The sequence below is a fragment of the Podarcis tiliguerta genome, assembly GCF_965153285.1.
Source record: "Podarcis tiliguerta genome assembly, chromosome: 3".
NCBI lineage: Eukaryota > Metazoa > Chordata > Lepidosauria > Squamata > Lacertidae > Podarcis > Podarcis tiliguerta.
The window spans coordinates 32,214,797-32,358,975 of NC_139536.1; the positions used below are offsets into that span (position 1 = coordinate 32,214,797).

At 41.6% G+C, this 144,179-nt stretch overlaps 1 protein-coding gene across 1 annotated transcript; it reads right to left on the bottom strand.

Moving 5' to 3' along the window:
- Nucleotides 1-5,941: 5,941 nt before the first annotated feature.
- On the bottom strand, nucleotides 5,942-92,031 carry LCLAT1 (lysocardiolipin acyltransferase 1). The gene is made up of 6 exons (XM_083434542.1): nucleotides 91,628-92,031; nucleotides 62,884-63,052; nucleotides 56,986-57,184; nucleotides 47,563-47,709; nucleotides 42,682-42,798; nucleotides 5,942-8,968 (listed from the first exon to the last, which is right to left on the bottom strand). The coding sequence occupies exons 2-6, from the start codon at nucleotides 63,046-63,048 to the stop codon at nucleotides 8,472-8,474; spliced, it is 1,125 nt and encodes a 374-aa protein (XP_083290668.1). The 5' UTR covers nucleotides 63,049-63,052; nucleotides 91,628-92,031; the 3' UTR covers nucleotides 5,942-8,471.
- Nucleotides 92,032-144,179: the final 52,148 nt, after the last annotated feature.

The following is a 144,179-nucleotide window of genomic DNA, read 5'->3' on the forward strand; positions in this document are numbered from 1 at the left end:
GACCAAATGGAGCAAACAGCATGCAGACCTGGTGGTGGGAGGAAAAAATCCTTAAATAAGAGACACGGGGGAATGATTAATGGGCTTCAATGTCTGTACACTAATGCACAAAGCATGGGAAATAAGCAAGATGAGTTTGAGCTCTTGGTACAGCAAACTAAATATGACATAATAGGCATCACTGAAACCTGGTGGGATAAGTCCCACGATTGGAATGTAATAATGGAGGGATACAATCTATTTCAGAGAAACAGACCAGACAGGAAAGGAGGAGGAGTGGCATTATATGTCAGGGATGTGTATACCTGTGAAGAGATCCAAGATTTAGAACCTCAAAGCCAAAGTGAGAGCATTTGGGTCAAAATTAAGGGAGAGAAGAATAACAGTGACCTCATTGTGGGAGTTTACTATAGATCCCCAAGCCAAACGGAGGACATAGATGATGCCTTCCTGGAACAGATGGCCAAGCATGCAAAAGGAAGGGAGATAGTAGTAATGGGGGACTTCAATTACCCGGATATTTGTTGGATGTCAAACTCAGCCAAGAGCATAAGGTCAAACAGATTCCTCACTGGCCTTGCAGACAACTTCATTGTCCAGAAAGTGGGAGAAGCAACAAGAGGAACAGCCATTTTAGATCTGGTCCTAACCAATGTTGATGACCTGGTTAGTGAGGTAGAAGTGGAAGGATCATTAGGCGCAAGTGATCATGCTCTTCTGAAGTTTCCTATACAGCGGAAAGGAGCAGCCAAGCATACTAGGACTCAATTTCTTGACTTTAAGAAAGCCGACTTCATAAAACTTAGGGAAGTGCTGGGTGAGATCCCATGGACAGTAATACTAAAAGGAAAGGGAGTTCATGATGGCTGGGAGTTTGTTAAGAGGGAGATAGTAAAAGCACAACTTCAGGCAATACCAATGAGACGGAAGCATGGAAGGTGCCTAAAGAAGCCAGGGTGGCTATCTAAAGAACTTCTAACTGAGTTAAGATTAAAAAAGGATGTGTACAAAAAATGGAAAAGGGGGGAAACCACCAAAGAGGAATTCAAACAAATAGCCAGCACATGTAGACACAAAGTCAGAAAAGCTAAGGCACAGAATGAACTCAGGCTTGCTAGAGAGGTTAAAAGCAACAAAAAAGGCTTTTATGGGTATGTTCGTAGCAAAAGGAAGAACAAAGAAACAGTGGGGTCACTCAGAGGAGAAGATGGAGAAATGCAAACAGGGGACACAGAAAGGGCTGAACTCCTCAATGCTTTCTTTGCCTCAGTCTTCTCCGATAAAGAAAACAATGCCCGACCTGAAGAATTTGGAGCAAATGATTCAGCAGAGAAAACACAGCCCAGAATAACTAAGGAGATAGTACAAGAATACTTGGCTAGTTTAGATGTATTCAAGTCTCCAGGGCCAGATGAACTGCATCCAAGAGTATTAAAAGAACTGGCAGATGTGATCTCAGAACCACTGGCAGTCATCTTTGAGAATTCCTGGAGAACAGGCGAAGTCCCGGCAGACTGGAGGAGGGCAAATGTTGTCCCTATTTTCAAAAAGGGGAAAAGAGAGGACCCAAATAATTACCGCCCAGTCAGTCTGACATCAATACCAGGGAAGATTCTGGAGCAGATCATTAAGCAAACAGTCTGTGAGCACCTAGAAAGGAATGCTGTGATCACCAATAGTCAGCATGGATTTCTGAAAAATAAGTCATGTCAGACTAACCTGATCTCGTTTTATGACAGAATTACAAGCCTGGTAGATGAAGGGAACGCAGTGGATGTAGCCTACCTTGATTTCAGCAAGGCATTTGACAAGGTGCCCCATGATATTCTTGTAAAGAAGCTGGTAAAATGCGGTCTTGACTATGCTACCACTCAGTGGATTTGTAACTGGCTGACTGACCGAACCCAAAGGGTGCTCATCAATGGTTCCTCTTCATCCTGGAGAAGAGTGACTAGTGGGGTGCCACAGGGTTCTGTCTTGGGCCCGGTCTTATTCAACATCTTTATCAACGACTTGGAGGATGGACTCAAGGGCATCCTGATCAAATTTGCAGATGACACCAAACTGGGAGGGGTGGCTAACACCCCAGAGGACAGGATCACACTTCAAAACGACCTTGACAGATTAGAGAACTGGGCCAAAACAAACAAGATGAACTTTAACGGGGAGAAATGTAAAGTATTGCACTTGGGCAAAAAAAATGAGAGGCACAAATACAAGATGGGTGACACCTGGCTTGAGAGCAGTACATGTGAAAAGGATCTAGGAGTCTTGGTTGACCACAAACTTGACATGAGCCAACAGTGTGACGCGGCAGCTAAAAAAGCCAATGCAATTCTGGGCTGCATCAATAGGAGTATAGCATCTAGATCAAGGGAAGTAATAGTGCCACTGTATTATGCTCTGGTCAGACCTCACCTGGAGTACTGTGTCCAGTTCTGGGCACCACAGTTCAAGAAGGACACTGACAAACTGGAACGTGTCCAGAGGAGGGCAACCAAAATGGTCAAAGGCCTGGAAACAATGCCTTATGAGGAACGGCTAAGGGAGCTGGGCATGTTTAGCCTGGAGAAGAGGAGGTTAAGGGGTGATATGATAGCCATGTTCAAATATATGAAGGGATGTCACATGGAGGAGGGAGAAAGGTTGTTTTCTGCTGCTCCAGAGAAGCGGACACGGAGCAATGGATCCAAACTACAAGAAAGAAGATTCCACCTAAACATTAGGAAGAACTTCCTGACAGTAAGAGCTGTTCGACAGTGGAATTTGCTGCCAAGGAGTGTGGTGGAGTCTCCTTCTTTGGAGGTCTTTAAGCAGAGGCTTGACAACCATATGTCAGGAGTGCTCTGATGGTGTTTCCTGCTTGGCAGGGGGTTGGACTCGATGGCCCTTGTGGTCTCTTCCAACTCTATGATTCTATGATTCTATGATTCTAGACTGAAAGGGAACAAAGTCTTGATCACCTAGACCCTCCCAAGGTGAGTTAAGCCTGGCAGGACAGCTTACTCTATGGTCTTAACCCCTTCATACATTAATTAGACTTAAGCATGTTGGCTATATGAGGCTGGTCATTCTATCCTCACAAGAGCCCTCAGGAAGCAATATTGCCCCATGGGATCATGTGAGGGGTAGAGTGGCCAAGAGCTTAGAAGCCCCAGTGGCAAAGGAAGGGGGGATATTTTGCTCATATGACTATGCCATAAATCAGAACAAATGCTGAGAAAGACCTAACCTCTGAATAAGCAAATCATGACGGCTCAATGAACAGGACATCTGGAGGGGCCTGAAGAAAGCAGAGCATTGTGGTTATTAAAGGACCCATTTTTCTCACACAGACAACCCTGTGACAGCCTGTCAGCTAAATATATGCTCATTTTTAGGCCATCAGCTTTGCTGACTCCACCTATGACACTAGCAGTTCCTGAATTGACCTTAGATCCACGTGTTATGCAACCTTGATAAATATAGATGTGTTTTGATTTCGCTTCTTACCCAGCCTGGTGAGCAACCTCCTATTTGTGTTGGGCACGCGTACAAAGTACTTACGTCACAAGTGAAAAACGATGCGTCACCTTCTCCTTCTTGTTGTTGTTTTAAATTGTTTCAGTATCTTAGTCTTTTTGTGACTTCCTGTCACATTTACCTAATTAATGACTCAGTAATTTCAGTTGTCCCTGGAAGAACTCCAGGTTCCAAGTAATCTTACTGCCCTGTGCATCATTGAGAGAGCTTAAGTCTGGAACCAGACCATGAATTCTATAAGCTGATTGACTGAGCTTAAATGTAATATAGGGACACAGTTAGGGGAACCTCACAGCTCCCCATACACACAGCTTTCCCTAGCTGAAGCTCCTTCTGGGGCTGTTTCGTCTCCCTGAACGTGTCCTCTGTGGGGCGTACCAGGAGAGGCGGCCTGCTCCAGGCTGGGCTCTTGTGTTCTAAATGCAGCCCCGTTTCATCCAAGGGAAGCCTTTGGATCTGCCAGATCTAAAGTCCCCCTCATTTCCTAGACATGCCCCCAGAACAAATGTGAAGCTATGCCAGCACTGGCACTTGTGTGGTTATTTCCACTTCCTCTGGAAACAATGGGACTGGGGAAAGGGGTAGTGAAAAATCTACAAGGAAAAAGACATAAATTACTTATGGCTTATGATGATTTCACACCTAACACAAAACTCAAATTGTAATACCACATAGTCTCCATTATATTGAATGGAGAAAAAAACACACCACAGGATGCATTTTTAAGCCTTAGGAATGAAGAGAATTAGCTGCATCCCTGTCACTGCCTAGCAAAGTTGTGTATTTACAGGCTCAGGGTGCACACCATCTTGCCTCAGCATGGTCATGGTGTAGTGGTGTAGTGGTTTGAGCGATAGACTCGTAATCTAGGGAACTGGGTTCGTGTCTCCGCTCCTCCACATGCAGCTGCTGGGTGACCTTGGGCCAGTCACACTTCTCTGAAGTCTCTCAGCCCCACTCACCTCACAGAGTGTTTGTTGTGGGGGAGGAAGGGAAAGGAGAATGTTAGCCGCTTTGAGACTCCTGAAGGGGAGTGAAAGGCGGGATATCAAATCCAAACTCTTCTTCTTCTTCTTCTTCATCCAAAGAAGAAAAACTACACTCAGACTGCATCAAAGACCAAACATTGAATAGCACGGGAAATGTTGGCTGATAATGTCATGTCATTTAACAGAAAACTTGTTTAGAGTCTTCTCTAGCTTAAAAGGCCTCTGGGTCTGTTGTGAACACTGAAGAAGCAAATAGGAGAGACACAGTAATTTTGATGACTGCAGTTGGGTAATCACCCATTTTACAGAGCAATTGTGCAAATCAGTCCATTTGCAGTCTGTGTCACTTTTTCATATATTCACCCATCTTGTTTCTGTATTAATCTGTGATTTAAACTGTCAACAGAAAAATACATTTCTAAACCTTTCTTTTGAACTGCTGAAATGCTCTCAAAATATTCATTTTAAACGTATTTTTTTGTAAGCCTGATAATGCCTGAATAGTCCTAGAGTCCAGTGGATGCTTGGGTTGCGAATGTAATCTGTGTGGGGCGCACGTTCGCAACCCGCAGCGGTGTGTCTGCGCATGCGCGGGTTGCGATTCGGCGCAAAGTGCTATTTAGTGCTTCTGCGCATGCGCGACCCCTGAAATCCAGAAGTAACCCGTTCCAGTACTTCCAGGTTTCGGTGGGTCCGTAACCCGAAAAACACGCAACCTGAAGCGTCTGTAACCCGAGGTATGACTGTATGCTGACCCAAGAATGATTTTGGCAAGAGCATGGTATGGAGAAAGTAGTTAGGGGAAACTTTTCCTCCCTCTCTCATTAGACCAGAACTCAGAGGCATCCAGTGTGGTTCCATGTTGGAAATACAGGCTAGACAAAACCAATTACTTCTTCACACAGCATGTAGTTAAAACTATGGGATTCATTCCCGCAAGAGAAAGCAATGGCCACCAAATTGTCTGGCTTTAAAAGATGCTTAGACAAATTGATGGAGGATAAGGCTGTTGATGGGCTGATGAACCCCAATGGATATGTTCTCCCTGCACAGCTGGAGGTGCTATGCTTCTGAATACCAGTTGCTGAAAACGACAGGAGGGGACAGTGCTGTTGTGCTCAGGTCCTGCTTGTTGGCTTCCCATAGGTATCTGGTTGGCTTCTGGGAGAAGAGAAGGTTGGACTAGCTGGGCTACAGGTCTGATCCGGCAGGCTCTTCTCATGCCATGTTCTCACTCTATTTGAATTGGTCTGCTGTTATTATTCCGCTACAATGCAATATCACAACCTCTTTGAACCTTTGAGATTGGATGCCTTAATAGTAAATCAATCTCTCAGTAAAAGGCTGCAGACAGAAGCAATGTCTTCGTTTTATGAAAAAGTGACTAATTCACCATAGATATTATACCAAGGAATACGATAACACCAATGTGCATTTGAAATTCTTTTATTGTTGCTGTAGAATAGGTTTGTTCGTTTGTGGCTAAAACATTCTAACAGTTTGGTAAAACCTGAAAACTAAGGCTAGTCTAGAGACCTTTTGTACCCCAGTTGTCTCTTAATACAATTTATTTATAAAATGAACCTATAAAAATGCATTGCAGAAGCAACAAGGTTTGAACGAAGACATGGAAGCAGACATGACACTTAATGAGATCAACAATGAATACCTTGAGTGTTGGCTTATGGCTCCGTCTTACTAATTATATTCAGTGCAGGGAAGGGAACTTTGTCAGCTATAACCAATTGATGACAAATACAGTCCGTAAAAAGAGTTCACTGTAATTCTAAGAAAAAGTGCTGGGGGGGAAGTGCTTAGTCAACAGACATGACGTATAACTAAGCTAGGACATTTCAAGGAATATATGTAGTCTCAAGTCACTAGAGAGAGTAGGGAACTTGCTTCGTAACAAGTGTGGGGTTATTTCCAGAGTGGCCAAGAGAGTGAATAAAGAAGGGGCAACCAACATGTAGCCAGTCCTACAATTCCCACAATTCCCGGTCATCACAGGCAGCAGTCAGGGATATTGGGATTTGTAGTCCAACAATATCTGGAGGGTCACAGGTCCCCCTTCCTTCCACTGAATAGAGATCGGTTTCTTCTTGCTAGAAAGCTCTCCCCACTCTGGTAGTTTGAATGACAGTGGCTCCCCCACTTATTTTTATGTCAAAAGCAAAGGTAACGGATGCTCTAGAAAATAGGAAGCAGTTCATGAAAGCATATAAACCAGTGTGTCTGAGACACTGAGAATGGTGACCTTCCAAGACCACAGAAGGTCCAATCAGCCACGTGTTTCGGCCTGCCAGGGGCCTGACAACCTGATTTTGCCTGACAGGCAGCAAACACAAGATTTATCGGTCTCCCTGGTGGATAGGTGGCTTTCGGTGTTTTAGCTTGCTGGCTCACTAGTTGTCCAGGCATCCCCTTTTACTGGGAAGTGGTCCTGTGCAAAGGACTTTCTGGAGCAAAGGGGAGGTGGCACTGTGAGAGTCCTCTGTTTGGCATTCTAGGAGTCATTTTTCAGCCACCTGTCTCTTGCTGTAGGCGAGTTACACTGGGGTGGGTGAAGTGACTGTGGACATGATGCCTCAACTTCACTTGCCATCTATAGGATGCTGCTTTAACCTCAGAAGGTAAAGATGTTCCTACTGGCTGGGGCTTCCAAATGTTGACCATTAGAACTAAGCAGCGAAACAAAAAATAAAAATATTTTCTCTCACATAATCAAGGTGAAATTCTTCACAGCAATGATGAAACTCATGCTTCGAATACACTGTGTGAAAACCCATCATGTTTTTCAAACATTCAAGTCCTGTACATCTGTATGATTTCCTTAATTGCAAAGCCAATGTGCCATTCTCTTTATACTCTCAGCACCTGGATAGGAAATGAGGGGTGATCCAGCTACTGACACCTATCATGTGAATCTTCGTGAGGTGAGCATATCTACATGTGCCATTTGTGACATTTTTGATCTAAAAACACATTATTAACACAAGCAAACAACAAAAACTCTTAACTTTTCTCATGTTTCATCACAATCCAAATGGGAGATTTTTTAAAAAATAAAAAATCTAACTGGTTCTTCTAAATGTGTGGGCATAAAGATGCTTTGTTGGTGTTGAACAATCGTGTTATGGGCTGGCTCCCTATTTCCTATCTTGTGGATGGTTTGGTACGTGTTTATGTTGTAGGCCAATCCAGTTTCAAACATGAGATTGCCTACTATCTTAAAATATTACAAACCATTCACAGGACTTCAATACAGCCAGCCTTAGGTGGATTGCTGACAAAATATTTGTTGAAACTTCATGAAAATCCTTTGCCATAATATTTACCTCAAGATCAACACAACTGATTTTCACTGAAACTTGTTTCATAATACATGTTCCAAACTTGTTTCAAAGCTTGTTTAAAAACTGAGGTGTACAAGTTGTACCACTTTAATAGACCCAAATTAACATCTTTTGTTTTCTCATTCTGCAGGTCAGAAAATTTGGTGATACTAATGATGATTCTCTCACAGAAAGGGAAAGAGCTAAAGAAAGGGCAATATGGACCATGTAATGAGTAGGGACTTTCAAATATCACAATTTATTTATGGCAAGGCCATGTAGGGATCACGGGCCACTGCTTTTAGCACGACAATTTGCCTAGCTATTTATAGCTCCCGAAAGGCTCAAGAGCTATAAAATGTGATTGGTTGGCAAATTATTTTGCAGAGACATTGTATATGCTAGCTGCCAAAGAGAGAAACTCTGAAAATACATTCAAAAATTAAAAATTCACATGACTGTTCTTTCTCCTTTTACAATATAAGTGCACAGTGTATTAATCAACCACAGCATTAAGACAGACCAATGATTCTCATGCAAAATCTCCTCCCATTTTTGTAAACCCTGTGGCACATTTGAAAAATGCCCACAAACTTAACCCCCCTCCCCACAACATACACCAAATTTAGTCTCTTTCTGAGTTGCGTAATTTTTTACTAAAAAACCGATGACATGCAAGTTCCAGCAATTCAAGCCCACCAAATGCTTTTTGTTGCATAACAAAAATGACAACAAGAATCACAAAATACCACCGCACAAAGCTGTACAAGTATAGCAGCACAAACATAGCCAGTGTGAAAGATGTCCAGTAAAAGAGTGAAATGCACTTAACAACCATGACCCTGAACTCAGATTTACAGGGTGGAATTTTGCTTCTTCTGGTTGCATCAAAGTATTTTTTGCCTTCATAAAACAAACGAAGCCTTTCTTCCTTTTCTTCCCAGCGCTTCTGACACCAGAGTTGCAGTTCTTCCCGAGAGGTTGGCAGAGACTGTACTGGATATCTCTGGACGTGAAAATGAATCTCCTTTGGGAAGTTTCCATACAAAAGATGCTTCTCAGTTTGAGGAATGTTTTGAGGATATGCCACTGTTATGTCATGGATAGCATCAAGGTTGTTGCCTAGGGGAAAATAGATAAAGACTATGAATACAATTGGTCAGTATTCACAGAACTGAGCACTGATTAGATATTGTGAACAACTGAAACCAGAATCACCTAAAAATCTAAGAGATCCATTATAAAATGTCATTTTCTGTCTTCTAGGTCCAGGAAAATAGGCCACAAGCCTTTAAGATTATGTTTTGCCATCTGTGTTCTCCTCTTCAATCAAAAGAACTTTTGAAAATCTTATCTATTTAATTCCAAAAATTCAACCGAAGCGCAGTCTGCAATTTTCACCCCACTTATCAAGGAGTATTGAATTCAATACAACTTACTTTGGAGTAGACATTGTTAGGACTGCAAGCTAAGTCATCTATGTATCTTCTATTGCTGCTTCCTTTTAAGATGGAAAGTGGTCTACACTATTATTTACGCTCTGTGTATGTGCACCAATGCCAGCTCTAACACAGCACACTACTTTCTTGCCTAACAGTGTCCCAGATTTTTTAAAAGTGCCTTTGAGTTACTTTTCATTCAAAAAGAGGAGTAAGTTAAATAAATAATAAACAGCAATAATACGACATTATTTTTATGCAATCTAAAGTCAGCTTGCCTAATTCGATGTGGGTGCCACACTCACTGGATATGTTTAAGATAAGATGTGCCAGCACATTAATTTATTTTGCATTTCCTTTTAAAACTTCAGTCTGCTGGCTGGGGTAGAGCTGAGTGCATTAGAGATTTAAAACAATGGTTGTCTGGAAATGCAGGCCGGCTGCTTCAGGAGGGCTTTTGTTGTTGTTATAGTTGTACACATACTGGAAATGGGCAACATGCTGCATAAAGGTAAAGGTAAAGGACCCCTGACCATACGGTCCAGTCGTGACCGACTCTGGAGTTGCGTGCTCATCTCGCTCAAGAGGCCAAGAGCCAGCGCTTGTCCGCAGACAGCTTCCGGGTCACGTGGCCAGCGTGACTAAGCCGCTACTGTCGAAGCAGAGCAGCACACGGAAACGCCGTTTACCTTCCCGCCGGAGAGCGGTCCCTATTTATCTACTTGCACATTGAGGTGCTTTCAAACTGCTAGGTGGGCAGGAGCTGGGACCGAACAACGGGAGCTCACCCCGTCGTGGGGATTCGAACCGCTGACCATCCGATCGGCAAGTCCTAGGCGCAATGGTTTAGCCCACAGCGTCACCCGCATCCCAAACATGTTGCATAGTTGGGTATAAAATCTCTCTCTCTTTCTGCTTTCAAAATTCTGCTCTTTGGCATTTTTGTCAAATATTTCCATCGGCATACCTCTCCCATGTCATCACAACACTGTTGCAATGCTAATGGGAGTATATGCTTTGTAGTATTGTGACTGCGTACTTTTGCTATGACCTGGTTCTAAACATTTATGTGCTGGCACAGCCACTCTTAGCATAGGATTTTATTTCCACCTTACTTTATCATTCTGTCAGATGTTATGGCCCGGAAGTAGCCAATGTGGTGTCCTCCAGATGTTTTGGATTATCATTCCCATCAGCCCCAACCATCATGATCAATGGTCAGGGATGACTGGAGCTCTAGTCAAAAACATCTAGTGGGGGGCCACACTGGTCCCCCATGTCATAGGCTCCTTCTGTCACTGGAAATCCCTGATATTGATTCATTTTTCCTCTGCCTTGTTGAACTAACGTAGATTCTAAGCCTTTTGGATCATGGATCATGCTATTTCTGGACATTATACAGTACCCAGCATGCAGCTGGTGTTATGTGTTATATAAGGAATAATAAAAGCAACTGATGACTGACGGTCTTAACATCTTCTCCGGGTCTGTTTCAGCCTCTGTATGCATGATTCCCAGTTGGCTTACAAAAGTTGTGTTTCATGGATTGCAAATACCCCTCACCCTCCTTGCTAGGTCCCTGTGGTCAGTTGAAGGAAAGCAAGTTTTCACACACAAATTATAAAGTATAAATTAAAGTAAAGCTTCAACTTTGAGCAAAGTTACTTGACATTTCATCAAAAATCCATTGAAAATACTTATAGAGGAAATGTCAAGGATGGAAGTGTTAAAGTGAATCTCTTTCAGAAATCTAAAATGTGAGGAAGGTCCCTTCCCATTTTTCTCCAAAACATACAGCGCTCCTTCTGTGCACTTCACATATTTTTCTGGTGCTACCACTCTGCTACAAGCTGAAATCTATACTCCTCAAGTATGGCAGGCAGCTTTCAAAGAGCCTCCTGATGGTACATCTGAAGAAATACGCTAGCCTTTAGACATGGAGATCTATGCTGCTAAAATCACCAGCGAGACTGCCTTGTCGTTCTGCGTGACTTTTACTATACTTTGAAAACTGCAGGAAAACCACTGTTGAGTTTGACTGAGGTCAATGCAAGGAACGGAAATTACAACTGAAATGTCAAGCTTCATGTGCTTTGGATGTCACTTATGAGAGCACCTGGAATGAATGATTGGCCCTCCATCCAACATGAATAGCATACACCTGCATACTTTCTTGTCCCAACAAGTGGGGCTGTGCCCTCTCCTGCAACAGCCTGCATGAATTTTCAAAGCATGGTAAGCCTTCATTTGAAAACTAAGAAAATGTAAATGAGCCTTAGCAGCAGTAGCTGAAACAATGCCTCAGGTGAGAACGAAAACAGTTTTCAAGTATGTCTGAAAAGTCCTAAGATCTGTCTCACAAGAAAGGCTCTTTGTGATCCATATTAAGTGCTGTTTTTCTAGAAAAGAAGAGGTGCCGGAATTCACCACAAACGCCTCGCTTGTTCTCTTATAATGGCAATGGCGCCCACCTGAGAGGTGCTGGAACTGAGTTCCAGCAAGTTCCAGCTGAAAAAAAGCCCTGTCCGGAAAGAATGGAAGTTATTTTTATACGCAGTAACGGCAGCAAGAATATTAATGGCCCAAAAATGGAAACAAGAAGAACTACCTACGATTGAAGAATGGAGAATGAAATTAATGGAATACGCAGAACTTGATAAATTAACAGGAAGGATCCGGAACCGACGAGACCAGAGATTCACTAAAGACTGGATTAAATTCACAGATTATATGAAAACTACATGTGATGACCAGATAACGTTTGTAAGCTTTCAGGAAGCTCTGTGAGAATGTATGGTAGAAATATTGTTTAAAAAATAAGGTAAATTAGGATATTATTGTAGTGCAATATTAAATTAAGAAATGTGTAAGAAGTGATTAAGACGGAGAATTATCAGACATGTTGATGGAAGTAAAAAGAAAAAAAAGATGTTGGTGATAAATTGGATGATTTGTTTTGTATAGTTTATATTGGAAAACTAATAAAAAATATATATTTTTTTAAAAAGTCCTGTCCGCATTCTCCTGCAGATCCAGAACATTCAGTCTTGTTAAACAAGATCTACTTGTTAAGGATACAGAATGCACAATCTAAAACTCCTGCAGAATAGAGCTCGTACTAGCTTGTCCTCAGTGCAACTCTTTAAGGCCACATTGCTTTATACATTTACCTCATACAAAGTCTGACTGAATCCTTCTGAGTAAACATGCATAAGATTTCACCGATACATTTGATTTCCAGAATATTTGCTTTGTACTTTCTCTACCACTATAGTACATTGAAAATTCCTTTCTTTCTTTCTTCCTTCCTTCCTTCCTTCCTTCCTTCCTTCCTTCCTTCCTTCCTTCCTTGTATAACCAGATTATGAACTGCATTGTACCTGCTGCTATTATTACTTGATGCCCCACACTATAGTAGGGGCAATCCAAATAATGTCATTACTTAAGTATGTGTAATAAGGTAAAGAATAAAATGTATAATCTCTTCTTTAGTGTAATGTCATATAGCATAAAAAGCACAATCTCTTCTTCAGCACAATACAGTGGTGCCCCGCAAGACGAATGCCTCGCAAGACGGAAAACCCGCTAGACAAAAGGGTTTTCCGTTTTGGAGGTGCTTCGCAAAACGAATTTGCTATGGACTTGCTTCGCAAGACGAAAATGTCTTGCGAGTTCCTGCGGGGTTTTTTCCTTCCTCCCCCCTTTTTCCCAAGCCACTAAGCCGCTTAACAGCTGATCCGCTAAGCCGCTTATCAGCTGATCCGCTAAGCCGCTAATGGGCTTGCTTTGCAAGACGAAAAAAACCGCAAGACGAAGAGACTCGTGGAACGGATTCTTTTCGTCTTGCGAGGCACCACTGTATCTCCCACAATCTATTAATAACAGGGATTTCATATATATCCCTACATTGGTTGGTAACCTGAATTTCACTGATGCTTTCTTTCCTTGGATCACTGTTTATCCAGCTTGGGACTTAACACATCATTCAAATCATCTGTCTAAACAATTTCTTTATTTGTAAAAAGTTAGTCAAAATTTTACAAAAACAAAGTGAAAAATCTTGCCTGTTCTAACATAATCTTGACTAATGGAGTCTTAATAATTTAATAGAATGAATCTACCCTCCGAATGAATGTACTAAGCAGAAGAATGCTCTTTGTATCTGGAGTTAGCACACTTCTAAGAACAGAGCAACTCAGAAAACAGAAGCATCAGTATTCCACTGCTGGCAAACTAATAGGAACTCATGCATAACAATTCCTAATAAAGATAAAGCACTAAAATGGGCACTGGCTCCAGCTACTTAGAAGTTACTAAGCAAAAGACAATCCAGAAAGCATTATTGTCTGGCTCCTTTCTATTAATATTTCTTTTGACCTATTTGCATTCCACTTAAAGTTGCTCATATTTCAGGATCTACAGACATCACATCTTTCTCTCAATAATTACAATGCAAAGCTAATTGTTTTAGGAATTATGTCTGAGGCCAGCAAAAGGCAACTCCCAAAACTCTAACTAAGCTTGTGACCAAAGTAAAAGCTTCCCTAATAAATCACTCTCTTCAGTTAAATGCATTTTCAAAAGCAAACAAAAGTCACTTTTATCGCATTGGATTTTTGAAATTCTCCTTTTATTAAAAGCATCTCGCTTGAATTTACACAAATTTAACTTCATTGGTTAAATTTCTATCTTACTATCACGGGAAATTATTCATCCTTGGCACATATCAAGCTCTTAAGATGTATCTGAAAGCTTTTCTTTACTTGGTTTATGAAAATAATGCATTAATCTTGTGAGGTGGCTAAAAAAAAAGCCAGTGGGTGAAAAAATCCAAACGATGTAGTATGGAATGTAGGTTTGCCTGCAAAGATCTTGGGAAGCAGAAGTTAAGACTTGGAACGGTCAAAATTACATTGCAACCGGCTTGTTGAGGTGGAATCCAGGGCAGCCTATGCCTTCCAAATGGATCACCAAGCTGGCTGTTCTCTTTGCCTAAACCAGGAGAGTTTGTCAGCCCAAGGGCTACAGTTGGAAACCTTTCCAGAAGCCACATGCCAGTTCGGGCAGAGCAATGGATATGACTTTTACTTTTGTATACTTGGGTACATTCTAGATGCGCAGAAGTTGGAGATTTCCACCCCTTCTCCTGCCCTTCATCTCTATATCCATGAAAGCAAGAGACATAACACTCGAAGGATGCATTCAAACCAAGCCAAAACACTTGAGGAGAGTGCAAAGCACAGATGGTGGGGGGTCCAGAGGGTGGCAATATGTTGGAGTGGTGCTGCAGGACCTTTTTTTTGGGGGGGGTGACCTATGAGGAGGGGGTTGGGCAATCTGATGGGTGGGTGAATTGTGGGCGAGATGGAAAGGGGAACAGGTGAGATGTGAGGAGATGGGGAGGAGGGGTTTGGGGGTGAGTTGTAAGGAGAGGGGGGTTGGCAATCGGGTGGGGTTGGACGGGGTAGATGGGGTTGGTGAACAATGCAAACAGAAGCCACAACCTGTAGTTTTTGGGGAAAACAAAATCGGTAAAGGGGGCATATACTTCAAACAGCATTTCAGTAATAACATCAATAATGTTACACAGCAACCTGACAGCTCAGTTGGTAGAGAATGAGACTTAATCTCAGGTTCATGGGTTCGAGACCCATGTTGGGGAAAAGATTCCTGCATTGCAGGCAGTTGGACTAGATGATCCTCGTGGTCCCCTCCAGCTCTGTGAGAATGTAGGTTTAAAGAAAACTGGGTGAAACCAAGCCTTAAGCATCTAGCTCACTACCATCCCCTCTTCAGGCTACGATACGCCTGTCCATAGAGCAAAGACACAATTTGCAGAATTAAAACCCAATCATTCAATCCGGCTTTAACGATACCATAGTGATGCTACTGAACATTATACAGGGTAAACATTCTGGTTGTCAGGAAAGTCTAGCTATCGAAAGCTGTGATGTGTCCCTTCTGGCAAGCTATGTAAATGAATCTGCATGGAAAATAAATAGCACTTTTGCCTTCTCAATTGCATGTTTATCAAAAGGGTTTGGGTGTCTTGCAGGCTGTACAGACGAATGAGGTTGCACTGTACTCCTGGCATCTTGCCAGAACAAAATCTAACTGCCAAAAGCTGATGAAACCTCTGCCAAAGGCCAACTGCGAGGCAAGGAAAGAATCCTAAATGCGCGCCTAAGAATGTCATTGTGCACTCCTGCCTTTGCAACAAGAAGCAACTTTACCCAGATATCAGCAAAGAGTTCAACAGGACCCTTATTATCTCCCAAGCTTTCTTTACATGACAAGAGATCTGCCACCTATGTCCTGAAAATTTGTAATCCTGGCCAGATTGCTAATAGTTTTTTTTTTTTTTTTTTAATGCACCCCAATCCTATGCAAGTTTAGTCAGCAGTAAATTTCTACTGCTTGTATTACTGTGTCAAGTAAGTAATTATTCCCACTTAGGAGGGCAACCTATTTAAACTCATTTTTTCTGTCCCACCCTTTAGGGTAGGGTGGGGAACCTGTGGCCCTCCCGGTGTTGCTGCATGGGCCATGCTGGTTGACATGGAGGGCAACAACATCTAGGGGTCAATCAGTTCCCCACCGCTGCACTTTAGGCTTTTATTTGTGTTTAAAGTTCTTGAGAGGCTGTGCACTTCTCCTTTCCAGTGCCGACGCTACCTACATTGTTAAAAAAGAAAGTGGACCACTACATAGTTACTCTTCTTCCTCTCTTATGAGATACGAGATAAGGGCTTTCAAGCTTATTGTGTCCAGGATAACATGCATTTAAGGCATTCTCTGTGCAGAAAAGCCCTTCATTTGCTCCAACGTTCAAACAATGTCAACTGTCCCCCCCCCAATACAACTGTCCTTTGAAGGCTGCCTTTTGTGTACTGAGAAAGGATTCACTGAAGAGCAAAGTCTGGGCACATAAAGGATATGGGCAACAGGACAAAATCAGCTGTTGTGATGTGTAATATTCTAACTAAGGGTTCATCCTAGTGCCAACCTGGCAGCTGCATTTTAGCCTTCATAGCAATGCTTCTCTTTCTCCTGCAGCTTCTGAAGTGCTATTCTATGAATTACAAAGCGAATGAGCTATAAATAAAGCACAGACAACATACAAAAAGTGGGATAGGAGAAGGTCAAAAGGGTGGAAAAACAAGTTATTTTCAGCCTCTTCAGGATGACCAGGCAGAACTGACTCACGGACTCTGTTTATCTAACTCAGTTTACAGGCTTCACAACTGCACATTTCTCCCAATTATGCAAACTTGTTCCCTTCTCAGGACCACATAATTTTGAATCTATGTAGACAAGCTCTCACAGCCATCGCTGTTAACACAGTTATGGGACGTAAAATAAATGGTGCATGGTCAAAGTTAGAGCCCTTTGGCAGCTTCAGTCCACATGCATGGCCTACATAAGCAACAATGCCCCCCCCCTCACTTCAGTGTACAATGGACTGTGTGAAACACTTACTGGCATTGAAGCGAATGCGTAAATCCATGCCACGTGGAGAACTTGCATGTGTGCTGCTGTCCCTGAATGCACACATTATTACAAGGTAGAAACATTTAAACTGATTTTGGATATTAAATCATGATACCTTGCCTGCGTCTGAGGCAGGGAAGCTCAGGACTGAGGTCTCTTTATCCAACTTTCCACACTCACCCCAATTAACTCCTCTTCTCGTTCGCTCTCCTTCACATCTCAAGTGTTTTTGCAAAGCTGGAATGTGTCCTTAAACTCTGCTGCCTCTTGCCTGCTTGTCTGAGTGGAGGATAGAGAAATGTCTACGAGTGTGTGCAGAAACTAGCCTGCTGTAGAAGGGTAAAATTTACATGTGGTGTTCTGCCTACTTTTGCCTCTGCCCCTGTCTACCCCTGGCATACAACCCCTAAAAGGTTGACCAGAAGCATAGGTGCCAGCTCCCACAAAGTCTGTTGGGACGGGACCAAAACCCACCAATCTTGAGGGGGTGGAACAGGCTGAGCCCATCCTCTCCCTTCCTCTTACGTTTCTCCCGCAATCCCACCTTGGGAGATGCCACACGGCCTGGCTGGAGGTTGCCTCAGGCTGCGCAGCACTGGAAGATGCAGTGACGACTGGCACAGTCTAGCAGAACGTCGCCGCACCGCCTGGCAGGAGGACACCCCAGGAGGCAGTGTGGCTTGGAGCAGCCTGGCTGGAGGTTGCCCCTGGCCACACAGTGTCTGAAACAGTTACGTCACACACACATGCACCCCCCACCCAACTCGGCGCCTCTGACCAGAAGGGAATGTGGCACTCAGACTGAAATAGCCCTGTTCTAAGATTTAGAAAATGAGTTCTGACAATAGGCCCATGTCCCGCACCTCCTCTAAAAAGAACAAAACCCTTTGCTCATATGATCAGCGTAACAACAGAGTCACTACCTCACACAAAATCCCTCCTGTTGTGTGAAAAACCCATGAATGTGCCTCAACATTACCCTGTTCATGAAATTAGTCTGCTTGCGCGAACCATTAAATTCCAGGGGTGAAGGCCTGTTGCTGCAATCAAATTCAGCATGCCACGTATTTGACAATAGCTTTCACATTGCTGAACGTCCTGGTTCCCCAACTTGCTTCCCCAACAGCTTGTGGAGTGGAGGCAGCCGGCCTTTCCTGTGTGGGACAGGGACGTCTAACTTCCCCACCTGCCCTTCTTTGTACAGTGGAACCTTGGTTCCCGAACGGCTTAGTTGCCAAACAAATCGGCTCTCAAATGCCGCAAACCCAGAAAAGAGTGTTCCAGTTTGTGGACGTTTTTTGGAAGCCGAACATCCTATGTGGCTTCCGCTTGAGTAGAGGAATCCCCTGCAGCCAATCGGAAGCCACGCCTTGGTTTTTGAACGGACTCCCAGAACAGATTAAGTTTGAGAACCAAGGTACCACTGTATATAGTTATAACTTTTGTGACTTTCTTCAATGAAGGAGGTCTCTATCTGCAACGTTCCTATGGAAATCGGTTGGTGATTTGTTCTCAGCATCAAGGAGGAATTTTTACCTGCAGGCAGATTGCCTTAGGTCCTGTGGGGTTTTCACCTATCTCAGAGCAATGGCTGTTTTTGATTCCCCACAATAGCGGAAGGGGCAGAGCTTCATTTTTCATGAAGGGAATTCATGAAGTTGATTCTGGAGCCAGAGTTGAATGGGGTAGGCCACAACACATTTTGGGATGAAGTGGGCTACTTCCCGAGGTAGCAAATCCAGAACTGAACCAAATCTTGAGGGTAGTGCATACTCCTAGTTTTTTTACAATAAAGTGGATTATCTCATTTAACATGTCCTGAATTATGGACAGTCCAAGTGTTTTTGTTTTTTGTTTAAGTGAGATAATGTGGCCTTTGCTACTCTTAAGAAGGCTTAAGTATCTGCTATTTGTAATTAGAGGCCGTCTCAAAATCTTATTCAAAGAGAATTCACACTTGGAAGTCTCATTGTAAAATGGGAGATACCACCCCCCAACCAGATATGCAGGTAAGATTTTGTTGCTGCCAGATACTCCATGCAAAAATTCCTTTCTGCACTTTTCATCAGTGCCCCAACTCAACCACTAGAGAGTTCTCTTTAGCTGCTCAGGGATCTTCACAACTGTATCTCAGACATCATTAAGGACCCTTCTGGCCCTTGGTAGCTTAAGAAAACAGCTATAAAGTTAAGAACCGATTCATTTACAATATTCACTAATATGACAGATTAGCTGCAGCAAACAAAATAACAAAACAGTTTTTAATTCAGAGAGCTTTACTGTGAACAGCAAGGCTATTAACATTAGCTAGGATCCAAAGAACCATGCAACTAGCTCCATTAGATCAGTAGGTCTTTAGAATAGTGCTGTTCCAGTGGAGATAAAAAGGGTAAGTTTAACAATAAGCTTAAACTAGGAACACTGGAATTTTTCTAATGAACCTCAAGCACATAGTCGTCATTTGGGGGAATCGGGTTCAAGTAAGCTCTGAAAATGACTGCATAAGTCATGAAATGGCTACTTATGAGTGGTTTTTATGTGTGTGAATCTTATCCCTCCCAAGACATAACATATACTGGCTTTACTGGAATGATACAAACTGCCAAACTGCTTAATGAGCAATTATTGGAAAGAAGCCATTAGCAGATTTTAAAACTTTTCTTTTTTTCACCTACCATGTAAACTGTGGTGTAACTGATTGTTCTCCTTTGCTTCATAATGCTTACATCTTACATGTTTTCTGTCAAAACCATTTGAAAATACAAACTAATAGTAAGGCATTAACTTGTCATCCAATCTAAGATGACTAATTTTGGAGTTTAATCAATCTCTTAAGCTCTTTCCTTAGTTATTTAAATCAAATCAGACAGAATTTGGCCTGTGCTCCTTCAAGCAGTTAATGCTCTGCCTAAATTTCTTGCTGTTTCATTAAAACTATTCAAATAAGTTGTGTTAGTAAGTGAACATTCCCAGCAGAGCTTGGTGAGCATCATACACAAACAAGCTCATCTATGTGCCTCTGAAGGAAACCAGTTTCAGAAGGATAAACTATTTGTGTTTCAACGTGCATCCAGTTCCCTGATTGGCAGAAGAGGGGCTCTTTTAAAAACCACTTAGCGTTAAAGATGCGGCAACATTAACTTTCCTATGGAGTCATTATAGTTTATATATATCACTGTGTGAACAGCCTGCTAGCCTTATAATATAAAGTGGTAGATCAGACTGCAGCTTATATATAGTTTTCAAAATGACAGGTGTTTAAATCCATGAGTGGACAGGAGGAGAAACGATCTTATAGCTGCTAATCTGCTGGCACTGAAACAGTTTCTGCCATGCCACAATACACAAGTGGACAAATCTTATTAAGTTCAATAAACCCAGTACTCAGGGAGCCATCTTAATCAGAAAGGGATTTAATTAAAAGTCTCGGCTGCAATAAACACTCTTTAATTATGACTGACTAATATTTATCCACAAAGAAGAATTTGTTTCAGGATTAGCCAGAGACCTGGAGGAAGCCAAATACATCAACTTAATAATGGAATGCCTAATTAAACTATAATGGATTTCTAATTGTGATATATTGCTTTGTAGCACATATGATTTATTTAGTACAATTGTTTTTCATTGGCTGTGCTAGGCCATTTAAAAATGCAATCATATAAAGGAGAGAGACAGACAGAATTAGGATGCACTGAAAGCGAGTCTAGTTGTATTTTTACTAAAGAGGATGTTGCTGCCTCCCAATACACATTTCAATATTTATTAAGGGGAACGACTCTAATTCCATCACCCTGTTCCAAACATGAGATAGTCAGTGGGCACGGTGTGACTTCCTCTCCCCCCTCCAATCTGCTCTGCAGGTTCCCCAACCCACTAGAGCAGGTTTAAGGATGTGTTGGGAGCTGCAGGTGGGAAGAGGAGGAATGGGAAGTCTCACTTACAAAAGCAGAAGTCTGTTGCACAGAAGGGATGCCACAATTGGATATCACTCGAGGTAGGCATCAGAACAACCTCTCTGAAAGGTCGGCCCCTGGTTTTTTAAGACTGTGGGATCAGGAGTGGGGTATGCTGAGAAGAGGAAGGGACTAGAAATTCTCCTTGCCTAGAATTCCTTGTTCATTTATATTAGGATCCAAGCCAGCATTTTTGTTAAGCCTTGATTTCCACCCCCCCCCTCAGTTGGATAAAGGGATACATTTTCTAGCATATTTTCCCATTTTAAACTAAATTTATTTATAACAAGATGGGAATAGTCTGGTACTTCAGAAACTGCTGCCTCATATGTGAACTTGCTCAATAACTATTTCTGAGGCACTTCTTGTTAACCCTCCTCTGACAGAGTTTCAGATGGCAGAGATTAGGTGGGGCCTTTTTGATCATGGAACCCAGACTCTTTCCAGAGAAGTTCAACAGACCACCTCCTTGCCAACTTTTAAGCAGGCACTGAAAGCTGTATTGTTTTAGCTGCCATTTTCAGTTAATTTGCCTCCAAAGTTTATCCCATGGTAGTTGTTTTTGCTCTTTATCATGAATGCACATTCATTCAATTAATGTATTGTTAGAATGTGTAGAATGTGTAGAATTATTACAATGTATAGGAGAGCTGTGGGTAAAAGCCTCAGTGCCTAGGGCTTGCCGATCGAAAGGTCGGCGGTTCGAATCCCCGCGGCGGGGTGCGCTCCTGCTGTTCGGTCCCAGCGCCTGCCAACCTAGCAGTTCGAAAGCACCCCTGGGTGCAAGTAGGTAAATAGGGACCGCTTACTAGCAGGAAGGTAAACTGCGTTTCCGTGTGCGGCTCTGGCTCGCCAGAGCAGCGATGTCACGCTGGCCACGTGACCCGGAAGTGTCTTCAGACAGCGCTGGCCCTTGGCCTCTTTGAGTGAGATGGGCGCACAACCCTAGAGTCTGTCAAGACTGGCACGTACGGACAGGGGTACCTTTACCTTTATAGGAGAGAATATGAAAAAATTACATACTTGTGCATATTAGCATAATGGATGTGATGATGATGATGATTCTCAACATCATCAACAACCACCTCCCAAGGTGAAATAAAGTTGGTCAGATTCCAGTCCAATCTTAAAACAAAACACACACACAAACACAAATCCTGGGTTTAAAAAAATCCCTTCTTTTATACAGGAAGTCAGTTTCACTAAAGAGACCCACTTTTATTCATATGGCTTTCCTCATGATATTTCGGTGGTTTCCTTTAGAGTAGGTTCTAAGGTGCCTTCACATAATTTGTGAAGGGCTTGCCGATCAGGAGGTCAGCTTGTCGATCGGGCTTGCCTGATCGGGCTTGCCGATCAGGAGGTCAGCAGCTATTTTTTTCCATGGTTGGTTTGACCAAGAACTGGGAAAAGGTTTATTTTCTGAAGAAACTACTACAGAAGCAAATGAAGCCTTAAATGAAAAGATGAATATTCACTCCAGAGAGAAAGGTAAAATTTGAAATACTTTTATAAAATCTCCATGAAGCCCCCACAATTACAACTCTTTTTTTGTGCTGACAATTTATACTTATGAAATAAAAAATACTTTCTGAATTAAGCTGTGAGAAGTGTCGGCAGGTTCACCAACAATGTCTTACATTCAGAAAAACTTTCTGACAGTATGAGCTGTTCAGCAGTGGAACAGACTCTGGTGAGAGGTGGTAGAGTCCTTGGAGGTTTTTAAACAGAGGTTGGATGGCTGTCTGTCATGAATGCTTTAGCTGAGATCCCTACATTGCAGGGAGTTAGACTAGATTACCCTTGGGGTCTCTTCTAACTCTAAGATTCTATGTTTCTGTATTTTAACCTTTCTCAATAATATACCTTTCTATCACCACTAGGTGGTTATACATTTTAAGGGGTGTTTGGCAAATGCTCCTGAACCATGAAGCACTCGTGGCTGCTTTACACTTCCACCTGCTGACATTAAAACAGATTTTTGATAATATTTGAGTTTAGAGGTCTGTGGGTTAAACCAGAGCCTAGCGCTTGACGATCAGGAGGTCAGCAGTTCGAATCCCCGCGATGGGGTGAGCTCCCGTTGCTCGGTCCCTGTTCCTGCCAACCTAGCAGTTCGAAAGCAAGCAGTGCTAGTAGATAAATAAGTACCACTCCAGTGGGAAGGTAAACGGCGTTTCCGTGCGCGGATCTGGTTCGCCAGAAGTGGCTTAGTTATGTTGGTCACATGACCCAGAAGCTGTACACCGGCTCCCTCGGCCAGTAAAGCGAGATGAGTGCCGCAACCCCAGAGTCGTCTGGGACTGGACCTTTACCTTTTAGAGGTAGTAACAAACAATGCACACATAGAGAAGGTTTCCAATAATATTCTTGGTATAGAAATAGGTTCACATAGGATCTTTTTTATAGTAAATTTATTTCAGTGATCCAATGTTGGGTAAAATGCTTATCAAAGCTGTGATCATTTCAAAATAGTGAAAGAACAATATAACCTAGATAGCTTTGTCATGATTAATTCATGAGCTTCTTAAGCTTTTAAACGGACTCCTTGTTTCAAGAAATATTTACATGTGCCCAATGTCCTCAGTGTCCTCTTAGAGAACTAAAAAAAATAAAACAGGAGGAAAAATCCCTTCGGCAATAAAAAGAAATATGGCATGGAGATCAGTCTAGTTGGGGGCTGAGGGGAGAATCATCAGTGTCCCACAGCAGCACGTTTTACAAAAGGAATTAAAGCCATGAAATTAACATTTTAATGAAGCAGAGAGACCATTGACGTCAGGACTACTCACTGATTGCTGCTTCCAGGTGGCCTAATGAGATGAAAATGAAGTTTATATCCTCAGCTAGTCTAAGCCAGGCTTGTTTTGTGACTGTGATTGAATTTAAATGAGAAGACACTGCTGTGTGCAAACATGCCTAGGCTGGTTAGTAGCCTGTTCAAACGTAAGCACAATAAAAAGCTTGATTTAAAATACTTCAGTGCACAGAAAGGAACAATGAAACAATGGGGCTTTCTTCCCCTCACGCCAGCCCCACATTTTTATACTTTAAAAAATACACAGAAATGTTATACAGCAGTATGTGTACCAGACCATCTCAGCATCTCTAAGCACAAATTCATCTCAATCTATTTGTTCTTATATATAGTGGCCAACTTCTTACTTACCTATAAAGGAAAGAATACCTTTTGGTCAGTATGTATAACTCAGTGACTACTCCCTGTTTTTCAGTCTCCAGGATCTCTGGCTAAAAGATCTCAACAAGGCTGAGAGACCTCTTCCTAAGATTTTTGAGAAGTACTGCTCAAGTAGACTCTGATAGGCTAGATTATCATTACCCAACCTTGGCCCTCTCAGATTATGTGTTTTTAATGTGTTTGAGGGGGGTTGGGTGGGAAGAGGGAGGGATACTGGTTGGTTTGTTTGTTTGTTATTATGCATTTTGTGCTGTTTATCTTGTATTTTTGTTGTTTTGTATTATTGTTGTTAGCCGCCCTGAGCCCGGCTTCGGCTGGGGAGGGCGGGATAGAAATATATTATTATTATTATTATTATTATTATTATTATTATTATTATTATGTTGTGAACCACCCCAATGACTGGCCACGCTGGCTGGAGTGATGAGGTTGTAATCTAGTAGCATATTGGGTCACAAAGTTAGGGAAGGCTGGGCTAGATGGCCTGGTGGCCTGGTAGTATTCGAGATAACTTCATACATTCATATGAAGCAGTAGACCCAGGTTAAGAATTGTATGCAATGTGAAATACCAGAAGTCTTTGCATTCTTACTCACACATTTGATGAACTCAAGGGCAGCAGCCGCCTGCAAAGTGGTTATCATGTTATATGAGCTTTTGCCAACTTGGTGCCCTAGCAAATTAGACATTTTGAACTACAGTTCCAATCAGACCCATCCAGCAGGGCCAGTGGTCAGAAATGCTGGGTGTTGGTGCCCTCCAGATGTTTGGAGCTACAAGTTGTCAAAGGCTACCTTAGACCAAAATTAAGGTCATGTGGGGTTAATACCATTACACCGTACTGGTTATTAAAGAAGCTGTTAGCGAACAAAAAACAACAATTTAAGGTGTGCGTTGGTCTATAGCTGAGCCAGTAGGGACAAGGCGGCTTTTCCCAAATGTTTTTCATCAGCTGAAAAGTTTGTGCTTTTAAGGCAACGGGGCTGGGAAATCACTGAGAAGGGGTTCTCTGATGGAAGGAAATGCATTGTTAAAAATCTTTTGATCACTGAGGGAGACCTCAGACATAGCTTTTATTTATTTATTTATTGTTTGTCACATTGATCAGGCCTTGACCTGGATAGCATTTTTATTTATACCCTTCTTGCATTTTAACATGCTTTTGTGGGATTAAAGTTGTATTTTATTTTCTCATGCTATTTGGGAGTACTTACTATTTTTTTTTTTTTTTTGTTCTCACCCAACTCAGTATTTCAGTTCATCTTCAGAAGTTGGAGTCATATCCTTTTTTGTGTGACTCCAATTCCCTGCACCTCCACTTTAAAAGGATCTCAAACAGCAAATACAAACAGACCTCTGTAAGAATCCTCTGCCACCCAAAGGCAGACAGCATTGGACTAGATCCACTTAACAGTATATAAGGCATGAGTTTTCAGCAACACTAGTATAAGCTGTGGGAAAATACTGTTAGCCCATCTGAAAACGGCAGCTTTATTTAATCACAGCATTTTTAAACTACAAAGCAATTTAAACCCATAAATTAGAATACAGAAAGTAAACCTCTCGGGATCATAAATTTAGATTTAGTAAACAAATTTGGATGATAACATCACCCTGCAGAATGTCAGTGTTAAGAATGATTCACCAAAATTACAAACGCTGTTGATATTCAGAGGATGAAATACTGAAGCTAAGTTTAATATTTAATATGGTTAAAATTCCTACAGAGAAGAATGACATCATCTCTCTCTTGGAAGCTATTTTTCCCACCCTTTAAAGAACAAAAACTGTTACTAAATCAGGAGGATTGTATTCTGAAAACAAACACTTTACATTCTTTCACCCCTAAAGATATTTCTGCCATTATAGAAGGAATACTATCAATATTTTCTATGGTTCTAAGACCATCAAGTTTTATTAACTAAAGGTCGGTTTAAAAATAAAACCAGGTATTTTACTAACAAAGAATGCAAGGCCACACTGAAGAAATTAAATCATATGTATAAGACATGCCACTTTCAAAGTGACTGAAGTGAATAAAGGAAACTTTTTTAGTGAATCACAGACCAAGATGCTGGAGAAAAAGTAGAAAATGAGAAAGCCGTTTTCAAGTTTCTAAGAGGCAAAAACAGTTCCTGAAATATGTAATTCTGAAAGTATTTGGCATGCATTCTAAAACCCATCAGCCCAAGCAAGATGGGGGTCAGTTGGCTTTCCTGCAAAATACTAAGTTGAATATTTTGAAGCCATAAATTTAATAAAATGAACATGTGCTAATTTTACCCCCTTGGCTCTGTCAACAAAACCCTTATTTGGTAACCTATGTTCTAGGGCAGTATTTTCCAATTTGTCAATGCAGTGAGAAGGCTCAAAGTGTAATCCTGTAGGAATCAGTCCAAATGAAGCAAGCAATGGTTGAACAGTAAAAAAAAAAAAAAAAAAGCCTTTTAGGGTATAAAAAATCAGAGAAGACATACATAATGTACAAGCTCTGTAGTTTTCTTAGAAGGATGTAAATAAGAACTAAGCAAAGCAAGGTGGAGAAAACAAAATAGCTTAAATTTCATCTCTTCCCTGCAGGCTTTCATATTTGTGAGAGGCACAATACTTTTGTCCTACTATCGCTTTTAACCCATGATCCCTTATTTCTCTCCATTATCCTTTATTTCTTTCAGTACAAATGGCTGACTGGTCAGGTCACAGTTCTGCCACTTGGTTCCAAGCCATTTTTAAAATCAGTCTGATCCTTCAGTTTAAACAGTTTCCAGTAATTATTATCATGATTGTGCATCTAGGTACCAGGTTAAAAAATACCCTTGACTATTAACTGGAAGGGTAGTAGGGGTTTTGTGGTCTTTATACTACTTGACTTTTAGTTGAATGGGTAAAATTTGTCCTTTTATAAATATTCCGGTGGAGTGTTTTATTCCTTTATATTGAGTTTTGATGTATTTCATGCTTTATGTTGCTTTGAAGCACTCTTCTGTGTATGAAAAGTGATAAATTAATACATACTGAAAACTCGGTATGTATTCAGTATTCATACATATTCATAGATACGAAAAACTCAGTTCAGACAGAACATGAAGATCAAACATCTCCCTTTTTCTTGAAAAAGATTGTGTGGTGTTTGTGAAGTACCTTGCAGTACAAATCAATATATTATCAGAAGTGCCTCTGTGTTCATGATCACACCCGGCACACAGCACTTAATTAACAAGTATCCTTTGAAATGTGTTGTTTGCTTATTACTTCTGGTCTAAATGTTTTTAAATGGCTGGGTAATAGTTGCAGAGAACAGAACATTTGATTTATTTTACTCTTTTGTGCTGGCGCACAAATGAATCAGTAAGAGAGCACTTTAGAGATCATTACCCCTTGCCAACCATACGGGGCAGTGTTACTAAAACAACTATTCCTGAGAAGTATTTAGTGACACTGTTTCTAAAGGCTTCATTAACCAGGAATTCCAACTTCCATAGGTCGTGTCTTTCATTATACAATACTTACCACAATACATAAGCATTGTTATATTCAAAAATTCTTTCCTGCCCATAAATTCGTTACTCTTTATTTTGAAATCGTTCATTAAAACTTTAAATGTTTGATCACTGCCCTCAGCTTTCTATATTTGACATGAAAAGGTAATATACACCTGCAGTCTTTCCCTGTAGGGGCTCAACCCTGAGAGTACTTCCTCAACTACAAGAACTAACATTTCTTGAACTTTCAATCTTGCTTCCTATTCCGCTCCAAGGTTATTCACTCCTGGCAATGTTTTGCTGGTGAGTTTGTTACATGTGTAAAGGTTAGGTCCAGTCACAGACGACTCTGGGGTTGCGTGTCCATCTCGCTCTCTAGGCCGAGTGAGCCAGCGTTTATCCACAGACAGCTTCCGGGTCATGTGGCCAGCATGACTAAGCCATTTCTGGCAAACCAGAGCAGCGCACAGAAACGCCGTTTACTTTCCCGCCGGAGCAGTACCTATCTATCTACTTGCACTTTGACGTGCTTTCGAACTGCTAGGTGGGCAGGGGCTGGGACCGAACAACAGGAGCTCACACCGCCACGGGGATTTGAACCACTGACTTCTGATCGGCAAGCCCTAGGCTCTGTGGTTTAGACCACAGTGCCACCTGTGTCCCTAGTTTAGATGTGTACACTAGTTTAAATAAGTAATCAGTCTGTTTGGGGCTGCATGAAGCTCACTATGAAAAGTATAGTAGTATTAGAAGGAAAGTTCTTCCAAACCTGGCTCAGACAAACTTTGGACTTAATGAAAAGTGAGCTTTTAGAAACCCTGAATTATTCTGTGGTTTGGATCAAAAACCAAGCTGGAGAATAATTCATTGTTTCCCTCCCCCTGTCTCTGCAGCTCTCCAAAAATTTTTAATCTCTGGTAGGAAGTGGTGTGAATAGAAGATTCTCTGTTCCTTCCTCCCTTTTCTGATATGCTGATTAGCAGTTCACTGGGGCTCCAAAACTGTGCAGCAGGGACAGGGTACTGTTTCCATAGCTTTAGCATTACCTCTGAGAGTAACCTTTCTGAGCCTGCATGCCAGTGGTAGGTAGCACTGGAACCAAAAGGGGCCAGAGCCAAAAATGTTCTGGGTTAAGTGATTCAGAATAAAAACTACCCTGCTTCAATTTTTGCCAAAACAACCTGTGGAGAAAAGCTCTGTCTGTCTGTCTGTCTGTGTCTTCCTGTTTATCTTTTGTGCTTTGCCAAACATTTCTGTGATCTCTGTTGATGCCAGAACATTAACTGTCAAAGACCTTAACTGTTGGAGACCTTGTACTGTTATTATGTGGTAGGCCTATGTAGTGGTAGCTGCTTCAAGAAAGGTTCTGAAAGGGGAGAGGGAGAGAATCATAGATCTGTAGAGTTGGAAGGGACCCAGAGGGTAATCTAGTCTGATCCTCTGCAATGCAGGAATCTCAGCTAAAGCATCCATGACTATCCAACCTCTACTTAAAAACCTCCAAGGAAGGAGAGTCTACCACCTCCTGAGGGAGCGTGTTCCACTATCAAACAGCTCATGCTATTCTTCCTGATGTTTCATCAGAATCTCCTTTCTTGAATCCATTGGTCCAGATCCTAGCCTATCAGTATTCCCTTGTGGAAATATCTCTTTGATAGGCAATCTTGGTTAATAGCTCATTCTGTCTCCAGTGCTGGTGTCCATCTCATGCACAAGTCCATTATACCAAGCTATAAGGAAGCTTTGTGGGCATTCAAAGGGAACAGGTGGCAAGGAGAAAGGGTCACACCTGAGATCTCTGCTTAACAATGCTACATGATATTGCACACTATGAATGAAAAATACTGCTCCTTTCAGCTGTTCTCAGCCACACAGAAAGAGGGGAAAAGACACTCCATAAGGCCAGAATTAATTCTGAACAAAGGCGAAGTAGCAGGAAAGTTGAAAATGGTTTAAAAACCAACATCCACAGAAGCGTGCAGCACATCCACATGCCTACTGGGGTGGTAATCTGCATTTTAAAGGTTCCTTAAATCATGCTATTGTTTAAAAGCTTTAGTCTCTCTCACTTCAGCCTCTACGAATCTACCCTCCCTGCATTTCCAGGACTTGCAGGTGCTGTGACGTTTACAACCCTCCCACTCCCAAAGCTTTTGGTCTCTCAACCCGAGATGCCAGCTTGTTGGAGTCTCCTCTTCCTAACTGTTCATAAAGGATGTGTGGTGGAGGTGGGCAGAGCTGCTGCAGCAGCTAAAGAAGACAGAGACAGCTGTCCAATGGGACTCTGCAGCTGTACCTGCCTTGTCTCTACTGTATTTCTCTGATCAGCTGAGGGCGAGTTTGTGGCGAAACACAGCTGATTGGTAGGAAACTGATGAGAAGTGAAACAAGGGCCTCTTGGTGGGGTGGGGCTGTGGAGGGCCCTTCTGGCTCCATAACTTCTGGGCTAGAAGTTCTCTCCCACATCTGTACTGCCAACGGGGGATGTAATTCTCCTAAGAGCTACGGCAATTACTTCAAGACATTTTAATGGTTCTTAAGAGCATGAGTGGCTACAACACTGCTTCCTAAATAAACAGCTGAACATTTATTGAGACTGAAAATCTGCCACGGAGCTGAAGGTTATATCCGTAACATCAACTTACCTTCAGTTCTACCAACAGCTCCTTTGATTGGCTCTTTTCTCGTCCTGCCCAATGGCAGCACATGCTGCCTTCATTCTCAGCAGCACCCTGCTCCCCACACATTACTGGTAGCTGCTGTTTTCTCACTTCCATAGCACATATTTCTTAGGGCACACTTAACATTACTATATGATATAACACACCATGAATGAAAAACATAGGTGACCTAAAGGCCATAGGTATTAATTGAACAAATGCAGAAAAAGTAGCTTACACAACATATGCTAGTCCTGAGAGCAACCTCAAGCAGAGATTAAGGAATAAGCCTGAACAGTCTGAACCTAAAGAATTTTAAGAATCATAACATTTACATCACAGTAAGGCTAAGGTCAGCGCGATGTTTTTCTTAAGTGGGAGGCTATAAAAGAAGCTGATTTGATAAAGGAAAGAAAAGAAAGCTATATTCAACAGCCTCATGTTGTATATTTATAATAAATTATACTGACATGGTACTAGCAATTTAGAAATAGCAAAGTTTGAAGCCTATTATTTAATTCCAGTGTAAAAAAAGTATTATTTTCTCCTACCACACTATAAATGTTTGGATTCCTGGCAAGCTCGCTCGGCATGCCAGAGCAGTTGCTGAATGCCAACAATGTGGGTAGCTGCAGTTAAAACCAGCTAAAAGGAGCTTCAGAGAGAAATTTGGTTCCTGCAACAAAGCTCTCCAGTTTTTTCCCCAGTCAGGGGTTTCCCCCAAGGCCCATACAGCCAAACTTCACACCTATAATCTTTAAGTATTGTGAGATTAGGAACAGGTCTTAGGGCCATATACTTCTCGTGCTCAGAATGCAGAAGACAGCTCCAAAAGGGGACACACTGAATTCATTTGAATGCACTAGCTCCCTGACCCTGTCTGTAATCAAAATTTATGTTTAAAATATATTTAGTACATTTATATCCCACCTTATTACATCCCAGAGCTCATGATGGCATACAAAGGTGGTCTCCCATTCTGGCACTGACCAGATTTAGACATGCTCAGCTCCAGCACAATGGACGGCTTCCAACAGAATATTAAAAACACAATAAAACATCAAAATTAAAAACTTGCCCAAATAGGGCCGCCTTCAGATGTTTTCTAAAAATCAGATTACAAAGGGCTGATCTAGTTGAGATCCTGGAAGGGGACAGGGAGGCACTTTTTACCAATTACTCCTTCTGCCCTGAAACCCACTATGTAGGCTGAATTTGGATCTAAGCAAATTACAATTCACTTGTGTCTTACCTTAATACATATGCATAATATAACAAAAACCAAGTCTGAAAAATAATGTATAAAGCAAAAGTAAAGTATCCTAAGTCTCATATTTGGACATACTGGTTGCTTTGAATCATGTAAAAATATTGGACGGCTTTGCAATTCCCTTTTGTGTATTATTTTTCCAGTATAAACCCTATACAGTGCTCATAAAAATAAACTATGATGCCACTTTAGTATAAATGAAGTATTCATGGGTAACCATCTATGTATATTTAATATATTTCCATGTCACCAGCCATTGCTGAATAATTAGTTCCTGGAACTCTTACTGAGCTCAAGCAGTGAAACTGAAGATGATCGTATATAACAGCAAGTTTCCATTTAATAGGCGAGATGCAATTCTTCTTCTGCCTTCTCCTGTTTTGATATACTTTTCCTAAGCAACACACTTAAAGGAGTAAATAGAAAGGTACATTTCATTGTTACAGAAACAGTTACACAATGTCCCTGCCATCAAGGAGCTGCGAAGGACATCAATGCACAAACAGCTAAGTCTTATGCCTTTTGTGTAATTTTTTCCAGTGAGTGATGCTACAAGACTCTCATGCTTTATGAAAATGTAAGAAACTGTTGTGGGCACCACAAAACCCCAAATTCAGGGGGGACTGATAATGAATGGTCAGACCCCAGTCTGACAAAGCACCCTGACTAAACAAAGAAAGCACAACCAACCCTTCATAATTAAAAATTGGGAAGGGCAAGGTACCTTGTTGGACACCATGGTGCCCCTAAGACCCCAACAGGAAATGAATCAAGCCTGTAGTTGCTTACAGGCACAGATCCTGAGCATTTTAGTTCTATAAAGACTGGGGAAGAGAAGTCCCTTTCTTCCTCCAGAAACATCCCTGCATAACGCAGGGAGAGGAGGGTTTTGTTTTGTTTTTAACGTCATGGCACACACCCAGACCCCTACCAATAAGCTGTGAGTGACTCAAATAGGTCAATTCCATCTTCTCTCAATTCCCCCTCCCAAAACTGACACCCTTAATATTTCATGGTAGAAAATCCCCAATGTCCTGGGAAGCCAGTGTAAGTCACTGTATAGCTATTTTTGTTTGTAGAACGAAACAAAATGAAAACAAACAAATATACTTTTGTTCAACTTGAAATCTCTTAAATATGCAAACATCACTATCTTATTTTTAAAGTGAGTGGTATCAGATTACCTAAATTTGGTATTAGAGGGATTATGATTTGTTTGTGTTGAAAATCATGTGTAAAACCGGTAGAATTTTTAATAGAAACTGCTATCATTTTTTTAAAAAGGCTATTTTTGCCAGTATTGTCTTATTTTTAAAAAATATAAGATGAAACATTGTTAAATGTGAGCATGTTGACTGCACTCTTTTCCTCCAAGACGGACAACTAGCTACTGAAAAAGTACATGTATATTTCATCCTGCTTTTGCTTTTCTACACATGCTATACAGTTTAAAATGGAAAGTTTTGTTGAGCCGAATGATAGCACTAAGTGGATTGGCATTTGCACTTAGTTTTCCAGTGGTTTGGCAGTATTAATAATGCAACAGAGGCAGGATATCCTCCAAGTACTTTAGTTAAAGAAAAAAGGTTTTCATTAGCATTACAATGAGTGTTGCTCACAACTAAGAATATACATGGTGGTTAGAAAATAATTGGTTGCTTTTAGCATTTCATCATATTTACAGGCTAAGAAGTCCATGGCTGTTAATGCCCCACTTTTTTATTCTGTGCTGTAAGGATAAACGAGCCCTCTCAAGTGGTTGCAGTTTACAATGGATTATTTTTAGTACTCTTATTCAAAATTATGTTCTGAACCAGAAAGTTATACTCAACTAGTTGGTTTTAGCTAAATGTAAGCTGCTTCTTTGGGGGCTGGGTTTTTTTAAGCATTAGCTAGAAGGATTATAAAATTTCAGGAGACTTAAAATACTGACAAAGATCCGAGATGATTTGGCTTTTCTTATTTTCCATAATGATCTGCTTTCTTGGAAAGTTTGAACAAATGAGGTGGGCCTGTTAACACCAGCTCGGCTTCTTACAATTATGTGGATAAACTTGGTTGGTTCCAGCAAATACATTCTGCTTTGTCAGCTATGCTGAAAGCAGACGAAAGCAATGTGGTTTTGCAGAAGCTGGTGGTTCTTGGCAGGCTAATGAGCTACAGAACTTGACTCTTTGAATGCAGTATACCCATGATGATAATTAACAGACAGAATTAGACACTAAGATGGAGAGGATGGAATTATTGTCTCTGGCAGCCAAGCTCTTTGGGGAAGGGCCCTTTGTTTATTGATTAGAAGGGATCCAACTCACCAAACTTCTTTTAATATGATATATTCTGTAAGATAATATTCCCACTTGCGGTGGGACTGGCATTCTCTGCCTCCCATGGTGATCACTACACTATTAAGTCTTCTTAAAGCTCAGTTGAAGGCTTAGCTCTCTGTGTTATTGTCTCTAGCGTCCTCCAACCAACCAGGCCTACTATTCATGGCTTATTTAAAAATATTGCTATACCATTATTATTCAATTTCACAGTGGACTGGATTTTTTACATGGGGCCAGCAGAATGCATATACCATGACAAAATTAAAATTACTTTAAGAGGGCCTTTATAGACTTCTCGATTATGCTACTGAAACTTAAAAATAACTTAAAGATGGGATTGCTAAATGCAATGTTGTGGAAATACCACAAAGCTGTGGTGATCGTTTATATGGTTGTACAGAGCTGAAATGTTTCTGATCCATGCCTATTTTGTACTACAGTGAAACTTTGGGTTTCGTACCGTCCCTCCTTATGAATGCTTTGGGTAACAAGCTCCGCTAACCTGTAAGTAGGTGTTCTGGGTAGCGAACTTTGCCCCGGGGTGCGAGCGGAAGTCATGTGCCGGTGGCGCAGCGGCAGTGGGAGACTCCATTAGAAGAGTTTAGATTTGATATCCCGCTTTATCACTACCCTAAGGAGTCTCAAAGTGGCTAACAATCTCCTTTCCCTTCCTCCCCACAACAAACACTTTGTGAGGTGAGTGAGGCTGAGAAACTTCAGAGAAGTGTGACTAGCCCAAGGTCACCCAGCAGCTGCATGTGGAGGAGCGGAGACGCGAACCCGGATCACCAGATTACGAGTCCACTGCTCTTAACCACTACACCACACTTAGCAAAAGCGCGTCTCAGGTTAAGAACAGTGTCGGGTTAAGAATGGACCTCCGGAAAGAATTAAGTTTGTAAACAGAGGTACCACTGTATTGTGACAATCTAAAGCTGAAATGTACAGCTTCAATTGCCCTGAGGATCACTTTCACATTTTTACTAATTCTAGGAAGGATACATCATGGCATGGCATTAATTATAGGAAAGCAGTCAGATACAATTTTAATACAGTACTTGCATGCTACATGCTTGATGCTCACAGATGGAGCAAGATTTTCCATGTGCACTTGTGTTCAAATCCTGTTTCCTGGCCTCCCACAGACATCTGGGTGGCCATTGTGAGAACAGAATGCTGGACTAGATGGGCCATGGGCCTGATCCAGCAGGGCTGTTATTTTATGCTTACCTGCTCAACTGGGGGATGGTCCCATCAGCCTGCAAGCTTCTCTATGGGGGGAGGGGCACACAATACAGTATATGGTGGTCCTGCCTGCAGTGTCATGGTCTAGGGGCTCTAACAGTTCATCAGCTTTTCATGCTAGTAGGAAAAAGTGATTGTCAATGCCCAAATCAATAATACTGATTCTCCTGCACAAGCTCAGTTCATTCAGGAAGGCAACTGGCTAGGTCTGGGCCTATGTGCCTGCCTGCACGTATCTTAGCAAGAGCGGTAAAAATAAGTCTGGAAAAAGAATGATGCTTCTAATAATATGACAGTTTTGTATGGGGCAAAGTAATGAATTTCTGTTTGTGTTTTTCAGTAAATATATTGTTTAAAGAGGAGTCCTGACTCCACTATAACTTTTTCCCAAGCATCTCTGCCCTGGGTGTTTTGACATTTCAACTTCAGTACCCATGGCAACATCCAACAGCCAAAATAAATATGCCCATGCTTTCAAGAGCTTTTCAGTAAAAACCAGCAATTGACTATCAAGACCAAAAAATGTGAGTCACCTCAAAACAACAGGCCAAAATATGTACATTCTGGGAATAAAAATAAAAAAAAGCTGAAGAAATTCCAACTCTACAGTTCTATGATTCTATGATTCTATGAAAATGAGCCCTCATATGGAGCAGACACAAGGCAACTACTGAAAGCTGAGGTAAAAAGGTAAAGGTACCCCTGACCATTAGTTCCAGTCGCGGACAACTCTGGGGTTGCAGCGCTCATTATAATCAGTTTCAGTATAAATAACAACAACAACAACAAAAACCCCTTGAGATTCAGGATATGTGCAGAAAACATAGAGAATGTTCATGTAGGGAAGAAAAGATTTAAATTTGACATTTCAGAATTATGCCAATTAACAAGGGGCAAACTCTCTATAGAGGACCACATACTGAACATCTATATCAGCAAAACCATATCAAATTAACATGATTGTCCTCTAGGGGCCAGTGTTGTTTTATTGAAGTAAAGGCCACACCGCTATTCCTCTGAATAAAACAACAATGGCTTTAAATCTGGGACATGTACCATTTTTCATCAAGCTACTCTACACTTAAGAAGAGACAATTCAACTTTAGTCAGCTTCAGAAAGCAGAGTTCACAGCTCCTAATTCACAGGTTCAGATTGCAGGCACAAGGTATCATCTGTGAATAGTTCCTTTGGATCTGCAGTATGTGTAAATCACTCTGCTAACAACCCATGCAAGGAAATCTTTCAAGACTGACTACAGAGCTCACAGGCAGGCAGGGAAGAAATTCAAAATTTCACACACTGAATTTCCACAGTAATCTGGGCATAGTGAACTTTTACAGCTGCAGCCACCTCCAAGAGAATGTAACACACCAGCCAACCATCTTTCCGTTATCTCACTACTATCTTAAGAGAAGATTGCAAAGCCTATTGCACCCAGACAGAAAGTTATATAAAACTCCCCCCCCCCGTACATTAACCCAAAAAACCCTCTCATCCTGCCACTAATGACAAGGGAGATGACCCCTAACTTCTTCATAACATTTGAAAACTAGTGGATGGTTTGTTTAAGGGCTGCTCAGTGGCAGAGCATTCGCAAGCAGAAGGCCTCACATCGAACTACAGGCATCTCTAGGTAGTGCTGGCAGACAGCCTTGTCTGAAACCCTGGAAGCTGCTGTGAGTCTGTGTTAACAGCACTGTAAAAGGCCACTTCATATGTTTGTATGTGTAACTATGAATGCTACCTTGACTTTATCTGTAGCTGCATCCTCTTTTCCCCATTGCTCCGATTTTCTGAATAGTGCAAAAATTCCATACTGTAGCAAAGCACATACACACACAAAAATGCAACCCCCTTTCTCTGGTTTTTTCATATGGAAGTTTTTAACAGATGTTCTGAAACCGTTGGCAAAACAAGTACATTCTTTCCTGCTATATATAAACCCTGTCCTGCAACTACAGAAAATAAAATTCTTCTGCAAGTTACTAGGACCACTGAGTTATGAGAACAAGTCCGTACTCATTTCTGAGTACCTGGGCAAAATTCTTTACATTACATTCATTCTACAGAAAATGCGGAATGGTTTATTTTACTGTCACGCACTACATATGTGACATTTAGATTGACCTGTGATGGCTAAAATGCCTTCATCAGGGCATATAATACTAAGTAAATACCAAGTAATTCAGTTTCTTTAAATAACATAATGGAATATAAGGCATTACTTCACTGCAGTGGTGTGCCAAACCACCAATTCCAGCGCACTGGTAATAGCACAGTCTGCAGAGCCAATTCGTTCCATGATTATATGGAAAGCAGAATGCTATTATGAGCTCTGGTTCGGCATACACTGAGCCTATTTGGATCAGCTGTAAAAGTAACAGTATTTCAACAATCCACCCCTAAACAAATTGAAATCTAGGACTGCTACCTTCATTGCTTTATGGTTCCTCTTTACACAAATCTGTTCCTTGTGCTGTGGAACAGTAGAAGAAGAGAGCAGGACAGGATAAAAGGACTTCTAGCCATCTCACAAAGCATACTTCATGTCCTTTTTCTCCCTGAAATAAGGCATGCCCAGTTGTTCATATGAGGCAAAGCAGTACCACGCAAGGTGTATCGGCAAAGTTACTTAAGATCTCTGCCAATGTCTCCTTAGCTCTAAGCCCTTTAGTTAGCTGTTGCAGCTCATGCATAATTTTGGATTTATCTTCCACTTTATTAATATGACACCCCAACAGCTTTACTAAAGAACAACCTAAAAAAACCTTTAGAATAAATTTTACTAAAAAAAGTCTTGGGCCATTACCGAGGAATCAAAAGTTAAATTTAGCCCATTTTTAACTACTTTCATCAACAACACTTGGTAGAATAATAATAATAATAATAATAATAATAATAATAATAATAATATTTTTTTTTATTTATACCCCACCCATCTGGCTGGGTTTCCCCAGCCACTCTGGGCAGCTTCTAATAAATATTAAAAACACAATATAGCATTAAACATTAAAAAAACTTCCCTAAACAGGGCTGTCTTCTGATGTCTTTTAAAAGTATGATAGTTGCTTATTGCCTTGACATCTGTTGGGAGGGTGTTCCATAGGGTAGGTGCCACTACCGAGAAGGCCCTCTGCCTGGTTCTGTCATTTAACTATCCCCAAACCAGTAACTATGACCAGGTGCTGGTTTTAACCTGTAAAGTCCTACATGGCCTAGGACCCTCCTATTTACGGGACCGCCTCTCCTGGTATGCCCCACGGAGGACCTTACGGTCCGCAAATAATAGTATCTTGGAGGTCCCGGGCCTCAAGGAGGTTAAACTGGCCTCAACCAGGGCCAAGGCCTTTTCGGCTTTGGCCCCAGCCTGGTGGAACGCTCTATCGCAGGAGACCAGGGCCCTGCAGGACTTGACATCCTTCCGCAGGGCCTGTACGACAGAGCTGTTCTGCCTGGCATTCAGTCCAGGCCCAGTTTTGACCCCCCCCCCCATGGAACCCTGTAAGTTACCTCTTTGGCCCTTTTATCAGCTCATGTGGGACAAACATGGATAGCTGGCCCTGATGAATACTTGAGGTTCCCGACCCCTATGGTTGTAATTAATGGGCAGTCATTTAATTTTATCCTGATTCTATTTTTTAAGATGTATTTTAATCAATTGTTTGATTGTGTTTTAATGTATTTGATGTTAGCCGCCCTGAGCCTCCCTGTCTTGGCCGGGGAGGGCAGGGTATAAATAAATATTTACTTACTTACTTAACTATCCCCAAACTAGAGTGAAGCAGTGGAACCCCTGAACAAGTGATGACTGGACTAATAAACAAACTCAACCCTGAGATAACAGAGTTGTGCAGTTAGCCAGGTGACAAAGGACTGGGTATACAGTGGTACCTCGGGTTACATACGCTTCAGGTTACATACGCTTCAGGTTACAGACTCCGCTAACCCAGAAATAGTACCTCTGGTTAAGAATTTTGCTTCAGGATGAGAACGGAAATCGTGCGGCGGCAGCAGGAGGCCCCATTAGCTAAAGTGGTGCTTCAGGTTAAGAACAGTTTCAGGTTAAGAACGGAACTCCGGAATGAATTAAGTACATAACAAGAGGTACCACTTTACACTAATTTTAAAGGAACAGGTTTGCAATTCAGAGGTGCTAACTGGACCCAATGCTACACTTTCTTTTTCAGACAGTGCCCTCCTGGCCAGGGAACATCTTTCCCCTTTCTACACTTGGAATGCCAACTGAGCGAGGCTGCATAGATTTTCGAAGCAGGCAAGCCAAAGGACTTGCAAAGAACTTATTCTTGGGTAGCTGTGTTACAGACTGAATTGTTTCTGTGCTCAGTTGAAAGTGATGATGCTAAACTTTTAAAGCTCTGAGGCTTGGGTACTATATGCTCTCAAGTGTGTGTTGAGATCGTCAAGAGGAGGCCCAGATTATCATCCCCTCCTTTCAAGCGTCATGGTTGCAGCTAAGTAAATCCTAGGCCTCTTTTTTAGTAAAAATCTGCACCTCAAACTCCCTGCTCAAGGAGATGTACATAGCCAGTTCTATCTACCACCTTTTGGACAGAATAAGAGGCCTATTGTACTTAGGGTTTTTTGTTATTTCAGATGCTTTTTTAAAAAGAGTTTTGTATTTAAAATGTTTGATGTGCTTAACTGGTTTTGTTAGCTGCTTTGAGAAACCTGTTCTTAGATTGAGAAGAAGGAAACCAATAGGAATGCTATTATCTATAAATAGATAGTGCCTCTGAATAGTGGCTGCTGGAGATCAGAGGTGGGAAAGCACCATTGTACTCTTGTTTTAGGCATCTGCTTGGCCACTGTGAAAACAGAATCCTTATGGTCTGATCCAGCAGCCACTTCCAGAGTTCTATTAATAAGATATTTAAGTTTACCACTCAAGATAGGAAAAAAGGCTCAGTTTACATACAGAATTACAAAAGTTTGCTCTCTGAGAACAAACAACCATCTCAGGTGTGCTTCAGCATTCTTAGGTAATTCAGTCACCTAAATAAACCACTGTAGTTGCCCAGACCATCACAGGAGATGTCATATCACCAACTTATGGAAAGGTGCCATTTCTCTCATATGATCCTAGCGAACCAAATCTGAGTATATTTGAGAATGGCTAAGAGTTGAGTACATATATCAGCTCTGGAAAGCAATTCCTCTACTTCTTGCTGTAAGCAGTGGATAAAAGCAATTCACACGGGGCAAGTGAGAATCTACTAGATGTAGCTCTAGCATTCTGCACACAGATGGCAACTGCCTCAGGTGAAAACTAATTTAACCTAGGACAAAAGCTGCAGAACTGTAATGGGTCCACAAGCTCTGAACTATGAGATTGCTAGTAAAAAGAAAAGAAAAGAAAAGAAAAGTGTTGGAACCCAAACAGGAAAGATGTCTGGAAGCAGACGTGGAGGAGCAGCTGTGGCTTCAAGAACAGTCCCCCTCGAGAATGTACTTGTTGTGAATTCCACTAATACCTGCAAGAAATCAAAACTTCAGCAGCAAAAGTTTAGCTGTGATTGATTATAGAGGTCATGCATTTATAAATAGAGACAGCTATGCTAAGGGAAAATATATAGGAGTGTGGTTTTGAGACTGATGTAAACCACAGCAAATAAAGACCTAGTAAGGTTCAGTCATTTTACCGTTGCCAATGCTTAATACAAAAAGGAGAGAGCAACACTCTTCTGAAGGTTATTACTTCAGATTCTTCCTTAGTATTTTTACGGTTCATATAACAGTGGCATTTATAATATAACAGGTAATTCATTCATACGACAGCCTGCAATACAGATTAATCAAGGTTCTTGACAAATGAAATTAATTTTTGCAAAGTTAAAAAAGCAATTAAACTTCTCATGACATTTCCCCCCTTCGCCACTGACCTATTTTTGGAGCTAAATAATGTACTTATGCCTGAAGGGAATGCATTTCAGCCTGAGGAATGGAAAACTGCCATGAGCCAAAAATTTATTCACAGAAAAGTATGAGGCATTTAAGGTTGTCATCCATGCACAAGGGAAAAACAGTCTGCGAAGATGTAGGCATGATATTGAAGACTTCACCATAACAACCTGGAAATTAACTTTCCCCGTGTTCTTAATCCTGTCAGCTTTCAGACAGGTATGAGTGATAGCAGATACCTTCAAGGGCAGCAAATGAATCTGCTGCAAAAAAACAAAGAAAAACAAAACAAAACAAACCACACAAAAGGAAGTGGAGGAATTTGTTATTGTAGCACCAATGTTATTTTTTCATTTTTGTTGCAAACAACAAAGCTGCTAATGGGTTTTAATTTCAAAATGCACTAGTTTTTGCTGTTGTTGTCTGTACACAATTAGTACCTCTAGTGAAAAGTCAATTCAAGAGGCCCACCATAAGCACAGATGTCTTCTGACAACAACACTACAAAAGCTGCTGAAGTTTATTTGTTATAGTGCAGTAGAGAGAAATCTGTGGTCATAGCCAAGCAGTCAGAATATTCCTTTATTATGCATACATTTAACCTCTCAACAAAAATAATCTTCCGGGACTAAAAATAAAAAAAAGCAAAAAGACCCACTGGCTGAACAAAATGACCTGAATACATGGTCTGCCAAGTAGTTGTCTGACTAGGCCCCATTCTCAGGCCGTGTCTGCATTTTAGATCAAATCCTATTTTGTGCTCACTTGCTCCCTCCAGTATTATAATAGCATCCTATTTATTATCCCTGTCAGGTTTTGCTCACAGATTTATTGCCAGAAAAATTAACCTTTCCATGTGTTATGTAGGCTGGAATCACTTCAAAAAGAGTAGCGCCATGAATGACAAATGCATCATTTCATCATAAAGATGCTAGGACTGAATTTCACACCAGATATAAAGAAAGAGTAAGACAAGGGACACAACAACACCGATGCACTCCTCCCTTTGCATCAAAGAACATACAAAGATCAGCTTTTCAGTGCCTGACTGTCGAAATTTCTCTCCCTTTTCTGAAAAACCACAAGAGTGGGCACCTATCACTAACTGAAATTCTTGCAATGTTCAGTGCAACAAAACACCCTAATTGTAGTAGTAGTTATGATTATTATGATTATTATATTTATTAATATCCCACATTTCCCCCTAACAATGAAAACACAATGTCATGCTAACCCTGAGTCTGGCATACTGTTAAAGCAGACAATACATTGATCCACTGAGCTTTAACAGTTGATACAAAACAAGTTAGATGACTGCTGACAAACTCATGTATTTGCAAATATAACTCTGAAACCCCACATGGAAAAGCAGCTGCTTCAGTGCTATTTTGAGTAGAAAAACTGCCCCGAGGGAGAGCATCAAGCTCCCCCTTCACCCGTCAAAATCACAGTGCTCTAAGGTTGTTTTTCATTAATAGTAATTCTTGAGGTTGGAACCTGATTACAAACATTTTCATACAATATATAGTTTGCCCCAAGACCAACCTCATCTAAGTGCTTCCCAATACCAGCATACAAAATTCACTGTATAGAATGGAAGCAATTTAATTTGCTATAATATCTATGCCTTCATTCATCAAATTATTTCATTTTTAAAGACACTAGAAATGTTGCCACTACTCAGAATATGTAATTTCTTCTTCTTTAGAATGTAGAATCCATTTTTAAAAATCTCTTTTTTTGGAGAAACCTTCTCAAAGAAATTGGTTCTCAGCTACATTCCTCACCAGATATTATTTATTTTGAGATGACAAGAAAAGAAAAAGCATATCCAAAGATCCATTACCATCTCTTAGTCGTTCCACTATAAAAGTGAAGCCTGTAGTTCTTGGATGCAAGACATATTCGTATTTCTGAAGTCCATTCTTTTCAGCAAATTCATTACTGCGGGCTTTGGTGTTGTCTATAAAGAGCATGAAAAACATTGATTAAAATCAGTGTTGTGACTAAGCTTTAGAACATTTTAGCATCATAGAGCACATCAGTGGAGCAAGGGATCAAGGAGATTATAAGAGATTAATAACACCAGGAAATAATTCTTGTTTTGATTTCTTACATAAACATCTCCCCCCCCCCCCATGTTCAGTTCTTATTATGCAGAGAGGCAGGGAAAGTTGGCTGATGCAAAGCTTTGGGTCAAAGCTAGCCCCAAGCTCCTCCGTGAGCTGTAGGACTCAGCCTCAAACAACAGAACTCAGGGCAAATCCGAAGGCTTTTGCAGAATGATGCCCTAGGAACTAGAGGCAAACATTCTGTCAATTTGACATTATTCCAGCACTCCCATGGAAGGAGGGGCAAACAGGTAGAAAAACAGGAAGGTGTGGATAAAGAGTCAGACAAAAAACACACAAAAATGTGTGACCTTAGTCAGCAGCTTCCATTTCCCAAGAGACACTGGTTGCTCCAGAAGGCTTCATCAATAGTCAATCAGGCTGCAACTGGTCACCAGTCAGGTGGGGCTAAGGCATTAGAATCAACAAGATCAGGGGGAAAAAATCCTTCTCAGGCACTAAGATTTGACAGTATGCCAGTTGAAGCTGCTAGCAGATGGGCAATATTAGGGGCATTTAGCATTTAGCAACCAAAGGCAACAGCATTAGGAGAAAGAGCAGGTACCACACACTGTACCTTTGATCTGTGGTACACACAGGAAGTCGTCACTTTCTTGCCACATGAAGCTCCACCAGGTTCTTCCTAGATCTAACCATTTTTGGGGGGTGGAGAGAAATCTCCTACATCCCTAACCAAATTTGATACCCTTTTGGAAACATTACACTACCTTACTTTTCCCAGAGTGTACAGAGGTCATATGATGCAGGGCTTCCTTTGCACTCGATCCAGAAGCTGCAGTTAGTGCAGAATGCTGCAGCATGGCTGCTCGCAGGAGTGAGGCCTTGTCAGTAAATGACACCTGAGCCCAGAGATTGCAGATTTGCTACCAGGCCACGTTCAATAAGTAACTACAAGTTACAGCCATTAACAACCCGGCGCCATTTTACCTGCAAGATCACCATACCCCATATATGCCCATTTGACCACTTCGATTCGCAGAACTGGCGCTGTTACAGTTACCACATAATACCTGTTCTGCATTTGTAAGAAATAAATATTTTGGTGTTGGCAGTGCCTACAATCAGGAACTCCCTGCCTATTTACTTCAGGCAAGCGCCATCTCTGTACGTTTTTCAGTCCCTGCTAAAAACACTTTTCTTACCCAAGCTTACTCAGACATGTAATGTTCAGATATATATTTGAACCTTTTTAGTTTATTGTTGATTTTATGTTTTGAATGATTTACAGAGTTTTATGGTTTTTTTACTGATAATTTTATTGTTTTGCTCTCTTTGTAAACACCGTTGAGATTTTTTTTTAACAAGCAATGTATACATTTTATGAAATAGTAATAAAATAAATAATGAATTATTAGCCCCTAAAAATACTTGGTTCTGCTAAGGTAATGGTATAAAAGAAAAACAAAATGTACAAAATAATTAAAATCTGGGAGGAGAGTACTGAAATGCTTTTGTATCTTTAATATTTCAAATGTACTGAGTTTAAACTTCACAGAAATATGTAGTGGTGATGGAAAATCATGACATTCCGGGGGCAAGGGGATAGTGTGAAACTTCATAATCAAAACAACCTGAACAGAATATGATATTCTTTGTCATTAGAAAGTATTCTGTTTGTGCTGTCTTCCTTACAGGAACACATTTCAGTTTACTTCCCGTGTAAACTTAGCTGCTATATGCAAGAGCAAACATTTGCATTTGGTTTATTATTTATTCTATTTATGATGGAGCGCACAGAAGAAAAAAAGCTACTTGTTACCTGCTGTCACACAGCGCTACTTTGCCTGGCAACACAATCTAAGAATAATCGAACTTTGTGACTCTCAGACACATAACAGAAAAAATGTCTTTAAGTACCTAGCAACCTGACCAACTTCTGGACCTATTTCACAGCTTGATTAATTCTGGGACATCAGGACCCCCCACTTGGTATATAAACAACTATTTCAGTGCTAGAATAGGAGGAATAGAGAGAAATACTTGCAGCAAAAAAATTATTCCTATATTGCCACCCCAAGCTCAGTATGTAGATGATTGCACTTCTCATCTTTCTTTTCAGGTCTTACTCTCTTCTATTATCTTTCCTCTTGTTGCTTTTATTTAATTTATCACCAAGTAATGTCATTTCTTCTGGCAAAAGTGTGTCTTCTCTATCCAATTTCTCATCTTGAACTACTGTTAAATTCCTCCCTTTCCCTTGTCAATCCAGAACTCTGCTGACAAATAATTTCTTTCTAGTTGTGCAGACCATGCCAATCTTGATGCTACTCATTTTCCTTCACACCAACGCAAACTCTGTGACCCGATTTTTAAAATACACCAGGTGTATCCCCAAGGCTTTTGCTCTTCTAATTTTGCCCTCAGTTCCTTGGAACACACTTTGCTCTCTCAAGCATCTCTGCCCCTTCTTTCCTGCTGCCATTCTTTTATTATCCTCTCCCATCCCTCCAGCTTGTGCTCCCTTCCCTACTGTCAAACTTACTGTAAGTTCTTTGGGGCAGCATGTTATTAATTTTGCTTATATTTCTTTGCCATGTTCCCTGACAATAGTGCAATACTAAATCCTCAAAGGCATGAACGTGAGTATACTGGGACATCTCTGGATGAATGTGAGTATACTGGGACATCTCTGTGGTAGATTGACAAGAATTTCTGATTCCCTGTTGTTTAACAATAGTAAAAAGTAACTTTTCCTAAATAAGAAAGCTAACTGTTCTGCTGCTGAAAGCAAATTTCTAAGTTCAGAATGTGCTCGTAGACACCACATTATTTAATTTCATACTATACTATATTATATATTATATTATATATAATATAATATATATTATTATTACAGGTAGCTCTGGCTGGTAAATCTAGGAGTTCTAGTGAAAAACAAAGCTGTAAGTCTATTCACCCCATAAGAAAATATTGTTTATTATTTATTACATTTCTAAACCGCCTTTGATCCAAGGATCATAGGGCAGTTTACAATATAAAAACACAAAAATGCAAAACATAATAACATATAAAACAATACCCCCCATCTCTCTCTCTCAGACACACACACACACACACACACACACACACGGAGAGGGAGACAGAGAGCTTAAAAGTCAAAGCAGAATTTCTGAAAATCGGCAACCCAGGTCAGCTCATTTTTTTTGCCAGAAAAATATAAGAAGAAAAAGCTCAACAACATTTGTCCAGATTTTCACTTTTTGAAATATGGCAACCCTAGTTTAATTAGTTAAAGGGCTGAGAGTATAGGCAAATTTTTGCCTGGTCCCTAAATATATGTGTAGAAGACACCAACCAAGCCGCCCTGGGGAGAGCATTCCACAATTTTGAATTTAATGTAGTAATGTTCAGATTGTACGAATGTGACTCGGAAGCATTCAGCACTTCAAATACATTTATAAAACGCATTCCAAAAGTGCACTTTTGAGCCACAGACCATCACCAGGAAGCAGTGACTATACCCAAAGCAATGGCATTTATTCCTCTCTGAAGGCCACTCCACATGGAAAAAGTCACTTTTATTTGATTTACACAAAAGAAAGTCCAGACAGTATGATACAGCATCAAAATTATCAGTGAACCTACACACTTGTGCATTCATGCTAAACCATAAAAGGTAAAGGGTAAAGGGACCCCTGACCATTAGGTCCAGTCGTGGCTGACTCTGGGGCTGCGGCGCTTATCTCGCTTTATTGGCCGAGGGAGCTGGTGTACAGCTTCCGGGTCATGTGGCCAGCATAACTAAGCTGCTTCTGGCGAACCAGAGTAGCGCATGGAAACGCCGTTTACTTTCCCGCCGGAGTGGTATCTATTTATCTACTTGCACTTTGACGTGCTTTCGAACTGCTAGGTTGGCAGGAGCAGGGACCGAGCAACGGGAGCTCATCCCGTTGCAGGGACTCGAACCGCCGACCTTCTGATCGGCAAGCCCTAGGCTCTGTGGTTTAACCCACAGTGCCACCCACGTCCCGTGTTAAACCATAGCTTGGCCTTAATGTGACACGCAAACCAGGCCAATGTCTCATTATAGACACATTGGAAGCACTGGGCTGGATGTATAGCAGGGATAAGCACGGGTGGGATTCCCTGCTCCCCACTGGGAGATTGTTGTTTCAAGGCAACTAACACATAAGATTATTAAAAACAGTTAATCCACTTAAGGAACCTTTGGATGTCACTTCAAAACCCAGTCGAGTTTGGGGGCTGCCATACCCATCCAACATCCAGGTCGTTCACACCTTAGAAATTTCTCAAATTTCTGCTACTCCCATCAATGTGGGCTGGGTGGCTGTACTATCAAATAGCAGTAAGGATGATCCACAGTTGATCTGTGCCCTATGCCACATCAAAAAAAGGTTGTGGCCGTCTTGAACCCACTTCAGAATATGTGCAGTATTTGCTCTCAGGCTCCTGCCCTATGGGTACTAGTATCACTTGTAGAAGTCTCATAAAGCATAACTTTTCAAGATAAAACACCACTGAACACATGGCAGGTCAAACTTGCATTTTAAATTGTAAACTTTTAAATGGAATAATTGTGACACAATTTTTTCTACCCTGAGAAGATTGGTGGGGAGAGAATTGAATTAAAGTACCTGTCAGATCTGTTCCTTCGGGAAAGATGAGAAGTTGCAGTGGTTCGTTAATGTCACAGAAGTAATCCAGCATATTTCCAAAATGATTTTTGTCTTCTTCCCATCTTCTATGAATAAAAATGAAGGCAGCAACCTGCATGGCCCAGCCTAGAACAATTTTGAAGAGTCTTTTAAATACTGTGCTGGAAATTTCTTGCTTGTGCATATCCATAACTTAAGTTCTCAAATTATCAAACATAAATTTTGTAACACTATGTTAAAAAGGATTATAGAAAGCTTAGGATTTGGAGAACGATTCAAGGGTTTAATAAATCAATTATACTTGAGGAACAAGGCATATGCCGTCGTGAACGATGGTATAACAGAACAAATAACACTAGTCCGAGGTACAAGACAAGCATGCCCCCTTTCCCCAATTTTATTTGTATTGGTCATTGAAACTCTGGTCAATGTAATTATAGAAGATGGAAATATAAAAGGAGTAAGCAATAATGGAAAAGAGAAAATAAGCTTATTTGCAGATGACACCTTGCTAGCAATCAAAAATCCGTTGGAAAATATGCAGGCAATAGAGGCACATTAGAAAAAAAAAGTGGAGAAAAAACAAGGTTGTGAATTAATTGGTCCAAATCAGAAATGATGATATTTAACTACGATGAAGATGTAAACCAAAAACTTTTGAAGGGAAAAAAATAGATATAAAATTAAGACATGTAATAAAGTACTTGGGAATAAATATAACAAGAAATTTAGAAGATTTAGAACAAGAAAATCTTAACAAATTAAAAGAGGCAAAGGGTGTTTAAGGAGATAACAGAAATCACTGGGTTAAAGCTGGCCAAATGTCCAGAGGTAGCACTGTTCTCAATTTATGATGGGGTGGAAGGTTCACAGGCTACGAAAGACTTGCTCACAAATTTACTGACAAATGCACGAGGTGTTATATATTGGAAGTGGAAGGGGTGAGGTGAATATAAAATGGAAGAATGGTATAAAGAGGTGTGAGATATAGCTATTAATAATAAATTACCATGTGCTCTTAAGGTAAGACAGGGAATATGGAGGAGAAATGATTTTGATGAAATATGGAAGGTATTTGTAGAATTTGTATTGTTAAAATGGAAAGAGGTCAAATCATTGCAAGAGGTGTTGAAATTTGGGAGGTTGGATAGTTACAATGGAATCGTCTTGGGGTGGGGGCGCACATTTTTATTTGCATTTATTTATTATTATTACTTTGTTAAAATAAAAATAATAAAAAGGATATTAAAAAACAAACAAACAAACAGATAATTTTATGTGAAAACATAACCAATTTCTTAGGGAAGACCACTTTGCATGTAATACAGTTATTATAGAAAAAAGTGTATGGGCTAGCACTAAAATATGTCAGATGTGTTAGTGACCCCTCTGAAAGGTGTGGGAAAAAGTAGGTGTTATGTTATTCTTAATGATATTAAATCAGGGGTGCAAAATAACACAAAGAGACTGAGTCATGTCTAACATTAAAAACATGAGCTAGAACATAACATACTTGGGACCTATTAAGAATACACATGCAAAATCTTCTTATAATTAAGATTTTTTTTTTTAGCAGAAGTACATTTTTACAGCTTTTTAGCTCAATATCATTACTGAAACTCAAGCATCTTGCCTTCTCATTTCAATTTGCAAATTCAACTGCCTATCATTGTAAAGTGATAAGTCCTTGAAATGCACACCACCTGATCTTTCCTTTCTTTCTGCAGAATCTGACCTGTGCTGCATAAATTAATGCATTTCACATGTGAACTCAGTGACCTGGCAAACAATTACCAGATTCAATATGGGGCAGAGTTGCTGCACTATTAATAGTTGTATTCAAGGGAAAATGTTGAATGTTACAGTCTCACCAACCAACTAGTTGCAGGAGAAGCCACTACAAAAAAAGTCCTTCATTTGAAAGCAAATGAGAGGTCCTCCAGATATTGTGGACTACAACTCCCATCATCCCAGACCACTGGTCATATTGGCTGGGTCAGACAGGAAGTGTAGTCTACTCCATGTGGAGAGTACCATGTTGGCTAAAGGGTCCTCAAGCTGGAAACAACTACAAGATACCACATAATGTGTCAGAGACCACGTTGCACATACTATCATTTATTGTAGGGCATGCTGCATAGCCATCTCTCCTTGTAGAAATTTGGAAGAAACTCCTTTACTCCAGAACATCAGACAATAGCTCATTACAGTGGTGCCTCGCAAGACGAAATTAATTCGTTCTGCGAGTTTTTTCGTTCTGCGAGTTTTTTCGTCTTGCGAAGCACCAATGTGTATTGACGGTTTCCCATAGGAATGCATTGGCGGTTTAAAAAAAAAGGCGCAAGACGTTTCGTCTTGCGAAGCAAGCCCATAGGGAAATCCGTCTTGCGAAGCAACTCAGAAAACGAAAAACTCTTTCGTCTTGCGAGTTTTTCGTTATCCGAGGCATTCGTCTTGCGAGGTACCACTGTATGTAGCTCCCACAAGTAGGTAATTGAAAAAAAAAATTGAAAATGTGTTTTTCCATTATAATGGGGGTGGTATCTATGTGCGCTCTCTCTTTCTCTCTCTCTGTCTCTCTCTCTCTCTGTGTACAGTGGATTTTGGAATACTGTTCATCATCTTGAGCACCACAGGAGTCAAAAGACAACTTAAGAAAATTTATGAACAAGCATAAATAGCTAAATAAATAAATATGCATGCAACAGATTGCATCAGTGACTTTTACATCGTTTTTCTATGGCTGAAAGTAGAGTAGGTTAATTTCAACACTATGATCTAATAAGGGCATTCAGATGACCCAATAAAGACCTATCTCTTCAGGGAAGGAAGAGAACTGGATTCTGTGTTCTCTGTGATTTTAGTCCATGTAAAGTTCTTTTCCTGGTGTTGCAGTAACCATCCCATTAATAAATGCACTATCATGACTGAGGAAACCCTCAAATTCTAACAGAAGAATCCTACATATATTGACTCAGAAGTAAGCCAATGAGTTCTATGTTGCTTTCAGGTTAAGTCACTTGCTTCAAAAGACAACGCTCTAAGTGGAGCAAAAGAAAGAAATAATTTTTTTTCTCTAGAAAAAAAAATATTCAGGCTTGTTTCCCATAGATGATTTTTGAGAGGAAGCAGAAATTTGGCCGTTTCTAAAGCTTGCACAAAGTGCAAGACACATTTACTTCTTTTCTCCTTTACATGTGAAAGTAAATGTGAAAGTCTTCAATATTGTGGGGTATATATGAGACGAAAAATTAGCTATGAATTAAAGAAATTATCACACAAGCTACAGCTTTGATCTTATTTTTTAAAAATTGCAAAAGCATCCCCCTGCAATTCTACTTTATGTCCATGGACACTAGCATCTTTCATGACCAGCCATCTCTGGAAAGGCGAGTGCTTCCTTGTTTGATCCTTTCTCTACAGCCAGGATCCAACAAAACGACATGAATGAATGGAGGAAGACTTGCATGCAGGCAAGGTTCAGTTTAATCATCAGTAAGGACTGCTGCAGCAAAACAAAACCTCAGCTGAATATCCATCTATTATTTCTTTGAACTCTGCTATGCAGTATTCACCTCTAATCCAGATGCTTGTCTCATTGCTTGACATGCAACCTCAAGTCTGCCTCCTTATTCTCAGTCTATAAGGCTGTTGGCATCCATCTGTCTCAGGAGACAATGGAATGTGTCTCCAAGGGTGAAGTCATTACTGGCACCAAAGTGATCTCCCCAGGGTACTAGCCTGGGCTGTGTGCATGGAGGTTCTGGGCTGCTCAGACGACAAGATCCAACCTCTCTAGTTAATCAGGTAGTACATTGGCTCCTTGCCCTCTACATTAAGATGCTTGAGCTGGAAGGTATGGACATTTCAAGTGAATCGGAACATATTATTTCCTCTCCCCCCCCCCTATTTTGTATAAACAAAACTTTTATAGGATGTTTAGTAGATGATTTGCTTACTTGAGTCATCTGGCACATTTGCTTAGCAGGCAAAAATATGCAAATTAGTTGTTTTTAGTGATTTTAACACACTGGCCTGAATTCAGTTTACCTATGGGAGACTAGATGAATGCTTTTTAAACCGAACCTTTGGTCTTTGTGTTTTGATCCCTTCAAATTATTATTCTAAGCCATCACTTTTCACAAAATGTTCCCTTACAACACAGACCTTTATGAGACCAGACTTATTTAAAGCATAAAAAGCAGGATTACAAGCTATTACAATAGTCATTTTATTCCCCTTTCCCAGCACAAATTTAGAGCAGGGTTAATGTTCCAACTTTAATAATAATAATAAAAATAATAAAAAATAAAAAATCTGGTATGCATCTTTCTGATGTAAACAATTCTACAAGAGTGATAACACTACAGAGAACACTTTCCAACATATAGTCCCAAAGCTACCTCATAATATAAATAACTCTAAAGTAATTAAGTCTGACAGCCCTTGATGAAATTGCTGGAAGATATCACATGTCACTGTTGCTCAGACTCTCACTTAAAGAGTCCATTGCCTCCAGTCCACAAAGAAAACCACAAGCTATTTATACAGCACTTAGATAATGGAAGGCCTATGCTTAACAGAAACCTTTGACCCTACTCAAATACTATCTTTCACAAAGAAAGAGGTGGCCTCCCTGTGGAGGAGCTGTGGACTTGACCCTTTCCACAATTTTATTACTGCATTATGCATAACTTGGAAAAACAGACCAAGGTCTAACCATACAATTTTCTGAGGCAGCAAATGCCATGCCATGCCATGGTTATTTCCACATGTGTGGTATTGTGTGGAACATCCAAAATGCAATTCAAAAATAACCTGCAAAAGTCACTATATGAGAATGTTATTATCTTAAAAAAATTGCAAGGGAAGCAGCCATCAGGGAATAGCTAACATTGAAAGACTTCGGGGGAAGTTATCCCACCATAGCCTTCTACCTTTAACAACTCCTGGATTTTCCTGAATCTCTCAGCAGGTTTTGATACCATCAGCCATGGTATCCTCTCTGTGGCTGGGAGATGGAGGCATAATATTATAATGATTCCGCTGCAACCTGCAGGGCTGCTTCTAGCGTGTAGCATTGGGTGACTTCTGTTCAGCCCTTTGGCAATTGGGCTGTGGGGTTTGACAAAGTTCCATCTGGTCCCTGGTGCTATCTAGCATCTATATGAAGTTGAGTGGAGTTATCACAGGATTTGGGGCTCAGTGTCATCAATGACACCCAGCGCTGTTTCTCCATACCATCTGAACTAGGTGAAACTACTTTGGTGGTAGTCCAGTGTCTGGAGGCAGCAGTGGGATGCATGAGGGCCAATAAACTGAGGTTGAATCTTGACAAGATGGTGGTGCTGTTGGTAAGTGATTCCCAGAGTTGCATTCATCCATAAGCAGCAGGTTCAGAGTCTGGGGATACTCTTAGAAGCTACAGTTAGAACTGGATATGGAACAACTGATTGGTTCAAAATTGGGAAAGGAGTACGACAAGGCTGTATTTTGTCTCCCTGCTTATTTAACTTATATGCAGAATTCATCATGCGAAAGGCTGGGCTGCATGAATCCCTAGCCGGAATTAAGATTGCTGGAAGAAATATCAACAACCTCAGATATGCAGATGACACAACCTTGATGGCAGAAAGTGAGGAGGAATTAAAAAACCTTTTATTGAGGGTGAAAGAGGAGAGCGCAAAATATGGTCTGAAGCTCAACATCAAAAAAACGAAGATCATGGCCACTGGTCCCATCACCTCCTGGCAAATAGAAGGGGAGGAAATGGAGGCAGTGAGAGATTTTACTTTCTTGGGCTCCATGATCACTGCAGATGGTGACAGCAGCCACGAAATTAAGAGACGCCTGCTTCTTGGGAGGAAAGCAATGACAAACCTAGACAGCATTTTAAAAAGTAGAGACATCACCTTGCCAACAAAGGTCCGTATAGTAAAAGCTATGGTTTTCCCAGTAGTGATGTATGGAAGTGAGAGCTGGACCATAAAGAAGGCTGATCGCCGAAGAATTGACGCTTTTGAATTATGGTGCTGGAGGAGACTCTTGAGAGTCCCATGGACTGCAAGAAGATCAAATGCATCCATTCTTAAGGAAATCAGCCCTGAGTGCTCACTGGAAGGACAGATCGTGAAGCTGAGGCTCCAATACTTTGGCCACCTCATGAGAAGAGAAGACTCCCTGGAAAAGACCCTGATGTTGGGAAAGATGGAGGGCACAAGGAGAAGGGGACGACAGAGGGCGAGATGGTTAGACAGTGTTCTCGAAGCTACAAACATGAATCTGACCAAACTGCGGGTGGCAGTGGAAGACAGGAGTGCCTGGCGTGCTCCGGTCCATGGGGTCACGAAGAGTTGGTCACGACTGAACGACTAAACAACAACAACATCCAGTGCTATCACCACTTGAGGCTCAGGTGGATTTGGTGGTGAAAAGTACCCATCAGCTGTGGCCATTCCTGCATGGGCCACAGTGGAACATGCTCTGGTAACCTCACGTTTCACTTGCACAGAAAGGAGCTGTGACCCACAAACCCTAACATAACTTCCCACTTCGCTGTGGAAAGAACACCAGGAGAGGACGAGAGAGAGAGGCAAGCAAAGACCAACTTAGAACTTGCTCGATCTGGATCTTCCCATTCCTCATACAGAGTCATCTAGCATCAATTGCCAACTGAGAAGGATACTGATAAAATGTTACATTTTAATGTTATTGTGATTTTGTTAATGTATTTTTTTGGAAGGATTTATATCCCCAAAGATAGGATTTAATAACTGATTGACTGAACGAATGAACAGCCAGTAAATAGCAAGGGTTGTATCCAATGCTCCATGTGCAGAGTTCCAGAGGTGCAATGGGACCCCTGTTTCCTTGTGCACTCCCAAAATCTTCTCTGAAGAAACCCCCAAACCTTCAGAGCTGATTATAAGAATGTGAGAAGGGGGGCTGGAAAGGATAGGAGATAAAAAGGAAGCTCCACATGCATGCATGGAAATCCACTGTAGCAGCATTGAATACGACTCCAGGATTTTGGCAAAACAAATTGAAGTTATCATCATCATGATGCTGATATTTGCTTATTACTGGCAGAAGCTCTAATGGGTAATTTAAGTTTTAAGAATGGTAAGTAATTAAAAGAAAAAAGGCAAATGCTCTCCAAGGTACTCTTTGTTAATTCTTACAGTTATACCAGTGGTAAGTGAACTGTACCATACCATACATTCCACAAGTTAATTGGCGAAAGAGTAAAGGTGACCTAGCAATAAAGGGGTATGATTGAACTGATGAAAATTTTGAGATAGAAGGCTTGTTAGAGCCTATACGTTCAACAGAACAAAACTAAAGATTGGCATGCACAATGCAACCGGTGTACCTTAATAGTTTCTGATGATATCAGCTGAGAAATCAAAGTAATAGTAGAATAGTGAGTGAAAGCAATAAATACAATCAGAACTTTTCTGAAAGGGCAAACTCTAACTATTAATTTTTACAAGTGTACACATAAAACAAAGTATATTTTTGTGAACCAGTGAAGTGAGCACCTTTTGCTAAATGAACATCCTGCTTGTGGGCTTCCCATAATAGGCACCTGGCTGGCCACTATGAGGAACAGAAGGCTGGACTAGATAGGTCTTTGGAGCTGATCCAGGAGGGCTACACTTGTGTGCTTAGAAAGTTTCAACACAGGCTACATGCGTAGCCCCTTACAAAAGTGGTATGTGTACCACACTATCTATTATCACCACACTAGGATATACTGTACAAAAGATAAAGAGAATACAAACAATGCCTTAAGACTTCTCTTGTTGATTGAGGCTGACAGTGCCACGGATACATTTGAAGAGTTGCTGTTTATTTTCTGCCCCTTCTAAATGCAAAAGTAAAGGGAAGATCTACTTCACAGGCCAGTTGTGACATGATGAACTTGGCCTAATAAACCTTAGTTTATTATGGCACACATCAGCTTCAGAGATTCTATTGTGGTTTCTTTAAAAGGGAGAGGAGCGCTCCAGGCCCAACATGCATTGTTGGCTTTAAAGGTGATGGTTCGTTACAACTGAATGGGCTCTTTGTTATTTCCTTTCTGTCACTTACATTCCATCAAAATAACACAGCTGTGAACAGCAGAATCTTCAGTACTGAGTAGGTAAGAATAAATGTTCTTAGTAAGTTTTTAAACCAAGAATAAAAAAGTATAGTGTTATCAATGACTACTACTCATGATAGCTATATGCTGCCTCCAGGTAGAGAGGGAGCATGCCCCAGAATAATGGTTGCAGGAGCGGGCTACTGCCCATAGGTCTTGCTAACAAGTTTCTCAAAAGGCACCATGGGAAACAGGATGCTAAAAATTAAGCAGCCTTTGGTCTAATCCAACAGAGCGCTTCTAATGCCTCCTCTTTTCCAGGCTAAACATACCCAGCTCCTTCAACTGTTCCTCATACAGCTTGGTTTCCAGACCCTTGATCATCTTGGTTGCCCTCCTCTGCAAATGTTCCAGCTTGTCAATATCCTTCTTAAATTATGGCACCCACTACTCCAGGTGGGTCTCACCAAGACAGAATACAGCAGTACTATTACTTCCTTTGATAAGGACACTATACTTCTGTTGATGCAGCCCAGAAAAACATTAGCCTTTTTTGCTGCTGCATCACACTGTTGATTCATGTTAAGCTTATGGTCCACCAAGAGACCTTCTCACATATACTACTGGTAATCCATGTGTCCCTCATCGTATATTTGTGCAGCTGTTCTTCCTGCCAAAGTATAGAACCTTATATTTGCCCCTATTGAAATTTCTTTTGTTAGTTTGGGCCCTGTCAGCTGTATGCTTAAGGTCATCAAGCTGACCAACAAATCCACCTAACAGTTGCCTCATCTAGACCACATTTTACCAGCTTCTCTGCAAGAATAGCATGGGAGACTTTGTCAAAAGCCTTACTGAGATCAAGATACACAATGTCCACAGTATTCCCTGATCCACCAAACTTGTATGTCTATCAGAAAAAGAAATGGGATTTATCTTCTAAGAGTTTGACTACTGTGCAATAAAACAAGACAGCTCAAACAAATATGCAACTAATCTGAAGAGAGTAATATTTTAAGACATATTTTGAAAACAAATTATTTTAGCCTATGTGAGTTGGAAAGCAGTTTACATGCTTAACAGACAGAAGGTTTTAGATATCATTTTGGAATTTTTCCCTTTCTGCATGGCTCCACAGATCCCTTAAGACAGCTAACAATAATGCCGAAAAATAATAAATAGAACAATGAAACCCATCATTATAAAAACAGCAGAACTAAAATCAAATATTCTGAACTACCATATAAGGTAGCAAATATTACAACATCATATAAAGCTAAACAAAAAAGAAAGTTTTTATCATGTTGGTGACCTACCAAATCCTGGAATGCCTTTGAGGCTAGATTTGAGACATATTTTTTCAAGTCTGAGGTAACTATATCTCAGCAGGCAGTTCCATAGGAACATCCAGTCCATTCGAGTTCGGTGGTTCATGATAATGACACTTCTTTCTCCGGGGATGAATCCATCACCTGTTATAACCACTTTTGCTCCAAATACAATCTCCAGTAAGGCCTAAGAGAAATAATTTGATTTTATATTAACTTTGAAAACATGCAAATATCTGAGAACAAATAATTTACAATGATATAAATCAAGACATTATCTTGCACCAAAGGTTTATAGTAGCCAGTGCATGTTTCTAAGATGTACCTAGGGTTTTTTTTAATTATTTAGCAGAATGGTTTGGGGAAAGCATTTGAGGAGTAGCATACTGTTCAACTGTACAGTACCAATGGGACTATTACAGAGCACCCACTGCAGGAAAAAAATGTGGACCTCGCATACTCAAAGGACTCAGTGTCAAATAACCATATGATTCAGAAGAACCATTATGGTTGTGGTGAAAGCAGCAGAAAATAGACACATTAATTCAAGGCAGTCATATTTATCTCCCCAAACAATGAACACCTTCACCCTTCCATGCATGAAGCAAGATTTGCCTATGCTGTGGGATCTCCTGCCTGATAGCATCTACCCTTTGGATGATTCCTTCTGGGAATCAGAACCTCATACCACACCAATCTCTTTATGCCTTTCTCTGACGCTGCTCTTTCTGTCCATAGACTGGTCAGGTTGTGGTTTACTGCACGGCAGAATCATTTAACTCAGGGGTTGGAAACCTTTTCGGTTCCATGGGCTGATAATGATACGCTTCACAGGACATCCCATCTGTCAATCTCCTGACTTCCCTATTATGTCAGCTGCAGGGTGCTTTGTAGTCCCAAACTCAGGACTTCAGAGCACCTTGCAAGGCCAGTGCCCCCCTCCATTTCAGCAGGAGTTTCCATAAAAGGTAAAGGTACCCCTGCCCATACGGGCCAGTCTTGACAGACTCTAGGGTTGTGCGCCCATCTCACTCAAGAGGCCGAGGGCCAGCGCTGTCCGGAGACACTTCCGGGTCACGTGGCCAGCGTGACATCGCTGCTCTGGCGAGCCAGCACCAGCACAGCACACGGAAACGCCGTTTACCTTCCCGCTATATAGCAGTACCTATTTATCTACTTTTTAGGGGTGCTTTCAAACTGCTAGGTGGGCAGGCGCTGGGACCGAATGACGGGAGCGCACCCTGCCACGGGGATTCGAACCGCCGACCTTTCGATCGACAAGCCCTAGGCGCTGAGGCTTTTACCCACAGCGCCACCCGCGTCCCTTAGGAGTTTCCATACAGGTCCCCTTTCTGAATCAGGAAGGTGCTGCATGGAATCCAGCCAAACCAAGCAGGATTTATCAGCTGACAAGCATGGAGGTCAAATCCTGCTGCTTCAGCTGTGCTGCTCTCCTGTTTCTTGCTCGGAACAGGAATGCAGCCAACGCAGGATTTAACCGTAGCTTCCAATCCATCAGATGATGCCATGAGTGACATTAGCAGAAGGGTGGAAGTGACTTTGGGAACATGGCTTTGTGGGTCAAATTGAGAACGGGCCAATATTGGCTTGTAAGTCAGAAGTTCCCTACCCCAACATAATTTATCTGTATTGATATAATTTGTATGAGTTATGTCTTTTTTATATAAAAAAGTTGCACATCAACTTGAATTGTTATTAGAAAAGACATTTTAAAATTACTACAGTTAAAGTTATCCAGCTTCAAATTATAGAGGAAATAACTTTCTTCCTGCCTAACTGATCACAGAGTTGCTTTGAGAATAAACTATGGACATGCAATCCTGAGCCTTTCAGAGAAAGGTTGGAATACAAAGATGATGGTTAAAAACAACCAATTGCAATGGCAGAAAAGGTGACGAAGGCACCCAGACCCACAATAGAATCAAAACACCAATTTTCTTCCCTGAACTACCCAAGGGGAAAAGTGAAGCCTTCTAACCCAAAATAAACCTTGACGTTTGGAATATAAAACAGCATTAGAATTAGAAAAGATGAAGGAACAAGGAAATAAGACAGACAATGTCTCATCTAATCAACAGAGATGTCACTTACCTCTGTGAAGGGCTTTTAGTTCCCTGTGTGAAATGAACTATATAAAGAGCATAAAGCATTAATGGATGACTCAGCTAACTGCAGTACTGGCATGTTATTATTGATCAAGGTTAAAAATGAACCATTATAAAAGCATAGCAAACTCTGCACCGCTATTCGGACTGACCATCTATCGAGGTGGGAGAGAGATAGTTTTGCTCATTAACATGTTGCTTACAACTATTAACACACAGTGGTAGCTGGTGCCTCCGACAAGTGTGTGTGCTGCAAGTTTTCCCCAGCCCAACTTCATCCATCAAAACCATTCCTACTTTCTCAACCTCAGTTTTGCCCATGGAAGTCTTCCCTATCAGTCATAATAGATAACTGGAGCTCCCATGTTCAGAAGCGGTATGAAAACAGTGGGTACTGTGGCCCTCATGCCCCACCTGTAAGCTTTCTAAAGGCATCGTGGGGTCATCATGGTGCAACAGATGGACTAGGTCTGAGGAGACACAGATTCAAATCCCCAGTCTGCCACTCTCTCTCAATCCAACCTACCCCAAAGGGTTGTTACACTAATAAAATGAAGAGCGTGAAGAGCCACATACACACCCCTGAGCTTCTTGCAATACATAAATCCCTCTCTAAGGGAGCCGGGCATGTTTAGCCTGGAGAAGAGGAGGTTAAGGGGTGATATGATAGCCATGTTCAAATATATAAAAGGATGCCATATAGAGGAGGGAGAAAGGTTGTTTTCTGCTGCTCCAGAGAAGCGGACACGGAGCAATGGATCCAAACTACAAGAAAGAAGATTCCACCTAAACATTAGGAAGAACTTCCTGACAGTAAGAGCTGTTCGACAGTGGAATTTGCTGCCAAGGAGTGTGGTGGAGTCTCCTTCTTTGGAGGTCTTTAAGCAGAGCTTGACAACCATATGTCAGGAGTGCTCTGATGGTGTTTCCTGCTTGGCAGGGGGTTGGACTCGATGGCCCTTGTGGTCTCTTCCAACTCTATGATTCTATGATTCTATGAAATGTAGTAAGTAAAATAAATAAATAAATAATGGCTGTGCACCGCTACAGGTAAGATTGCTGGACTCTATGGCTGAAATGTTAAAAGAAGGCACCTTAAGGAATTTCACAGAAGGTAAGTGTTCCATCCCACGTGAAGCCACTTTTGTCCTCCAATGGTTGGATTACATGGGGTACAGGAAGCGGATCAGATACGTAGGGTACAGGAGGTTTTTTTGGGTGTCTTCTGTTGATATGTAATACCTGTGTGGTGCTGTGATTTGAATGCTGCATTAGGGACTGAGCCATTCAGTCATGAAACTCACTGGGTGGCCTTGGGCCATTCATTCCCTCTCAGCCTCATTAACCTCACAGGGTTGTTATGAGGATAAAATGGGGAAGGTCAGGGCTGTTTGGGACTGGAACAGACTTCCATGAGAGGTGGTGGACTCTCCTTCCTTAGGGGTTTTTATGCAGAGATTGGATAGTCATTGGTCATGTGTGATCTAGTTCAGAATCCTGTATTGTAGTGAGTTGGAGTAGATGACCCTCAGGGTCCCTTCCAACTGTACAAATCAATGATTCTGTACCTAAAATTCTATACATTTACGTCACCTTGAGCTCCTTGGGGGAAAGGTGGGATATAAATGAGATCATCATCATCTGATGAAAAAAATGAGAACTAGAGAATTAGTCACTTCAGGGCTTATGCATGACAAAGCAGTCAAAGAAACATATACCATGGGACATATTTGTCAGTTCCACTACTTCTACTATCAGTCAATAAGTTGTTCCTTATTAAAAACAGGTTTTTAATATGCTATCAACCTTGAACGAAAGAATTTAGCCAGAATTTTTATTTCAGAGCTCTGCTCAGAGAAAACAAAGTAATATGTAAGTGACTATATGGTACAATTTTTTTACGGATTCTAAATATTTGTAAACCTCTAAATGCATAGCCTCTGTGCAGTATTATTAGATATTTGAAATCCATTTTAAGAAGCCAGGAATCATAGAATTGTAGAGGAGGCAAGCACACCTGGTAGAGTCTCTAAAAATGCTGGCATTACGATAATTCAGGAAATGAATCAAATACATGATCAGAAGAAAACAGTTTGTTCCTACATTGATTTATTTCCAAAGACTCACCAAGTTCCGACTGAGTTCAATGGAACTGGCTTCAAATTAATCTTCTTTGGGCTGCAGTCTCAGGGCACAATTATAACTCCCCACTGCCGTTGTTTTTTAAACAGTGAACAGCAGTGTTCATGTGTTTCTGTGAGACTACAGTTCATAAACATAGTCCTGGGGATGAGATGGTTGAACTACAGCACTTCAGACCTAAATATACATTTTCTTCCATTCTGATTTCAGCATTACGCTAAAATCCAAGTGGGACCTGCAACAAAATGTTGCAGTGTTAAGTGTTCCTGTTCAGGGTTCCAGCTGGCCAACCAGGATCTTACAGGACACTGTGTTCCATTCCCTCTGATTTTCCCTTCCTTCAACAGTCAGCAGTCTGCTGCAACCATAGTCAAGCTTCATTCACATTCATTCGCTCAGTGCTTCTTTTCTATAGTTTTTAGGGTCTATATGGGATGTTTGCGCATGTACTCCTGATTAACACAGATACCCAGCATAGGATATTGCTTTGATGGCTACTCTGCCTTGTCACCTTACCCCTCAAGTAAGCTTACAAACAAAAGTCATGCCAACCAACAACAACAAAGTTGTTGTTAAGCCACACAGTTAAAACAGCAGAAAAACAAGAAACTCATCAGTACAGTGGACCCTCAGGATACGAATTTAATTCATTCCGGGGGTCTGTGTGCACCCCAAAAAAACGTAACCAGAGGTGCCGTTTCTGCACACGTGGCAAAACCCGGAAGGATACACTTCCGGGTTTGCCACGTTCATAACCTGAAAGTTACATAACCAGAGCGGTATGTAACTGGACGGTCCAATGTACAGTGAAACAAACATATAGGTAACCTTTAAGAGGTCTGGTAAAAATTTTCTTTTAAAAAATGTATTACTGGTCTGCTAACCACCTAAAGCTTACAAATTATTTTTAAAAGACTCCTCACTGTCATTACACTGATATATTAGGGTTAATAGGTGGTGACCTTGTCAGGCTGAGGACACTATGTGCTGGAAAGAAGTGACCTGAGAGTTACAGCTGTTAAGCATAGCAGTTCATCTCAAACCATTCCAACCAGGAAATCCTATTTTTTTTATCTCTCTCAAATAAATTATTATATTTTACATGGAAAAGAAGGAAAAAACATGACCACTTGTTGATGAATAATTAAAGGCGGATCATTCAAAGAATGAAGAAACAAAGATACCTTACAATAAAGCAGACTGCTGAATATTATAATTGAATTTTCCATTCCAGAACAGAACAAGGAGTACTGTTAACTTATCTGATAGCTGTTCTTCCTTGGCCCTTCTATAGTTTGTCATTTTGGCCATCTGCCAAAGTCTTTCCAGTCCAGACACCTCCCATCTCTGTCTCAAGTTTAGACACAGTTGTCCATCACCCTCTGCCATTAGCTCTGAAGCTTATCCTGACAGCACATAGAAGATTATGCCTGCAATCCTAGGTACACTTAGGATAATAAGGTCTACTGAACAGAGCAAGGTTGTGTTGCATGGCTGCAATTCTATACCTGAAACTAAGTCCAAATATTGAATATAAAAAGTCATTGTTTGGCATTTTAAGTCTGGGTGGTTTGAGCAGTTGGGACTTTTCATAAGATGTAAGATATAAGCAACTTACCACTGGAAGTGTAAGCCAAGTAGCCACAACGCGATCAGTGACCCAGCGATACCAAGATGGGGAGAAAAACATCAATGGCAGCAAGGGGCCAAGCATGAAAATGCTTCCGAAAAAACTTCCCAAGAATAGTGTAAGTACAAAATAAATTCCTTTCCATGACACCATGGCTCTGAAAAAGAGAAAGAAAGGTGTTTATGGAAACAGCTTCAATGTTGATGTCTTCCTGAATTGGCTCCTCTCCAAGCTTTTCAATTGACGGTACTCAATTTCTGTCATACATTTTGGAGAGAGGGGAAGAAAACCAGTTTGTTGGCAAGTCAGCCTCAGGCCAGAGATGGTCAGTTTCTTAAAGTCACTCAGTACCTCCAGTGTAACCCACAATATAGCTGCCTAGATAACTTGCACCATTACTGAACCCACCACCCTATAATTTGTACTCAGCATGTGATTTTCATTCCATTTTGCAAAGACAGATCTTGTGGGTTTTGCACCAAGAGAGCCCTGAAAAGTTTTGAAACAGACACAAACTGTAATGGTCCCCCCATGGCTCAGGTGCACAGCTTGCATCTGCCAGCAGCCGTGCATTCAGTATTGTCAGCCTAATTCTCTTTCCCAGTTGAAATCAAAACAGGCCGCCTGCCTCCCTGAACTACAGGCACTTTGTGAACAAAAGGAAGCTTTTTTGGTAAAAATTTTCACTTGTTTTATCTGTTGCATCTCCTTTGTAACCTCACTGTACACTGCTTAGAAACTACGCTGCTAAGCTGTGTATAAATTGTTGAATTAAAATAATTAAATAAAAGCATTACTTCAAAAAGTAAAGGAACATGAAACGCTGAGGTGGGGGTGAGAATATGCGATTCTAAATGAGGCCATACCAGAGGCAAGGGGTTAAAGCCTGCTCCCTCCAGGTACCGGTCCAGCTCTGGCCCCCAAGTCAGCTTTTGAATAAATCATGTACGGCACTAGCATAACATTTAGTTTGGCCTTCAGCCTAACGGGAATTCAAATGAGGGTGTCCAAGGGAGCATATCTCCCTGTCTGTGTTTACTCTAAAATTTTCTCACCTTCTGCTGCAGTATATGTTACTGCAGAACTGACCCCTCTGTAAGAAAAAAATGCTACATCAATTCCCAAATCATCATTGCAACATGCTCTGGGATGAATACAATACATCACCAATCTCTATTAAGATATAATCAGAATAAAATTATAAATATAATTAAGATAATATAAATTATGAAAAGACTATCAGAGTAGCTCTACTGTCGGTTAGAACCATAATGTAGATCTGTTATTAAATGTGCTAGATACAATAAGAAATGTTGCTGGCCAAATGTGGACCAAAGAGTATCTTATTATTGTCTAGGAAACTTTCCATCATAGCAGCCACCTTGTTATCATTAAACAAATATGGAAACACTAATTTTCTAAATTAGAATCTGCAAATAGCCAGTTTTCCATTATTTAGGATTAAATTGGTTGTTTAGAAGATGAGGAGCTTTGCACAGGCTTTTCTTGTTCACTACTCTGAAGAGCTCTCTAAAAGGCAGCTTTAAAATTACATGCAAGAAATCACACAAGACAGACAGGAAACTGGTGCTTTCAGTTTGGTGGAAGTGGGGAGAAATAGCAGTGGAAAAGCAATCCATTACGCAAAGCCATTGGAGCCCATTTATTTTCAAGTTCCAGTAAAGCATGAACATGCAGAACCTGGCTCTCTCCAGCAAATCAAGATGTGAGTACAATGGAGTGGTGCCTGAATTATCTAACAAATACACTGTGTCAAACAAGCACAGAATTTCGAAAATTGTGGCTTTTAGTTTTGGTAAATAACAGAACAAGAAAAAAAAAGTCTCTTGTTGTTTACAAAACACAAACACACATACTGCTTATAAAGGAGAGGGCTGTCTGTCAAGCTTTTCATTCAGAATGCCAGAGAGTATTTTCAGCAAGCAATACAGGAAATATTATCCAATCCACCTAATTTGCATTTGGGAGGACTAGCATGAAGTTCCACCTCTGCCACTGACTCACTGTCTTGGTTCACACATAATGCTGAACCATGGTTTAGCTTTTTGTGCACAATGCTAACTATGATTTACTAAAACAGATCAGGGTCCATAATCATGGTTTGAACTTTGCTTATTTCGATAAATCATAGCTAACTCTAAGTACAGTTTGTCCAGATTCAGCCATAACAAGAACACATGGATAGTTGAAAATGGAAGATGGAAGCAGAAGTTTCTGATATCCTCTTCTCAGCTGCACTGGAGGTAGAAATGCACAAGCTTATTGTCCATGCACATTGGGCGGGAGGTGTATGCAGCTGCTGGGCTTGTTTGCCTGTAACACTAAATCATGGTTCAGCATTATGAAGACAAGTCTCAACAAAGCATCAGGCTCACATGTTACTTTCCTTGCCCTCCTCTGCCAAGTATACTTTAAATGTCAAAGCATGATGGCTTAGCATCATGTGCAAACACAATCAGCAGTTAAAACATGCCAGCTAACCCATGGTTTGAGGTCTGCTTGTTTTAGAAACTAACCACTGTTTGCTTTAAGCCAGAATTACTGATTCACAAGTAATGCAAAGCCAAGATTCTCTGAAGCTGAAACTAAACTTGGCAGGAATCCTCCTCCTGGATGCAAGGGGTCTTGCACTTCCATCATCATCATTTCAATTTATATACAGTGGTACCTTGGGTTACATATGCTTCAGGTTACATACGCTTCAGGTTACAGACTCCACTAACCCAGAAATAATACCTTGGGTTCAGAACTTTGCTTCAGGATGAGAACAGAAATTGTGCGGTGGCGGGAGGCCCCATTAGCTAAAGTGGTACCTCAGGTTAAGAACAGTTTCAGGTTAAGAACGGACCTCCGGAATGAATTAAGTACTTAACCCGAAGTACCACTGTACTATCTTTTATCAAAACATCCCAGGGTGGTGTACAGCATTAAGAAAACGTTTTACAGAACATCAATAGTGAAAACATAATAAAAAGCATAACAATATGATAAAATAATCATAATAAATGTCCCTGGCACCTAAAGAATGTAAATAATGGTGCCAGGTGAGCCTCTCTGGGGATAGCATTCCAGTCAGGAAGCCACCACAGAAAGGGCCCGTTTTTGTGTTGCCACCCTCCAAAACTCTCAGGAGTGGGGACATAGAGATAACAAGTGCAGGGTCTGGGTCAGTCTGCATGGGGAGAGGATGTACTTAGGGTATTGAGGTCCTGAGCTGTGTAAGGCTTTATAAGTGAACAGCAGCTCTTTGAACTGGGCCTGGAAACTAATTGGCAGCCAATGGAGTTGGGCCAGGATTGGTGTTATATGCTCAAACCATCTTGTTCTGGTGAGCATTCGGCTTGTTAAGGCTCATCCATGTAGCATTAAATCCTGGGAAAGTGTTATTTGTCAACCAACCCATGGGTTTCATTCAAGGATCATGCCTTACATGGTTTCTGCTAACCATAGTTAGGAACCGACACCATGGCTTATGCTTCCAAATACATAATAGGCAATACATGTGCAGTGTGAAAAGAGGAAAGCACTTGGTAAGGAAAGGGAGTTGTGTGGACTGGATGTAGTTGATTTCATTCTACTTTCTTTCTCTATTTATCTCCATTTTGGGTAAGCTGTGTGGTGGGGTGAGTAAATATACAGTATAACAGCAAGCAGCAGGCACAAACTGTAATTTTCAAGCAAGCCCCTCCTAAATGATGGTTTGCAAGCTGACAAAGGTTCAGAAGTAAAAGCATGGCCTCTGAATGCAGCCAGGGTAAGAGCCTGAGTAAGTCACTCTGTCTCATTTCACCTTCTGCAAGTAAGAATAATCACCCCTGGAGGCGCACTGCATTGTCTCTTGAGACAGACACCAACAACAACAAGGAACTTAAGTTGGGTTGAAAGTAGCTGCTCTTCACTATCTCAGTCTTCTTAGGTTCATGTCAACTTAAAATGTATTCAGTAAACTTGGGGAACAGTGCACTCTCAGTGAGCTTTCAGCATAAATTCTTAAAACCTCCCTGTCACCGAAAAATACTAAACCATCCTTTTTGTCATTTTGTCTCTGTCTGTGAATTAAATAAAAAGCTTCAACCCAGGTACTTGGCTGCCCAAAGTTATCCATGATCCACTGCTTGCTTCTGAAAATCTAAGGCTACTTAGGAATTTGAAAATATACAGTATGTCCACTCCTGAATGACACAATAGAAGTAGTCATTCAAAATCTGAATTCAATACATTGCTACTACTTTGTCCAAAGAAAGCAAAAGCAATTCCATCCCAATATGATCCATTTTGTTAATCAGCTTAGGGAAACATTTTTTCCTACACTCAACAGCCATCTTTTCCTATAACGGGAATAAGTTTGCAAACCTTCTAAAATACCATATAAAAGCTTTATTCCAAGTAATTTTCCACTTCTACAAAAAGATTGAGAAGTGTGGGGATGAATTAGGTCAAAGTGGAGGCTGGAAATTTTGAGATACAACTCTACTGCAGCACTAAACAGATTTCTCATCTATTTTGTGGCAGAACTCCAAGTTATTGGTTTATCGTACATTCACATTTTCTTGTTGCCATAGCAAGAGAAAAACATTTTCTGTTTCCAGGTAACAGGGGACAGTAAATCCTAAAATATTTTGTTTTATTTTTCAGTTAATTTTAAACATTCTTGGCTAAGAATAGAAAGTAACTTTCCAAAACAGTTGCATTTTTATTCCAGTGTTTATTATTGTAATAAACATACAAAACACACATAACAAAATCACATAAAAGAAACAAAAATATTTCAAAGCCAAAACTCATAAGAGCATCAAAAGCATACTGATCTATATAGAAACCCTAATGTACAAATATTCCCAAATCATTCAACACTATTTATTGACTATAACCTTCCAAAAATAACTTCAATGAATTGTTAGATCTAGTCAGTGTCAGTTCCTAACTTGCAATACCATGTACTCCTTTGCCTCCTTCCTCGGTACTTGCATCTTGGTTTAATTAAACTGAAGTTAGTCATTACATATGAAATGGGATGCCGTGATTTATCACCACTTTCCTAACCTGGCTGCTAAACTATGAATTGGGAAGCTGGGAACTGAGCTTCCAAACCAGGCCATCAGCAGTACAGTACAATGTTAAACAAGCCTACTCGACTTCAATGAGGTGTGCTCCTAGATGAGTTAAGAATGCGCCCAGACAGTGCATTCCTAACCATGTCCACTTAGTCCTCCTGAATTAAATAAGACTTACTCCCATATTAGTGGGGTTAGGACTGCAGCCCTAGTCATTCAGCAACTCCAGATTTCAGGTTTGTACTTTCCCATCTCTTCAGAACAAATCATTTTAATTGTTGTTTACTATAATTCAAGAAATAGTATCTCCATTGTCTTCCAAAATTGAGAAAGATTTTTTTTTGGTAGATTTTAAACAAGTGGAATAGCAATCCAGTCTCCTGTTTGTGCAAAAACCTTCCAATGTCCTAAAATAAATGCTACTGCATTCATCAGTATAACCTGTTATTTCTTGTATTTTTCTTTTAAAAAATAATGCAAAAGAAATTTCACAATACATGCATCAAATTAACTGTTATGGTTTCACATCATAAGCAATTAGACAGAGGATTCTTACAATTTCTTAAGTTTCTAGAGTGTCAATTACCATTTTGAAATGATTTTATAAGAATTTCTGATTAGATGACAGAAATTCTCATTTCCATTCTCCAGATCTCCATTGTGGGAACATTGTGTGCAGTATGGATGTCATGATTCCATGCATCACAATGTTCCTTTCTCTGATTGGCTCTTTCATGCATCCTGTGTTTACAGTCAAACTAACATGGAAAAAATAACTCCATTAGAAGGCCTGGGTAATTAACAGGCCCTCCTGGTTCTGGGAAGTGAACAATGTGATAATGAGGCTTTTAGTTTTGCTGTTATTTGTGCCAGGTAAGCACAGAAAAAGTCAGAGCCTGGGGAAAATAATCAAGCAGGGGCTGGATACTTCTTTCCTTCGATGGGGTTCCTACTTTATTCTAGCAGTTTAAAAGGCAAGCTGTCTTTCTTTCATTTCCAATTAAAAGCTAAAGGCTGCATTGCAGCTGACTCAAGCTCTTTTGTTAAAACTCAACATGCTTTTCAGATACCTATGCACAGGATAGCAGTCATGCCACCTGACTGATCAGTGATCTGAGTTATTTTCCCAGACAAATTCCAACATACTAACAAAACCCACCTTTTGCAGCTATTCTATGAGTGCCAGCTGATTCAAAGTCTTGTGGAGGGTATATCAGTTCCGTCTAGGAATATGGGCTATGGGACTGTCATATTTAGAAAGAAGAAGAAGAAAAGGAGTTTGGATTTGATATCCCGCTTTATCACTACCCGAAGGAGTCTCAAAGCGGCTAACATTCTCCTTTCCCTTCCTCCCCCACAACAAACACTCTGTGAGGTGAGTGGGGCTGAGAGACTTCAAGAAGTGTGACTGGCCCAAGGTCACCCAGCAGCTGCATGTGGAGGAGCAGGGAAGTGAACCCGGTTCACCAGATTATGAGTCCACTGCTCTTAACCACTACACCACACTGGCCTTTGGGGACATGTAGAACAGCAGTTGCAGACCATCCATGTCTCTTAAATGCAGAGGAACCCAGATGCAATCCTTGGCATCTATCCCCAGGCTGTGCTGTTGAGGAATGGAAGCCGCTGCCAGTCAGTGTAGATAATACTGAGCTAGATGGACTAATGGTCTGACTCAGTATAAAGCAGCTTCCTTTCTAAGTCCTACCCATCAAAATTTACCAGTACACCATTGTTCCTAGCTGTTTAAACTAATCCTTTAATTCCTTAATGTCAACTTAACTTTTATCACATGCTTAAAGTTTCAGGTCAAACTTTTTGAAACCTGCTTCTCCGGGCAGGTTTCTATATACAAAAGATAAACATAATCTCAATGTTTCCTGTGACATTGATTTCTTATTCCTATTCTTCGCTAGTGCTAGTCTTTGTGATTATCTATTTTCCATTCTTTTAGCTTGAGAATATTCAGATATTTATTTTTACTACTACTATTCATGGAGAAGTATTATTGTGAGTTTGTGGCAAAAAATGATTTCTTCCCATATTCTAAAGTTCAGTTGAACTGAATCAAAACCTTTTATGGTTTCCAAAAATGCTTTAAAACAAGATCTTGGCCTCTACAGTAAACGAGAATGCACGCACAAAGAATTCCATCCCATGAAATACATGAAACAATATGAAATCTATTCCTATCTTCTGGTTAAAAATAAAAGACTTAACAGTTTCTAAAATTAAGAAATGTACAAGCAACTGCACAGTAGCCAAAATCTGACCTCTACGTTCAAGTGCATTTTCAGCTTCTGAAAAATCTTCAGAACCATCGATCCAATTTAGAAGCCTACTTTCAAATCAGCTGAAATCCCCGTCTCTGCCCACCCCCAAACTCAGACCTCACCATCATCAAAGGAATATAAATGCACTTTTCTCCACCAAGTATCGAAAAAACTGAAATAATTATTAGATAGGTTTCTTTATATTTTGCTATGTCATCTTTCAATCCACTCCCCTTAGCAGATGCTGAACTCTTTTTACCCTTCTGGACTTCTCTGGATATCAAGAACTAAACCAGAATCTCTTCTCAAACATCTCTAGGTACTATTCTTTAAAAAGGACGAACGAACAAAGGAGTCTTGTGATATCTTAAAGAGTAGCAAGATTTATTTTGGCATAAATTTATGTTCACTTAATCCCATGATCTTTTCTGAAGTTTATGAACTTTGTGAACATGACAAATCAGTTCTGAAACTTAAGACAAAAACTGGTTTCATATAGTTAATTGCCTTACTATGCAAGACAATAAAAGACGTGAGACACATCCTGAATTGAACATTTGGGGTGAAATTTATGCTACTGACATGGAATATAGTTTATATTTTCTGACAATCGTGTTACACTAATTCTTTGTTTTACTTATCTTCTTCCACTTACAGTCATTTCATTACCAGTTTGCTGATCTATTGGTCCCAACTTATCTATTTTGACATAGAACATTATTCCTTTTTTTTTTTTTTGCCTTCATCACTTCCCATCACAATCCCAGCATGACAGAATTCTCTCTCCCTTCCATTCAAGCTCTTCAAATATTAAATTGCGGTGACGAAAAGGGAGTGGGTCACTGGATTTATATCATTCATACAGAAGTGTGATGCACATTCTGCTAGATTTAGAATGTGAGTCTGATTTGTAATCTTGGTTTGGAGGGATAGTCACACAAAGTTTTGCCAGTTTGGACGTCATGGCAAACAACAGTTTGAGGAAATCAGGAAGTGTTTTATTAAGGCACATATAAGAAGGAAGGAGCATCTTGATTTCTGAAAAAAACAAATATGACCTTAAAGCAGCCTTGGTACATACTTCCAACACCCCCAGGCAGTAGCTTAATGTTGATTTTTATGCTGTTAAGCTGGTTCTTTCCTTGTTTTATATATTATGTTTGACAGATTTGACAGATGTTTTAGTGGGTTGTTGTTGTTTTAGGATTATGTTATTTCATTTGTGTTTCTATTAAAAACATTGTTAACTACCTCAGAGTGTTTTTTTTTTCAAAATATAAGAAAATATTAATTATATTCTCAAATACCAAGGACAGATCAAGAAGGTCATAAGTTTTTTGTAGGGAAGAAAATGCCCACATTAAAAGAATAAAGGAAATCACAGAAAGACAATGAATGGCTCAATATTCCCTCCCTCTTCTCATTTGACCTTACTCTCAATGAACGCAGCGTTAAACCAAAAAGCCATATTGAGAACACCAGGTAAGTTATTTAGAAATGGCTGTAAAAGGGGTATCAAACAGTGAAGCAGCTGCTCCATAAATAGAGTGATGGAAAGAAGCCTCATTTTTATTCTCAGCTGTATTCCTATTCATGAAATCTCACACAATCTGGACTTGAGCAGCAGTAGCAAGAATTGTCCAGAGAGGAGTAACTAATCAGTCACAGCTTGTAGCTTTCCCCCCATCAAAACTGTTCCTGTTTGTTAATAATAATAATAATATAATAATAATAATATCTTTATTGTTATTATAATTAGTGTGTGTGTGTGTGTGTGTACGTGTGTGTGAACAATTCCATGTAACTGCTTCACAGCTTTCTAGACACAAACCTGGTCAACTCATTCTTTACATTTCTACCATCTCATGGTGCTCATTTCAACAGCAATAAATGCAATAGCTCTTTGGCCATTTTTGCTCTGAAAAATGGAATGAGTCAAAAAAGAGCAACTATACTACCTCCCAAGGGATTCAGTTTTGTTTTGTTTTTGTTTTTAATTCTGTTGGGATAGTCACAACCACAAACATCTGTAATGGAATGCAAGGCTTATTCGTGAAATTTCCACTGATAATTTTATTTTACAAAGAAGAAATGGATTGCGTCCTCTATTTTGAGAGGGCCTTTTTAAACATTTCATGCTTCCATGCATACATAGGAGCTCCAGACTTTAAGCACCAAACGTGTTTGGCACATGAGACACCAGTGTTAACTGGCCTTTTCCACAGCAAAATGTATGATTCACAGAAAGCACACAGATGCTGGCATTATCAGGGTTCCAGTATTTGCACATAGGTCTCAGGTGCCTTACATGCTTAACTTGGGAAACACCAGTGTAACACTAGTTTACATGCAGCAATCATATTTGCTATGAAAAGAACACAGCTCCTTTTTAAACAGGCACAAAAAACCCCTTTTATGCTTTCTAGCAATTTAGTTTTCAAATGCAAAAAAAATAAGATTTGGGGAGGGGGGTGTTAAAAACAAAAACAACCCTCAGCCATAGTTACTGATTCTGTCCTTTTTTTAAAAAAAAATGTCTGTTTCCTACAGTGGTTCCCATCAATTCCAGTAGGGACCTCAACTTCTGCTTTATAAATGCACATCGAATGTAAATGCTTGCTCGACAGGTTGCATCCTGGCAACCCTGGTTAGCAGGATGGTATTTTTAAACTATATGGGTATGGTTTTGATCCCTTCATACCTTAAATTGAAAACAATAGCAATGTCTATTTCTGCGGCATTAAAAATCAAATCACTTCATATCTCCCTGTCAGCTCCGTCTGTAATGATCTTGGAGAGGACAACAACAGGGACAATCTGAAGTACCAATTCATTGTGAAAAGCATCTTGTATTTTTAAAACATTCCATAAAGGGTGGGTTAAGAAGCAATTAAAAACCACCATTAAAAACCAGCAACTTTGGACTGAAGAAAAAATAAGCAATAAAGTGTATATAAGTATACAGTCTTCTTAAATGGAGTTTGGATAAGGTTTTGTCCTTAACTGGTGTTTAAAATAACCATATTTTTAAACTGAACCATCATTTTAGCTCAATCCCTAATTAGATATTTGACATTTTCCTCAATAAAATGTTGAACCAGCAGGTCACTAAAATCTTCTATTTCATGAGCATTACATTTGTGACATCACTTGTTCCACTTTCAGTAAAAAGTGCATTTATTTAATTTTAGAGAATTTGGAATGTCCAATGCATAGGAAAAACAATGACCTCAGTCCAAAGGCACCTGCAAGAGCTGGGAAAGCTAGCTCATCACACTTAACTAGGGATTTTTGAGGACTATTACCTCCTATTCACATTTACAAGAACTTGGCATAATGGAAAGAAGTCATCATATATCTGCAGCCACTTGTACAGGAAGATCACAAAATTTTGTAAAAGCTGTTCCCCTTAGTAGAGAACTTAATATAGTTAAATGTTCATATGAGAGCCAAATGGCACATTAAACAGCACAAAATGATCAAATTCTGGATTCTACCACTTTAGATTACAGGGAGTGGAATATTTTTGGCTGCTCCATCCCCTGGTGAACTCCAATTACTTCTAAGAGAAAGAGAGTGTCTTTAGCATCTCAAAATATTTCCTAAAAGAAATGGGCAAACAGTTATTCAACAGCACAGAAAATGGACCAAGAAGAAATTGTTTTAAAACTATGAAAAGGTAAAAGTGTGATTAGACATCAGAAAAGAAAGCCTCCTAATGGTAAGTGGAAAACACTGGTGATGGAAAACATTTGCCTGAGTTTGTAGTATCTTATTTCCTTGACAATTCCTTGAAATGCCAGACAGATGGCAGTCACAGATAACTGTGTACAGGTAAATCATACCCCTCGACCTAATCTCAAAAGCTGTTGAGTATAGTAGTTTGCTCATTAAAAAGTTGTTGCCACCACAGGAAATTGGAAGGGAACAGTTCCAATATGGGATGAGTGTGCAAGGGAGAAAGTCTAAGAAACCCTCTCATTCTCGGAGCATCAGGCAAGGTTGGGGAAAGAAGTGCTCAGGGGCACTTCTGGTATTAACTGGAAAGGAAAATAAACTTTGCTTCCAGAAGCCAAAAGATGCAGAGGGAGGCTTGGTTACACTTATTTCCTCATTAAAAGGTAAATGTATGAAAAGACCCTTAGTAAACAAATTTTGAAGACAGAGAAAAGTTGTTCGATTTTACAGAATGGTTGATGGTGGAGGAGGGCAGTAAGGGAATTTTGCTCAGTAAACCCTGGCAATGACTGAGCATACCTTCTCATCCTTTTGTTATTTTGGTTCATGTTGCTGACATTTTTCAATCTGAACAACAAACAGAGGGGGGAGCGGATTACTTGAGGACCATTTCCCAGGCTGCCTGGACTCAGAGGAGTTGGAAAACTGCCTCAGGAGATCATAGAATCATAGAATCATAGAATCATAGAGTTGGAAGAGACCACAAGGGCCATCGAGTCCAACCCCCTGCCAAGCAGGAAACACCATCAGAGCACTCCTGACATATGGTTGTCAAGCCTCTGCTTAAAGACCTCCAAAGAAGGAGACTCCACCACACTCCTTGGCAGCAAATTCCACTGTCGAACAGCTCTTACTGTCAGGAAGTTCTTCCTAATGTTTAGGTGGAATCTTCTTTCTTGTAGTTTGTATCCATTGCTCCGTGTCCGCTTCTCTGGAGCAGCAGAAAACAACCTTTCTCCCTCCTCTATGTGACATCCTTTTATATATTTGAACATGGCTATCATATCACCCCTTAACCTCCTCTTCTCCAGGCTAAACATGCCCAGCTCCCTTAGCCGATCCTCATAAGGCATTGTTTCCAGGCCTTTGACCATTTTGGTTGCCCTCCTCTGTACACGTTCTAGTTTGTCAGTGTCCTTCTTGAACTGTGGTGCCCAGAACTGGACACAGTACTCCAGGTGAGGTCTGACCAGAGCAGAATACAGTGGCACTATAACTTCCCTTGATCTAGATGCTATACTCCTATTGATGCAGCCCAGAATTGCATTGGCTTTTTTAGCTGCCGCGTCACACTGTTGGCTCATGTTAAGTTTGTGGTCAACCAAGACTCCTAGATCCTTTTCACATGTACTGCTCTCAAGCCAGGTGTCACCCATCTTGTATTTGTGCCTCTCATTTTTTTTGCCCAAGTGCAATACTTTACATTTCTCCCTGTTAAAATTCATCTTGTTTGTTTTGGCCCAGTTCTCTAATCTGTCAAGGTCGTTTTGAAGTGTGATCCTGTCTTCTGGGGTGTTAGCCACCCCTCCCAGTTTGGTGTCATCTGCAAATTTGATCAGGATGCCCTTGAGTCCATCATCCAAGTCGTTGATAAAGATGTTGAATAAGACCGGGCCCAAGACAGAACCCTGTGGCACCCCACTAGTCACTCTTCTCCAGGATGAAGAGGAACCATTGATGAGCACCCTTTGGGTCCGGTCAGTCAGCCAGTTACAAATCCACTGAGTGGTAGCATAGTCAAGACCGCATTTTACCAGCTTCTTTACAAGAATATCATGGGGCACCTTGTCAAATGCCTTGCTGAAATCAAGGTAGACTACATCCACTGCGTTCCCTTCATCTACCAGGCTTGTAATTCTGTCAAAAAATGAGATCAGGTTAGTCTGACATGACTTATTTTTCAGAAATCCATGCTGACTATTGGTGATCACAGCATTCCTTTCTAGGTGCTCACAGATTGTTTGCTTAATGATCTGCTCCAGAATCTTCCCTGGTATTGATGTTAGACTGACTGGGCGGTAATTATTTGGGTCCTCTCTTTTCCCCTTTTTGAAAATAGGGACAACATTTGCCCTCCTCCAGTCTGCTGGGACTTCGCCTGTTCTCCAGGAATTCTCAAAGATGATTGCCAGTGGTTCTGAGATCACATCTGCCAGTTCTTTTAATACTCTTGGATGCAGTTCATCTGGCCCTGGAGACTTGAATACATCTAAACTAGCCAAGTATTCTTGTACTATCTCCTTAGTTATTCTGGGCTGTGTTTCCTCTGCTGAATCATTTCCTCCAAATTCTTCAGGTCGGGCATTGTTTTCTTTATCGGAGAAGACTGAGGCAAAGAAGGCATTGAGGAGTTCAGCCCTTTCTGTGTCCCCTGTTTGCATTTCACCATCTTCTCCTCTGAGTGACCCCACTGTTTCTTTGTTCTTCCTTTTGCTACGAACATACCCATAGAAGCCTTTTTTGTTGCTTTTAACCTCTCTAGCAAGCCTGAGTTCATTCTGTGCTTTAGCTTTTCTGACTTTGTGTCTACACGTGCTGGCTATTTGTTTGAATTCCTCTTTGGTGGTTTCCCCCCTTTTCCATTTTTTGTACACATCCTTTTTTAATCTTAACTCAGTTAAAAGTTCTTTAGATAGCCACCCTGGCTTCTTTAGGCACCTTCCATGTTTCCGTCTCATTGGTATTGCCTGAAGTTGTGCTTTTACTATCTCCCTCTTAACAAACTCCCAGCCATCATGAACTCCCTTTCCTTTTAGTATTACTGTCCATGGAATCTCACCCAGCACTTCCCTAAGTTTTATGAAGTCGGCTTTCTTAAAGTCAAGAAATTGAGTCCTAGTATGCTTGGCTGCATCCATAGATGCTGAAACTCCGAAACAACTTATTTTTAACAGAGAGCATGCATGCAGAGAAGGGAGAAAATGCCTGTAAAAGAAATAAAGGCCATGCTTTGCCTCCAACCAGAGTGATAGTCTAGTTATATGCCTAATAAAGGAAATAGTTCTTTTCACATCTCCTGACATACACCAAACAGTGAGCTGGGAGTGGGATGTTAGAATACTTTGCAGGGCTGAAACCAGAACCTTGCTAGTACAGTCTTATGCTGCCCAGGAAACAAAGTTGGAGCTTAGCCAGTCTTCTTAGTCCTTTCAGTTACCAGCTAGTCAAGCATCAATGGCATTGATGGGCTTTGTACCTCAAAACAAAAGTTGAGCTTAGCTTAGTAGCTAACTGGCAGCCAGTGCAATTATTTCGGCAGTGTAGTGAGGTAACCGAGGGGCGCGGGTGGCGCTGTGGGTAAAACCTCAGCACCTAGGACTTGCCAATCGTATGGTCGGCGGTTTGAATCCCCACGGCGGGGTGAGCTCCCGTCGTTCGGTCCCAGCTCCTGCCCACCTAGCAGTTCGAAAGCACTCTTAAGTGCAAGTAGATAAATAGGTACCGCTTTATAGCGGGAAGGTAAACGGCGTTTCCGTGTGCTGCGCTGGTGCTGGCTGGTGCTGGCTTGCCAGAGCAGCTTCGTCATGCTGGCCACGTGACCCGGAAGTGTCTTCAGACAGCCCTGGCTCCCAGCCTCTTAAGTGAGATGGGCGCACAACCCTAGAGTCTGTCAAGACTGGCCCGTACGGGCAGGGGTACCTTTACCTTTTTTAGTGAGGTAACCAAGTTTCCTGATTTCAATGGGATCTAAATGCAACTAATTTAATTTACATCCAGTCTATTGAGTTTTCACTTGCGACAATGATCTTCATGGAATTTACTCATAGGTTGCCTGCTGTGCTTTTAAACCGTATATGATACACAGAATTACAGGAGTTAAAGCTTCCCCACCATTGACTTTAATGCCAGCTAAAGCTTTGAATGAATGATGTCTGCATGCTACCTTCATACATTTTGATCATCTAGAGTCCTTTAATCTAACACAAGACTCTTAGCCTACCAACTGATGAAGCATTCCAATCAGATCTGCAACTCAGTCCTGGAAATATTACTTTGAATTACTTTGAATTCTCATAATGAAAACTTCCTTTAAAATGTTATTGTAATAATTCAACATTGGCTGCAGCTTTCTTGACAGCTTGTATTTCTTTAACAAAACTGTCTCAAATGGATTGTGCAAAGCATTCTTTCAAGAATTAATTTCCTTTCAGTGTAAGATGTTAAGGCACTAAAAGTGTGCAGGAATTCTAGTCTTGAGGGATACACTAGCTCTAAAATGTTATTTTATAATATCCCACTGACTTTTTTTGAAGATATAATGTTGGCTAAAGTTCTATTGTGGGGGAACAGAAAACTATTTATTTCCTGTAGCAGTTCTAGTGTAAAACTGTATGGAACAAACATCTGATGTTATGTATTTTTATTTCAATATAAAACACAACATTTTAAGTAAATAAGTTTAAGTACATAATTGTTAATTCTAAAGAATTAAATGCCAGTCATTACTTTAAAGACAGAATTTCCTGATGTCACTATATTCTGAAGAATTCTGCAGCTGGAACTGATGTAAATAGAACAGCACAGTTCAGCCAAACTACATAGCCTGTTTTTTCCTGCCTTTGCTTCCCATGTGCTCTTAAAATACCTAGTTTGGGGCATCTAGAGGTCTTGTAATAACTTCATGAAGCAGAGTCCCATATAAGGTCAACTAAGAAGGCAGATCACATTGGTTAAGTATGTGTGCAGGTATGCACTCAATCACACAACACACTCTACAAGCGGGGAGGATGAAATCCTGCACAGGTTTACTCAAAAGTCCAAATGAAGTCAATACAGTTTACTCCCAGGTAAGTGGGCAAAAGACTGCGGTCTAAGAGTTTGTCCTGCACCTGTGTACACAATCTGCACGCCAGGATGTGAATGAACCAGCTCTCATTTTAGCTATTACAGGGGACAATTTGCTCTACTAACATGAAAAAAGGTAATTACTACTTTGAAAATTCTCCACCTGGTGCTGCATCCATTCATTATGTTGCTAATTGCTTTTTTTTAAAATGTATTTTAAGACATGGAAAATTTTCCATGAAAATAACAGCAGGGAGAATTTTTCCACCCCACCTCGCTGATTAGGAAAAAATGAATAGAAAGGACTGTTCAAGAGCCAGGCAAATTTTACATCAGTTAGGCTACTTTTCCCCTTATGCACTCGAAGCAGAATTCTTTCCTCTGATTTAGAGATGAAATCAGGCTCCTTCGATGTGTTTGAACAGGTAAAACAAGTGGGGTCTGCAACAAAATGTTGCAGTAGGGAGTGCTCCTGTGTTCCAGGCAATTATAGGCTACTTCTCTCCCCGACCCTAGCTTTCCTCCCCCCCCCCCAATTCCTCCCAAACAGTCAGCATTGTCAATGAGCATGCTGAATGGGGCACTTAGGGCTTCGTCTCTTGCCACTAAAAGTGCGCCCCTCCCAAAGGGGTTGGGGGGGTTGGTACTTCAGAGCATGCTAATTCCTTGCTAATACCTACCCCCTTGGGCAGTGACATTTGGAGAATCAAGTTTTCTATTGGTATATTTGACAGTTGTTTAGCATTCTACAGTACTGATAAGTACTTGCTATTTTATGAACCATCACAACAAACTGCTAACATGACAAAAAGACTACTGAACGAGCACACATCCATTTCATTAACAGGTTGATGTCTTCATTCAATCTCATTTCTACTTTGGCCAAAGTTTATATACATTTAATAAGAGTCAACCCTTGGAACAAAACAAGAATTTGTACTCAGCTTAGGTTCTGTGTTGAGCCACCCTGCAGTGTTAAATGAAGGAACGAAACAATTTTCATATGAAAGAGCTCCATGCCTACCATTAATGCAGTTGTAAGTTGTGAGAGGTTGCTTCTAGTGGCTTGAGTTCCTACTTAAACAGGTATTTTTAAGGTTAAGCTTTGGCACCTGAAACCCAAGATATAACCACTGATGTGGGATAATAAAATTATAAATTGAAATGTCCATTCTGGCATGAAAATGTTGCCAGATATAAACATTGGAAACAGTGGATACTTGTCAAGTTTTCTTTGAAACTTTTATTCGAAGGCAAATAAATTTAAACCTTATGTTCTCAACAGCTCAACACTCTGTTCTCTGAAAATCAAGTTTTTGTGAGAAAGCCATCCTCTTGTCACTTGCAATCATTAGAAATATTTTTTTAGAAACTTATTGGAACTCACAAAGAGTTCTTTCCAAGATAACATAGTGTAAAACTGAAGTGCTTTTCTAGAGATAGCAAGTTGAAACAGTAGGCCCAATGCCATGAAAAATTCAGCATAGGAACAATTACATCCCCAGGAAAAATAGGATCCTCAGTGAGTGAACAATTACAATTGTGAATGCTGCTTGGAATGTGGTTACCTCACTGCTCCTATTGAAGAATGCCCTTGATGGAACTAGTAGTGCAGCAACTCTGCCTCCTCAGAGGCCTGGTCTATTGCAAGGCTTTTAAAAGAAGCTTTATAAATTAGTATTTATACACAATAATTCATTTGTAGCTGAATGTACTGCTAAAGAATGGCAGCACCTTTTAAGCCCTTTTTAAAAAAGCTTTAAATTGCAATCCCTGATAGAAGCAAAATGATTTCCTCTATCGCTCACAAGTCTCCCCATTCTAGGTGGACAGGCGGACATACTACATTTGGACCACCAACTGGAAAAAGGTTGATATCTTGATAAACCACTGAAATATTGTTTGTAGAGCTGCATAGTATCGAAAATTCATGTACGGACACGTGTGACCACATAAACGTGCAGTGATGGGAAATCAATCTAACAATTTACATCAATTCAAAGCTGGAGGCAGTGGAAGACAGGAGTGGCCGGCGTGCTCTGGTCCATGGGGTCACAAAGAGTCGACACAACTAAACAACAACGTAAGCTAGAAATGATAGGAGAGAGCTGGAAGTCCTCACAGCATGCAAGGAGATCCTCCCCAGAGCCCAAACATGTTTTAAAGGCTTTTTTTAAAAAGGAAGGGGGGGAGGGAGGGAGGAACTTATGGGCTCCAAAATGGCGCGAGTGAGCTCTCAATGCTGCTGCACTGCCCTGCTCAACAGCAGTACAGGAAGCTGTACTGCTGCAGGCTCAAACGCATTGTTCTCTGCCCTTTCTGGCAATCTGTAGGCAAAGGTACAGTATGGGTTGCTTTTTGTTATGTAGCGTTCCAAATAGCTCTGAAGTTTTTTGTTGTGAAAGAAAAAGAAATGACCCTAGTTCCCTGCTCATGCATTTCACTTACTGTATGTGCACATGGGCCCAGAACGTAACCCACACATAAGTGGGGAGTCACCTGTATATGAAATCTTTCAAGTATATTAACACTGCATCTGCTTCATTTCTTTTACTTTTACGCAATGGATACACAAATATTTATCAGCATAAAGAGCAATAGCAGTAAGAGGGAGACCTCAAGACAGCTTCTCATTTTCTGTACTCAAGAAGGCAAACAGATGATCGCCAAACAAACCCAGCGTATCTCTTGACATTTCAAAGGGGAGAGTAGTGAAGTCTAGTGCCATTTTAAATGAGCCGCTATATGGCATGATGAAGTCCGGTTGAGTTACAGAGAAGAGAGAATACCAAGCTTCTTTATTCTCAGCAAGAAGAGAGGAAAATAGAAAGAAAGGCTTGCTACACCACCACCACATTTTTAAAAATGCCTTTGCACTAGCCCACAGATTTCCCTCTCATTCCCTTTTTTTAAAAAAATGATACACAGTATTGTAAATGGCAATCTTCCTGTAACATGCTTATTGCAGCATGAGAGAGCAACTGCTTTCCTGTCCACCCATCCTGCAAAATGTAGATATTTCTCTGGTATTTTAATAAATTCCAGTGCTGCAGCAGGCAGATGAGCAGAGCATGTAGTAGGAGAGGTACTCTTTTAAGAAAGGAACTGGGGAACATTGAAGAATAGAAGCTCTGCAAGCTTAGGATTTTCCCCTCCACTTTTACAATCTAATTTTTGTGAACAAGGGTTTACAAAGAGGCAAGTTAAGGCCCAACTCCATAACTTTTCCACATTTGGAGGTTTTATACCAGAAAATGTAAGATGTTGTATACTTTTGAGCTTTTATTAGATTTATTGCAAAAAAAAGGCAAAACTGCCAAGTTACAAAATTAATGACAGCTTAAAAATTTGGGGGTGGGGATGAAATCCACTCAGGCAATAGTCTTCTCTCCTCTCCTTCCTCCACCTTGCAGCCCCCTGAACGCTTCCAAAATGTGTTCCAGAGGGTTGGAGAGCCGTCAGGAAGAAATTTTGGGGCATGTAGGGGAAAGGAAGGAAGAAGCAGTCAGACTGCACAAGCAAGAAGTCCATTCTGCTCACAGATGGACTCTACTGGAGATAACCCAAGAATTTCAGTTGTTCAATGACCAAGATAAAACCCTGAAACAGCACTGCTATTCAAGAAGAAAAAAGAAAAGGGGGTAGGCTACCAAGGCCAACCACAATTTTCTGAAACCCTGTTTTTTTGAGTGCTTGTTAAACTATAAATTTCAGTACAATCTGAAGATTCAATTATACAAACCATTGCAGGATTAAGACAGTATTTTATTTCAGAAATGCATTCGGGAAGGGTCATAACTGGGTGGAATGCTTTGCACACAGAAGGTTCCATTTCCAATCCCTGACTTCTCCAAGGAAGGCTGGGAAAGATTCCTGCCTGCAAACCCTGGAGAGTTGCTGCCAGTCAGTGCAGACAGTGCTGAGTTAGAGGACTAAATAGTCTGACTTGGCATGAGGCAGCTTCCTATGGTCATATTACATATGTTACATATATTTTGCATTTTAAGTGTTTTAACTGAAGCACTTCATATTTCAAACTAGAGCTTAATGGAGTATTTTGTACTTTTTATTTGAATCAGTCAAAGGCATACAGTTTGCCAAGATGTGGTTGTTTCCATAATATCAAGATATTCATCTGAAATTCCAGAGCTCATTACTAGCTGAACAAAGCCCTTACCACATAGTAACATATGCAAAATGGACTGGAACATATTCCCAAACAAGTGCCAGAACCAGTGTTACAGGAATCAAGCAGTGGTGCCAATCCCAAGCATAAGACTGAATAATCCTGTGACCACCAAGGGCTAGGTCTAGATTCATGCATGAGCTAAAGGAGATCTGTGTTTAAGCTATTCACATGCTAGCTTTGGGTGTTGGGTCAATACAACAATAGATGCACATCATTTTTTGTTTGTTTTCTACAGTCAACAATCTGTACTGACAAAAGATTCCATGGCATGAGCAATGCTTTAAAAGCATTTAATGCGATCTGGGAGCCATACCAATTTTCTTTTGCTAATCTAGTGGTTCTCAATCTTTTTTCGTCTGGGTCACACTTTCAGAATAAAAATTTGCTTGTGCCATACTAAATTTTTAATTAATAAGAAACACATTGAAAACAAAAAGAAACAATTTCTAGCGCTACTTGATTTATAAAATAGAACACAACTACTTTATAACATGATCATGGGACATCCAGAAAGTATTAAGCAATGCAGCTACATAAGAACATGAATCATTCCCAAAATAGAATTATAAACGAGCCTCTTACATACGTACCTTAAATATATATATACAAACTCAATAAGATGTGTGAACTTGCTTTTGCTGGGTTATCTCATTTATATTAAGTCTAGCTAGAGACAAACAACTCAAATATCAACACAAAAAAGCCTTGCTCTTGCTCTTATTTTGAAAAGCTATCTGCCAATATTCTGCAGGTAATTTTATTTTGATACTATATTACACTGAAATGTGCTAATGAGCAATGCAAAAGCCGTGGGAGACCCGTGGGAGACCCTAAGAATGAATTTGTTACATCATGTTCAGATTGTCCTTCAATAAATTTGAAAAGTACACCAACAATAAGATCCAACTTAACAAAAATGAATGCAAAGCCTTCATGTGGAAGAACATCCACAAGTGAACAATTTGCTTTGTAGAACACCAAACAGTGGGCAGCTATTATTTCAAATAAGCAAGTTGGAGCCTCCAGAATGCCCACAGCATCTGTTATTCCACAGTACATTCTATTTTGGTTCCAATCTTTCATTTATTTTTATGATTTGAAGTGTGTTGCTTGCAGCTGGGCTTCTGTGGTGGCTTCTAAATGTATTACACTTTGTTTGTGTAGTACATGCTTTCAAACAGGACTTTAAACCGCTTTTTCAATTATGGCTTTTCCCAAGAATGTAGATGGCTTATGTGCTGCAAAGGAGATGCCTCAAGTAATATATACCTATTAGATCAGGCATAGGCAAACTCTGGCCCTCCAGATGTTTGGGACTACAATTCCCATCATCCCTGACCACTGGTCCTGTTAGCTAGGGATGATGGGAATTGTAGTCCCAAACACCTGGAGGGCCGCAGTTTGCCTATGCCTGTATTAGATTAATCTCACACATTAACTGAAGTACTGTGTCCAGTTCTGGGACCTCAATTTAAGAAGGATATTGACAAGCTGGAACATATGCAGAGGAGGGCAACCAAGATGATCAGGCGTCTGGAAACCAAGAGTTATGAGGAACGGTTCAGGGAGTTGGGTATGTTTAGCCTGGAGAGGAGGAGACTAGAGGAGATAGGATAGCCATATTCAAACATCTAAAGGGCTGTCATGGAAGATGGAGCAAGTCTGTTTTCTCCTGCTCCAGAAGGTAGAACCTGAACCAATAGATTCAAGTTACAAGAAAGGAGATTCTGACTAAACATCAGGAAGAACTAGATGATGCTAAGATTGGTCTGACAGTGGAAGGGAGTCTCTCAGAAGGTAGTGGACTCTCCTTTATTAGATGTTTTTAAGCAGCGGTTGCATGGCTATCTGTCATGGATGCTTTAGTTGAGATTCCTGCATTGCAGAGGGTTCATTAGATGATTATTGGAGGCCCTTCCAACTCTACAATTCTGTGATTCTATTATCAGAATAGCTTTTGGGTATGCTGCTTTTCATTATTAAACTAATTTTCAAACATTCAAAATGAAAAATTCAAGAATGTACCAAATTACAACCAAAACCCACACCCTAAAAATGAAACAAATTATTGGCATTTAAGGCACCATGCAAAAAAACATTTTCCATGCACATTATCATATTTCACAGTCATTTATTTTCCATAATCACATTATATTCAACAAGGTCAGGAACGCCTCAGATAGGTGCACAGTGCAAAATTCAGGATACCAGAAGGAAATGCGCTTCAATGGAAAATAGGATTCAAGATCTGGACATAATGTGTGGGAGGGAAGCCATAGCCCTGAAAGGCATCTTACTTTATTTGTTCAGTGTATTTATATTTCTCAACTGAGCATTTTGTTACAGTGAATGGACTGGAACTATTCTTGCCCTTCACAAACAAAGGGTTCTTTACATTCACAAAGCAAAGTAGGATCCAGCGAAGGCTTCCCACTGAGGGGAGTGGATTGGCAATTTTCGTCAATTCCTCTTTCCCCCCGCAGTCCCCAGCACCACACCCCATGCTGCCTGAGAGTCCTTCAGTCCCACAGAACAGCCCTGCAGGACAAAGGAGAAACTGGTGAAAACTTCTGGGCTGCCCCTTTCCTGCGGTACACTCTGAACACCATTAAGAGCAACTCTGGATCTAGCCCAATATATGCACGAACACATTGCAAATATACACATACACCAAAATCCAAACAATTATCTCTATGCAAGGGGTCTGTTGGATTTTTCCCTGTGCACAGCACAAAATGCTATAGAAATCTATCTGGGGGTTGGCATTTGAGAAGAAAAAACATTAAGCTCCCTTGGGTCCAACAAAGCTCTCTGGATTGTGCCTTACTGTTTTGGACGATTTTCTTGCACATCTTTCCCAAATTCCTACCTTCAATTTATTATTGCAGAACATTTTCTATTTTCCAGGAAGTGTCACCATCTCTTAGCCTAACCCACCTCACAGGTTGTTATGAGGATGAAATGGGGCGGAGAAAGATGGGTACCACCTTGAGATCCTTGGAAGATAAAGGTTGTATATACTGTGGAACCTCTAGTCATGACCACAATCCATTCGGGAGGCCCGTCCTTATGGCAAAATGGGTCACTGGGAGAGGCCATTGTGCACAGGCGCGAACGGCGAACGCTGCTCCTACTCATGCGCAAACAGTGAGCACCACTCCTGCACATGCGTAAACAGCAGCAAACCCACCGGTTACTTCCGGGTTTGCCGTGGTCACAATTTGGAACGTCCACGAGTGGAGGCGGTTGTAAGTAGAGGTTCTACTCTAAATGCAATGAATGAATGAATGATTCCAATGCTATTTTTCTAGAAAAAGAGGTGTTGGAACTGACCACGAACGCCTCCCTTGTTCTCTTAGAATGGCAATGGCACCCACCTGAGAAGTGCTGGAACTGAATTCCGGCGACTTCCGGCTGGAAAAAAAGCTCTGAATAAAACCTCTCCAAACATGAGAACCATCTACCCACAGTGTTTCTGTATCATTGGGATTGAGTTTCTTTACTGCTTTCTTCCACACATGGAGATGTGCAAGATTCTGTTGGCAGTGCATGTTCCTGAAACTCATCTGAACATGTTTAAAAAAAGTTTTCCTACAAATTTACATCTATTTATAAAATGAATGGAAAATGTCACCACAGAAACGGTCTACTTTAGAAAAACAAGTACATGTCTTCCAAAATGCTGCCCTCCATTTAGATGCCTGTTTCTTCAAACACTGTAATTATGAGAAACCAAAATTGATTTCTAAATACTTCAAGATGAAACTGGCACTGATATGCAATTATCTTTTTCAGCTCTACATTGCTTGTACATAGAATGGATCCTTTCCGTGAATTATTTTAGACTGCAATTCTTGACTGATATAAATATCCTACAGAAATCATCCCAAGATATAAGCATCTAAGTAGAATGAATAATCTAACAAGCTTTACACATATATAACACTGGTGCTGAAAAATCTATACTGGCTGCCTGTTCGCTACCAAGGCAAATTCAAAGTTTGGTTGTTGACATTTAAAGTCTTAATCAGTGGCAGATTTTGGGGTCTCAAATTTCAGTAGTGCCCTGTGGTACAACAAAATTGGGGGGGGGGCAGGGCTACCTCTCACCTTCCATTCTACATCATAGTTGCAGCACCCCCAAGGCTCTGCACCTAGTGCGACTGAACCTCTGCTTTAACAACTTGGAAACAGGACATCCTAGGTGCAGACCAGCCAATCAATTCCATGATCAGTCAATTGCCACTTGGTGACAATGCAGAAGCAAGCCTTCTCAGTGATCACACCCACCCTCAAAAATGCCCTCCCTCGGGGAATTCTTGAGCCAGGCGCCTCTTAAAAACTTTTTTATCCAAGCTCTACTGGACCTGGGAACTTTAATTTTCTTTTCAACACTATTTGGTTTTGTATGTGGTATACAGTTGTGTTTTATTTTTAATCTCATTTTAACTAGTTTTTATGTTATGCAATGTTATGTTTTACAATATTATTCCATGTTGTATTTCAATTGAGCTGTATCCACGCAGAGTAGAGCACTGAAATTAATGGAGCTAAGTTAGTCTTGTCAATTAATTTCAATGGGTCTATTTCCATTTGGACTAACCCATTTTTATGTCAACTTGTTTTTATTGTTGCTTGTTAGCTGCCCTGAGCCCGGCCTTGGCTGGGGAGGGCGGGGTATAAATAAAATTTATTATTTATTATTATTATAAACTGCTTAAAATATTATTCTATTAAGTAATATAAAGATGTTATAAACAAACAACTTTGTAAAGAAAATATGTTTAATGTGCAAATCATTTTGTGCCTTATAACCATAGAAAAACTTTTTTAAAAACTTTGCAAAGTTTCCATTTTTATAACAGAGACCTGCTTCAAACATTCACTTAAGCCACAGTTTTTAGGTGATCACAAGCAAGGCATGGCATGCTTTCATGATTTCACACTTTTCATGATTTCACACTTTCCCAGCCTCATCTGCCATGTGCAAGAGGAGAATTAAGAACAAACCACAGTTCTATGTCATGTACAAACGCAGAGGACAAACCAGGATCTGAAGCCAGTTTGTGGTTTTTTTAGGTTGTTTGCAATGGGAACTGTGGTTGGTTCTTAGGCCCCAGCTTGCCTCATCCCTAAACACCAGCCATGTGGGTTGGGGCTGATAGGAGTTGAGCCCAACATCTGGAGGGCCACAGCTTAGCCAACCGTGTTCTAAAGTGAACACAGATTCAACTTCTCATAGGTGTGAAGAAGATGGAAGCACATGTGTCCATGTGTTGCCATCACTCACTGTCATTCATTTAAGTCAAAGAGTAATAAGTTTATACCAATCTAAAGATATGCACTTAAGTCCAGTTATTTAAGCAGCATATGCAACTCCATACTATGTTACAACTTGTATCTTTTGGACTTCTCAAATCATACACACTAAACCCTACAAACAAGTTAGTAACATTTTTCTAGGTATGAATCACATGATTACAACATGAAATATAACATCCGTAACAGAGGAATTAAAGAGTAACCTGAAAAGACACAAAGCTATAAATGCACTCATCCCATAACTATATCTGCATTACCGCCTTACATTAATACAGTGGCCCCTCTGGATACGAATTTAATTTGTTCCGGGGGCCTGTGCGCACCCCGAAATTTTCTAAGAAGAGGCGCTGCTTCTGCGCATGCGTGCACGGCGAAACTACATTACCCAAAGGTAACGTAACCCGAGGGTCCGCAGTATGTTAGCAGCAACACTTTGAAAACAATGCTACAAAACAGAGTTACAATGAAGCAATGTGAAACAGCCGTTTTAAACAGCAACTGACAGATAATCAAACCCAACTGAAAAGCTTGACAAGAAAAAGACAAGACTGAGACACGCATGTTTTGGGGAAATGCATAACTCAGATAAGAAATCTTATTTGAAACACCATTCCCCCTAAGAAAGAATGTGTGCTTAGATCCTTAAAGACTAGTGTCAGAGCTGAAAGAAACAAACCTAGAAGCCTGGTCTCTCAAACTTCTAAAACTGATGCTTTGTATCAGCTCATGCTTTGTATACAGGTCTTTGTTCCAAACCTCAATGCCTCTAGTTTAAAAGGATTAGGTAGTTTGTGGAAGTCCATACCAAGCTAGATGGACAAATGAGGTAGTTTAATTTTCCCTCATCACTCCTGTACAAAATTGGTACCTAAAGATGTGGTGCCGACATCTAGGTATTTAAAAATAAAACCTATAGTTCAAGCCTCACTCACTCTCACCTCAGGTCTCTCAGCTTCTAGCCTCATCAGTTGGTGCAGACCTAGTCCACAAGGATGTAGAAGACGACAAGGGCACCCACAAATCCACAAGTGCTAGAAGTCCAAAGGCAAATGGGGCTTGCCATGACCTGTACGAACTTCTACATGTCAATGAGGGCACCATTGGGACTGTGACCATTGTTAATCCAATACTCCCAAGCCCAAATTCTGGGGTAGCCATGATGAACTAAGATGGATGGAAGGAGTGGAAAAGTAAATCTGTGTGTAACCTCTCCCAATGTAATTAAAAAAACCTGCCTTTGGGAGAGACCTTGACACGTGGACTGCTAATGAAAAAAGAAGAAAAGCATAGTTGAGTTAATAAAAATGTCTTGTTAACCAATAGACAGAAATTGGCTCTTGGGAAGCATGTGAAACCATATTAATAAGCCTAAAGCAATACGTAGAAGTGGTTTGTTTATAATCTAATGTTGAAATGGAATAGCAAAAGTAACAAGCTGGGATTCATCTGACAGCTCAGCTCCAGCCTGTGAAGCTTTATCTCATGATTTCAGTACTGTGATGCATCAGAATTAAGATAAAAAATAGGGACCACCCACTTGCTGGCACACAAACTCTCAAGCGCCGCCTTTGCCAACCTGGTGCCCTATAGATGTTTTCAAGTACAATTCACATTAGGCATATCCAGCAAAACAAGATCAAGGTAAGAACAATCCATGTCACTGGATATGAATCTAGCAAGCTTTAGATAATGATATAGAACACATTAACAATGACAAATACTTAATTGTTTTATGCACTCTTTCAAATAAATCACAATCAGATTTTGAATTAGACAAATTTTAAACAAGTTTAACAAGTTTAAAATATTTAAAAGTGAGAAAGCCAATATTAAACTCTATTTTGAATATGTCCTTACAAAAACATTAAATCGTATGTTCAACAGAACAGACTTTACACATTGACAAAATTGTCTCTTTGAAATCATACAAGTTTACAACTGACTTTTAGAAGACATCTGAAGGCAGCCCCTGATAGGGAAGTTCTTAGTTTTTCATGCTTTCCTTTGACACTGTCATCTTATCTGTGCTTAAGTAAGATTGGTAGCTATGGGCATCGCTGAAGAAGTAAGCCTAAATAGAATAAGTGTAGCCTAATAGCTAGCCTAATAGTGTTGGACTTAGGACCTGGGCTTTGAACCCCCATTCAGCCATGAAGCTCATTTGATGACCTTGGGTTAGTCAGTCTGGCAGTCTAACATACCACACAGTATGTCAGTAAATGTAAAATGAGGAGGAGGAGAACCATGCATCCCATCTTGAACTCTTTGAAGGACATTAAGCAGGAAAGTTCCTTTTACCTAATTATACACTGCTAGCAACAATTCTAACATACTTGCTCGAGTAAGAACTCAGTAGGACTTATTTCTGAATACACATCATCTTTATAAGCTGGAACTTAAGGACCTAGAAGAAAAAGCACCCAAATGTATACATTGATCAGTAAAAGCTTGAGTTTACAAGACAGTAACTACACAGGTGTACATGGGGGAGCGAGTGCTACTTTAGCACATCAGCAGAAATATACAGCAGGGTTGGAGAACCTGTGGGTCTCCAGATGTTGTTGTGCTAAAATTCACATCCCTGACCATTGGAGCAGCCTAGCTGAGGCTGATGGGAGTTGGTCCAAAAACATCTGAAATACTAGTTTCCTCAGTATCAACAGTCTACTTCATCCAGCAAAAGCAGTGTCATAACTGAGCTAAACAACATTAGTAAGGAAACCGAGGCAGGTGGCAGTTTAATTTAAGAATGCTATATTATGTACAGCATGAGTCTCAGTGCATACAAAATGAGGCACCCCTCCCAATTTTCTTAATAATTAAAGCACCCCATTGTAACCTGGAAATGAAAGACAAGGACTCGAAACTATCACATATTTTAATCCCACCTATATTCGTCGCCAGCCCTTCCTCCAAAGATCTCAAGCTGGCGTTTCGGTTTCACTGGGCTGCAAGAAGACAATTGCGGCCAAGCTACCCCAGGAAGTCATAGCCGGCCAGGGGGTTGAATTGGATTTCCCTTGCCACAATCCACTACCATGCCCACACGTCAGCATGCAAGCCAACGTCACTTTCTAAAAGGTCTGAGGAAATGAAAACACGTCACACGTGCGCAACACCCAGCTATCAAGAGAGCAAAAGGAAGAAAAGCCTGTTTAAAGAGATGGAACCGAAGTAGGAAAGTGACGAAGGCCGTTTTGTGCCGGGGAAGGGGAGGGGAATAAATTTAGAGCACGCATTGGCGCCTCCGCCAACCCCACTTCACCCGGAGACGACCCGCCCCCGTCCGCAGGGTGAGCCGTCGCCCAGCCTAGCCCAGCCCTCTCCGCCTCCAGCCTCACTCCCCTCACCTGATGCGCGGACCCAGAAGCGTCAGCTGGAGGAGGAGGAGGAGGCCTCAGCCCTCGCGGCTCCTTCACGACGCTCCGAAGCGTCACCAGCAACGGGCGCCTCAGCCCCGGCTCAGGCCGCCGAGGACCCCCATCAGCGCGTCCCAGCCGCTAAGATGCAAAGGCAAGTCCCTCGCCGCCGCCATCTTCCTCCCGCCGCCACCTTCGACCTTCGAACTCTTCCCCCCCTCGGGTCACTTCCGGTCCGCTGTCGCCTGAGCTTTGGTTGCCAAGGTGATCTCCGCGCTCTCCCGCGTGGGGAATCGGATTCTCTTAAAGAGACAGCGCCCTTTTTGAGCAACGCCTGCCTTCTGTATAGAAGGACAAGGGACCAGCCTTCTTTCTTTTTCCTTCCCTGAAGCTGAAGCCATCCAACAATGGCACTCTGTTGTTGTTATTAAGAACAAGGATTTCTCCCGTGCCGTGAAATTACCTCTTTTAATGTTGTGGCTTTATATGCCCTGAAACACACCCACCCACTCCAATGCAGTATAATTAAAATTACCACCACACACACACACAAAATACTACCTATTTTCATAGCTGTCAACTTCCCCCTTTTCTTGCGAGGAATCCTATTCGAAACAAGGGAATTTCCCTTAAAAAAGGGAAAACGTTGACAGCTATGCCTATTTTTAACACTTAAGTGTTAAGCTAGCAAAGCTTGGAGTGTTATTCCTGTTGTAAACGGTCACACTGCGCTTATCTCGCAACACATTTGCGATTTCCATTGAAAGGTCAGGCAGGCTTCATGTACTTATGGCAAATCGTGATCTTTAACCTCCACTGGTGCGTTTGCGTGTGTGTGCACGTGGGGATGTTTGCAAACTAGGGATAGCATCTCATGTATCTGAAAGGTGCGATAATCCATTAGATTTTAAGGGGTTCTAAAACTACACACACACACACCAAAAATGGGGAAAACAGAAGCCTAGATCATTGTAAAAAAAATAAGCTTGCCCCATAACATTTAGACAGTGTTCAAATTGTATGAAGGGCTTCATCAGAATTCTCCACCATTTGTCATCTACAGCAGTTACTGGAAAGAGATGGGACTCCAGGGCCTTCGCCACCAGTTCTACGGAAATATCAGTAACTTTAAGCTCCTCTGGTCTTTTGAAATGTTTTCATTCCAGCTGGTCATTTTCAAGAACTCCAGAGTAGCCAGTGTAATAATGTAGGGGCATTTGTTTCCTGGAAACACTGGGATGAGAGAGATCAGAGATGATCCCTGGAGAATGGTGTGAGGGGATGAAGCATGAATGTCTGGAGAAGCTCCAGCACAAAAATAGTTGTTGTTTTAACTGGGTTTGTTTTTTAAAAATTAAATAAAAACACTTTATCAAGTCTCCTCTTACATTTTTCGAAATGAAAAAGGCCCAGATTTTGTAACTTGCCTTCGGATAGACATCTGCAAACACTGTCCAGCTTGCAACATGTTGGAAATCCTGGAAGCCAGGACCCAAGTTTGGGGCAAGTACTCTTTGGTGAGAGAACCCTGGCGGAAAGTAAACATGCCCCCACATTGCTTAGAGCACTTGCCTATCTCCCTAGAAAAGGTCAACAACTTTGGATGATTACCCATAGCTGAGCAACTATGCCAAATTTTAACTTATTGAAATGTGGCAACATTAGTTTAAGTCTTTAACTGCTTTCAATTTACCAGATGGGTAAATTGCTTTGAGACAGTGGTTTGGAAGGTGAATAATAAATTAATTGTGATCACCATCACCATGCTTTTGGCCATGCCAGCATAGTTCCACTGGTCACTTGCCCTGATATATAAAACCAGGAGGGTGTTCTCTATGCTCTGCTGCAACAGACACTGGTGATACGTCTCTTGAGCTTGAAGCTGTCCTCCTTTTTGCTTGCGCAAGAAACTATAGAATTGAACTGGCAGCTGCATGGTTATTTTGGGTATAGACTTTGGGTTCCCATGCTAAAGCGTTCAAGATTAAAAACAGCAACACAATAACATTTATTCTGTAGAGCATGTGTGCAGCCATGCAAAGAGCAATGCTACTTTGCTTAAGTGATAAAGTGGATGGCTTGCTAGGTCTTTTTCATTTCTGCATGCTGTGATTCATGTTGACTGGAATGTTTTTGCATTTGTAACCAGAGAGGAGCCAGATTAATAACACGGGAAGGGGCTGCAGTACACAGCCTTTGTACTATAAAAGAACAGTAATCCGGTACTTCATTGCCTTTACTGGGATTCATCCATAGTTCTTACAGCAACCAAAGCGTAAGTGTTCCTGAGTGGAGTCCCTATTCCCTTAACATCTGTTTTTAAATATTTGTTCATTTTATTGTCCTGCCCTTCCCACGCATACCTGCCGTTTCCAATCTGAAACCATGAGCAGCTCACTAGACTCAAATTGCTCCTAACGTCTGTTCTTTTCATTACCACCTGGCTTGTTCATTGGATATGCCGCATAACAAATGGTGCCTTTTGTTGCTGGATCCTCAACAGAGTGTAGCATAGGGACAATTATATGCTGTCCTCTGGATAAATGCCTCCTCCTTCATGACATCACTAAATTAAATCAGGGGGGCCCATAAGTGTGGTCAGTATCTACTTTTGAAGTCGTAATGCAGTGAGTCCAATTCACATTCATACGGTTTCTGGCATATTGAACAGGTCATGTACAGCTGGGTTATTTAAACTGTTAATCACCTCCCACATGATGGCTGGATTTGTGTTTCTGGTTTCAATTTTCCCTTCTAAGGGGGCCTCTGCAATAGCCGGTGGAGTCTGTTTAACCAAAGGAGCATCATATATGCCATGTTATTTCTGCTTTTGGCAGGGTTGGGAGGCTTGACTCCAAATTCCCACTTAAGAATCAAATGTTGAAATGGGAATATGAAGAGTGGTGTAGAAAATTCCTCTCCAGCTAATTAATGTGATAATTTTTGATATAGTGACTATCCGCTACATTGATTGCTTGGGTAGAATTTCCTGCGTTAAACCGATATTGTGAGAAACCTGATTTTGGAAGTTTTAAAGTATTTATCTGAGTTGTTTATACTTCATTTTTCAAACCAACTTGACTGTCTACTCCTCAGCACTCTAAGCTTTGTGATGGAGCACCCTTTGAGACCAGGGCTTTATAGTGCACCAGAATTGATCCTAGGAGTTAGCAGACTGAGAGGTTCTCTTGGAGTCCAGAACACTACCTATCAGGCTTACTACAGAAATGAGAGTGTTGGTGGCCCAAGGAAGTAATGTGCTGGAATTTGGGAGTCCTGGTTCAAAACTGTGAAAACAGAAACTATCTTATCTACTAGTTGAAATGCAGAAACCTCTGACTCTGCACCATACAAATGGCTTGAGGCACTTTGGGACCCAAAGAAGAAAATAAAAAGGTTCTCTCATGGTAGCAAAATATATTATATTAAACCCAATTATTGACTATTTGCTGTGCTTGGATGGTTCTTCAAAATCTGGCATCCAGGGCAGGTTGTCTAAGCCTGCCTAATGGTAGGTTCAGCCCAGAGTACACTACAATTTTAACACTGAAGGTTATTTACACAATACTTCAGAAATCTGGTTTTTAATTGAATCTGTACTGGGGAGAGTATTAAGCACCCTTATACATATACTGGAAAACTGATTATAAACTAATGAGTTTGAAATAATTAGTAGAGTGACTGAGAACAGCTGTTTTGATAGAAAGCAAATGTTTATTCAGAAACTATATATACACTATTAAAGCCTCCATGATTTTTTTTTTAAATGGAAAGACCGGTTTTTATAGCCAAAGACAACAGCTAGGGCAAGAAAAGAATGTTCAGTATTCGGCAAAAGGAAGGATGTGATAGACTGGGAATTTATGTGCAATTCTTAAGGCTTTGTTATACTAATACTAAGGATGAAGACTTCATCCCAAAAAGGTCAAAGAAGAATGTGGGAGGAGATGGTAGGTAACACCAGTTTGTCATTGCAAGACACAATTGAAAGTGTTTAAAGAAATATGCATTCAAAACAAAATATCGGTTTGTTTTATTTAAAGAATAGTAGCTGTGGCAATTCCAATTCCACATAAACATATTGATGTATAAGGTAACTTTGTATTCAACCGATGGGTCAACTAAAATGACGATTGCTATGAGCCACAGTTTCCAGAGTGGTTTAACAATCAGTCCCTCTTCCCAGGGACTCTGGGAATTGTAGCTTGAGGGGGGGGTAGGGGTCTCCTGACAACACCCTTAACAAATTACAATTCCCATGATTCTTTAGGGGGAAGCCATGGCTATTTAAAGTGGAATCGCACTGCTTTAAATGTATAGTGTAGGTGGGGCACGAGTCATGATCTGTTGCTCAACCAGCAACAAAGTTCAACAGCTGCAGAAACCAGTGCTGATGTAGCAACACGAGCAACTATTTCCACAGTGTAGCTCCCTAGTAACTCACTAGATCACTTGCCAATGACACCCTTATACCAGCCTGAATGAAAGGCATCTGTCAACATGTGGCAACACCATCAACATTCCAGTTTCCCCACACTGCCTCTTCTACTCAAGTGGGTAAGGCAGGAAGCATTGACGGGGGTTGCAGCAGTTACACATGTTTTGCATACAAAAGGTCCCAGGTTCAATCCCTGGTGTCTCTGGGAAGGGCTTGGAGATTCTTGCCTACATGCTGCTGCCTGTCATTGTTGACAATGCTGATCATCATGGATCAATGGTCTGACTAGCTATAAGTCAACTTCCTATGTTCACCTTCCCCAGTGCAGATTACCAAGGCTGCCAAGATCTTGTGCAAAAAATAAGAATGGGATGTCCCTTTCTCCCCCAGGGTGCTTGGAAGGTATGAGGTTGCGATAGTGTAAGTGAAGTGATAGGCCTCATGTACTCCCAGGCACCTCTTGACTGTCTCCAGCCACCCAAGCAAGCCCTTGGGCCCTCTTGGTCAGGAGGAAAGACCACAAAAGCGTTCTTGTTTGGGGCTCCCAGCCATGTCAGGACAGGGATGGAGAAAAGCACAGAGCTTTGCCACAGGTGTTTTCTGCCAGACCCCAGGAGCAATCCTCAGGCCCGTGTATCCTTCGCCACTGGGCATGGAGGAGAGTGCTCTCTGTTGTGAGATGACCTTCCAACTAGCCTCCTCCAAGCCAAGAAACAGCAGGAGTAACGGTTAATGTTCTTTATTCAATTTTCTTCATGCAAGAACAACAGACACCAACAAAACCACACAGCTTGTGCTCACTAGGCATACAGACTAACACACCCTAGCCAGTTCTAACTGGATTATGGAGAAAACCTTCGCTGTATTGTTTTCGGCGCCTGCTAAGAACCTTTTTGTTCCAGCAAGACTACCCAGGCCTGTAATTTTAGCACATGATATTACTGATTTTATTTGATATTTTCAAAACGTTATGTAACATGTTTTTGATTATTTTAGACTGTCTACTGGAAACTGAGAAGAAGCCTTTTGTTCTAGTAAGTGGTGTATAAATTTTGTGAAATAAATAAATAAGGCGACACTCCCCCAAGTAGGAAGAGGTGCTGCTGTTACATGCCAGCCTAGCATCTTATTTCTTTCTTCTTCTTTTTTAGCTAAGTTATACAGTTTCCGTGCAGCTTAGTTAAAATCTGTATGCAGTTTACAGAACAAGAATAAAAATACAAATGACATTTAAGGACATTTTCTAAACACTAGACGAAAACACAACTATATATCGCAAATAAAACTTGGGGTCAACCAAGAAAAGGAAAATATTGTCAGGTTTCTAAGAGTGAAATATAATAAATAGAGTTTAATTTTAAAAGAGGGGAAACATAGAATGATTTGACCTTGTGCTTTTAAGTTGGGCCTCATGCATGCCATTGTTTTGTGGGTTTAATTATTTTTATCCAAGACAGGTCTTTTTTCTTTGTTCAGCCATCTGCTTATATAGATTGGAAAAGAGCGATCAGGGAAGAAACAGTGTTTTCTTTTTACATGATGCAACACGATGTTGTTCTTCCTGGCCACATGTACAATGCATTTACATCAGAAGCATGCCAAAAATGCCCCAAGGTAACATTAGCTGTAGCAGAATACTGGAATTTTATTATTATTATTTTTGAAACACTGCCAAATAATGGAAGTGAATGCTATTTTTCTTAAAACAACTCTGGGACAGATGGCTGCATTTTGCTGAAGAGGAAGATCAAAGTTAGCCATCATTCATGTAATATCAAAAAGTTACTGAGAAGCAGAGGAAAAACAAAAAAAAAATAGCACATGTGAACACTGAAGTCCATAAATAGCTTATTCTGCAGAAGTTCTCTTGAAGTCTGTCTGTTTTCCATCACCTATCATTGTATTATTATACTGATACCTGTAAGCAGTTTAGCAGGTGGAGAAGGAATGGAGAAGGAATCTGATAATTCATTAGATGGATGTGTAAGGAGTTCACTCTTTTCATAGAGAATATACTGTATAAAGAATACCTACAAAATTATGCTGTAATCTCCTGGCAGAATTAGACTGATCCTTGAAATTCATAAAAGGTAACTGAGGTATAACGGAAAATCACAAGAAACAGGTAACTGTGCAGTATAATGTACATAACAGATAAAGTACAATGAGAATACTTGGAAGTCTTTTTAAATGTTTGCAGCACTTTTTATTTCTAATTGTGTGAATAATCATTGTATTAACAAAATACTCAGTGTTGAGGAATCTCATAATTACGCATACTTTTTCTCTTCTTTTTTTCTTGATTTTTATACACTTGTCCTTATTTTGCATTTTTCTTTTCTTTCTTATGTTGTAAGCTTGTAATGGCAAATACTGTATGGATGTATTCATTTTAACTTAATAAAGGTTGACAGGGGGAAACAACTAAAATAGACTGTTGAAATGAAGACAGTAAACCAGGAAGGGGGGTTTTGTGTGAAAGGACTGAATAAGCTGAGTTCAGTTCTGGTACTAAAAACAAATGTGCTCAGAGGCACCCTCTTCTTTAGCTCTATCTGTATGTCTTTTCCATCTGGCTCTCACTAAGAGATCTGACAAGACTGACATGACCTGCCCTTTGCTGTGTATTATATCTAGTACAATGCTGCCACTTTTTAAAAGTCACAATGCAGGATAAATGTTCACATTCTAGCATCAATAGCCACTTCTGTGAATGGCCTCTAGGATAGTCATTGTGTGTCCAGAAGGAAGCGAGAGAGAAGACAAGTGGAAAATGCACTTCCCCTCTTGGCCCACATTGTTGCTGGAAAATGCCAAAAAGAATTTGTTTCCAAATTTGCAGAATGCAAATCCAGCTTTATCTGGTCGATCTCAGTTTGACATCCTGAACTGCTTTAAGACCTAGAATCTGTTCTAGCTAATCTCAAGGTCTGAGCCAAGCCCCTTCCTTCCTAGCCGAATCAAGCACTGCAACTTCAGGTTGGCTGCTGAAACAGCATGAGGGTTTTTCGAACATCCTGCAGCCTCAACCAAAACCTTGTGTTACACTGCAAGCCATAAACAATGAGCTCTGTCAGCACCGACAGAGGAAGTAGTCCATAACACAGGGTGTGAATGATGAAAAATTATCCACCAATGATTATTTGAATTGCCTTATTATAATATCAGCATGCCCAATTTGCTTTCACTTGGTTAAATCACTCTTTCTTTTATCAGAGCGCATCTCCCAATTGCTGCTCTCCCGGAATCCACATACTAGGGTAAAGTGTGCATTAAAAATGCATATAAATATGGATATTAGGGCAAATAGCATCGAAAAGTGCATTCCATTTGAGGGAATAGCTTAGCAAAAATGTGCATGTTAGAGTTTGGATTTGATATCCTGCTTTATCACTACCCGAAGGAGTCTCAAAGCGGCTAACAATCTCCTTTCTCTTCCTCCCCCACAACAAACACTCTGTGAGGTGAGTGGGGCTGAGAGACTTCAGAGAAGTGTGACTGGCCCAAGGTCACCCAGCAGCTGCATGTGGAGGAGCGGGGAAGCAAACCCAGTTCACCAGATTACGAGACTACCGCTCTTAACCACTACACCTGGTGAAATTACATACAAAAATTTGTATATTAGGAGAAATTTGCATTAAAATGTTGCTGAATACATGTGTATGTTTGTATAAAGAAACTGATTCAGAAAAGTAGAGAACTCAACTTATGAGAAATGAGAAACTGAGAAAAACCAAAACTAACATATTTAGCACTCTCTATTTTCAACTAGCCATCATGGTAAAAAGCCATTGACAGATTTGCTGAAGGTTACACTAAGCCCTTCCCTTGATTATGGTATGAACAGAAAGTCCAAAATTAGCAGGCTTTCTCATTTGTAGTGCCCCAGATATGGAACTAGGTGCATCATAGGCATTGGGTTATTCTTGGGTTTGTATGTATAAAGTATTGGAACAGTGCTGTCTATGAAACAGTGGAAATCTAGAATCACTGTTGTTTTAATTGATATTTAATTGTTTCACGTGTTTCTTGGTCTTCATGGGTTGAGTCTATGTTGTTGCTTTCATTTGCCTTGTAGACTACCCTGGGTTAATATTGTGGAGGATGGTTAAAGAAGTAAATACAATTAAAATGATTTGTTTATTTAATTAATTTATTGTTACATTTATATCCTGCGCTTCCTTCCAAAGGAGGTCAGGGAGGCAAAATGATGGTGGACCTCCAAATCCATTTTTTGCATAAATACAGTATAGGGAAAGGCTCACTGGTGGCAGAACACACATCTTGCCTGTGAATATATCCCCAGTAGGGCTGGGACAGGCTCTGGAGGCAATTACCTTTCAACTGCATTGGACACCTGCCTACTGTTTTACTCGCTTTTATGTCATTTACTTGCTTTTTATTGTGCATTTCATCTTCTGTTGTCTTTCAGCCTTGACACAGGACCAAAATGATTGTACAACAGCAAAACCCAGCAGCACTGCATGACCCCAGATGGTTCATGCAATGTTTTCCATCTGTTAAGCGTAATCACAATGAAAGGCTTACCTGCCTTTGTCACAGGTTTTCAGCTCCTTGAATGAGATTCACTGTATTAATACTCCTTGGTGTATAACTTAAAGTAACAGCTTGTGGAACAGCTCTTTCATTGTCTGCAACATCACCATAACCGATTGTTGCAGTGCTATATCCTCCATGGATTATGAGAAATGAATGTTCTTTTATACATGTACAGGCTGTTCTTAAGATTCGCAATCTTGGGCAGTAAGTGTGCAATTTCTTGTTGCTCTACCCAGTGCCTTCCAGCTTTTGAAATATCACAAACTTGCCACTTCTGTTCCTAAATCCAGCATTTCTTGTGTTCACGCCACTTCTATTGCCTAGCCCATCTTCAGGTACCCAAATATTTTCATTTGGATTTTCCCATTTTCTTATTTGATATCTCTGACCAGATCTCAGTAAAAGTAAAGGTAAAGGTACCCCTGCCCGTACGGGCCAGTCTTGACAGACTCTAGGGTTGTGCGCCCATCTCACTCAAGAAGCCAAGGGCCAGCACTGTCCGAAGACACTTCCGGGTCACGTGGCCAGCGTGACATCGCTGCTCTGGCGAGCCAGAGCCGCACACGGAAACGCCGTTTACCTTCCCGCTAGTAAGTGGTCCCTATTTATCTACTTGCACCCAGGGGTGCTTTCGAACTGCTAGGTTGGCAGGCGCTGGGACTGAACAGCGGGAGCGCACCCCGCCGCGGGGATTCGAACCGCCGACCTTTCGATCGGCAAGCCCTAGGCACTGAGGCTTTAACCCACAGCGCCACCCACGTCCCTGACCAGATCTCACATACCACTAATTCTTTAATTTGTAAACCAGTGCACAATGATGTTCTGCAATGGCAATGCTCCACTGCCATTTGCCAATGAATTAATTTCTCTCATATTTAGAGCTGAAATCTTAAGGAGTTCTATATTCTTGCAAAGGTTTGTTCTAAGCAGCTCAGGTCCTGCAACGCTTATTTTAATTACCCATTAGTTTCTATTCCTGTATCCTGTTGACCTGCAAGCAGATTCACTTTCTTGGACTTAAACAGATCATAGCAGGATAAATGTGAGGATAAACGTGACTATACCTTTAAGGATGCCTTCAATATCTAGGTAAGGAGGATAGGGAGAGGCCAGTGAGAAAGTAGCTAAAGGACCTGTTATACATAGTTCTTTAAGAAAAATACTTCTTGTTCAGCATTAAACAGGGAATATTACAGTGACCCAGTGCATCATAGTTGATGGTTTACTAGGAGCGCTCCAATCTAGGCAATTTTATTTCTCTTCTCTTGAGAGTAGGGAAAACAAACCATAACCCCAGGGAGAGTGTTACATCCAACTTGGAGACTGTGGTTTATTTCAAAAGAAGTCACAATCAGTAAGCCTGGAATAAACCTTGGCCTATAGATCATGGTTGTTGGGAGAAAAACAAAACATGATTCCCATATTGGACATAACACTGAGTTAGGGATCATGGCTTGTGTTCCCCCCATGCAATAGCAGGAAAAGCAAAGCAGCTAAGATTGGCATGTTCACAGCAAACTTTTAGCTATGGTTTATAATGACATACAAGCAAGGTCAGTGATGGGGCAGAAGTGGCTAAGAACATCTGTTGTTCTTTTTCTGTGCAAAACTCTTCCGTTGCCCCACTAAAATAAATTGAGATGTATAGCAATGGTGTTTTGCCTGTTGCTCCCATACTAAGGATGAATGCCTTTCTGCAAAGTGTTTGCATATTCATTGGAACTCTTTTCAAATCAAAAATATCTTTATATATACAAGGAATGTTGTTCCAAGTAATTGGATGATTTTCAGGGATGATATCTGAGTACATTTCTATGGCTTATTTCCTCTGTGGTCTATAATATTTAAAGCTCATATCCAGGCAGATAACATATGCAGATATTTGCATCTGCATGCAAATGTAGTTCTATAACTGGTATTGTTCCCATATGTCGAGTAAACCTGATAATACATGCAGTATGTGTTCTTTTCCCTTGACAGTTATGACAGAGTTCAACTTTTTTTTTTCTGGGCTTGCCGTACGTGTTTAGAACATTCTGAACAGCGATGAGATCTTATTATCTTTATTATTTCTATTGTTATTAAAAGTTGCTACACTTGAGAAATGTATGGAATTTTGACACAAGGAATACGATCCAGAAACTGGGGGATTTTTGCCAGTGAGCTCAGTGGGAGGTGGCTTGCATCCAAGAAGAACTTGATCTGATGCAGAAAATCATGATATGTAGAGCAACCCTGAACTATATTGCTAGTTGGAACAATAGATTATAATTTGTAATGAGGAGAAAACATTCCAGAGGTTTCTGTGGGGAAAGGCATAATTTTATTACTTGGATCGTTTCCCCCCCCCCTTTTTTTTCACTGTCAGAAGCATCCAAGGTTTATAACCTCGCAACAACTCCATGAGAAAGTTAGCATAAAGTGTTAGCAACATCACCAAGGTCACTGAAACATAGGTAGCTGCTATAAACCAGGTCAGACAAGCTGACACATTTGCTGCCTGACTGTAGCTCTCCAGAGTTTTCCCCATCACATTATCATTTTAACTGATATATACCAGGGGTTGATCCATGGTCTTTCTGCCTCAGTGGCGTAGCGTGGGGGGTGCAGGGGGGGCCGGCCACACAGGGCGCAACATCGGGGGGGGGCGCGCTCGCACTCGCAGCTCTCTGCCCCTACCTGGCTCACTCACTCTCTCTCACTGCAGTGCTGGCTGTGCGAATCCAATCCGAGCCGCCGGGTCGCCGCCCACTGTGGAGGGGAGGGTGCCAGGCGTGCGGTGCGGTGCGGAGAGAGAGCGAGGGACTATCTGGGGGAGGGACAGTGCAGCGGGGGGGCCGCAAATTACTTGCCTTGCCCCGGGTTAGGGGGCACAAATTACTTGCCTTGCCCCGGGTGCTGACAACCCACGCTACGCCACTGTTCTGCCTACAAAGCCTACGGTCTACCATTGAGCTATGGCCCCTTCCAAAAGCTAGCTCATGCATGTGTTTTCATATACAGTGGTAGCTCGGTTTTCGAATGTCACCGTTGACGAACATTTCAGTTTTCGAACGCCGTAAACCCGGAAGTAAATACTGTGGTTTTCAAACACGCCTCAGAAGTCAAACATGGCACGCAGCTTCTCTTGAGTGCAAGATCCTGAGGCCTAGCTATCGGCTGTTGAGTTTTCAGTTTTCAAACGTTTCAGAACTTGAACGGTCTTCCGGAAAGGATTACAGTGGTACCTCGGGTTACAGATGCTTCAAGTTACAGATGCTTCGGGTTACAGACTCCGCTAACCCAGAAATAGTACCTCAGGTTAAGAACATTTCTTCAGGATGAGAACAGAAATTGTGCGGTGGTGGCAGCGGGAGGCCCCATTAGCTAAAGTGGTACCTCAGGTTAAGAACAGTTTCAGGTTAAGAACGGACCTCCAGAACGAATTAAGTTCTTAACCCGAGGTACCACTGTACATTCGAAAACTGAGGTACCACTGTAACTGCAACATCCAGCTAAATGTGTGACTTAGCCATGAGAGATCCAAGAACAGTAGGCAGAACCTCACTCACCTCAAAAACAATGCAGTTGACAGTGTTACTGCATTAATGCTACATATTGCACATGAATCCTATGGAGTGAAATCAAATGAAATACATTAATGTGCCTGTCCTTAGTGAATTCCATGGGAAAGCAGAGATTAGAAACTGTCTCTGTCATCCCAGTGCAAATCCCAGCATTTTCTTTCACATGTTGCACTCTTATTGGATCAGTAAGGTAATTTGGACAGTAGTTTTGTATAAATGCTTGTATATGTATGTGTGTTAGAGAGAGAGAGAATTAACAGACAACAACACTTATTTCTTGAGACAGTAAGTCTTAAATCACTTCACAGGAAGCTTTTAAATATTTATGATATTCAAACATATAGCCTTTATTTCACGAACTGCTATAAAGCATGTCCCTTATTAAAGGTACAGTTGTATATTGGAAGTTGAACGGAATCTGTTTCGACTTCCAGAAAGTTTGGAAACCAAAGCGTGGCTTCTGATTGGCCGCAGAAAGCTCCTGCAGCCAATCGGATGCTGCCAAAGCTTAGAAATCATTCCTCTCTCAGTTGTAATTATCCACTATGCATTCTCTTGGGCCAATTGTTGCACATGGCAGCCTGTAGCGCAGGACAATATTTGGACCAAAGCCATCACTCTTTCTTCTCACAAACAATGAAAGTTGAATATGTATCCAGTTATCTAAAAATGACATGATCCAGAATCTCTACTGGGCTGAATTTGTGCATCTTTCAGCTATATTATGTAGAAGATTGGCTACTCCAAGACTGATATCTCTGCTTTTAATTTAGACTTAGGTCAAAATTGGCATGTGTGTTCTCCAGAATAATGGAATACAGTCACTATGGGCTATTTTTGATATCCCACCAATTTTGCTATTATTATTAATTAGCTGGAGGGCAGTGAGATTAGTATTGTGCAGGCTCAATTCAAACTTATTTTGGTCTGCCATATGCAACCATTATATAAAACTATGATGCAATCATTACACTGGGCAACAATTTTTTTGCTTTTTGAATGTTGTCTAGATTTCTACAACTGATTTAGGGTATTTTTGCACTGCTGAATCAGGAAATGGCATCCGTTTCTCTCCATCAGGTCAGGTTTACTGAATGGTGGGCATTGATAAAGATAAGAACACATAAATTGCATGTTGCTTCACCATTTTTCAAACTTCAGGGCTTGAACTTCCATTTCTTGGAACTCCTGGAACGCTCAGCAGCAGGGAGGTCTCTCTTCAGAGTCCAACAGTAGTCAGCCATCATGACTGCGTCCCAGCGACCCTGATACCTGGTCTCCATCTCTTTCATGTCCTGATGGAATCTCTCCCCCTGCTCGTCACTCATTGAACCCAGGTTCTCAGGAAACCGGTCCATATGTGAAAATAGGTAGTGCATCTTGACGCTCATGTTGCAGCCCAGGTTTCTGAAAGCAGTCAGCATGTTGTTGACAAGTTCTGCTTAGTTTCTGGCCTTATTGTTGCCAAGAAAGTTCTTCACTACCAGAACAAATGCCTTCCACGCTTCCAGTTCCACTTCGTTCATTGAGTTTCCGAACTCTGGATCTCTGATGAGCTGATGGATCTGAGGACCGTCAAAGATGCCAGCTTTCAACTTCTCCATGGTCAATCCTGGAAAAGCCTGGCACAAGTAAGTGAAGCAGTCACCATCCTTGTCCAGAGCCTTGGTGAACTGCTTGATTAAGCCGAGCTTGATGTGCAGCGGTGGGAAGAGTATTATGTCTCTGTCCACCAGAGGGTCGTTGATAACGTTCATTTCTTTGCAAGGCACCAATTCCTCCCGCACAGGCCAGTTCTTCTTCGTGTAATGCTGAGCACGGTCCCTACTATCCCACATGCACAGAAAACATGGGTACTTGATGAAGGCAGACTGTTGTCCCAACAAAAAGTTCACCATCTGCAGGTCAACACAAATAAACCACTTATGCTGATCATAACCAATTTTCTCCAGCACATACTTCACCGCTTCATAGTTCTCCTTCAGTGTAGTTGAGTGAGCCAGGGGTATAGAGGCAAACTGGTTGCCGTTGTGTAGCAGAACACATTTCAGTGATCGCTTGCTGCTGTCAGTGAACAGTCTCCAATCTTTGAGTTCATACTGTGGCACTCCAAGCTTGAGCAGAAGCTGTGCAATATCTGCACAGTACACCAAGTCCTTCTCTTCCGAGAAAAAATGGAGGTACTCTTGATGCCTGTTGCGGAAGAAGCTGATGCGAGCACTGTCAGAGAGGAGGTTTTTTTCCCTTCAATCTGGATGCCAACAGTTTGGCAGAGTCCTTTGACAAGCTGAGGTTGTGAACTAGATCATTCAACTCCTTTTGGGAAAATGGATGTGGAGCATCATCTTCAAGAACCACTTCTTCTTCTTCATGTCCTTCAACACTGGAGGCATCTTCGTCACTAATGTCAGGAAGTTCTCCGAAGATAGGCACTGGAATTTCATCACAATGAGCTACAGGACGACGCACTGATTGAAGATCAGGATTAACTTAGTTTTGACCCCCCAACTTTATGCTTTGCCGCACCAATTTATGGAAGATTTCGAGGTTTTATGACTTCAAACTGATCCCTTTTCGACATAATCACCCAGAACTATCGGACCTGAATACTTCTTGTCATTAAAATAATCATTTCCAATCAAAACAATTATTCAACATGGCATTTTACCCCCACCAACTTCTTCTAAAATGCTCCACACAAGCGTACATGTGAACAAAAACGTAAAAAAAGACATGTGGCCGTAGCTCAAAAACTTGACCTGATTGATCAAAACCAATGTGAATTTTGGATTCAGCGCATCAGATTCATCCTAAATCAACTGAAAAAATGCAGACAACAAATTTGTTGTTGACCAGTGTTATATAAAAAGGAGTGCTGGCGATGCAGCAGAAAAAATATTTACATGGTTAGTCTCTGAAGACTTCCACAATGACATTTTTAGGGGTATTAAATGCAGTCCACTCACATTTAAATTTGATGCAGGCATATTCACTCTTTTGTTTGCCAGATGTGTGATTATTATTCCATTATGAACAGTCGTCAAAGGTTCGCATTTAGATCAGCAATAGACTTATGAATGAATATTCTATCCTACTCTCTGAAACGTCTATGAAGCTCCCTGCTCTCAGAGGTACAGCTGGCATCTTCACTGTTTGTTTTCAGTGCCAGTTGCACCTCTCTTAGGCCTTTGGAGGAAAATAATCTGGATGACACCAACTGTGCATTGATGAATTGCTGCATTCTAAATTATGGTTGTATTTTAATGTTGGTTTTAAATTGTCATTGGAATATTATTGTTTTAATGCACTGACATTTTGGACTGTAAACTGCCCTAAGATTATAATTGTTGAAGGACAGTTTAGAAATGTAACTAATAAACAATATAGGATAAATAAATATTATATCATATTGCACTGCACTGCATTGTATTATAAAATAATAACATAATAATATCTCTAGCTTATTTGCCTTAGAACTCAGAATCTGCAGGATCTCACTAGACAACTCTCACAGTGCTGAGCAAAAATCATCCAATGCTACTTTTTGGAATTGCCATTTGAGTTAGTAGCAGAGCCACCACAAAGCAATACCCCCAACTTCTAATACCCGAAAGCGGTCTAGAAAGATAGCTTGGCCGCTCAGTGGTATGAAAAACTGCTGAGAGGTAATGGAGAACCATCAGGGTTGCATTCCCCATTCTCTCCTGCAACTAAGGCCATCAGCCAAGCTGACTAGGGCAGTTTGGGTCCCTTGGTCCCTAAACCAGACCTGAAGACAGACTGAAACAGGCATAAATGGCTTGTTTCATCCAAGCATCAGCTCCTCAAGCACTTTGCCCAAGAAGGGGAAGTTAGCATTCAGTCAACAGTTGCCAAGCACTTCTGGGTCCAGATGTTGGGAATTCCATTCCACCTTTTGCTGCAGATATGTGGATTGTCACATGTCACATGTCTGTTTACATTCCAGCACAGATGGCTGGCATGAGCGGAACTTCTGCTCTGTATTGCTTTTGTTTTCAGTCTCTCTCCGAGAAGACGGCAAGGAGAGATGCCATGTTTTCTTTCTCCTGATTTATGTATAATAAATGTGTAGTTTAGTATGTGTCCAAGCCTCAAACCTCATCTGTTGTGTAGTTTACACTGCTGAGTAATGCGTGCTCAAGTATGCACTGCAGCTTGAGTCACTGACGAACGTCGGAGGAGCAGAGGTCAATGGATATCCACAGCGGCAAAGCTGAGAGGTGAGACGCTCTAGCTGGGGCCGAGCCAGCTGGCTTTTCCATCCCCCGATTCCGACACCAGGAACATCTTCTAAAGGAGGGAATGAACCACTTCCTCCTTCAGAAAGCATTACCTCAGAAAAGGAAGCACTACCTTGCACTACATTTTGAGCATCATTTTTCTGGACAGATTGTGCTCTGTTGATTTTGTCATTCTACCCTATCTGCTAGGGGTGGAACAATACGTTTTGCTTGCTGAGGTGAATGACAAGATAGTGCCCTCCTCACCAACACACACATTCCATGTACAAAAGCCTATCAGATTGGCAGTTGAATCTTCATTTGACTCTGGCAATAGGCAGCCCCCCTCCCCACTGAATTTGAGGGCAGCAGGGGATGCAGGGCAAGGCATAGACCTCTGTCCCCCTCCCTGCCTCTTGGCATTTGCCACCTGAGGCAGGTGCCTCACGTTAGGGTTGGCCCTACAATTTGTCGTAAGGGCTGAAAGTGTCATTTTATTACTGATTGAATCTTGTGTATTGCAGTTATATGGACTGCCTTCCTTCTGAGACACCCAAAGCTGTTTACAGTTTCAAAATACCCAAACAAAGAAATGATATTAAATGTAATGTTGGCCCTTTGGGTGGTAGTGCTGTGTAAGGAGCAGTCCAACTAGAGCAGGCCCTGTTGTTTCGTTTGTCAGCCTTCCTTCCCACAGGGCAGATGGCATCCATTTTCCGTGTGAAACCTCAGGTGCTGAACCAGCATATTCAGCAAAACCCAGGCAAACACACCCTTGCTTTTTTTCTGGATTGATCCTAGAAATAGGATCTCAAACTAAGTTATGTCTTCTTTATCTTCTTCTTCTAAAAAGACAACAGAGAAAGTAGGAAAACCAAGACTGCATAGTAGTCTGAAGTAAAACAGATCTAGGCCTGGGCAGTCCTGGGATGAGAGACCACCTGGAAACCTCAGGCATGTCACTCCAAGCCCTTTGGAGGAATGGTGGGATTCAAAACAATTAGTAAACAATATCTGCAAGCCCAGCTGTTTTACAAAACACCTCCCTGCTTCATCCCCTTGCAGCATAAACACTTATGACAGGACTATGACATTTTGCAGATGTTGGGTGCATAAAGCGGTTCCGGGAGTGGTGATGAGTGTGAGGCAAGCTTGCCAGAAAGCAGGGGAGGGAGCTAGGATTACTGAAATTCATTACTTGGAGGGGCCATGGGGGTCAGTGACAGGGGTGCTGAATGGATTTTTCCAGCCATTTTGAGCTGAGATCTGCACTTCATAATCTGAATGCTTTTATCTGTTTCTGAAAATAGACAGGAATTTTTTCCACCGGCTGCTCCAATCTGGCTGTGGAGATGTGAGGAAGGATTACATGGATAAATTCAGGTTTTGTCAAACAAGCGTGTCTCTTCCAAGAGTAGGCTGTTCACTTACAACACTGCCTCCCCCCCAATGTCATCCTAAAAAGAAAGATATGTCAGCTTGTGAGACAGGTGAAAGGCCAAATAACTCCAAGGCCCACTCAAAGCAGTTCACTCTTTCTTTCTTTTCCTGGTAAACTGTTGGGATCAGCTATTTTTGTCCCAAGGTTTCAGAGTCACTGAAGTCAGTGTTAAACAAATATTTTCCCTACAATGATAGCTAGTTGCTAGTATGCTTCCAATAACACATTGCCCTCTCACTGGTGTTGCATCCTGATTTCACGGTCAAAACCTGATAGTGCTTTGGGATTATTAGCCATGAAATTCCTCAGCCCTCCATCCCTACAGCCCTCCATCCCTCAGCCCTTCAGCCCTCCATCCCTACAGACCCCATCGGTTGTTAAGATCAGCAGAGGGGTTGTAATTCCACCACCCTCAGAAATTCGGGGGGGCATGAAAGGAGAATCTCTGTGGCAGCCCCATAGCTTTGCAATTTTCTCCCCAAAGAAGTGTGTCTGGCACCTTCATTGGTTTTCATTGTTTGTTGAGGATGCCCAGTAGAGGCTGGTTCTCATCCAGTCCCCAGGTGGTGGGTGGTGTTGCCTTCCAGCTTCTTTCTGCTTAATGCCAGAGTTGCCCCTGTAGAACGCAGCATAGAGAAGGATGGGAACAAAACTAGAATTAGCTGGCTCTGCTTGTCATTGGCTCTGGCTCAACCTACTGTTGAGCTCCCTGCCTTCTGCCCTACCAGCCTCAATGGGCACCAGCCACTGCCTTGTTACCCTGGCCTATGACACCTAAGAGATCTATTATTGTATGCCACCTCAACCTCTGAGAGTTACGAGTTAGTAGCCATTGATATGAATGCTTTAGAAATAAATAGATGATGGTGATGTATTAATATCTTTACTCTGTTAGTGGTTGTGCTGCATCTTTTTCTTTGCCTGTTTGGGGGATTCCAACCTGTTTCCCTAACATTTCGCACAACAATTAACAATTATGTTCATCTTTGTATGCAGAGAACAACAGCACAAATTTGATATTCATGAAGTGCTGATGATCTCTAAATATAGAACTGGAGTATTTGCCCCTGGAATTACTGATTATAATTCTAAAAGAAGATGAAAGGAGAACTGTGGGTTCTAATTTCTCAGAAGTGCAGGGCTGTTTTTTTTCCCCAGGGGGAACTCACAGGAATGCAGTTCTGGCACCTTCATTGCTATTCTAAGAGAATGGGGGAGGTGTTCATGGTGAGTTCCGACACCTTTTTTTCTAGAAAAATAGCACTGCAGAAATGAGACCAAAGAATCAATCACCCGTGTCTAGAGTGTTGTTTTTTTTTACAAGGCAGTGGCAAGGGAAATGCCACCATCCAAATGCAGTTTGGACTACAACTCCCATCATCCTTGACCTTGGACTAGGGCTCATGGGTGCTGGAGTCCAACAACATTTAGAGGGCCACAGGTTCCCCACCTCTAGTTTATAAGGACCCACAATTATGCCATAATTGTTGAGGGGGGATTGAAAACACAAATAAAGTTGAGTGGTTTGAAGGGGATGTCATGTTTTTGATTGTTTCAGAGAAACCTGGAACAAGATTCAGCTTCAGGCCTCTCTGCTTCTTGGTCTTTTGCCCAAAACTGCCTTCTGTAGGAAAAGTTTGAGTAAGCAGGAAAATCTGGGTAATAAATTTTCTGTAATTTGCTTCCCACATACCAAACACTATAATACATTACTGAATTGTGTTAATCCCCCTGTGCCCTTGTGTCATTTTACATAATAATGTTTCCACATATCTGCCTGCTTGCCTTTTCCTCTGGAATTGCTTTGCCAGCATTGGGTGGGGAAAGTGCCGTGTGAAAGCGGAGAAGGAAGATAAGGTAAATGGATGATGTTTGAGCGAATTAGGACCTTTCCCCCCAAAGAAAAAGCTCTCCCTTAGTCCCAGGAACTGCATGTGGCATCATTAGCTATGACCAATCTGTATGCCCCTGTACCTCAGGAGTAAGGAAAGAGCAGGCCTTGTTTATAAGTTTCCAAAAGGCATATACTTGGCCACTGTGAGAACAGAGTGCTGGGCCAGATGAGACTTTCACCTGATCCAGCAGAGCTCTTCTTGTGTTCTTTAGGAGGAAAGACTGGCATGTTTTGTGACCCTAGAGTGAGCAACAACTAGAAAAACCAGGGCCTGGAAGCTCAGTTTTGTGCAGGGCATTGAGGGGGCAGAGGAACATTTTCTGAGGGTTGGGACCAAGCAAAAAACAAAACCCAAGTTCTGCTAATCATACAAGCACTTGTGTTTGCCATGTGCATTCCACAACTTGGTGGGCATCCTGATGATATAACATGCTGTTATATTTCAAGGACAAAAGGAAACACCTTGGTTCCCTAATATGGGGTTGGGAACCTGTGGCTTCCAGATGTTGTTGAACTGAAACTCCCATCAACCCTAACCATTCACTATACTGATGGGAGCCCAGCAACATTCCCTATTTACAGTGGAACCTCGGGTTACATATGCTTCAGGTTACATATGCTTCAGGTTACAGACTCTGCTAACCCAGAAATAGTACCTCGGGTTAAGAACTTTGCTTCAGGATGAGAACAGAAATCATGCTCTGGCGGCGTGGCAGCAGGAGGCCCCATTAGCTAAAGTGGTGTCTCAGGTTAAGAACAGTTTCAGGTTAAGTACGGACCTCTGGAACGAATTAAGTACTTAACCCGAGGTACCACTGTATGGCAACAACAGCCCCACACAAATTAAATATATGATAAAAGTAACATGAAACCAGTGTCTTTCATCTGTAAGACAGGAGTGAAAAATTAAAATTTTGCTCAGTGTCATTTCCAGGTTTTAGAGGGGCCCCGGGCAAGACACACTGCATGAAACCCCATCCCTCAGTGCGCCTATCTCCTCACCACAGTCATTCAAGGGTTTGTCATTGTTAATGGGCCCCATAACAGGCTGCCGACCCCTGACAGTGGCCTTGATTTAAATCAATGCATTTCCTAAAATGGAACTCAAGGGAGCTATATTTAACATGGGTCTGAGGAGCATCACCCTGCTGTCTGCAGTGGAACTTTCCATGTCTTCTACACCTGCAACGCCAACTTGTAACCCCAATCCAAGACTTTTATGGCTATCTCTTCTCATTGCCCATTTCCATTACCTACAGCAGGACTCTCTCTGGAATGAATGGTGGAAATGGTCCCTCTAAAGGTCATGAGAAAGGAAGAAGGCCCTAAAATCAGTTGTTCTTCCTGTTTCCCATCTCACAGAAGCGGATGATTAAATAAAACAAGCAGTAACAACCATTCAGCCTCCCATGGGAGTTTGTCAACAGGTGAGAAGGGTTCCTCATAAGGGAACAAAAATGTGCTACAGCAGATAGTTTTTCTAATAATGGGTGTGTGCTTGTGTGTTTGCTTAGTTCTAAATGCTCCCAGGAATGCTATTAATGTATACTCATTGCATTTTAAAGACTGAACCTTGTGTGTTTTCCAATGCTTTGGTTTGAAGAGAACCCCAGTTATGTGCCTTTAATATTTATTGTTGATGGAAAAACTCATCAAGGATGGATACTCTTGTGTGACATACAAGAACATAAGAAAAGCCCTGCTCCTCCTAATGGTGCCTGCAAAAGGTCTCAGTATATATCCCATCAAAAATCCACAGTGCATGAGAGACCATTTGCTCTTCTGCTCAGTGCCTGTTTGCACTGATTAAATACATCCACTTAAACATGCCAACGTTCCATTGGATGCCAGGATTGGACATCCACTGTCCCATTCTGAACAGACAAAGGATGCAAAGAGTATTACCTGTTGGTGGTGGTTGTTCTAGGTTCTTTCCCCCACTGATGGAGGGTGAGGCCATGCTCACACATTTCTCTTTCTGCTGTTTTAGACGCGGTTGCCATTTTGTGTTATGTTACACCTATATGGAGCCACAGCACTATTTCAAAATTCCAGTTGATCTCCCTGTTTCCAAACAGCTGGCAACCCCTGGCCTATGGGAAGCTCACAAACAAGGCACGAAGGTCATAGCCCTCTCTTCTCCAGTAACTTTATGGAATGGAATGATCCTGGAGGTACATAAAGCAATCATGACTTTTTGGCTTTGCTACACATACCCTCCATGAACCTGCCTATTTCTTCTTTGAAGCCATTTAAATCAGTGGCATCACCAACTCTCTTTTGCCTTCTGTCTGTCCTGAATCTCCTGCCAATCCGTTTCATTGGATGACCCCAATAAGTCACTTAGACAAACCAGAAGAGGCACAGGTGATCCCTCTAGGTCATTACTTTATCATTCTTTCTTTCTACCTAATATCCTTAAGTGATTGTTTTAATCAGTATAGTGCAACCGTCTTACTGTCTGGTATTCATGTGGGAGCAATAGCCTTCACTGAGACAAAACACTGGTGCTGAAGCGTTGTACTTGATATGCTTAGTCAGTCAAAACCAGCAATCCACCAGGACCGAGGTGTTCTGTCCAAATCAGGATCATTCTTGCTTAGATGGATTGGAATGGGAGACTGCCTCATATCAAGTCAAATCATTGCTCCATCTAGCTCTGTGCTGTCAGTTTTCTCTACTGCTGTGTGGTAGCTCTCCAGGGTTACAGGCAAGGGATTTTCCCCAGTGCTACTTGAATATACCTGGTATTGAACCTGGGACTTTTTGCATGCAGTACAAGTAATAGTAGTAGTAGTAGTAGTAATAATAATAATAATAATAATAATAATAATAATAATTTATTTATACCCCACCCATCTGGCTGGGTTTCCTCAGCCACTCTGGGCGGCTTCCAACTGAATATTAAAAACAATACAGCACCAGACATTAAAAACTTTCCTAAACAGGGCCGCCTCCAGTTGTCTTTTAAAAGTAAAATAGTTGTTTATTGCCTTGACATCTGCTGGGAGGGCGTTCCACAGGGCTAGTGCCACTACCGAGAAGGCCCTCTGCCTGGTTCCCTGTAACCTCACTTCTCGCAATGAGGGAACCGCCAGAAGGCCCTCAGCGCTGGACCTCAGTGTCTGGGCTGGATGATGGGGGTGGAGACACACCTTCAGGTATACAGGACTGAGGCCGTTTAGGGCTTTAAAGGCCGGCACCAACACTTTGAATTGTGCTCGGAAACGTACTGGGAGCCAATGAAGAACTTCAGGACCGGTGTTATATGGTATCCTGCTACTGCACTGCTGCCCTTCCCCACAGTGCTAGCAAGGGTGCATTTAATTGGTCAGCTTTCTTTGTCATATGTTTGCCTGTGACAATGGAATGCAATGAGCCATGGCATAAGAAAAAAGCTACGAAAATATTATTTTCATTGCTCAGAAAGAAATGATTAATCAGGGACTAGAGGCAAAGGTAGCAATGCCTATGAGAGCTGACTCTTCAGATTGAGGTATTATAGGATATCAAAAGGCTACCTGAAAAATCCATCACTTGAGTTTGCCAGACTCTTCCAAAACATTTCAGGGAGTCGAGCCAGGCACATTAACTATCTCTTGGGTTATGAGCTCTGCAGACCCCGAGGCATGTGCTTAGCCGTTCTTCACTCCAATGGCTTCAGACTGGCTCTCTGCTATCTATATTTATCACTATCCCCTTGGGAAGTGCTTTGGCAGACACTTGCAATGAAAACCCTGCACAGAGCACTTTCTGGCACACGGTGAGCAGCCTTTAAATAGCACAGTGACATACTGCAATAATTACTCATATTAGCACTTTTCTGTGAGCTGCAGTGTGTGTATGTGTGTCACAGGGTCTGTGTCACCTGATGTGATTCACAACACAGTGCGCAAGCAGCTAGGTCGAACAGGAACTGGTGAAGAAGATGCAGAGAGTGGCTTCAACCCAAAGTTCTGCCACAAGCGGCTTGATTTTCAGAATGGTTTTAGCTCAGTCCAGAAATGTAGGTCAATGGATGTGATAGCACAAGCCTATTACCCCCCAAAGTCTTTGCATCTCTGTTCTTCACTTTTGGCAGTTACTCTTACAAAAGTTGGGTGCAGTGGCAAAAGCCCATGGGGTTTCAGGGTCTGTGGTACTTTGGAGAATTGAGACACAGTGCAGACTGTCATAGCTTTAAGAAATTTGGTTTCCTCACCTATTTACACCTTCAGTCTGCATGGAGAGAGTCCAGATCTTACCGCATGGTCATTTCAGGAGGGGCTTTTACCCCACAGCAGTGCAGCCCTGGATTTCAAGGCATCTCTCCCAGCCAGCCTGCAGCCAACCTGCCCAAGATGGATCCATCTTCCTTTTTCTTTCCTCTTCTTCTCAGCAACTGTTCAGATATTCATCTGCACTGACCTGTAGGGTAGGGAGACAGGAGCTGGATGCACATAGCTTTGTAGAAAGTTCCAAAATCATGCCTACATGATTTCAGATCTCCTGCAGCACCTGTGTTCTTTTCTATATCTCATTTATTTCAATAATAACATTAAAAAAAATTTTTAAAAGCAAAACAGAGAACACCCAAAGGGGTGTGTGTGTGTGTGTGTTTATGGTATAAATAAATACTGATTACAAGTGATGATTGCCTGCAAAAAAGGGACAGTTGACATATGGACGTATCATTTGATTACTGCCCCCCTGAAGGCAGTTGAATGCATGAACCGATTGCACGGAATTGCCATTGTGTTTGATATATCACAATACTGTATATGACATAGCATAAAACAAGTTATGTGTTGTTTTTGATGGCCCATTCACACATGCAGTCATCGTACGATGAGCTTTCATGTGTGAACTTGTCCCAAGTTTGTGGCAAAAATAATAATAAGAAGAACAGCACAACAGCTGTGTCTTAGCCACAGATCTTATTTTTCATTCCTTGCATTCTGTCTGTATCCTCCGGTAGGTTAGATGGTAAGAAAACAAACAGAAGAATTCTTTTATGTGCGGATATGCTGAAAATTACTCAGCTCCATTCAAGCCTGTTTGATTCCATCATAGTGGTTAATAACTCTTTGCAGAGTGGGGTTGTTTTTCCTTCATTGTTACTCTACGCAAAGTGCTCTGGACTCACCAGCACTTAATGAATCACTCCCAAACTACTCATATCAGCTTCAAACACATTCTATATTCAGACTAACAGTAGAATCTGGACTAATTTGGATTTCCTGGCTAACAGTTGGTTTCTGCTGTTTGTTGCTCATTGCGTGTGGAGGCTGTGGGATATCATTGACTAGATGACTGAAACTTGGTGGGAGAATAACAAATGGTCCATAATGAAATGACAAAGGATCAACATATGAGCAATTTCCTGGTTGAATAGTGAATCTATCAGGATTTGCAAGGAAATGCAGGTACACCAGTCCCTGGATTAAATCCAGTCCCTTACACCATCCGTGGGCAGATTTCAGGCTTCTTTCACTTGTTTTTACAAGAATCTCAAGATCTACCAAAGTCATAGAATTAAAGATTTCTGAGCCCAGGAGTTTGTTTTGAGTCTGGGAATTCAATGGCGCTCATAATCCTTTCACGCAAGCTTTGTTGCCCAAGGTTTGCTGTTTCCCTCTTTCCATTTCAGCAGCATAATTTAGGGTAGGAGAGGGGTCACTTCGTTGCTGTTGTTGTTAAACAATCGGGAGTCAGGAAGCCTTTGCAACCTACTGCAAATCACTCAGATCTACCAGTATTTCCAGGTCTACTTTCCACCCACCCTAGGGGGTGTCTTCCGGCTTCAGTGCTGTCAACAACATCCAAAGTAGAGGGTGATGTTGGTGAACAGCATCCATGACAATGGGATTTGGTCCTGGGCCATTTGTGGGTGGGATCAGAGCTCTGGCAAACCACCCCTGGCTCTGTTTTGATTCATTGCTGGCCAGAGGTAGAAAATGCACACATGCTTAATACTCTTTCGTTTAAAGAATGGGCACACATTCCTGCTTACTAGTGTCCAACAACCTCCACCCTCCTATCTAGGATCATTTTGGTTGATACAATCAATCATATATAGTTACGTCGCGATATACTGTATTTTTCCATGTATAAGATAATGTTGTTTAAATTACCTTCCTTTGGCTGTCATGAAGAAGCTGCTGGAACCGCCAAAAAAACTCGACATGCTGTTACTCTGGTCTTGGGTTCACAAGCAATTCATGAGGTTTCTGAGATGATCAAATCAATAGAAGGGGGGGGGGGGTCTTCTAGAGAAAATGCTAAGCCATTGACTGTATATTGAAAGAAAGTCTGCAGTCCTAAACATGCTTATTAGGGAGACAGCCCCATTGAATACTTTTGGGGAAACGTACATAGGATTGACTTGCACAGCTGTAAGTTACATTGGCCAGAGGCTTTTTGCACAGCACGGAAAACCAATGTTCCAGTTAGAGCACATGCAGGTGGGTGGGTACTACTAACATGAAGTAGCATTTTTTGACTTCTCCATGCTACAATCTCTGCCACAGAGGGGGAAAGAAAACAACAGTGGCTATTTTATGAACCTCTAGCAGAGCAGGAATCTGCCAAATATATCATCATCAGCAAACAATGCTGCAGTCATGTGGAGATATTTTTCCACTCTGTGTCCTTTATTAATACATTTGGAAAACTAATAACTGAAACCCACAGCTCAAGGTCATTCATGGCTGGAAAAGCTGGACACTAGGCAATGGACAGATTATTCAGGAGTGCTTTTTTTTTTTTTTAACAGTGATCTAGCATTAAACACGACATTTCTATAATTGCAGAATAAGCTGAGTAGGTGCATTAGGAAAAGCTAGACTTAGTCTGCATGCAAATGAAGGACTTGAAGATTGCCTCTGAGATAATCTTGTCCAATCTCTCTTTCTCATCGGGCACATGGTTCAATGTCATGGACAATGGCCAACCTCTACTATCATCATTGTGGGAGACATTGGGCATGGTGACCTTTGAGCCAAAGCCTGCTATTGTTAGTAACATTGTAGGTATTTCTTTGGGACAATGCATGCTGTTCTCATCCAGGACAGCCATATTTAGAATTCAGGGCTCAGTGATCAGCTCTGTGGATCTCATGAGTATTTTGCTGCAGCAATGAAAAATATGCAAAGCAAATGTGACCTGAGCTATTCATCTCCACCTCTAAACTACACTGGATTGCACAGGAAATCTGGTAACTAAAGCAGAATTTAGATTATTAAATATTTTCAGAAAGCAAGTTTCTAGACCTCATTTTCCCACTGTTCAGGAGTGGACTCTCAGATAACAGATGAGCTTTCCCCCCTGAATTGATTGATTAATTGATTATTTAATATCCATAGTACCAGGACCTCCTTGCACATTCCCCAGACTTGAACCCTGGGGAAGTCACTTCACTGCTGCTAACACAGTGGTTTGGCTTCATCCCCAGAGGCACACTCCATTGACTCTCAAGAAAGATAGATGACAACAAGAACAACATACCATTTAATGTGCAGAAAATGTGCAGAAAAACAGAAGCAGCAACAGACAACCTATTCTTAATATTACAAAAATGCAGTTACATATAGAAATGTTACAATAATACAAAGTAACAGATATATATAAATCGATATGAATTCTCTTATAATGGCAATGGCACCCACTGAGAGGTGCTGGAACTGAGTTCTGGCTTAAAAAGAAGCCCTGCTTCAGGAGGAGCCTTGCAAGCCTTTCATCAGCCCCACCTTTTCCCACATGCAGCCCATTCTGTCTGATTACTGGCCAATCTCTTCCTGAGTGAGCAGCCACTCTGGTAACTTCTCCCTACTGGATAAACTCATAAAGGTAAGGCCAGTGAAGAAACGTGACTGAGAAAATAAGGGGCACATGGAACCATCAAATGGGACAAAATATTGGGCAGCATCCAATGTTGCTGTTCTGCTAGTGAAGCACACTTCCACAACAGAAATTCCCATTCTTCTCCTCTCTCCTGAAGCCCTCTGGGAACTCTCAAAATCTGCTCCAGAGGGGTAGATTTTAAGGGCATGCCAAGTGATGGGAGGAAGGAGAAGGAGAGGTCCCATTGTAGGAATGGAACCTGAAGCATGCAGGGTGGGATACAACTCTGCTCCTCTCTCTCTCTTTTATATAATAATATATTACAATGTTAGCAGCGTGTTCCAGGTACACATGTTTCATATTATATTGTCACCACCACCACTGGCTTAAAATTATACTGCTGCTCCCTAAAAGCTCATAAAGTTCCCTTTAAAAGGCCATAAAAATTTAACCCCTTGTTTGTTTATTGCCTACAGGATGTAAACGGAACTCATTTGTTTTTGATATATTTGCCATCGCTTGGACTTCACTTTCCATCCAGCGTTATTAAAAAATAATAATTTGTTTTGGTCTTTCCCTCATTTTGAATGAGTGAGGTAAAATTAAATTGAATAAGCCCAATTGAAAAAGTAGCTGAATATATTCTCCGAAGCAGAAGTCTGGCTGTGATGATTGTTATTATCCAAGTGTTCCACTTTAGATTGCCCTGAGAAAATGGGGGGGGGGGGGGAAGGAACAAGAGTCGAAGACTCACTGTCTGATATATTCAAGGCTCAGTTGCAGAAAAGAAGCAGTTCATTTCACGACCTATTTATTATGTTCAGGGCCGTCTTTAGCAGATGTGGCGCCAGGGTGCAAATATCAGCCCAGCGCCCCCAAATTACCTTGGATAGTGTTGGGGTGGCCATAGCTGCGCACTGCCAGCCATCGGGGGGGGGTGCAACTCCTCCCCCATACCGCTGCGGGAAAGCGATCCCTGCAGAAGCTTGGGAGTGAAGCTGTGTGCCCCCCAGCCATATGGTTGGTGGGGCACAGCTTCCATGCTAAGCCTCTGCAGGGATTGCTCTCCTCCCGAGGAGGCTTGGGAGGGAAGCTGGTGGCGTGCAGGGAAAGGGGAGGCAAAGCCACACAGCTCCCCCACTTGCTGGGGTGCCCCTGAAGGGCCAGCGCCCTGGCGCAACGCACCACTAAGCCCTATGGGAAAGACAGCTCTGATTATGTTTATTGTCTTTACAATATTTCATGAGCCTAATGATCACCAATGACACAAACAATAACTTTTCAAGCAAGTACTATATGCTGGGCCTTGGGTCTCTTTGAGGTGACCTTTTTATTGAGCATTCATCCTGAGTCATTTGCACAAAGTTTGTGCGGAGGTTATATACAATGTCTGCTGTTCATTCAGCATGCATTCTGATTTTATTGTGGGAAAGTGATGTGATGTCACAGCAGGCAATTGTTATCCCAGTGAATTTTCCCATCACTTAGGTAAAGGTAAAGGTAAAGGTACCCCTGCCCGTACAGGCCAGTCTTGACAGACTCTAGGGTTGTGCGCCCATCTCACTCAAAGAGGCCGGGGGCCAGCGCTGTCCGAAGACACTTCCGGGTCACGTGGCCAGCGTGACATCGCTGCTCTGGCGAGCCAGAGCCGCACACGGAAACGCCGTTTACCTTCCCGCTAGTAAGCGGTCCCTATTTATCTACTTGCACCCAGGGGTGCTTTCGAACTGCTAGGTTGGCAGGCGCTGGGACCGAACAGCGGGAGCGCACCCCGCCGCGGGGATTCGAACCGCCGACCTTTCGATCGGCAAGCCCTAGGCACTGAGGCTTTAACCCACAGCGCCACCCACGTCCCATCACTTACCTTACTGCAAAAAGTCTGATTTAGTTTGGAAGTGGGCTTATTGCACAATAGCATAGACTCCACACTTTAATTGCGCAAATGGAATTTGCTGGTAAATAACTGAATCCCACCCACAAAATAGCAATTGTCTGGAATTGGCCTATATTTTCAACAAAGATAAATTTAGTAATCTATTCCAGGGGGACCTGCAGCCCTCCAAACATTATTGAACTTCAACTCCCGTCAGCTAAATCAGCATGGCCCGTGGCCGGGGATGAATGGAGCTATAGTCCAGCTACATCTGATGCATCGCAGGTTCCCTACATCTGATCTGTTAGTCAATAGCAGGGCTCCTATTGCAAGGAGTTATGAGGTTGCACAGCATAGGCCAGGCATAGTCAAATTCGGCCCTCCAGATATTTTGAGACTACAGTTCCCATAATCCCTGACCACTGGTCCTGTTAGCTAGGGATGATTGGAGTTGTAGTCCCAAAACATCTGGAGGGCTGAGTTTTCCTGTGCCTGGTCTAACTGGTCTAACACCCGCATCACCAACATGCACACCAGCCCCCCCAACCACATGTTCAGCCACTGTATTAAGGGGCCCTGTGTGCATAGAGATGTATATGTAATGGAGGGCTCTGTATCTGTACATTTGTATGTGGATAAGACCCATTCTCACAGTGGTCATTTCTCACAGGTCAAACATGTGGCTGGTGGAGGGGCTGGGTTGTGCGAACCCACAACCCCTTCACACCTTGCATGTGAAGGGCATCATGTGTACTGTCTTAGAATGCAGAATTCCTATGCATTCTCACATGCTGCTTGCTTCCCATGCTCTGAGATCTGCAACTCTGGCTCTTTTTAGGAGCCTGTGCTGTTATAACTAGAAGCCCTACCAAACAGTCTTTACTTTTTGATGCCCACTGCAGAATCTGCATGTTCAACAAAGCCAAACAGATTATATTGTAATGGCTACTGGCTACGAACCATAAAAATCTGAACAGATTACCAGTAGAATAAAAATTTAGCATGCCCTTTTGTCCCTCTGGGTAGTGATTCTTCTTTGCGTAAATCTTTTTCTTTTCACCCTAGTTGCCCTCACTGCCGTTGAATCTGACTGGCCGCAGCATCAACCCACATTATTTTGTATATGGTCGTCCATAACATCAAGTGTAGTGTCCTCAACAAAATTACGTAGGCTGCTCAATTTACCAGTGACAATTTGGCCGGAGTGGTGGTAGGAAATTTGCCATAGGCATACTGATCCTTGTGATGAATGTTGGGAATGCTCATCAAATGCAGAGGAGGACAGGACTCCAGAACTTTCAATACTGTTGAAGCAGAAGGAATGTTTGCAGGTGGTCATATAGAGACAGAATATAGAAGAGCAACACCTCTATTAAAGATAAAAGACTCCTGACAGTTAAGTCCAGTCATGAATGACTCTAGGGTTGTGGCGCTCATCTTGCTTTACTGGCCGAGGGAGCTGATGTTTGTCCACAGACAGTTTTTCCGGGTCATGTGGCCAGCATGACTAAGCCGCTTCTGGCAAACCCAGAGCAGTGCACAGAAACACTGTTTACCTTCCCCCCAGAGGAGTACCTATTTATCTACTTGCACTTTGATGTGCTTTTGAACTTCTAGGTTGGCAGGAGCTGGGACCGAGCAACGGGAGCTCACCCCGTTGCTGGGATTCGAACTGCCAACCTACTGATTGGCAAGCCCAAGAGGCTCAGTGGCTCAGACTACAGCGCCACTCGCATCCCTCTAATACCTCTATTAGTCACCTGTAATTTTAAAAGCAGGGATAGCCAATGTGGCGCCACCCAGATGTTACTATTTGTTAATTTAAAAGCTTATATACCACCATTCATCAAAATACCACAGGACAGTTGACAACATAGAACATAATAAACTGTGTGTGTGTACATACATACATACATACATACAGTAATATCCATAAAATACAAGAAAACCCAAACCATCATAAATATACAATTCATAACAATAAGCACTACATAAATATAGGATATATATATACACACTGTCTCTCACACACAGGTACCGCAAAAGCAAGGCCAGTGGTAAGGAATAAATGGAGCTGCACTCCAACAATATATGGACTGCACCATGTTGGTTATCCCTGTACAGTGGTACCTCGGATTGCAGATGCTTCAGGTTACAGACTCCGCTAACCCAGAAATAGTACCTCAGGTTAAGAACTTTGCTTCAGGATGAGAACAGAAATCGCACAGCGGCAGCAGGAGGCCCCATTAGCTAAAGTGATACCTCAGGTTAAGAACAGTTTCAGGTTAAGAATGGACCTCCAGAACGAATTAAGTTCTTAACCCGAGGTACCACTGTATATTAAAGGCAGAAGAGCTCTCTTTTCCTGCGCATGCCCTCCCTTCCCTTGGAGACAGGAGACCAGATAGAACTGATGGGCGGCATGTCCAGAACAGCTGTTCTTCTTATGTCCTTTTATCTCAGCCCTGCCACCTCCTGTTAGCAACGTCCCTTCTGCCTTCCTCTCCACCTTCTCATTAGCATCTTGCCATCTTGCTGCCCTCGTTTCCCATTTCTCCCTCGCTCTCCCTTCCTGCTCTTCACGCTTTCTACTCCTGTTGGGGCTAATGTGTGCTCCGTGGCTCCCAGTCACGTACGGCGCTTCCTGTCAACAACTTCCCCGAGATACACTATATTTCATTATGGTTTAATAGGATTGAGCAGCCGGGGCCTATTTGAATTCTCTGTGTGTCTGGTCCCCGCTGCACACACTGTGGCTTGAAGTGCTCATTTTACAGGAGACGGGAACCTTTCATTTCCAGGAGCTGGTAATTTCATCTGCATTGTTCAAGCCACTCCGGCATCCGAGGGGGGCAAGGAGAGACTGCCCAACCTGTAAAAGGTACATGGAACAGCTGTCTCACAATTACTTTTAACTTGAATGTTTTCTATTCCGCTCCGCTCCTTCCACTGATCGGCCCATTCTCACCCAGCTTCGAAAAGAAAGAAAGCACCGAGAAAGAATTCTGAAAAGGTTATAACTGTCATTGCCACACAAAACAAGCTGGCAGAAGAAGAAATGTTCAGCTGTCAGTGTGTGTGGACGCACACACACACACACACACACAACACAAACACAGCAAAGTGAACCCCCAACATACACCAAAAAGCTCAAGTTCTTGAACAAGCTGAATCAAATGCTCTTTAGCCTCTCTTTTCTGAGGTTTGTCTTGATTTTCTAGTGACAGCCAAATGACCTCCATCTCTCATGAGAATGGAATTGACCCTGTTTGACCTCCCATGTACGCACAGAATAGAGCAATTGCTTTCCATAATGGCCAGTCTTAACTTTCTATTTCATTTCGCAGCAAAGAAGACTGACATTTACTCGAGAAGGCTGTACGGTCATAATTGAACCAGCACTCAGACTGCTAACTCTTGTTGTTCAGGTTGCAATGCTTGCTCTAAAAAAGCATGATTTATTAATTAAGAGATTTCTTACCCACCCTTCACCACAAGGTCTCAGGGTGGGTTACAATCATGCAATATTAAAATCCAATAATACAATGGGAAACTAATCAAAGGAAATACATCAGGCAATTGAGGTGGTCTCACGAAAACCACAAAACTCTTAAGTGACAAAGGCCAGGTCAAAGGGTAATTATTACACCGCTGTTGCTATGTGGAATATGGCTGTCCTACTGCTGTGAATGCCTTTGGTTAAACGTCTGTGACATCACAGAAAGATTCTTAACACACTTCCTCCTTCTACACCATGCTGAATTTTATTTCCCATTTTTTATCCTTCTCCCTTTTTCTTCATTAATTATGTGTGTACTTGTCCTTTTCAGTACAGGCAACTCCCCATTTATGCAGGGGTTGCTTTCCAAGGCAGTGCACATTTAAGTGAAATCGCATATATTGGGAACACCATTGAAAAAGCCTGCAAAGATAACGGTCGCTCCCTCCCACCTGCCTTGTTCAAGCTCCAACTCTCCACAGGCCTCAAAGGGTGGTGCAAGGGCTCCTGGTATTGCTAGACACTGTTCTTGCATCATTTTTGCCCTTTTCATGCTCTTTCAAGGGCCATTCCCTCCCCTTTTGGTGCCACTTGTGGGTTTGCGGTGATACGCGCATGCGCGGTCATATGCGCCTTGAACACATGCAAATGGGACATTGCCAGTACGCACTTAAACAAAAAAACAAAACACTGAGCCATTGCTATTACACCCAGAGCACCACACACACACACACACACACACACACAGCAAGTCAAGCCTGCGCTTTCCATTATGTGGAGATGGAAATATTGATTTAGGGCAGAACCACATCAACCAGCATTGCCCCCTCCCAGGTAAGGGGCTTCATTTGGAAATACCTTTGTTCTCCATCTGCAAAGCAGTTATAACAGTTACCTGTGTCACAGAGTTGCGGTTACAGAAATGCATCATTTTCTGTGCGCCTGTAGGAAGGGCCTGTATATTCTGGTTCCTCAGTGACTGGGGAGAGTCAATGTCTTTGTGCACAAAGAGTACCGACACTCATCCATTTTAGAAGCCTGCTTCTTAGCATTGAATAGGACTCATGGTTTGCAGGGATAAGGGAGTGCAGCTCTGGACTCAGAGATGGTTATCATGCCTTTGGCCCTTCCACCAAGACCCCTTTATCTCTCTCAGCGATGGCTGTTGCCATGGCCACCAAGTGATTAATCATTTTTTGAATCTGGCGTATGAATCTCTCTTGACAAAGTTGGACTCAGACCTGCACCACTCGCTATTTTTAGAGCCTCGCTGCATAATGCAGGAGCTGATGAATGTTCTCAGATCTTCATTAGTCAGCCGCTTCCAGCTGCGAGAGAAGTTGCTTGTCTCTGGACTGCAGCTTGATGAGAAGAAAATGAGGGACCTGGGAGGCACCGCCTTGGCAGAGGTAGGGAGAAAGAGAGTCAGCGGGGCCTTCCGGAGCCACCTCTGAAATGTTTACAAAAGCTGTCACCCATCACATACAGGCAATTTGTTTCAAAATTCATGAGGATCCCTGGCAGCCTTCTCAGAATGTCAAACACTAGGGATGCTTCCACACAGAGCAAAGCGAGAGGGAGACAGATCAGGCTGAGGCAAGTTGAAAGTTCAGACAGTTCTATTGTGGCAAGTTCATAATGGTTGTGGCTGAACCAGATTTGAATGCCCATATACTCCGCATTTAACCCAGCCCTCCAGATCTTGCTGGATGACAGCTCGCTTCATTCCTGACTGATGGGAGATAGAGTTCAACAATATCTGGAGGGGCTTCAAGTTCCCCATCCGTAGTTTAGTCTGATTCAAAGTTAGCCTCAGATCCATAAGGTTAAAACTTACTGTACTGGGAAATGATATATAATGAACAGAAAAAGTTGTTTAAGATAACACTTATTTTTTTTAAAAAAAAACAAACCCCAGAAGATTTCTTTTGGAAATTGTGGGATCAGAACTACCTAAACAGAATAGAAATTTATGCAACCACAGCTGCAATAATGTTATTTGCCCAAAAATGGAAGGAAGATGAGGTCCCAATGAGAGAAGAATGGATACAGAAGTTAATGGACTACGCAGAAATGGTGAAACTTAAGGGGAGAATAAGAAATCAAGATAACATTTTTTAAAAGGAATGGAAATGGTTTATTATTTACAATCAAAATATAAACAGATTAAGACATTGGCGGGATTAATGTAAAAACCTGCAGTTTCAAAATATGTATGGGATATATGCGGGAACCGATATATAAAAGAATATGTTGAGATAATTTGGAGTATGTAGGAAGATGAAAAGAAATGTAAAGAACCACAGAAAGAGGGGGAATGGAGCCAGAGTTTGAAATTATGACTGAATAATTGTTGTTATATAAATGAAAATTATAAATAAAAACTTAAAAACCAAAACTAAAACTAAAAAGTTAGCCTCAGATCCTGGACCAGTCTCAGAGCATGTGAAACAATAACATGTAGAGTGGTTTCTGTAGTATAATGGCCTTTCTGAGTTGCCATACCAGAGCTGCCTCAGTTGGCTCTCAGACATTGTTTTTTTAGTTCCTGTTCTGCATGGTTTTTCCCTCCATAAGCCATTTATCTAAAGTTGTTTTGTGGCTCTTCCTTGTGATATGTTTTGGTATTAAACCTGAATGAAGGGCCTTTACCACCCCATAAACCCTAGTTAGATGGAAGGGCTTTTGGGTAAGAGGCATTGTTTCCTCAGAGGAACTGAACACAGCAGCTGGCCATATTGTCAGAAGGAATCCTCCTCTCTGCCTTGGGCTGCAGGGAAGAAGCTCAGTTCATACTGCATTTAAAAGCAAACTTATGCAATTTGCACTTTCTGAAGTAATATGTGAACCGAAACGCAGCCATCTTCAACATTCACACTACTCTGAATTTTGCAATGCAGTTCTCCAACCAAGTAACACACAAAAATGCATATACTGGGGGGTGGGGATGTGCATAAAAATGCATATATTTGTGAAAACAACTTAGGCAAATGCATTATATCAGGGAAAACCTCTTGCAAAAATGTGTATGTATATGACAAAAGTACATAAAACAGGGAGTTTTACACTAAAATGCTGCTGACTCTTCATGATGACTTTTTTTAAAAAAAATCAGTCTGAAGGGGTAATGTGAGGAATTGAATTTAAGATTGTAAAAAAATTGAAACGGAGAAACCAAAACTGACAGATTCACCCATCCTGCTTGAACTTCCCTTAAGAAGCCAGAGTGAAATGCAATGGGGCCTCTTTGATTTGTGTCGGCCTTTAAGCCTCCAGCAGGAATTTGAACGGGCCACACAACAAGATGAGAGACAAAGGGCAGGGCGGGGAGCATTTCAGACGTTGGACAATCTGACCAAGCAAAGTTGCAATTACTGTTTTGGTAATTACTGGGCTAGGCCTAGAAAAGTAAAAGCTGCTGAAAGCAATGGTAATTATAGCTTATTTTCAGTATGTGAGGAATTGCTTGCCCAAGCATGCAAGCTGGCATAGAAGAAGCCAGCTTTCTCCCCCACAAAACATTAGTGGTGACGCAGAGCTTGTTAAGCCAACCAGACTTTCCAGAGAGTATCCATTCCTCCAGTTCCCTTTACGGCCATGTGCTTTTCCCTTCAAAGCTCAGCTCATATGTTAGGCCAGGATAAAGCAAACAAAATATTTCCACTCTTCCTTGGTGTGCCTGAGTGGGTCCACAAGAACCTCAAGTGGAAAGTCAGTATGTGAACAGAGTCCTGGAATGGAACCAAAATGGCCCAGGTTCAAATTCTTGCTTAGCCATGAACTGTGGCTGAGTGACTCTGTGGTTGTCGCCTGAGCACCTTCATTTAACACCTTTCCGTTCTTCTACTCTTTCAAAGGATACCTGGGCGGTGTACAGCAGATGTAATGACATAAAACAGAACCGATCATAAAGCAATAAATAAAATTAAAACAAGACTGAGTATAATACATTTTAAAATGCTGTTAAGGGCTGCATTAGAAGAAGCAGGTACAATAAAACTTGCAATTATTTGGCTGGGATAACAGATGAGGTTTATAACTTTCTTAAAATTCTGAACCTTGGAGGAAAGACAGGGAAAGTGGGGGTGGGGTAAATAAACAATGCAAGCTTTGACTTATTATGGGGGGAGGGAAAGCTGTGCTCCCCCAATAGTGTCCCTGCTCTACTGCATTTAGGAGTGGACTGCAGCCTGAGTTGTTGGTTCAGCCCAGCTTGAGACTCAGCTAGCAGGTTACAATCAGTGGCAAAGTGTCTCAAGTTCTTATTCATGGATCTGGTTGGAATAAAACCCTCAGCCTGTTGGAATTGTTTATCTTCCAGTTTCCTCTCCAAAACAATTCACCTCATCTGGGTCATAAATAAAGGAACAATAGCTATGTATTTTTAGATTCTTCTGTGTTATGTTGGTTGGTTTCCATTTTGTCACCCTGACTTTCCTTTTCCTTTTCTTTTTTTTAAGAAAAGAAATACACCTTGTGGAAATAAATTAAGACAAAGTCACATGTTTTCACAAGAAAACTACCCTTAGTTTGCGCTTGCCAAAAGGGAGCTCTATCAAGACCTCATAGCCTTGGTGTCTAAATGAAATCTCAACATTAAGGTTTCTTCACTTACGCATTGCCAAAACTGAGGAGGAAAGAAGACACAATATGCATAGATTTTGCAAGCAGTAATTTAGACGACCAGTTGTCAGCTTATAAATCATTGCCCATCCCTGCTGCATATTATACCTAGTAGAGTGTTGTCACTTCATAAAAGTTACAGTATAAAAATATTACAGCATGAGTAGTGGATGTTGACTCAAGAGGGCAGGCGGGGCACTGCTCCACCTAGACGATTCTGCCCTCAGACAGCTCCCACTTGCCTGCCTGCCATCTTTCTTTCATCCAGGCCAGGGGTGTGTGTGTGGCTGCCTGCCAGTCTCCTCCTCCTCCTTAGTCTCAGTGTTGCCCATTGTGGAAACCAACAGGCAGGGCCAAGGTTGGGGACGCAACTGAAATTAGTCGGCTCTGCCTGCAACTTGCTCTGGTTCTGCCTATTATTACCTCTCACTCCACCTCCTCTTGGCACTTTCCGCCCCACCAGTCCGAAGGGACACCAGCTACCACTGAGCATGAATGTTCACATCAAGCACCATTTTGTGAATAGGATGGCCATTGTGTGGAAACAAAATGAGAGACAAGGCAAGTGGAAAGCACACTTCCCTTCTTGGTTCACATCAGTGCTGGTATGTCTAACCTGGGTCTGGTTAGCAGAACTTGAAGTTCTAGTTTAAGAAAACAACAAGAAGTAGATCTGACAAGCCAAAGCTCTGCCGGTCCCTGTGCTAAGGTGAGGTATGCTAGGGTTCACCCCTGACTGGGATCAGCCATTGGGAACAGGGCTGCCTGGAAGGATGATCTAGGTGACATTTCTCCCTAGCCTCAAATGTGCTGGGGCTGGATTCCTCAAGTGCTCTCTTCTTTTATGATCACTTTGCATGTTTTAGGACTCAGCCTTGACATAGACATCAGATTCCATGACCAAGTCCTGGTTGACATTATACTCTGCAACTGATTACAGGTAGGTAGCCGTGTTGGTCTGCCGTAGTCAAAACAAAATAAAAAAAATTCCTTCCACGTCCTCGTGGAAGGAATTAAAAAAACACACAAAAAAACCCGAGGAAGTCACTTAACAATGTTATGAAGTTAGGTTTAATCATGGTGGAGATGTATGTTTGTTTGTCTGTCTGTCTGTTTGTTTTTTTAAATTTTTTTATGGAAAACTAATAAAAAATTGTGTATGGGGGGGGGGAGTCCTTCCAAAAGCACCTTAGAGACCAGCTAAGTTTATTATTGGTATGAGCTTTCTCTGAAGTATTGGTATGAGCTTTCTCTGGTATCTGAAGTAGTGTGCATGCACACGAAAGCTCATACCAGTAACAAACTTAGTTGGTCTCTAAGGTGCTACTGGAAGGATTTTTTTTGTTTTGACTCTGCAACTGAGTTAAGACAAATGACCTGTCTGTATACTGTGACCAGTTGCAAAGGAAATCAGAGATCCATGGTCCTTTAATTGCTGTGTGGCAGGAGGGGTTTCAGCAGGGGCCAGCAAACTTTTTCAGCAGGGGGCTGGTCCACTGTCCCTCAGACCTTGGGGGGGGCAGACTATATTTTTGCGGGGGGGGGCAGATGACCGAATTCCTATGCTCCACAAATAACCCAGAGATGCATTTTAAATAAAAGGGCACATTCTACTCATATAAAAACACGCTGATTCCCCAGACCATCTGTGGGCCGGATTTAGAAGGCAATTGGGCCGGATCCGGTCCCCGAGCCTTAGTTTGCCTACCCATGGGTTTCAGCAAGTGAATCTTTTCCTCATCCCTGGCTGCACCCCGGAAGCTGCATATTTCAACTCCTCCCCTCCTTTTAAAAACAAATGTTTAAATGGTAACAGGGTCCTGCCCTCCATCTAGAGTGCTTTCAGACTGTTGCTATTTTGGGGTGAGATCCAATCACATGCTGGCAAATTTGGGTCTTCTTTCTTTATTTTTTGCTAGTCCCCCAATTAAAGTTGGTTTGGAAGCCTCACACAATCTACCCACTTCCACCATGAAAGACCAGACCTTTTTCGATAAGGAAATGCAAAGGTACTTGGAAGTTGACATGGTCTAATCTCCCTGCTAACAAAGCAGAAGGCGTGCTTAATAAAGAGCTGGCATGGTCTCAAATCCCTGAGAACAAATCAGCATGTAAACAGGTCATCTGAAAGCGACCCTGGTCACCCTAGCAGTGCTTGCTTGGACAATGAAGTGGCAAGGCTTGGGTGTGAAATTGTCCTCCTGCTAAATTCAAAAAGAGCTCCCACCTACAAAATTGCACCATCTGGGATTGTTGCAGTCAGTCTCGCTCTCCGGACGTCGAGCAAAGCTTTCCCCCTTTTGAAATTCATCCCAGACTCCAAGTTCCCTGGCTGCATTCTTCAGGACTCTGGCTCTCATGAGAGTTTATTTAAGTTCAGAGCAGTCAGCATTTTATTTATTGTGTTGTACAAAGAGTTCAGGAGGAGCTGTTCTTAAAATGTGCTTCACCTCCCTATACAGTACTGTGCATGGCTGAGGAGTGGGGGGTGGGGGGGTGGCAGTTGTAGGTTAATAAGTAAATATTGTTCCAGCATGTTTGCATCTCTTGTTCTTCTTCTAAAAGATAACCAGAAAGTGCCAGTGCTGTTCTCCCTGCTTACAATTCTGTGTTGTGCTAATGGCTAGGTAGGAAGTCTTCCCAGCTGTGCCTCCTCTAAGCTTAACTAACCTCAGCGAGTTAAAAACAAAAAAAAAGCACCACCTTCCAGATATTTAAACATTTGCAGTTAGTGCTGGCTAGTTAAGTTTTACAGCAATCTATGGCATGCATTTTGTAGGGGCAAAGTGAGGGCAGAAACTTTTACCCCATAAAATATTATACAACACACAGTATAAAACCCGAATGTGCCGCGCCATAATAAACACACAAAAGTATTGTGACTTTCCTTTCTGTTCTGCCAGCCCCTACAAAGGGTTTTTTCCCCTATTTATTGACATCCCGCTCAGCAAACCCAAACAGCCAATGATTGAGCTGCTTCAGTTAAATCTTCTGCTAACCAGCTTTTTCTTTTTCGTGTTGATTCCGACCCATTGTCGATGAATACTCCCCAGAGTTGCTCCTGCATCTAGTCTGCAAAGATATGCAGAGATCATGTCTGATTCTGAACATCTTGTCTCCCAGCCAGACCTGTAAACTGCTCAGCCACTTCCTGAAGGTTATGCCTTGTGAGTCCAACTAGCCATCTGCATTAGTCATTCAGACAAGATGTTTGCAGATTTCTGTACTCACAAGAATGACTTTTGGGAGTCTTGTAGAGAAAGAATTTTTCTCCTTTCACATATTGCGGATAACAAGAATATCAGTATAGAATATGATGCATTCTCCAGACTGACATGTTCATAGTTAATGGAAAGTAGTGTGCCAGCACAACTATAGGAGGCTGCCAAGTGTGCTGATATCAAATTGTTCAGGGTGTGTAAGACAAAAAGGGATTGTGAAGAGCTCTGAAAGGAAGTCTCCAAACTGGATGAGTGGGCAGTAAAATGGCAAGTGCAATTCAGTGTAAGCAAGTGGAAAGTGACGCACGCTAGGGCAAAAGAATTTCAAAATTTCACATATACGCTCTGAATGGTGTTGACCGACCTGGAAAGAGGCCGTAGGGGGCAAAGTGGATATCTCAGTGAAGATGTCAGCCCAGTGTGCAGAAACTGTGAAAAAGGCAAATTCCATGCTAGGAACCATTAGGAAAAGAATTGAAAATAAAAATACCAGCATCATAATGTTGTTATGCAAATCGATGGTGTGGCCGTGCTTAGAATACTGTGTACTGTATTTGATCATCTCACCTCAAAAAGGATATTGCGGAGTTGGAAAGGGTTCGCAAAAGTGTATCAAGGAGATGGAGCGACTCCCCTATGAAGGAAGGTTACAACATTTTGGCTTTTTAGTTTCGAGAAAAGTCAGGTAAGAGGAGGGACGGTAGAAGTGGTCTCCACCAATTAGGCATGGGGCAGAGAAAGTGGAGAAAGAAAAGTTTTTCTCCCTCTTGGGCAAAAGGCATCATTTCTGGCCTTTACTTCCTGATATTAGGACACACCTGTCCACCATGAGCTTGCAGCTGCAGTTTCCCAGATAACATGGCTGGGGAACCTCAGATCTGAGGGGAGGGTGAATCTGGCCCTTAGGACCCCTCCCCAGCCATATCTTCTCTCCCTAGGCCATATTCCTTGCCAGCCCTGCTTCACAAGCTCCTGGAGTGTTTTTTGCCTTGCTTATCTTAACAGAAGACACAAAGGGGCGTGTGAGAGTGTGTGTGGAAACTAGCCTACAGAACCAAGTTAGCATTTACATTTGCCTCTACTCCCCCTCACAGTTCACTGGCATGCAGCTCTCAGAAGGTGGTCCGAAAGGGAACATGACTCTTGGGCTGGAAATGTTCCTCATTCCTGCTGTATAGCAAAAGCAGTACCTTCGGTGCATGAGACAATCTTCCTGAGAGAGAAGTATTTTGTTCTTTCCCCCTTCTCTTTCTTTCTTTTTCTGAAAGGATCAGGTTCAAAGAGGATAAGTGATTTTGCCTGGCGTTGCCAAAGAAATCGCGGAAGGCCTGCAAACACCATATAACTCTTTTGGCGGTTACTTGTCAATCTCAGCACCAAGTTTTCCTACCTCCAGGATGCCTCTTTGCCAAGCATTACGTCTCCTTTCTCTCCTACATTCTTTCCAAGAGCATCCGTCATCCATAAGCCATTGAGATAGCTTTATATGGCTGTTGAAAGAGTCATTGCTTTATCATTTCCTTTCCTCTGGCGAGGGTCGGATGATGGGATCCTGCGCCTTCCTATCCCCTTCTTCGGTTCTTTTGGCACACTCATTTTTAATATGAATCATTCCCCTTTTGGCTCAGACTCTCATGCTGATAATATTTTTGTGGAAAGGTTTCTTCAGAAGTCCCTATTACTCATGCATTTTCCAGATTATCCGGCATGTTTCTCGACAAATGTTATTCCAGAGGGCAGCTTGACGACACTTTGCTGCTCCCCGATCTCTAAAATACGATGTGAGGAGTAGTAGGGAGAAGAGGATCATGGGAAATGGCTTGACCAGGGGCCATCGCTGACTCAAAGTGTTACTTTTCCCAGAGTCAACGTTTAAATACTATTTGAAGAGCTGTGTCTGCATATAAAAATATAAGTGGAGGAATGCTGTGAAAGTGTAGCATCTCTGGTGATCATGACGCTGAGGAAAACAAGGCCTCATCGGTACTACACATTGAAAGCAGTATCAAACCACTTTAAACTGTCATGGCTTTCCCAAAGAATCCTGGGAATTGTAGTTAGTTAGGGATACTGAGTGCACACAGAGCTATGATTCTCAGAGTGGATGAACAGCCAATCCCTCTCAGGGAAGTCTGAGAACTGTAGCTCTGAGAGGAATAGGCATCTCCTAACAACCCTTAGTGCCCTTAAAAACTACATCTGTTGGTCACTTTGTGTTTTTAATGCACTCATTATATTTTTAACACAAATATGTGTTAAAGATACACATATGTGCCAGGGTGGAAGGACTGTTTGCTGAGTATACACAGTAGCTTCCTTCCTTTCAAAAGTATGAAATCAAATTCCCACAGAACTTGATCAACTATCGCTTACTAACGTGGTATTTAATAATATATTAGATTTCTACCCCACTTTTTTCTCCGAGTTGCTTGAGGCTCCTCCCTTCCCAGTCTTTTCCTCACAACAGCCCTGTGGGGTAAGTTAGGCTGGAAAATTGTGACAGGCTCAAGGTTACCCAGAGAGCTTCACGGCTGAGGTAGCAACCAAATCTGGGTCTCCTGGGTCCTAGTTCAACACGCTAACCACTGCAGCCTGCTGGTTCTTCTTAGGAATCCCTTGCACCTGTAACATAAAACTCTCACATCTCAATTGCTTTGTGAAATATTGCAGGGTATAAACGTCTCCAGGCAGCAAAGTTACATAACAATGTTCTTTCCAGACCATGGCAGCCTGGTTCAAGTTGACCCAAGCTTCACTTCAACATCCTGTGCCCTGGAGGAGCCATTTAGACTGTGCACACCGTGCAGCTCACTTTAATCTTGTTCCCTCTGTAAAGAATGGGGAATGGGGTGCCTCAGAAACACTCTGTTCTGTCAAAGAAGCAGAAGGCTGATATCTTGGCTGGGTCCACTGCTGAAATTATCATAAAGGGAATTGGTAAAGAATTCTCACATCTGAAGTTTAACTTCTCACTGAAAAACTTTGGACCAAGGCAACCTATTTTCTTGGATATTCTGGGACAGTCTTCTTGCTATCTCCTTTCTTCTGGTGCTCTATAAGGCCACATTCACACAGCAGTTTATTCTGGCTCCGCAGCTGTTAATTTGAATTTCCACACAATGTAAGAGCCACTTCTGGAACTCTGTGGAATACAGTAGAGGTTTGGTGCTCATTTCTGTGTTGATTGCTTCCAGAAAAAAAGGGGGAAAAAATTCCCCAAAACTCATTAACCTAGAAAACTGTGGGAGCTAAGTGATGAAATTTGAGATGGTATACTGGCATACGGCTTTTTCTTGCCGTTTCCCTGCTGTGAATCATGTGGGAACAGAAGCACACATGTGGGGGAAGGGTGGGAGAGTCGCCATGTTGTCCAATGATGTTCATTGTTGTGTCATGAAACTGAGCACAGCATGCCCGTATATCTGTCAAAAAGTCACAGTTATATAATGCAATGGGTATTGCAGTGTGAAAGGAATGCTAGAAAACAAGAGAGAAATGTTAGCACTATAATAAAAAACAACAACACTAATGCAGTGTTCCACATGTCTGAATGCACCCTAAAGCACCATGTATATGAGTGGGTGGCCACATGCCCTATGTTGCAGAGAACAGCGCTTTATTTGAAGGCAACTTCTATTTCATATAATTATAGAATTGTAGAGTTGGAAGAGGTGCTGAGAGTCATCTATTCCAACCCCCTAAGCATCCATGGCAGGTGACCATCCAACCTCTGCCTAAAAACCTCCAGTGAAGGAGAGACCACCACCTTCCATTGGAGTCCATTCCACAAGCAGCTCTTACCGTCAGAAAGTTCTTCCTGATGTTTAGCCATCAGGAAGAATCTCCTTTCTTGTAACTATTGGTTCGGTTCCTACCCTCCGGAGCAGGAGAAAACAAGCTTGCTCCATCTTCCATGTGACAGCCCTTTAGATATTTGAAGATGGCTGTCCTCTAGGTCTCCTCTTTTTTCAGGCTAAACATACCCAGTTCCCTCAACTGCTCCTCATATGGCTTGGTTTCCAGACCCTTGTTCATCCTGGTTGCCCTCCTCTGCACACATTCCAGCTTGTCAATATCATTCTTAAATTGTGGCGCCCAGAACTGGACACATTTGATTCGGACATTATACTTCTGTTGATGCAGCCTAGAATAGCTTTAGGGGTTTTTGCTGCCACATCACACTGTTGACTCATGTTAAGCTTGTAGTCTACTAAGACCCCTAGATCCTTTTCACACGTGCTACTGGCAAGCCAGGTGTCCCCCATCTTAAAATTGTGCATCTGGTTCTTCCTGCCTATGTGTAGAACCTTACATTTGTCTCTATTGAAAAGATCCATCAATGCAATCTATTTGAGAGATAGTAAAGGGTGCAAGTACCTGTTCAAAGGAACAGGGGGTGCCACATTGTCAACAGTTGCTGGACCTGTGTGCATCTCCTCCATGTGGTGAACTCATGAGTTTTCAGGAAGCAGTTTCTTGACAAAGAACCTTCCAGATTGACTCTACCCACCCCAGCTGATCGTTGGATCCTTCTGGGCAGGAAGGAGTCCTGACAGCTGGCTTGTGCTTCTGACTCCTTTTTCTGACTCCAGCTAAAGGCTAAATAATGGCCTTTAACTAAACATGGGTTGAATTTTATTTATTTAGTTAGTTAGTTATTACCCTGTAAATACATGGGAAGATGCTACAACATTTTCTGTAGCTTCTGACATCCCACAAATCCTATTTTCTTATGTTCTTATGATGCTTACCCAAACCTTTCATTGTTACCATACCAGGCCTAGTTTGTGAATAGAGAGGCAGATTTTCAGCTGAACTGTTAAATTAAACCTAGGTTGGAACTGCTCTAGATTCTTGTCTACTAGAACTGTTAGAGAAACATGGAGGAGGCATGTCTTACAATGGATCTGGTTGTATTTAGAGAATGCCTATGGTCACTGCTATTTTTCTAGACAAATAGGTGCTGGAACTCACCATGAACACCTCTCTCCCTCTCTTAGAATGGCAATGGGGCCCACCTGAGAGGTGCCAGAACTGAGTTCCTGTGAGTTCCCCCTGAAAAAAAAGCCTTGCCCATGACAAACATGTATTTTTCAACACTCATTTTCTCACTAAGTGGTTATGGGGGCAGAGGGAGTCATAGAAGGGAAACAGCACAATGGCCTTCTGTATCCATGTGATTTACCTGAGACAGGTATAAGGAAGCAGTGACTGAGGAACAGCTAGAACAGATGAATGTTCTGAGGTGGCTCCTGATACTACCATGTTCCCACAAATAAATCATTCCCATATTTATCTCGCTAGAAATATACATTCTTAGTAAAAAGTGGGGAGAACTTGCCTGTGTTATTAGAAATGGCATCCATGGCCTTTGAAGGCAAAGCTGTATATGGACTTGGGGGTCAAGCTAATAAGGCAAAGGGGGAATTGTAAAATCCAGATGATCAATGGAACAGCCAAGACCTCCCAAATCATGTTTAGTACACAGCCTGAAACGATGTGAGTCTGCCCATTGCAGGTTTGAGACTTTGGCCTCCAGATGTTACTGAACTACAACTCTCATCAGCCCCAGTGAGCCTGGGCAATGGCCAGGGAAGATGGGACCTGGCGTTCAGCAATGTCTGGAGGACCATAGGACTTAGTTTGAATGGTACTAATGCATTCCATGTGCACCATGTGTGGCACATACATGCTACATTGTTAGCAAGTGAGTTGTGCAAGCCTTCTCTGACCCACATTTTCTTGAATGCATCTGCAACTTGCACAGCCGAACACTGAGTTTGTGGCGTGGCACTGAAGTGTGTCATCAGCTCAGTAACTGGCAATTTCAAGGTCATTAAACCATTAAATGAGCTTTCCCCACAACCTCTGGGAAAGCGGTCTTAATTCTGAGCCGGGTTCTGTTTTGGAACTGAGCTCTAATGAACTTTTGATGATCTGGGATAGAGGCCGACAGCTGCCTCTATTGAATCAATGTCATATAAGGCTGGCTTTGTTAATGAATGTTTTATAGGCAGAGAAACCGACTGAAGTGGAGATATTTCAGCCTCCAACTTTTTAATTTTAATTGCATTTTCAAGAGTTCCAGAGACTGGAGCAACAGACGATATCTTTGTGATGGGTTGGAGAGTGTTTTGTGGTTTGGAAAGAATTTCAGGCATCCTCCTCGGCATTATACACCACCATCGCTATGCGAGAAGTACTGATAATGGGACCCATAGAGCTGCCTTGCAGGCATTTGATCTGGGGTGCAGCATATTTTAAACAACAAGAAGAATATCAGTGCTTTATAATGACAAATGGGACGCGGGTGGCGCTGTGGGTAAAAGCCTCAGCGCCTAGGGCTTGCCGATTGAAAGGTTGGCAGTTCGAATCCCCACGGCAGGGTGCGCTCCCGTTGTTCGGTCCCAGCGCCTGCCAACCTAGCAGTTCGAAAGCACTCCCGGGTGCAAGTAGATAAATAGGGACCGCTTACCAGCGGGAAGGTAAACGGCGTTTCCGTGTGCGGCTCTGGCTTGCCAGAGCAGCGATGTCACGCTGGCCACATGACCCGGAAGTGTCTCCGGACAGCGCTGGCCCCCGGCCTCTTAAGTGAGATGGGCGCACAACCCTAGAGTTTGTCAAGACTGGCCCGTACGGGCAGGGGTACCTTTACCTTTACCTTTATAATGACAAATAGTTGCTATTAATAATAGCTTACACACATAAAGCCTGTTGAAGCTGAAAAGATTTTGATTGAGGACAGAACTGCACGTTACTCAAAAGATGGAGGGTACCTTTGCAAGCAACCCTCCCCCCGGTTGAATTCCATCTCTGTTAATGGACAGAATCATTTGCACCGGGTTGTTATGCCATAATATTTGTGCGCACTGCATACCACCTCTGCTGCAATGTTGACTGGGTTTAGAGGAGCAAAGAAATGTACAGTGAAGCGTACTGGTGAGATGCATGACACTTTCATTGCTAAACTCTACATTTCCTTCCTCTAGCTAAGGTACTCTTTGGTAGGATGGCCATGTGTCATACTCCATAGAGGACAGGCCTCTGTTTGAAGGCCTAAATTCAGTTTAAAGATAAAGAACCATCAGAAGGGAGAGCAGAGAAGGGGCATGAAGTTGCCTCATTGACAAGGAGCATCGAGACAACAGACTGAGCAGGCACACAGTTCACCTCTCAGTTCTCGCTACTAAGCTGAGGTTTGTTTCTATTTCAATTATAGCTATTATTTCTAAATCTGCACCTATGCTGACAAATTAGCATATGAAAAAATTAAACAGATTCATATCCTCTTTCATCCCCTTTTCGTGTGTGTAGTGTGCAAGTGACCAGCCTACTGTCTAGGAATGTTCCAGTTGCTTGTCTAATTATCTGATGCACCTTTAAAATGTTCAAAAGAGGGGATGGTTAACCTGACTGAAGGGCTCTGGCTTCAACCATGACTGGCTTTGGACCAGTCCACCATATTGCCTCTGACAGAAGGACAATGAAGCACACTGACCTTAAAAGAATAAAGCTTTTCCACCTCTTTCGTTAAGCTTTAATCTCATTACAACAGGGTGCTGTACTGGACAGAATATTGGAGTTGGATTCAGATTCCTGCACAGCCATAATGCTCGCAAGATTTCTCTCTCTCTCTGCCTAACTTACCTCAAAGGGTTGCTGAGGGGATAAAATGAGGAAAACCCAATCTATTCCATCATGAGCTTCTTGGACATGAATGAGGGATGGTGAGGGAGTATGAATAAATTACCCAATTAGAGCTTACATCTCAGCAGTGCCAAGTGTTTTGCTTGCAATGGGCCTTGCTTCTGCATGCTCTGGGGATGGGTCAAAACTCAGTGGTAGAGCACATGTTTTGCATGCAAAAAATCCGAGGTCTTTTGCACCCCAGGTAGGTCTAGGAAATGCCTCCACAGGAAACTAGGAACAGCCACTGCTTGTCCATAAAGGCTGAGCTAGAAGAGCCAATGGTCTGACTCAAAATGAGGTTGCATCCATACCCTACACTTAAAGCACATGTTTTTCCCCAAAGAATCCTGGGAATGGGATATAACTCTGTAAGTTTATCCCCCTACAGAGTTACAATTCCCAGCACCCTTAACAAACTACAGCTCACAGTATTCTTTAATTGTGTGGACCTAAGAACTTCCTATGTCCCACATCAGCACATAATTTTGAGATGTAAGCAGTAATGATAGCTACTGGATCCCATTTCTCAATTAAAACCAATCGCTGTCACTCAACTTGTTACCAGTATGAGAAAATTTGGCGCTTAGCCCGAAGAGTTGTGGTGTTAGTTCAGGAGATAAAGATCATCTAGCTCATGATTGCGCCTTTCTCCGTGGCAGAATACGCAAGTATGTTGATGTATGATCAAAGAGGAAGCAAATTAGGGACATGCATGCACAGGCCCAGATCCACAACTGATGAGGTACTTGGAAATATTGATGTGTATGACGTGCCTAAGAAAAACACTCCCTTCAGATAATGCGTCCATGTGTTTCTCAGACCAGCTCTTTTATGACCTTGAGGAGAAGCTAATAAAAAAGGAAAGGTATAAAAGAGGCACCAGAGAGTCTAAACTTAATAGACAGAATGAGAATTCCTAAGGTGAGTGTTTCCATCTACTGTGCCCGTAAAACTCTCTTCAGTCCCAGCTGTCAGTGGCGTGAAAAGAAGGGTTGTCTTTGTAGGGTTTAGAGGAGGAAGAGGGTCAACAATGGAATCTAAGTCGGGTCTGGAAGCTCAGCAGAGACTTCTTCACTCTGAGGTTGCTGTGGAGAATGGGAAATTTATATTGTGCAAGTGCTAAGGCAGCTGCCTGACAGATACTGCAGTTCTATATGTGGCCCAATGGACAGACTTGGAGGTTAGAGGCCTTGGTTTGAGGCTCACCTCTGCAATGGTCTCACTGTGGTGCTAGCTAACCTGCGGACCTCCATTTATTGCTGGCCCATAACTCCTACCTTCAGCTATGGGCTGCTTATTAGGGCATGGACCTTGGCAGGTGGCCAACCACACCAACCATTGACACAGTGACATGCAAATAGATTAACATTTGTGCAATGAAGAACTTAAGAGGAGCCTGAGGGATCAGGCCAATGGCCCATCTAGTCCAGCATCATGTCCTCACAGTGGCCAACCAGGTGTCTGTGGGAAGTCCACAAATGGAGCATGATTCAGGATTTGGCCTCCTTTGGTTTTTATATTTCCATTAAAAGAAGAAGCAAGTTTCTAATACGATTGCACAGTGTCTGCTGATGTCTCAAAGCAGGACCTTCAAACAAACCAGGGGAGCAGATGTCAGGCTCCTAGGCCTCCCCTTTCCATCCTCACACTTTAGCTCTCTTTCTTTCAATTTGCCACTCCCCAAATGTGACAGATTGCAATTCCAGATTCTATATTTCCCTCTGGCCTCAAACACTTCGATCAGAACTAACTTTGGAGGTTTATACAGAGGTAATATAACTTCGTAACATGGGTTCCCATATTGCACAACCTGTATTTCTTCTTGTTATGTACAGTAAACTCAACCCTGATTACAAAAAGGCATTGGAAGAATAAAGAAACAAATTCCCACATTTTAAAAAATGTACCCTCTTACACTGGGAATATGTGGAATTGCACGTGTGTGTGTGTGTGTGTGTATGCATACATGCACACAGAAGGAGAGGTCTCACTTTCCAAATTCAATGCGTTCCCAGGAATCGTTTGTTAGGTGCGCATTCACATAATTAGGTTATGATTTCCATTAGTTCCTATGAGAACATTTATAATCCATGATTTGTCTATTCTCCCTCCCCCATCCCTTCCCCATGGTTTCTGCCCGAAACTGCTGCGGCTAATCATCAAAAGCAAAACAAAGGAAAAAGGGATTTGCCTGATATCTCCTGATCCCCAATTTGTTCAATCTTTCTCCCTTCCTCCATGCTTTTCATCCAAAATGGCTGCTGACCAGCAAAATACAAACAGGTAAGGAAGTGGGCAAACTCTGGCTGTTCAGATAGTTGAATCAGCCATTCGTAGCAGTATTTGGGTATAATGATTTTTGTTCAGATAACTGGGGTTTTGGATACCGAGTGTTCCAATAGTAGGAACTTTGTGTACACACACATATATTTGGCCTTTAAAACATTATATGTAATATTTAGTTGTTTTCTACTGCGGATCCAGTCCCCCCATCTCTATTACAGGTCATGATAGGCTGAAATATGAGAAATGCTCATTGCCTGTGTAAAGTATTACATTAACTTATTGAAAGAAGGAGGGGGGGAACAGCTATGAAAACTGATTGGGGGGAAGCATTTACTGAATTTTTTCCATGTATAACTTTTTTTCTGAAAAAAATTAGTGATAAATTGGGGGTCGTCTTATACACGGGTTAATACGGCAAGTAAGTGAGGAGTGGAGCCACAGGTGCTTGCCCGCTCTTAGGAAGAGTACGTGTTGAGTGCCAGTATGCGGTGAATTACGGCACCAGTTCCATCAGCCAGAGTAGGGGATCATCAAAAAACAGCTCAACAGCTCAGTGAACTTGCAAAAGAAGCTCAACAACTGTTTTTGCAATTTCCTTAAAAAAAAAAGCTCAGCGACATCCTTAATTTTTAAATTTCTTAATTTTAGTCCCCCCAAAATAAGGGTTGTCTTATACATGAGGTCGTGTTATACACGGGAAAATGTGGTAATTGAAATGAATTGGACCCCCAAGGGCAGAAATGTATACTGAACAGCTTACTTACTTTGCTTATTTCTTTTAACTGTGAGCAAAGTTATTTAAAGACAGAAAAAGATGAAAACAATGAAAATTACTAGAAACCATCAATACACCAGTCTATAACATGGTCATTCAAATAATTACTTTTGAAGAGTTCTGCAGCCCAAAGAGCAGAATTGGTTACTTTCCGAGGCAGTGATCTTATAAAGTATTGTGGCACACCACCCCAATCTCTGAGTGGTGCAAGATACCAGGGGTTTGAGGCACTTACCGTACTCAGGATTTGTGTTTCCTTCAGAAAGAGGCAAAGCGGAGACTGTGGAGTCCTTATGATATATGGTTTATTTACACTTATATACAACCTGAGTCTGCAATGGAGAGGTTCGCAGCATTAACACCCCAAGAGGGTCCTACTTCTTCCATAACCACAGAAAACGTCACTCTGACTGCCAGCATATTGCTTTTCCACCGCTAGCTTCTAGCTCATATCACGCCACATTTTGCAGCAATTTGTGATTTCTTTTTAATCTTTATGAAAAGTCACCAGCATTTTATCAGTCTGAATTTCTCCTAATAAATACATGTGTGTATGCAGTTTTCACTCATGTACACATTTTTGCATCCCAGTAAAATGCATTTATGTATGTTATTT

Excerpts from the sequence above, each read along its gene's own strand:
- LCLAT1 (XM_083434542.1), bottom strand. The coding sequence starts at position 63,048 with ATGGTGTCATGGAAAGGAATTTATTTTGTACTTACACTATTCTTGGGA. Across the intron at positions 57,185-62,883 it reads CTTGGCTTACACTTCCAGTG|GCCTTACTGGAGATTGTATT; the intron begins GTAAGTTGCTTA and ends TATTTCTCTTAG. Across the intron at positions 47,710-56,985 it reads CAAAGGCATTCCAGGATTTG|GCTGGGCCATGCAGGTTGCT; the intron begins GTAGGTCACCAA and ends AAATTGTTCTAG.